This window comes from Pezoporus wallicus, unplaced genomic scaffold (genome assembly GCF_028554395.1).
Source record: "Pezoporus wallicus isolate ANWC-B61680 ecotype Strahan unplaced genomic scaffold, APGP_CSIRO_Pwel_v1 contig_447, whole genome shotgun sequence".
Taxonomy (NCBI): Eukaryota; Metazoa; Chordata; class Aves; order Psittaciformes; family Psittacidae; genus Pezoporus; species Pezoporus wallicus.
Window position 1 is genome coordinate 1,025,443 of NW_026636385.1, and position 144,179 is coordinate 1,169,621.

General features: G+C 41.8%; 2 protein-coding genes across 2 annotated transcripts; one reads left to right on the forward strand and one right to left on the reverse strand.

The window, feature by feature from the left end:
* The first annotated feature begins 19,267 nt into the window (after window positions 1-19,267).
* LRP3 (LDL receptor related protein 3) lies at window positions 19,268-42,694 on the forward strand. Its single transcript, XM_057400174.1, has 7 exons — window positions 19,268-19,536; window positions 24,543-24,590; window positions 30,259-30,397; window positions 38,088-38,296; window positions 38,572-39,658; window positions 40,811-40,943; window positions 41,855-42,694. Exons 1-7 carry the CDS (start codon window positions 19,470-19,472, stop codon window positions 42,665-42,667), a joined length of 2,496 nt encoding a protein of 831 aa, XP_057256157.1. The 5' UTR covers window positions 19,268-19,469; the 3' UTR covers window positions 42,668-42,694.
* A 7,628-nt stretch (window positions 42,695-50,322) lies between these two features.
* On the reverse strand, window positions 50,323-91,602 carry SLC7A10 (solute carrier family 7 member 10). Its single transcript, XM_057400175.1, has 11 exons — window positions 91,465-91,602; window positions 66,554-66,758; window positions 59,627-59,778; window positions 58,780-58,905; window positions 57,721-57,874; window positions 56,213-56,336; window positions 56,014-56,117; window positions 54,808-54,904; window positions 52,091-52,240; window positions 51,703-51,880; window positions 50,323-50,640 (listed from the first exon to the last, which is right to left on the reverse strand). Exons 1-11 carry the CDS (start codon window positions 91,559-91,561, stop codon window positions 50,504-50,506), a joined length of 1,524 nt encoding a protein of 507 aa, XP_057256158.1. The 5' UTR covers window positions 91,562-91,602; the 3' UTR covers window positions 50,323-50,503.
* Between the last annotated feature and the right edge of the window lie 52,577 nt (window positions 91,603-144,179).

Here is a 144,179-nt window from a genome sequence, read left to right on the forward strand (position 1 = left end):
TGAAATCAAGGTGGAACCAAAGAATAATTGCCACTAGAAAGTATGCTGTTTGGTTATTTAACCTGGGAAAGCAAATCCACCTGCCTTTGAAAATCTGGGATAAAGTAAATGATGTGAGTTCTTGAACAGTAACTGTTTGGGTCCTCTCTGTGCGCTTTACACAGGTAATTTAACTGTGATTTTCCATCTGGAATAGAAAAGACCACATTTCTGGGCTTTAATGAAAGCCTTAAAAATTACCTTGGAATGAATAAATAAAATATCTTTTTGTGTATGTAGTTGGAAGAGAATTTTGTGTTCTAGAAGTTTCTCATGCTTTGTCCCACTGGTGTCAAATTTAGTGAGGTGAAAAAGAGAGAAACAAGGCATCTGACTACTTGTATTTTCACAAATAAAGTATGTTTCCTTTTGTTTCCTAACAGCAGCTACAGCTCTGGAAAATGTATTCTAACTGAATATTTACTTTTTAAATAGGAGACTAAGGTATTGAAATAACTGTGCGTTATAGAGCTCTGGACTGGGGCAGGTGACTTTTAAAGCTCAGGAACTACATTTTGAGAGGTGTCAGTTCAGATTCTAGCTTTGTTCTCAGCTGCTGTTGCTGTTGCAGGTTTTCTCTTTTGGTGTCTAACTGACATGATTTGAACACTTAGTATTTGATTTGCATGTGTGAGGTGTACACCAGTGGTGGAAAAGGATGATGTATTGGCATACTTTGACTTAACCACAGCATATACTGTATCTCTGAGGAGCTGTAGGGTAATAAATTTAAGTTATCCTGGTAAATATATTTTTAATAAGACTTTACATTAGACAGTTGCCTAAAATTCCATAATTTGTTCCTGTCAGTGATTTGTATCTGAATTAGGAGCACGAACAAAGCCCATTCTTGAAAATCAGCTGCTTAGGTTCTGTCAAGGTGCTATAGAAGAGTAACAAGTAAAGTAATATCTAAACAGCTTAGCATTTATGTAAAAATAATGCGAAATGGTGACATTAAACTCCAGTTTTTGACATTTAAAAGAACTATTAAAGTGGCAGGAATTGCTCTAGATGTTTAACTTCTGTGCTATTGTGACTAATTTCTTAGAGGAGTTTCATAACCAGCTTGTGCTGTGAAATTGCATCCAAAATTTAACTACAGTCAAAGTGACCCTGTGCTACTCACTCAATGAAGTTTAGCAAGTTAAATATCACTTAAGAAAATGACTATACTCGAATCAGACCAAAGGTGCATCTAGTCCAGTTTCCTCTCCATAACTATGGCAAATGGCATGTCTAAGGTAGAATGTAAGTATAGGGCAGACATGCAGTGATATTTTGCTGGAATACCCTACCAGCTCATGGTCTTGAACTCTTATGTACAGACCCAATCAAATTTAATTTTTCATTTCTCCATGTCTGTGAGTAGGAAGAAGTGAAGTGACTCCTGCAGGCAGATGTGCATATTGGAGACATCTTTGTCATAGGGACAGTTGCCTAAAGAAGGAAAATATTAGAGGCAGTCAAATGTTTAGTGGCTGTTTATTGCAGCAGTGACTTTAGGCTTAGGGGAAGATACTTTCTAGTTTGCCTGTGGGCTGGCATTGCTGCCTGCAGCTTATTCACAAAGATTTGGGTGAAAGTGTTTGATGAAAATATGGAGTGAATCCACATTGCCTGTTAACCCCACTTTGTAAGACTGCCGTTTCGTGTTTCCTGACATGCTGTTCTGTGATGTGTCCTGCTTCATCAGACATGTCCAGTTACCCAGTGTCATGCCTGTATAATGTGATGTGATGTATGTGTCATGAAAGGATTTGCCAGAGTGTAGTATGTCAGCTCTGAACTTTGAGGACAGACTTGGGGATGAACTGTTTGGGATACCATAGTCTATATATTGTAAAACAAAGACATTTCCAGTTATTGCTTTGCTGTTTGTAGAAAATATTCATATGGATGGTTTAATTTGTAAGTAATTCACAGAAATGATACCCGTTACTTGCAAGCATGTTGTAAGATTTTAGTTTTCTGCTCTTACAATGTAAGCAATGACATTAAAGCATTTTACTGTGAAGAAAGTACTTGCTCCATCACCCAGCAGATCAGTCCCTCGTGTGTATTCTGCTTTTATTTACAGTCCAGATATTTCGGGAGGTAGAACTGGCCAGTGAACTCTAGAGACAGATATCCCATAGAGGTCACTTAAAAGACAGCAAACACAACAGAGGCATCAGCAAAGAGAGTAAGAGATGAGCACTGAGCAGTTTAGATTCTTCCTATTAAAGATCTGTTACTCCATTCTCAAGTCAGCCCAGCGCATAAGTATACCTGAACAGGAAAGAAAAAAACAGGGTTTTGAAAGCTTGGATGTATTTCAGTTCAGAATGAAAACTAAGATTCTTCAAGGACGGAGACGTGTTAGCTAGGAAATTGTAAGTTATGTGCTTTCTGCAGCAAAATGGCGAATTTTCCACCCAAAAGTCCACAGCCCCAAAATATGGGGTTTTGTTGGACCAGTAGGAGAAGTGAGGTGGCTTCTTTGGTTCTTTGGTTCTTTGACCACTCTGAAAAATGTTATTTCATTAGCCACACCTGGCTAATGTTCAGAAGTTTACTATCTTGAAGGAGTTTTCACTTCTCATGTTTTAAAGTGTACGCTGCCTATCTTGTCAATTTGGATTTGTTTTATTAGATAGTGAAGCCATTACAGTTAGTTTATTTTCAGCTCAACCTTCTATTTCTGTTCCTGTAGGGTATAAATGAATTAACAAGTGTATATACATAAAAGTTAATTTTTATCTCTTTGTGTAGGAATAATACAGATTTGAAAGCAATACAGCCTGATACCACAGGAGACCCATGTTCTAAGTGTGATCCAGGTACTGTAAAGATGGACTTTGCAGTAAGAAATACATGCTGGTAAAAATTTTGCCTAAAGCTTTCTTATGTGTCTATAGCCTTACTGCTCATTTTGAGAAGTATTTTAAAAGCAATTACCTTGAGCAAAGGGAAGCATTGTTAACACCTGTGAAATAAAATCTGCAATATTAAGGCCTCCTACATGTAACATTACTTTTTCACAGAATCCCAGACTGGTTTGGGTTGGAAGAGAGCTTAAAGCTCATCCAGTTCCTGCCACGGGCAGGGGCACCTTCCACTAGAGCAGGTTGCTCCAAGTTCCGTCCAACCTGGCCTTGAACACTGCCAGGGATGGGGCAGCCACAGCCTCTGTGGTTGACCTGTTCCAGTGCCCCACCACCCTCACAGGGAGAAAAAAATTCCTAATACCTATTTTTTGCCAAAGAGTCTTTGAATTCTCAAATGAGTTGAAATTTAGTATATTTTGCAGGTATGTATTAATGGCTGTGTTTTTTTCTCAGTCTCTGTACATCTGTCTCATTATGATTAAGGTTGCAAGGTGCAGATGTGGCAGATAGCCCTATGGAACATGCAGTACAATCCCTGCAGGCAAGTGCTTTGCTCTGGGTTCATCTGCCTGAGCCTTGTTCTAGCACATTGCCTTTCTAATCCTGCAGATGTAAGATTGAACAGGCACATGCCTACTAGTAATGTGGTTGTGGGAATTCCTGTTTCAGGCATTGAAGAGGCTAGCGTGCAAGTTATAATGTGTTCAGCAATAACAAAAAAGCCAGCAACTTATGCTTGGTTTAAGTAATTTGAAAGGTAACACCTGAGGTACATGAAACATAGAATCATAGAATGGTTTGGGTTGGAAGGGACCTTAAAGCTCATCCAGTTCCAGCCTCCTGCCATAGACCAGGTTTCTCAAAGCTCCATCCAGGGAGGCATCTGTCTATCCTTGCAACAGGTCTTTTCTTCCCTTCAAAAAAAACAATCGTTAGGTTATGACTGAGGTTTAAATATGCAAGGATATTTTTAATATTAGGTGGTGAGGTAATCAAGAATTGAGCTCACTGACGTCAATGGCAGAACTCTCACTGACTGTGCTGTAGTCAGGTTTTCATTCAATAAAAAGGTAATAAAGAATGATTCATATGAAGGGAGGAAAAGATGAATCAACCCAAACTGTGTGGGTAGAGGTTTTCCTGTGTTACTAACTCTTCAGTGCTATAAAAACAAGGTCCGTCCTTATCTGCTGTAGTATTTATGATTATTCTTCACGAACACATGACTAAACACAATTAGCCCTCATGTTATTCCTGCTAAAGTGTGTGTCAAGCTATCATTATCATCAGTGGCAAACTGGAGGGCTGAGTTTTTCTGGAAATGTCTTGATAATATTTTAACACAAGAAGTATTTTGAAATTGTCTAAATTATGTTTTTTTAATGACAAAAAGGTTGATTACATATTGTTTCTATAGATTGTTTTAAAACATGTTCTTTTTAGTATGTATACTATATTAATTAAAAATCTTTCTCCCTTTTTCTCCAATGATAGCAAAATGTAATGATTGAAACTATCATCAAAGCAAATAATGTTCATTTCTGCCTGTAATTTCATTTGACTTCTCTCACTGAATGAATATACTAGAACATCATAGCCCAGAAATAATTTATTGCAGTGTCCCTAATAATTATGGATTTGGGTTAATATTTGAAAAAGTGCCTGATATAAACTATTCAGTTAACTTTGTGTGTTTGTTTGAATTATTTGTATTATTATGAATTATATGTAGTGCTTCTCTGTTAGAATAAATACTTACTGTCAGTAACAGAAATTGTCAAATAACATGCTAAGTCAATTCTGTTTAGCTACTATTTTCAGGACCAGACTTTCTTTTTTTTTCTTTTTAATTAACATTTTAATTTGCATGTCATTTTCAGGCAAATCAGAGTCACTCAGGATTTTTCTCTGCTATGGGTTATGCTCTTTTATTCAGTACTTCTCGTGCTCATTTATTTTTTTTTATATAGTAAACATGCATTGATACACTATCTTAATTGATCAGGGTACCAATATCCTATTGTTTCTCTACCTGTAAAGCAGCTGAAATCCTAGTACTGCAATGGTGCAGACTGTTCAAGTACAGGTATCACATGACATCCTTTTCTTCTGCCTCAGAAAATGTATCCAAGGTATTTCTAGCAAATTCCTAAAACAAAACTAGAATATGTAATGTTTGCATATTGAATAAATAAAAAAGCTCAAGATTTTTACTTCTTGGCTCCAACCTGCTGCAAAAATAATCGGGTCTCTCTGTTCTGCAGTTCTTTACTACCCAGAAAAATAAACCATTTGAGGAATAATTAGCTTGGGGCACTTGGTCAAAATGAGTGTAATGTCTTGGTTGCCATGGCCAAAATCTGCCCCTGTTCTAAAACTACATGTGCTCCTCTGACATTATTTCCCATTAGGTCAATTGCCATTTCTTGTGGTGGTCTCTCTGGCTGTAGTCTGTGGAAATTGAACCTGGAAGATTAGGGAAGAATTAATGAATTAGTAGTTGCAAATGCTAGTCTGAAATTATTTAGCAAGATTTAGCATATTTCTTAAAAAGGTGTCAGCACGACCCATAACACTGTAGTTTAGATCCAGTGGCTCAAATCTGGCGTTACATGGCTAGAAAAAAGAGAAGGATTAAGTTACTTCTTTTGATACCATCTTGTTGAATCTCTGGCTTAATAATTTCCAAATGATTTCACATAAATTGATTATGCAGCTACTGCTGGTTTCCACATTTCAGCAACTCTGAATGCAGAGCCCTCTGGAGAGCATAAAAATAGATTTGGGGCTTTAGGCCTGCCTGACAGTGATCATAGCAAATTTGGCTGCAGAGCTCTTGGTTGGTACTGTACAACCTGAAATTGATCCAGACCTGTGCTCTGTGTCTGTTCTTCCCTGTGAAGAACTTCAGGAAGAATATTCAGTAATGACCAGTAGAGTGAAAACTGCCAGTAAGGAAGTGAACATTCTTTGTACAGTAAATACAAATATTTCTGATACAAAGAGATATTTTGGTAATATTAAAATTGTGAATGCTTGAGCATCAAGATTTATATTTTTTTTGCATTAACTTCTTGATCCCTGAAGTCTGGACGTTACAAAGCTTTGAAGAAATTCTAACAAGCTCTTCTGTGCTGGAATGCATCAAGTAAATTGCCTGCAAATATGGCTAGACCTGTGCTGAGCTAAATGTGAGCACTGCAGTGAGCAATTGTAATTGTTTCCAACGAGGATTACTGTACTTTCGGTAAACCTATGGACACAGGATGAAATATTTAAAATTGCTTAGCACATAAGTATTTGCTAGTGTGCCTTGCTTTTGAGAAATGGGAAACCTTTGTGATTCATACCTCTATGTCATTGCAATCAGTGGGCACTGCTTTGCCATTAAGGCCGACGAATGTAGGATGAAGAACAAATTAACTAATCAGAATACAAAAGTTCCTTGCAAGAGAGGAGACCAGAATAATTGAATCTGTGATTGCTACAACCTGTGGCTGTGGGAATGGATTAATGCCATGTTGGCTAATGAAGCAGTGGTATTAAATATTATCTCTTTGGATCACTATTTTTTTTCAAGCTAGTACACCACCATTTTTATGGACATAAATTGTGTAGTTTATGGACATATTTTTTGTGTAGTTAGAGCAGAAGAGCATTGTGTAACTAAGATTAAAAAATAATTATTGTGATTACTGTCACTAAAGTAAGTTGACAAGCTGCTGTAGCAGAATACTGTTTTAAAATGCACAGGTTTTCAAAGTTGCATGAAAATTACACGTGAGCTGCCATATTTTTAGAACTCAACAGCATGAATGCATAAAACTATTTTTGTTCATTTGTTCTGAGATGGTCTGTGAATAATGATCAGTTTATAAAAGCTAGTTGTAGTGAACTCCCAAAGCAACTGGTTGGTTGAGTTGGTAACTGAAAAATCAACACAACCTGTCAATAAATGATTCTCACAAAGTGAATACAAACCTAAGTATAACTAAATACCTACTATATCATTCAAATAGGCTTTAAAACTGGTTTAATCTTCACAGCACCTCCCCAGACATGGATAAACCAAATAATATGCTGCCATGGGAAAAAGTGCCATAACGAAGGATATTTGCACACTGATAGCTGTAAATGCATATGCCAATCTGGGAATTTCTGAGGTATGTATATTGTATTAACTTGAACTCCTCTCAAATCTATACAAGATCAGGATACTTTTCTGTTAGCTACGTTTAATTTAGAATTTGTGACCCTGCTGGTTCCTAGACTGACTGCTTTCTAACAGAATTCATAAATGTGTAATATATAAACAGAGAGAAACTCATGTATAAATTGGTTTTATTGTTGCCTGTTGCTATAGTTTCCCCCCACCCTCCCAGCTCCTTTGGAACATCTGTTTACTTTTGAGATTTCACAGACAAAGAACTCTGTACAAAAATGATTTATTTAGGTTTTCCTAATAATAGGAATTAAAGGATTTCTTATAATGCTGATTTTAAGTAGGTACCATTTTGTATCATTTCTGTTCATCTGCCTACTGATCAGATACTGATGGATATTCTCTCAAGTTATTCTGTTGCATTTGTTTCCATTTTATTTCCTCCTTTCTGTTAAAATAATACTTTTCATTAATTTAGTTGGCTTCTCTGTCTGGCACCTTCATCTCCCACTCTATTAAGGGAATAACTGGAATGTTTTGACAGCCATGTAGCTATCAGGGAAAGGATGACATCTCAGGGCAATAGTGCATGCAGCCATGCTCCCTTGCCCTCAAGGATAAATAAACAGCTGTCAGCTCGAGGGAGTACCATTGATCCCGTGTGAGAGTTTGATGCATATGGAAATGATCTCAGATGACTCTACCTTCAGAAAAAGGGAAATGCAAGGGCAGGAATTTTCTCACATTTTCCTTGACATTTTTCTTATTTTTATTTTATTTTATTTTTTCTCTCCAGGCACACTTACAGACAGTGTGTGTCTGAATCCACAGGGCTGCTGTCTTGTTCATTCCACTACTTTCTTACTATGTGGTTCTTACACGATTGTTGCTGTGATTTTTTTCTCTTCACATTCTTCAGCCCATTTCCTACAGGCTCTCCTTTTATTTCCATGCTTTTGGTTGAGCATAAAACTGGCATCCAAGGCATTGCTGCATAGGCTGAGCCACAGTTAAGGGGTATATTGGGTTACAGGGTTTTCTCTATACAAAAGAAAATCTGACTTTTCATGGTTTTAAGCTCCACTGAAGGTTGTAGCAGCTTTGATTCTTCTGTAAATCTTTGACAATAGTTTTGCTCCATGGTTTATGTTTATCTTCTTTTTTTGTTTGTTTTCTTCTCTTTCAGCAATGTGGTCTGAATTAGCATGCTTGTTTATCAAAATGTTACTATTTTTATATAAATGTTTTGCATTAATCAGATAAGAGTTCATTTGCACACTTTAGACAGCTCTCACTGTTTTTTTTCACTGTTCAGTACTAAAACATAGACCAAGCAGCAACAAACAGGGATGAAGTCATTGTACCTTCAGCACAGGTACAATTTCCTTCCTGTACCTAGTACTGCCCACCATCCCTGATGACATGCTACCAGGCTTTGTTTGGGACACTGTTTACACAATAAATACCCATTCTTGCTGTTGCTGCTAATAGTTGGTAAAATCTGTCCTAGGCACATCTTCTGTGAGGTGCCAGAGAGACAGTGTTTGTTTACTCAGTATGACACAGCAAATAAAGAAGAGCTTTCTGTAGCATGGAAACATACCTCATGCCTTAGTAGCACTGGACTCAACATGTCCTGTATCCCTTTCATGGTGCATATTGGCACACAGTCTGCACAACGATCTGACATTCACATGAGAGCACATGTTAGTATTTCTGTTTCCTGGTGCTTTAAACCTGTGTTGACTTTTAGTGAAGGTAGCTGAATAGATTATTGTCCTGATGAACCAGTACACTGTCATCCTCATGTCCTTGTTAATACAATATGAAGAGTCTAAAATAGGGAGACTTTTGTAGGTGAGCTCCTGTGTTCCTTTATATCCTTTCTTATTCTTCCTGTGGAACAGCCTCACTGATGCATAGCTGCAAATTTTTTCTGTGTTTTCTGTCTATGCATGTTAAGAAGGGCTTTGCAATCATTTGGGAAATAAGATGTAATTTGCTCTTTTATGAAACCAGAAATCACTGTGCTATGAATATGTATTGAGAACTTAGAGGAAAAAAAACCCAAAGAGTTGTTAGTACTAATGATTTCAGCTGATTGCGAGGATACTCTCATACCACAAAATCATTAGGATTTCTAAAGCTGTGTGGGGTGTTGTGGTTAAGAAGTGCAATGCTTTGTGCAGAATGGGCTTAACAGAAATTTATACTTGAACACATGCCCCTGGAACTTCAAAAATATAACTATAGTTATATTTTAGTAGACAAGTGTCTACTAGTGTCACTAGTGTTAGTGACAATCCCTGGGGCAGGTAGAACACAAGTTACATTCTCTAGGGCCAAATAATGCCTCTAAGGAAATGTCTGGGTCAAATTTTGATGAAAAAGAGTAGGCATAGCAGCTAGGTTTTAGGTATTGGTAACAAAATGAGTAGTAGGGAAAAAAAAAATAGTTGAAAATCATTTAGTTGTCAATGAAACATGAGAAGCCTGGTTATCCTTACACTTTGTTGTGCTTTTCCTGCTGAACTGGTAGTGGGACACAAGTGAAATGGCAGTCTCTAATAATTATTCTGGATAGTATAGACTATAAATAGTGGGTTTACACTGGAATTGCTGCAGTGCTCTGAGTCCGGTTCAGAATGGTACTGTGGGCATTGCAGTGGTTTTACCCAGGTGCTTGTAGGTGAAACGGCAGAGCACCAGCTCCGAGTTACCTCCTCAAATGTCAACTTGCTGGATGCCATGGTCTGGCTAATTTATATCAGTCTTAACTCTTTGCACAAGTCTTCCAGTCATAAGAATGGGTGCAAGACAGCTCTGAAAATTATTAGTGTTCCCAGCCAACGGGTAATGTTACACCAGGGAGCACTTTTGAGGCTGGCAGTGGGAACATGACAGGGTAGCGTGACAGGGAAGCAGCTCTGCAGCCTCTCCATCTGCGCTGCAGTTGTTTCCAGCTCTTCTCCACACAGTACAGAAGCCAGGCACTGAACTTGTTTGAAGGTCTCTGTTCAGCACCATTTATATGTTTTGGTTTTCCATGCACGCTCAATTTTAGATTGATTTGATGCCTGATTGTGTGCAACACCTTATTTAATTTCTGTTATTTTTGGGGTGTGTTTTGGCTTGTTGTTTGCTTTTTTTTTAAAATATAAACAAAACCTACAGAATTGGAGGCTGGAAGCAACCTCATGTGGCTATTTTCATCTGCTGTGATAACAATATGCATACTGCGCAAAGAAAATATTTGTTCTCTTCCTAGGAGATAGTTTTTACGCACATTCATTGCGTTCATCCTGTAACAAGGCTCTTTTATATTTCTAATGCCAATCTGTTTGATCTCCTACTTAAATTCTAAAATAAGTATGTAGTAATTCATGCAGCTAGTGTATGTTTGGCTAAGAATTTTGACTCACGATTGTTTCGTTTTCTTCCATAGAAAAGAAGTAATATAGACAACTTCAGGCCTTGCTGAGTCCATTATTTCCCTTAATATCTGTATGTGAAGGGAATCTGAAAACACATTTGTATGCCTGAAACATGATTCAGCCTTATTTTGGCATTGTTCTATCATTTACAAGCAGAAGAAATTCACTTCTGAGTTACTTTAGCCCTCATTTACTGAAGATTGTGTATGTTGAGGAGAACAGTAAATCTTTTAATGACTCCAGCTACCTGAGTAAGTCCCTAACATAACCAAAGCATGAAACGATTTATCATAAACTAAATTAAATCATCCAAACTCAGCTCATCAGGAACAGGCAGAAGAGAGAAATCAATTTAGCATGTTAGTAGATCAGGGAACTTGCTATTGTCTTGCAGTGCTTTTCTAGTATGTAGATAATAAAACCCAACATCACCACAGTTTAAATCAATCCAAATATAGTTATTAAATGATAAAGTCACTGGGGAGGTATGTGTGGTGTTGAAATAGCCTTTTACTGTAGAGTCACAAGTGGAATAAATTTGTAGGAACTTGTTGTATCTGTGTAAGCTGCAGAACCTGTGTGCAGCATGGGTACACAGAGGTTCTGGGAAGGTGCTCAAAGGATCCCAGGACATGGAGCTGGGGAGTGTGCTGCAGGCAGCAATAGGTATTGGCAGGGGATAGGTGAGAGCCTTGTGAAACAACCAACATAATTATTGGCCTAATACAGAGTCATAAGGTTACACTTTTAAAACTGAGTCAGGCTGAAAATATTTAAAGGCAAAAAGGAGAAATAAAGAGGTGCTGGTGCTGGCCTGGCTGTGTCCCTTTCAGGTGATCAGATGACTTGCAGTCCAGTGGAGCTTACTGATAAAGTACACCTTCAAATTTTGTTAAGGAACCTTGTTAAACTTCCTCAAATAATTTCTGTAAGGATTAGAAATGAAGTCTAATGATCTTCTCTTAATTATGCTGCATGTTTCAAAACTCTGATCTCAATAACACTGTTACATAAAAACCTGATCCATTAATTTACTTAATGGAGCAGGTTATGTAAACCTTCAGTTTTCTTAAGAGAGCTAAGTTACAAATTAAAAAAAGAAAAATTAAGATGCAATTAATGCTGCCTTGATAGTAGGTACAAAGACAACTGAACCCTTTTAAAACAGAATGTTTTTATTTTATTTTTCAAGCAATTACCCTAATGTAATTGCTACTCAGTCTGGTCTGCTTGATACAAAATCAAAATTTCATTGAAAATTCAGAGTGTCACAGAGGAGTATCATCACAGCTTTGCGCTGTCTTTGGAAAAATGCCTGTTATTGGTGATCTTGTTATAGTATTCTTCTATCAAGCAATTTGGATTTGCTTTCCTGTAATACAAAGTTGCTTATATTTATTCCCATCACATTTCATAAAAGGAATGTGAATTACAATGGCTTTTTTTTTTTTTCAGCCGTTTGTAGAATACATGAATAACAAATTCCTAAAGAAGAGTACAGAAAATAGTTCACTGTGAAGTTTAGTGGTCTGTAACGGATCAAGACAGGAATAACGTTAAAGTCAGTGTAGCAGTGTACCCTCGAGAATTTCATTCCCTTTCAGGGAGAGTGTAGTTGTCACTAACTGTAAACTTTATTAAATCCAGCCAGATAGTGTTGTGTGGTGGTGCAATATGAGCACTTGTAAAAGTAAAACTAGTGGTAAACTACATAAGGTTGGGACAAATAATGTCTCATACCACACTTCATGTTTTCTAACCAGCTTTATTACCAGGTTTCAAAAGAGAACAGTGGTTAAAATATATGGGATCACAGGCTTGCTTATCTGTACATGCTACCTTTGCACTGAAACCCATTTAAGTTGAAAAAGAGAGAAATGTGTAGAAAGAACTTGTGGAACAGGCAAAATGATAGTCTTAAAGAAATCTCAACCAAATTAATCTGAAGAAAGAGATGCTTATAAAAGAAGTATAAGCTTTTATGAGTTAGAAAAACTAGACACAGAGGAAACTGATGTGGGAAATGTAATAAAATTGTATGTAGTCAGAGATTACTCACAGGGACAGGATAATGTTGCAAGTTATTTTAACATTTTTAGTACGCATATTGATGAAATCCACGCTCTTTGTAAATACTGCTGTTTCATTTTGTCTTCATCTTCTTGCTGCATATTAAAAATCTTTTTAATATGTAGTCTTTTGATTACACGCAGTAAAACTTTATCAGAGCTTTATTTTGATGGCGTTACATGACTTTTTTTGTGATCCAATTCTGTCCAAAGTATTAAAATGAAAGAATATGCCCATAGTTCCAGCATATACAATGTATAACTTCTACTAATGAAATTTCCTAGAGCTCTCTCCATATCACATATTATGAAATAGGATATGAAGGCTTCAAACTTGGCTTGTGACAGTGGCTTAGCTTGGTGCAGCTCTTCAGTTAAGACATTAAAATGGTCTGCACATTATCCTGAAGCACAGCACCTTGCAGGGGTTCTGCTGGTGATGTTTTCAGGGTGTGTGCTGTACTATGATCGTGACTTACCCTATGCCAGTAGATACAGCACATATATATGTGATTTCACACATAGTTTGCTGATTTGTACATCAATTTGTACATCTACGCTCTTCAGAAAAGACAGGCCCAGCAGACGGGGAGGGGGAGTTGCTATTTACATGAGGGATAGGCTGGAGGGCATGGAACTCTGTCTGGGTACATGTGAGCAGTCCACAGAGTTTGTGGGTCAGCGTTAAAGGGAAAACAGCAATGGGGGTCATTACTGTGGGGATCTGTTACAGAGCGCCTGATCAAGGAGAACCTGTGGATGAAGCACTCTACAGACAGATAGGAAAAGCCTCATGCTGGCAGTCCCTTGTCCTCATGGGGGACTTCAACCACCCTGACATCTGCTGGAAGGAGGGTACGGCCCGGCACAACCAATCCAGGAGGTTCCTCGATTGTGTGGAAGACAACTTCCTTCTGCAAGTAATAGAGGAGCCGACAAGGAGAGGTGCCATGCTTGACCTCGTGCTCACCAACAGGGAAGGGCTGGTTGGAAATGCGACGCTCCAGGGCAGCCTTGGATGCAGCGATCACGAGATGGTTGAGTTTGAGATCCTCAGGACAGTGAGAAGAGCGTGCAGCAAGCTCACTGCCCTGGACTTCAAGGGAGCAGACTTTGGCCTCTTCAGGAACCTGCTTAGTAAGGTTCCATGGGATACAGCCCTAGAGGGCAGGGGGGCCCAAGACTGTTGGTTGATATTCAAGGATCACCTGCTACAAGCTCAGGAGTGTTGCATCCAACTAGAAGGAAGTGCAGCAAGAGGGCCTGGTGACCTCCTTGGATGGAAAAGGAGCTCCTGAGGAAACTTAGAGTGAAAAAAGAGGCTTATAAAAGGTGGAAGCAAGGACAGGCGGCCTGGGAAGAATACAGGGATGTTGTTCAGGAAGCTAGGGACCAGGTTAGGAAAGCTAAGGCCCAGTTAGAATTAAACTTGGCTAGGGATGGGAAAGATAACAAGAAGGGATTCTGTAGCTACATTGCAAATAAAATACTAGGGACAACATGGGCCCTCTCTGGAAGCTATCAGGAGAACTGGCTACACAGGATTTGGAGAAGGCTGAGGTTCTTAATGACTTCTTTGTCTCAGTCTTCACTGGCAAAGGCTCTGACCAAACCACCCAAGTCTTGGAAGGCAGAGGCAGGGACTGTGTGGTGGAAGACCTTGGGCCCGCTGTAGGAGAGGATCTGGTTCGAGACCATCTTAAAAACCTGAATGTGCACAAGTCCGTGGGACCTCATGAAATCCATCCGCGGGTCCTGAAGGAGCTGGTGAATGAAGTTGCTAAGCCACTGGCCATCATATCTGAAACATCATGGCAGTCAGGTGAAGTTCCCGATGACTGGAAAAAGGGAAATATAACCCCCATTTTCAAGAAAGGGGAAAATGGATGACCCTGGGAATTACAGACCAGTCAGTCTCATCTCTGTGCCTGGCAAAATCTTGGAGCAGATTCTCCTGGAAGGCATGCTAAGGCACATGAAAAACAACAAGGTGCTTGGTGACAGCCAGCATAGCTTCACTAAGGGGAAATCCTGCCTGACCAATTTAGTGGCCTTCTGTGATGGGGCTACAGAACTGATGGACAGGGGTAGAGCAGTTGATGTCATCTAACAGGACTTGTGTAAAGCGTTCGACACTGTCCCACACGACATCCTTGTCTCTGAATTGGAGAGACATCAATTTGATGGATGGACCACTGGGTGGGTAAAGAGCTGGCTGGATGGCCGCACGCAAAGAGTTGTGGTCAATGGCTCAATGTCCAGCTGGAGACCAGTAACGAGTGGTGTCCCTCAGGGATTGGTGTTGGGACCAGTCTTGTTCAACATCTTTGTCGCTGACATGGACAGGGGGATTGAGTGCGCCCTCAGCAAGTTTGCCGATGACACCAAGCTGTGTGGTTCGGTTGATACACTGGAGGGAAGGAATGCCATCCAGAGGGACCTTGACACGCTTGTGAGCTGGGCTGATGCCAACCGTATGAAGTTTAACCATGACAAGAGCAAGGTCCTACACCTCGGTGGGAGCAATCCCAGGCACAGCTACAGGTTGGGCAGAGAAGAGATTCAGAGCAGCCCTGCGGAGAAGGACTTGGGGGTGTTGGTTAATGAGAAACTCCACATGAGCCGGGTTCAGTGTGCACTCACAGCCCAGAAACCAACCGTATCCTGGGCTGCATCAAAAGGAGGGACCAGCAGGTCGAAGGAGGTGATCCTGCCCCTTTACTCTGCTCTCATGAGACCTCACCCGGAATATTGTGCAGTTCTGGTGTCCTCAACATGAAAAGGACATGGAACTGTTGGAACAAGTCCAGAGGAGGCCACGAAGATGATCAGGGGACTGGAGCACCTCCCGTATGAAGACGGCCGAGAAAGCTGGGGCTGTTCAGCCTGGAGAAGAGAAGGCTGTGTGGAGACCTCATAGCAGCCTTCCAGTATCTGAAGGGGGCCTGTAAGGATGCTGGGGAGGGACTCTTCATTAGGGACTGTAGTGGTAGGACAAAGGGTAATGGGTTAAAACTTAAACAGGGGAAGTTTAGATTGGCTACAAGGAAGAAATTCTTTACTGTGAGGGTGGTGAGGCACTGGAATGGGTTGCCCGAGGAAGCTGTGAATGCTCCATCCCTGACGGTGTTCAAGGCCAGGTTGGACAGAACCTTGGGTAACCTGGTTTAGTGTGAGGTGTCCCTGCCCATGGCAGGGGGTTTGGAACTAGATGATCTTAAGGTCCTTTCCAACCCTAACTATTCTATGATTCTGTGATTCGATGATTCTGTGATTCTATTTCTGTGAACACCTAAGTGTGTGACTGAAAATCAGGACTCAGAATTTTAAGTTAGCCTTACGTGGACACCGAAGTATAAGAAAAATTCTAAATTTGAGAGGGTTTTATCTTAACAAGTTAGTGGCATGGATAGAACCTGCTAAAACAGAATGTGTGTCTGTTGCTTTGCTTTCAGTCCTATCTGGTCTGTTTCAGTGAGATTTAATGGGAATGAGAGATACACTTTTCTCATAATTATAAAAAGGATTAATGTGGAATGTAGAGGTGACTAGATACATTATGACAATAACAGATCACTGAAGAAAAACTCTTTCATGACACATACCATTATTGCTGTTACAGACCCGTAATTTGACGACTACTGCACAAAACCCCAGATTAAATGATTTTATAATCATGAGCCCATTAAAGGTTTCAGAATTGTCTGGTTAGATTAGGAAGAATTTGGTTGTGGATAAACGTGTGTGATTAATTGTGCTACTTAAAAAGGGCACAAACACATGTACTTGTGAAGCGGGCTGCATCTGTACAACAGCTGGGTCTCCTTCATGCTGTGTGTGTGGCCTTCGCACTGACGTGTGAACTTCGTATTGATCCCCTTATGATTTTTGCATCTTTAGCATAGTAGAAGTATTTATTTTAACATGCAGTTCTCTCATCCCAAGTAGACAGGACGTGATACTATTGATCCTCAGGCCAGTCATCCATTAGGCATCCATTAAGATCCAGAGTGATAGACAAATGTGAACTACAATTATTATAATTCTATCAAAGGGCTGCTAAGATAAGGCAGGAGTCTAGCTCAGCGAGGATAAGGATCACGTGAACCCCCAAGATACTACTGTAGCCACACTTTTGTTGAAATAAAAAGGCCTGAAGCAGTATCTCAGTGTGCTGAGAGATGTCCTCTGGTGAACTGTGGTGTTTCCAGACAGTAAATAAAGCCCCTAGCCCTCTGTTTCACCACTCTGCCAGAGTTTTTCACTATCAACAAAAGGAACCAGAGTCTGTGCTTTGATTTTAACGTGTTTTCTACATCCAACATGATCTGTTTCCCGTAGATGCTCCAGAAAGCATCTGTCATCATCACTACCTTAAGATAGTTTCAGCCTGGCCTGGTATTCTCTGTCTTTTCTTTCTTATTCTGGTGTTTCCTTTCCCATGTTATAATTTGGTCTTTTTACTCTATTTCCCTGGCCAAATCTCTGAAACTCTCTGCTGAGTGGATTAATCTTAACAAGATGTGATGCCATGAGCATGACCATGAGCACATACCTCTGTGGTATGGCTGTACTGTAGACACGTTTGAAGGTATTTGCTTAACTGAGCTGTGTGTTTAAAATTACACTCATGAGATTATGGGCAGATGAGGATCATAGTTCTTGTTAGTATTTTTAAACTGCATGGCATCCCAGGCAAATTAAATGTGCTTTTCTGTTGTATTTTAACCATACAAATAGATCTTTAGGATTGTGCTGTTTTCCTCAATGGAGCACGTGTAATTACCAAATATCTGAACTGTCTGTCTGAATGTGTACATGGGTCTCTGTCAAATGGGCCCTTGGTATGATGTGCTCAGCTGGGTGAGTCACCTGTCATGGGCTTGGGGACCTCAGCTCTACCCCAGCTACTCACTTCCCTTCCGGCACCCACTTTTGTCAATACACCATCTTATTAGCGCTCTTGCACATGCTTATTAACCTGTTTTGGAACCTGATTTAACCTGACTCTTAGATGACAATCAGAAGTTTGAAACAGCGCAAAGCTTTCAATTCAGCATAGCAACTGTAAGTTGTTGCATCTCTTCAGTGAGAGTCACTCACAGAGTTTGTGCTGCTAAAGGGGTGATGTTCAGTGTTAGCAAATGCCGCAGCTTTACCTCAGCATCCCAGTTCCTCTTACTGCTGTCTCTTGCTTTTCTTACTCTTCCCCAGGAAGGCTGTCCTTTCCGTATGATTGCTCTGCCAGTTCTAGTCAGCGAGGAGCTGAACCTGGGCCCACTAATGACAGAGTAACAGAGTTGCTGGTTTTATAACTGAATTGCACCCACCGCAACTTTCCCTGCAGGGCATGTAAGTAACCCTGGGGGCACACGTCCCTTGAGGCTGGATGGAAACCCCTTAAATATGCATTTTACTTCATTGCATCTCTTTCATGGGAAACCTGGTTCAGTAATGTTTGTCATTGATTGTTTCGTGACATTGATTTTACCAATCACAAGTTAATTTAGTGATTGGAGAGTTTCTGTTATAAATACCCACAGACTGCACATCTGGGGTATCTTGTGACTGCCAAAGAATGCAAAGATTTAATTTTTTTTGAAGCACAGAGAGAAATTTTTCTGTGTTTATAGTGAAATATAGCAGGACCACATCGTTGCACTGGGGGATTGAACTGTGCCCTGCAGCACAACCCTCATTTGTGTACTTGAGGAACTGGTGCTGTTGCTGGGTTTGCTGCTGCTGTCAGCGTCTGTAGCTGCATGAAACCACTGCTCAGCAACTGCAGCACTTTGTGCCCTGGAAGAGAGCAGCTGTGCCACTATGAGAGAAGGTGGGACCAATTTTCTGGGGATGGGAACACCTGCAAGTGGGAAAACAGTGAAAAGTTCAGGAAATACATGAGGTAGAGCTGGTTCATTCCAGCAGTTAGTGGCCTGAACAAGAGTTATCTTTCATCTTTCATTGTCCTGCTGGTTAACTTTGTCATCTTGGTGCTTGTGAACACAAGACTGTCAAGTTTTCAGTGGAACAGGATGGGTTTATGTAATTTATATCGACCCAAACCGTGTCGACTTGTTGAGATCTGTAACCCTGTTTGCACGACCGCATTACCTGTTTCACACAGACAGGGCCTGGCAGGGTGCAGGTCCCATTCCTTCGGACGAGCTCCGAAGGGAGCGGAGCGCTGCGGGCAGAGCCCCGGTTGCGGAGGGTCTCTCACCCGAGCACGCTGCCCGTGGCAGCAGATTTGGCCCCTGCAACGCGTTCGCTTCCGCCAGCTGCTTCCCCGGCTGAGCCGAGGCTGCTCCCCGGCAGGGGGGGCCTGCGGGCCGCCGCGGGGCTGGGCGCGGCCTCCCGCCATGGGGCCGCGGGCTCCTCGCAGCTCGCCTGGCGGAGGTGCAGCCCCGTGGAGCGTGGCGAGGGCCGGGCAGCAGCGGGAGCGGGGCCCCCCGTACCGGGCAGCAGGCCCCACGGCCCGGCCGTGGAGTGCGGGCGGGCCCGGCCCTGCCTTCCCCTCCTTCTCTTGCCTTCCTTCCTTCCCTTCCCTTCCGCACCGGGCCGCGCTCCGCCCGCCGGCTCTCCGCGGCCCCTCAGGTGCGCTGAGCGGGGCGGTGCTCCCCTCGTTCTCCGGCCCGGCCGCCGCAGCTGCACGGCGGGCCTGTCACGTGGGGCGGTGGCGCTGCTGCTGCGGTCTATCCTCCTCCACCTGCCCCGGAGAGCGGAGCGTGACCCGGCCATGGGGCTGCAGCGGCGGCCGGTGCCACTCCCGGCCCCGCGGCGGGCGGGCCGCGCCGCAGGTTCTCGCGGCTCGGCGTAGAGGAGAGGCGGGCGCGGAGCTGCCGCGGATCCCCCCCACCTCACGGTGAAGGGCAAGCAGCGGCGGCGACCCGCCATGGAGAAAGCATCGGCCGCGGAGCTCCGGCAGGGCGCGCTGGTGCCGCTTACCGCCATCTGCCTGGGTGAGTGCCGGCCGCCCGCTCCCCTGCGGCGGGGCATGTCCGGGCATGGCTGGGGGGGGGGGGGGGAATACCTGCGGCCGTGCGGGAAGTTACCGGGGTGGGGGAACGGGACGGGACGGCGAACCCCTCATTTCCCTCTTCGCTTTCAGACAGACGGGGCTGGCGCGGCCGCGGGTTATTCAGGGCGCCCTGCTCGCTGTCCCCGGCAGTGGGGAGGCCGAACGGAGCCCTGCGGAAACCAGCGGCTTGCCCCTGGCTTTGAAACGGCGGCGGCAACCCCGCACAGCACTGGGAAAAAAAAGTTTATAAGGCATCATCGGTGCCCTCCCCTGGCTGTAACTCTGCGAGGAGCGGTGCGGGCAGCGGCTCCCGGCCCGTTCCGAGCCGCCTTCTCGGCCGCGCTGCTCGCCTGCCTGTCACTTCTCTGAGTGGCAGGGTGGAAAACATCACACACCCACCCCAGTTCTCTGCCATAGTCTGTTTTCCTCCCTTCCTTCTGCTTGAAGCGATCGCTCCCAGCTCTGCTTCCCAGCAGGTGCTAAGTTATGGCAACGTGATGAAGCGTGTTACTGGTTTCCAGTCTGTCAGCCCTTCCTGTTAAGGAAGATTGTTTTTGTTCGGGGAAGCGATGGCAAGAAAAAGTGAGAGAAAGGCCCCACATATTTAACAGGGGCACGTAGAGATGGGGAGTTACTAAAGCTGAGTGCTTCATTCTGTGTGCACTGACGGGTTCTGGTGCTGCAGCATTCTCCAGTGCTGGTGCTGTGCTTAACTGTCCTGACAGTTGTTTGGTAAACTGCGACAGCTCCTCGAACTAGAATGTGCTGAAACCACAGCTATATGCTAATAAAGTGGATTAGAGTTCATTTTTAACAATCCCAAATGACAGTTACTGTTTGTTCCAGAAATCATCAGAAATGGGTATCTGTGGCCAGACTGCTTGTTCTATTTTTGTAGAAGTGGATTTTTTTTATAACATCATTGCTTGCCTAGAAAATGTAGGAAGTTGAAGTTTGAAAGCTGCTCTGGTTACTTGAAGTGTATCTATTTTAATTAACGGAAGTGCAGTGTAAAAAGCTATCTAAACTACAAAACAGTTTGAACATCCGTTCTAGCTAGTGCGACTGTTTTCTTGCAGGCTCTTAAAGGGATGTCAGAGATGTGCACAGCATGAGAATAATGTCTGCTGAGTTGCCGGTTTAAATTTAGGCAAGTTTCTGCCCTATCTCTTACTTTTTTTCTTTGCCATATCTCTTACTTTTTTTCTTTGTCGTCTGGTCAGACCTTTGTTAAAGCTTTTGTTATCTAACAGAAATAGAATGGTTATTGTTAAAAGGTCTAATAAGATAATAAAAGATTATGTAAACTCCAGAGTTTAAGTGAGAACAGTTCTTGTATTTAGCTGTGGGTAATACCAGATTGAAAGTTTAGTAGATTTCTGCTTTCTATGACTCCCAGAATTTCACTGTCTGGCTGTCATTTTCAGCTGTAATGTCTCCTATGCCTTGCACAGCTGATATTAGTGGAAGTGGAGAAACATGGGAAGTGCCAAGCTTGTAAAGTATTCTGGTTCAGTGAACCCATAGGAAAGTAATGTTTCTGCTTCTTTAAGGGATTTTGTATTTTACTTCCTGCTTGTCTGTCCTTTCCTTTCATCCTTACTCCTGTTTCTTGCTCCTTGCCATTCTTTCCTTTTACTTTTTGCTCTCCTGTGGGTTGTATGTGGTGTTTGGTGTCTGTATCGGTGCATTGCCACTGACCATTGCTATATGTGACCTTGTCCATAAACTCCTGCTCCAGAGTCTGGAACTGTTCTTGCAACTGTTCTGTCATGAGGCCATTTTGTTTCTCGTTCTTGAGAAACTGTGGAGGACATCAAATAGGAAGTAATCAAAACAGTGTAGCTGTTGCCTCTCCTGGCTGTGGGAAAAGCCTGGTAGCTGTCATCTGGTTCGGATGTGCCAAGATGTAAATTTCCCTTTAGATCCAAATAACTGCTTTCCCAGCTGAAAACCTCACCCTGAGAATTATTTAGCAATCCAAATGAATGGCACAGTAAGTTCCCTAAGGGGAGTTCAAGTCGACTGAACCACTTCTGTTTTTTTTCTGACTTTCCCATAAGTCTGCCCAACAGTTAAGAAAAAGAGCATCTAGCAGACTTCCTAGTATACCTCTGGTCTCTCACTTATTTGTATTTTCATGAGATTTTGTTTTGGTAAGAGACAACCCAGGAGGGAGTGGCTGGGCATTCTTTTGGGCCTCTGACACTTCTGAGAGCTGAGTACTTTAGAAAATACTGGTTTACAGCACTCTTGTTTGATTTGATGGTCTTGAGTGAGACCAAGAGTGAGGAAAACAGATACTGGAAACCGTGAGCTTATTCAGTGGCTGGGAAAGTACTTGTTGTGAAACCTAGACTGTTTAAAGAGTGTTCTTGACTGCTGACTTCCTAGTGTGAAAGACTTCGAAAATGAGAGCAAATAACTTGCAACAGCAGCCAGAAGATGTTTTGCATTTGCAGAGGTAAAAGAGCATCTTTGGGGTTGTCTTCCTCAGATATCTGCCAGGCCTGGCGTGCAAAGCTGCGTCTAACTGTCCTTCTGGTTGCAAACTAGGGCTGCCTGACACAGTCCTGAGGAAAAAAGGAATGTGCTTCTGAGCTGGCCAATTCCACTCTATCATGCCTCTTGTCTTCATGCTACTTATGTCCATTTAAAGGTCATAGGGGCCCCTCATCAGCAATGCAAGGGAACCTCTGCTTGGCCTCTCATGTTCTGTTGCTGCCATCAGGAAGATTTGGATGGGAAACATGAGGAAAGATTGTAAAATGGTTGTACACACCCAGATGTTTCTGTACAGTGCATCTTAAAACACCTCTTTCAGTTGTGGTGGTAACAGTTACACAGAGAATATTTATGTACTTTCTTTGGAGCAGAACAGAATCTTTAGTTTTCATAAAAAGAAATGTGTAACTTAATCACTGGTTAATTTCTTCTTATGGTTATATTACTATCGTTACAGGAATAACGGCACTTTAATACCATGTGGGACAATGTTGTATCATTGTTGCTACTGTGTTCCAAGGCTTGTCACAAACAGACGCAGTACTCTGTCACAGAGCAAGGGTTAACAGAGCCTAACAGTTTCCTGGTGCAGGATGGTAGTGTTACTCCTAGGTGTGCTTACTGAACTATTGGAACAGGATGGCACTGTGAAACAAAGGAAATCATTACATGGCATGTTGTTATTGCCATATAACAAATGTCACTGTACATTAATTATGTAATAAAATCAGTGCTGTTAAGGTCCTTTGAACAGTGTGTTAATGCTTATTAACAGAAGGCTGCAGCTCACATGGGTTTCTTCTCAAGCCACATCTAATATACACTGCTCCTTCCCTTGTGCATTACTAAGAGCTCAACCCTGCAACCACTTAGAAGGAGTAAGGAGTCGCTGCCTTTGTCCTTGTTCTGAAGCCCTGTAACAATGGGTGATGCCAGGAGCAGCATTCTCCCTGGTTTGCAGGTCCTGGCCTCAGCCCAAGGTCCGTTGCAGTTTGTGTGCCTGCTGAAATCGCTGTCTGCATTTAGCTCTTGGAGCTCTGGCTTCAGGAAGGAGAAAGTCCAAACTGGACATCCAGACATAAGTCAGGAAAGAACTGCTATAGGCACCTGGGCTGCTGCAGTTTGGAGATAATTCACATCCACTACTGACTGAAAACCATGACTGGTTTGTCAAACTGGCAAGCTAAGGGGTTGTTTTTAGCTTTTCCTTTTTCACCCCTTTAGTGGTAGGTACTTTTTTCGTCTTGTGCTGGTTTAAGTTATACCAGAAGGTGGTCGGGGCAAGGGTCATTGTTTCAGGATGTGTTTGGACAGTGTCGAAGACAATGGGGGCCCCCCGGCTCCTACATGCTACTCTGAGACATAAATAGTGTTAATTGGCAGCAGCTTCCCAAGTGACTGTGGGGAACAGGGACGGTTTCTCTTCCTCTCTTCTCCTATTGTTCATTTTTTTATGATGTTTTTTACTAAATACTGGCCAACAGATCGACTGTAAAAAGACTCAGGACTTAACACATGCAAAATAAAGCCAAAGTGGTATGGAATGTTGTAAATTAAGTTTTGGTAACCTTTTAAACCTTTCTAGTTCTTTTAAACATTTGTCATTTCATTAATAGGCTGTCTTTGTAGATTATAGAACAGTGCTAAAATAAGAGCAATTAGTGGAATATGCTGTAGTTGTTAGAGAAGTGACTTAAAGAATCTTAGTGGAAGCTAATATGAAACTACGTGTTAACGCTGACCTCTGTGCAACAGTGACACAGGAGAAATTTTGTTTTGGCAGTTACTACTCTTGCCAGATCACTCTAATAGTATATACTGTGAGGGGAGACTTCTGAGAAAGTGGAGAATATTTGGAAACTAATTTGTAAGTCAGATGTGTGTTGCAAGCACCAGCTCATCCTGTTTTGATTTTACCAGTGGACCTTTTTGAAAGCTTCATTGCCTTTGATTAGTCAAAGTAATCACGTTAGTTTTAGCAGTTCATTTTCAAGGTGACATTCACCTGAGAGGAACAAACTTTGCTTTATTCAGAGAAGATGTATTTAAAGATAATAATCTCATTAATTATGTTCCAGCATTTAAGAGGTGAAGTGACTAGCTGTGATGATGAATGTTTCAGTGTAATTGTTCTTGTGTCTTCCCCAATTAGAAAAATCCCATGGAATAGATCAGCAGTTGTTTCTTTTGGTAGCATATTTGACAGATACTAAACAAATATTGTGTGTTGATTTTTTATTTTTTATTTTTAATAGCTGAAGTGAAGGATAATTACATGTAGTTGATTACATGACTTGCCTGTGTAGATAAGCAAAGTTCTTGCTGGAAGACTGCAATACATTTATAGTAATACCCCAGCAAACACCTAGAACTGTATCATTGCTGACTGCCGCCCTGTACTGCTGGAACCTGTCTGAACATTATTTTTCTGTCTTTACACAGTGAATTTATTCCTGACTGGGAAAACAGAAAGTGCTGTTACCTCGTTAGGTAAGAAATACTTTCTTTATTTGTATTTACTGTTCTTTTGAGTTGTTACTGTTTCTTCCCCATGCAAAATTCACTGTTTAACGAAACAGTGTGACGTTTGCCATATAAGAGAGAGTAACAGAGATGTTTTAGGAAGTTTAGAACTTTTAAGTCTGCGTAGGGTTATAGACTTCATCGATGTCACTGTGCTAGAAAAATAAAAGTCACAAGCTTGAGTCTAAGGTCGTAGCATGTGCTGATATATTCAGGGAAAACTGTTTAGGCATTGTGCCTGGGAATATCAAGCAAGGGACAGTGGCCCATTCCTGGAGGAGCAAAACCAAGGATGTTAAAAATGTCTCATGAATGTCAAAGTGGAAATTCAACCAGAATTGCAGCACTTAGTGTCATTTCCTTCTCTATAGCAGTACTGTGACTTGCTGACATTACAGGAACATTACAATCAGGTTCCTCTTGGTGATAAGGGCCCTCTTGTGCCTGTCAATCCAGTCTCGTTCGTAAGCATACTTTATGCCCAGAGAGGCTGCAGGTTAAATTAAACCAGAAAAAACAAATAAGGGAAACAGGAGGAAAGGATATGGGAAAACACAAGAATAATTCTAAGGCAGTGGGTTGATTAATGTGGGAGCTTGAGCATTCAAGTCAACATGGGGGCCTGAGAGAAGGCTTAAATCAGGAAAATGTAGTAATTTTTTGATTAAGTAACTTCCTTACATTTAGTTTAGGGGAAATGTGGATGAACCATGTAGGACATGGGTTGTTTGTAACATAGTATTTCCATTCTTTCATTGTTAAAAATGCAGAATGTCTTCCATGTCCCAGCCTGTTCTGCGTGGATGCTTCTATGTCTTTTGATGGCATTTGGCACCCATTGGCCGTATGGCATGTTAGTTTACAAAGCATAAATTAAGTAATTATACAGTGGCTGGTCTAGACTGGTGGTACTGCCTCTGTCTGAAATATGTAATAATTCATCCAGTTGGCTCTGCTGCCTTCTAATGTTGTTCTTTTGCTAGAAGCGGGGAGTTGTAACATTTGGCTTTTATTCTTTCAAGTATGAGGAAGTCCTCAGTGTACTCCAGCCTTCATGTTTTTTTCTTGATACAGTTTTGAATTACTTTGTCTCCTGACAGTGTAACTGGAGCTGGGGGGGGTGGGTGGGAGAAAAATGATTGTAAAATGTTTGCAATAGTGTGATCCATGTGAAGCTTCTCTTGCCTGTGCCTTGAAGGATAACAGGTTAGGATAGTGCAGTTGAAAGGCAGATGACCCTGCCTTGCAGGAGATGTTCCTTAGGAGCCCTGATAAAAGTTGGGAGGACTGCTTCTATCCTAACCACATCCTGACAAAGCAGCCTATTACAGGTGATCTTTATGAGATCAGAGGTAAAGAGCAGTTTCTTTTCAGAAAGCGAATAGCAGAAATAAGGACTTCTGAAGAGCACAAGTCAAGCCACCGCCTTGGCTGTATTTGTACAACACCTTTAAGCTAGAAAAGCTGCTGCTGCTGCCAGTGAGCAGTCCTCCCACTGAGCCCCCTCTCCCCAGGCTCACAGTGAGCCAGTTCAGTGTGTTGGTCCAGTGGAGCGTGAGCTCAGGTTTTGTCAGATCAGTGGGTTGAACCATTGAACTGTTGGGCTGTGCCTTTGCTGGTTCTGTCGATCGGGGCAGAAGCAGCCTGCTGGAGACTGGATGAAGGGATGAAGTGGAGGGGAGCCTTAAATGCTTTTTTTTTTTTTTTTCACTGTTGTAAGGGATCTGCATTAAGCAACTTGTACAAGCTCTCCTTGAGGGAGGATTTGGAGAACTCAGAATTTCCTGCTGACCCTGAGATAGCTACTTGAGGAAGTGTGTATCACCAAGCGTTCAGTTGTGAGGGAAGGTTCCTTGTGGCAGGTGCAGACCATCCTTTATCCTGGAGCAGATGGTTAGCATTGTGTCCTGTGGGACTTGGGCAGACCCTGGGGCAGAAGAGTGTGAAACTGCAGGATTTATTTTTTGCTGGGGTCGTGTGAAAATGTATTCCTGCACAGCTTAGTGCCCCAGCACTGTCCTGTGCTGGAGCCCAGCGTCTGTTCTGTTATAGTTGCTTTTGCGAAAATAGGAGCAATCTTATTCACGTAAAGTTTTGGAAACTTTCAAGTATATTTGTGACATATATATTTGTATTTAACCAGCAGGGGGAATCTACTGCTGTTTACAGTAGAAATCCATTTGATTATTACAAAAAAAGCCTTATTAAGATTTGTGCCTGCTTGACAGGAACTCTGAGCTGAAACCTCTTCTGGCATTTGTTTGAAGTTTGGCTTTTTTTAATCTATAAAAATTCATTATTATCTGTCTTCAGAATTCATCTTTTTTTAAAGGCACTATTTTGGTGAGATTTTTGGTGGGTTGGTTTGCCCAACCATTCTGTTTCTTCAGTAATCCTAAATGTGGAAACCAAACCATTTGAGGCTTTTAGTAAATTGGGTTTTCACTTCTGGGTTTGTGCAGAAAGGCTGAAGAAATATATTCAGAGAACAATTGTTGAAAAAATGTTGTCACCACTCCTGTGAGCTGTCCCTGATGAATCCAGGACCGTGCCTTTCTATTTAGAGACTTCCCTTTCCTTTAGATGTTTTGGCAATTTGAAAAGGCTTTTGTTTATTTTCCTGAAGGATTCACGGTGTCATCCTGAAGCCCAGCTTAGTAACACAGTACTTACGTATGTGATTCTGCAGACTTCATGGCCTGGAGCTGAGGAGGGAAGTGAGGCTGCTTTACTGCCACTGAAACCCCAGCAGTATGCACTGTGCCCTTGTGTGGTTTTTCTGTTTTGTTGCCAGCACTGATGGCTCTGTTAAGTACAGGTTTTTCATGAAAATGTTTGTAGGTGGAGGAACAGCTGCTGAAAGTGGTGCTTGGGCACTTCACCTTGTCTGCCACACAGCAGTCAGCGTACAGGGGGTAGAGGCAGGCGGCTGGTTAAGAAAGAGATCTACTGATACATTTTAAGTCCTGTAGTTATGAGCATTGGTGGGAAATGCACCAGAAGCATAGGGCAGCTAAGTGAGGTTTGGGTAAGCATAGTAGTAGTTTTGGGGGGTGATGGGTGTATGCCCTCAGTTCACTTCAAGAGGTTTAGGGGACTGTGGACCTATCCTTTAAAATAGTGGAATTATGTTTTGGCAGTATGAATTCAGATTAGATGTTCATTCAAATCAAGAGCCTTTGTAAGAGCAAAGCAGCTGTGCTTTTAATTTTGAGTAGGGCAAGTAGGAAATGCTTGTTTTATGTCAGAGGGGCAAAACCATTGAACAGCAATGACCACTGTCAGATGAACTGCCCAAAATGGCGTGTAGTATTAGCCCTTATTTTGCTTATGTCCTTAGGTTTTCACAGCTACAGTTCTTCTGTTGAAATGGGAAGTCTTTCATCTGTTCTTCTTCTCGTATCCCATGTTTGTAGCAGGTGTGCAGTGCTATTAAGTAAAAGCATTTCTGAGAACCTGAACTGTCATGTTACATCAGATCCCGCTTACCAATTAGAAAACTGTGCATTATTGCAAAACAAAAACCGCTAGTAATCTTACTTAAAAAAAAAAAAAAAAAGGTGGGATATTTCAAATAACTGCTGCTCAGGATCTTTGTAAGTACTTCTTAAAATGGAGAAGCAGATATTTGGGAGAATAATAGCTCTGCCTAACTGCACTGATGAATGCGGGACTGAAGTGCTCATGTGGAGTCACCAGGAGGTCAGTGGGACTTCTTCAGAATGGAAACCAAGATAAGCTTGGTATTAATTATGATTCTATTCTAATGCATATACTATGAATAAGGGATGTTAATCCAGCACACAGTTTGGTACAAGGGAACAGAAGTATTTGCAGAGCTGCTGCTGGAAGCCTCTGGAAAGTGCTGTCTGGTGTATTTGCTCTTTCTTCTTTGTGCATTTTGTTTCCTTCCCATTGAGAAGTTTTAGTAATCTGGCAGTTACCAAATACGGTCTTTCTGGCTCCTTTCATATGGTTGCTAGCTCCAGCTTGTCTTACGCTGCTGTGATAACGCTGATGCAGTGACAAGTGTGCAGAGGGGCACATTTATAGACCTGAACAAACTGAAGAAGATAGTTAAAAAGTCCTGTTGATCTTCCATTTGTTTTTATATTTCTGTAACTGCGTCTGCATCTCAGTATTTTTCCACTAGCAATGTGATAAAAAAGTTGTTTTTTTTCATAACTGCTTTACTGCAAAATATTTGCTTGGAGAAGGGATGTTTTCCTGTATTTGTGTATTCTGTATGCTTTTGTGGCCTTTGAAACTAGTAGGAATTATATGCATATGTTCAGTGGAATGCCTTAGTTGGAGAGTAAAAATAATGGCTTTTTTTATGTTTTGCCTCAGGTAAGTTACTCACCTCCTGCTTTTTATATTCCTGTGGCTCTCGCTTCAAAAGCGCTTGCTGTGAACAAACATAGTGCCAGGCATGGATTTACTGGTGGGGGTATACTGCAGCTTGGCCTGTCCCCAGCCAGGAGCTCTGCAGGCAGCCCTGCCACCTGACCCGATTGCAGCCAGGCAGCCTTGCCAGCACTTCTCACCCCAGCCCTCCAGTGCAGCTGAGTCTGATCCGTTCTGTGAGTTGAAAATGATGCATTTATGTGGCTGAATTTCAAGCAATACTGAAAATCTGTGATTTATGATGCAGTACCTTTCAGTGCACGTGTATGGGAGGTATAGGCAGCCCAGCTTTTTTTTTCCTTGCTGCCTTTTTAAGCTATGAGAAAGTAAGCTTCTGTCAAAAATTGGAATATTCAGCTGCAGTCCACAAGTCATGCTCTAGATAGTAGTTTGTTTTAAAAATAGTTTTGGAGAATGTTCAGAATAGCCACTGCATTACAGAGAGTTTCCCCTCTTGTAGTCTGCAGAGAGTACATTTTCCCATCACAACGGCTTTCCCACTTGTCCTTGGAACATTTTACTTTCGTTTTTGAATTGCTTAATTACAAATTGCAACTATTTAATGTAGTTTTAATTAGCCTGCTGTTTTCCATAGGAAGAACTGAAAGTGCTTTGGAAATACTGAGCTTTATTTAGCCCTGTTTGCTCCTTTGTCTGGAAAATTTCTCCTATTTATGGGAATTGAGAAGGAATTTAGCGTCTCAGTAACGTTCAATGAAAACATTTGACATCAGAATCCAGTTTGCCTTTTTGTTGGGCCATTTTTTTTAATTTTTTTTTTTTTTTTTTAAGCCATTACAAACTCTTCAGGTCTGTCATATGGTGAGGAGAATAAATATGTCCAGGAGCAGGTTACAATAAAATGAGCATCTAGACAGTTTACATTGAATATGGATCTTCTGCAGTTGCTGGGTGACATACCCAGCCTTTGGGAAGCTGGTAAGAAGGATTTCTGTATTACGTCCTCGTGACAGATCTGTGCAGTAAAATTGATTGTAGCCTGTGGTAGATTCATACAAGGTTATTGATTGATCCTGCATTGAAATGCAGGTTACACTTACCTACACTTAGAGGGGGTGCTTTAATTAAGAACCAGGGCAGGGAAGAAAGCAGTAAGAGGGTAAAACTGTTGACTCTCACTTGTCTGCAATCCCCAGAAACTGATGAAAGCTCTTCTAGCTAATGTGAGTTGTTGTTAACAATATTTTTTTTTCCCACTTATTAACAGCTGCTTGCAGTGGAAAACTGGAACAGCACACAGAGAGACGGGGAGTTATCTATAGTCCTTCTTGGCCATTGAACTATCCTCCAGCTGTAAACTGCAGCTGGTTCATTCAAGGAGATCACGGAGACATGATAACAATTAGGTATGGCTTCATGTTATGCGGAGGTAAATGTTTTCTTTGCTGAAGTGAAACAAAATGCGAGTTCTTACCTGATATACTGGTATGAGACTGTCAGAGCTACTGGATGGTCAAAGGAAGCTGAAGTTGATTATACTGAAGCATGACTGCAGGCTGGGCACCTCTCATTTTAAAAATGTTCCACTGTGTCTTATTCCTGTAGGCTACTTTTGACATCCATTATTATACACACAAATCACTTGTAGACTTTTAATGTATTTATCTTCACTATACCTGTGTGAGATTTCATCCACCTCTGATAGATGAGGGGGTGGGAAGCAGTGATACATTTACTCAGGTTAAATAGACCTTTTTCTCTTCATTGCTTATAGATAGGAATAGGTGAAGGCTATAAAACCTGGAACAGCCTCAGTGGGATCTGTAAAATTTTTAGAGAAAAAAATGGCTTTTTCTGTAATGTCTTGAAATGGTGCTCAGTTTAATGGGCAGTTGAAGATAGTCATTGCCTGGTGTTACTTGTTAACCAAAAGACACATGCTTTTCTGCTTAATATTTATTTCCAACAGAATTAAATAATAGCATTTGTGGTACAATTTCAGCTCATTCTGTAAAAATACTTTTTAGAAAAGACTAGAACATATTATAAATGGTTTCTTAAGAATGTTTAGGCTATAATGTCAGCGTAGCACATATGTGTTTAATTTCTCTGTGCTAATCCTAATATCCTTCTCCAACCAAGAATTTCGTATTCAAAAAAAAAAAAAAAAAGAAAAATAAGCAAACCCAGGAAAGGGGGTTTTGTTTGGTTTTTGGTACTGTTGTATTTGACACCATCTGCTCATTCTTTGCTCAGCTGCTTAAAAGGACTTCAAACCTCTTCAACTGCAGATGCTCAGCAATTAAAAATAAATCTGCCACAGATGGAATAATAGGAGGGCTCCACCATCCATAGTTCAAAATAGGAGCTACTCATCAGAAGTAATGAAGTAGATACCTGCCAGCATTTGAGATCCATAAATAGCAACATGCTTTTAAACCCCATTAAATTGTATTGGACTTGGGGAATTTGTTTCAAAGCAGAGATTATTGGAAACTGAGAAAGCATACAGATGAGACACAGGACTTGACTTGGAGAGTAGTACTGCAGTTTATGCTAAGAAAATGTTTCAAAGCTCCCTGGTAGAATTAGGATTCTCTTCTGGAAGTACAAGTGTAACAGAGGCTAAAGAGACTGAGATGCGGAAACTGGTAATAATGTGTGTGTAGTTTAGATGTGTGCGTAGCAATATGACTTGAAAGATTTCTTCTTAATGGGTTTGTGTTCTGTCACTGGATAAAGGACCACCTCCTGCCCTCCTGTGCAGGTGCAAACAATGGGGGCTGTGTGTTTACATCTTGGGGAGTAGTGTTGTGGTGTTACATTTCTGATGGTAAATGTACTAGGAATGAGTCACTCCAGTGTATGAAATGCAAAATGTTACAGCATCTGAGGATTTCTTTAGAAGGTTGTACTCAGAATGCCAAGGACATAAAAGAAACAGCTGACTTACCTAGGCAAACTGGGAAAAAAGGGCTCAAATACAAACATCTTTTTCTCTTTAACTGTTGGGTATGCTTGTCCTAACAGTTTGTTGATAAGGACGTAAGAGTAGCCTTTTAAATTTTCCTAGGAAAATCAAACACAGCTCTTGTGATAACATCTGGATTTTGAAAGGTTTTTTTTTAAAACTCACCACCTCTTTTGTGTTATGTTACACTGAATACTTTTCCTTTGATCTTGAGTTCTCATTGACACTAAGACAGCAACATTATATAAGTATCATATTTGAGATACAGCAGGAGTCATTGTGGGATAAAATTGCAGTTGAAAGTAGTTTTGATTTCTAAAACATCTGCAGTTGGTGGTCATTTTTTATAAATCTGTTCATCAGCTTTAATAGAACAGTGTCCAGATCTACATGTGGATATAAGATGCTGGCTTCTGTGGGCATGGCCTTTAGAAGCTTTGTCTGCTTTTTTTTTTGTGTGTGTGTGTGTGTGTGTGTGTGTGTGTGTATTGATTTTTCTTCATATTCTCTTATTTCTGTGCTTATTGTTTTGCTTTATAGTTTTCTTTTTAGAAATCCTTGGGGGGTGGGACTTCACAAGAACAGGAAATACTTGTTCTTTGTGCTTATGCCTCTTTGTTAATTATGCACATTTCAATACTTTCTTCAAGTTTGTGTGTCTGATGGAATGGTGCTATTGGTTCCTGGGAGCAAGAGTGTAGCCACTGTCTTCCAGGACTCTGTTGTATCTCTTTAAATTCAGGTAATCAGTCTGTTAGTTATTGTTTTGGAAATGACTTGATTTTCCCACCTGTTTTCTCTGTCTTCATGCTTGTTTTTCACAGAGGACTACATAACCCCTCAAATAAAGATGTCATATGCAGTAACTGCCTTTGTACCATCCTTTACAGGTTTTATATATGTATTCCTCATATCTGAGAAAAAGGTTAAAAATAATTTTTGTTCAGCAGTTGCTGTTACCTGATGGTTGTAATTAACCCCAATGATGGCAGAGCATAAATGATTTGCGTTTTAATGTAGGCATTTATGGGGCTGAGATTGAAATGTTCTCCATGCTCAGAATTTAAGACAACAGTATTGAAAAGTGATCTACTTAGTGACCCACTCAGGCTGTCTCTTATTAATTGAGGTATGGAGGATCACCTTCATTGGCTTTCACTTCAGTGATTCATGGCATTGGCTTTGAAAAAAGGAATTGTCAGATACCATCTGAATTTCAATTTCTGAGTAGAACTGAGGTCTGTTCTTGTAAAGGCTTGCTGGTCTGTAATTGTGTGAAGAATTGAAGGGACTGCTTCATAGTCTATTTACCAAACTCACAGTATTTCAGAACTTGACATTAATTGGAAAAAGCTTATAATAGCCATTTATTTCATTCAGTTGCATGGCTGAGCCTTTGATGAAACAGCCCCTGTGTCTCTTGCCTCAGGTTCCACATTTTGCTGGTGCTTGGGAGCTGGGAATAAAATAGAGCTTTCCTGACTTCCAGGTCCTTGTGCTTCAGTGGTTAAGTAGCAGTTTTTAATGAGCTAATTAAGTCATCAGTTGTTCACAGGCTGCACTTGCTGTGAGGGGTTGGCAAATAGAAGTAACTTTTCTCGTTTAATTGGGCAGTCTGTTTTATTTTGGGACTGTGCTCTACTGATCCACCCATAATACTTGTTCTCCAGTTAAATTATTTTAGCGCAAACCACAGATTTGGAGATTTGTTTTTTTTTTTTTATTTTATTTTTATTTATTATTATTTATTTGCTAATTACTTTCATTCAGATCTTATATCCCATATTTATCCTTTTTCCATTTATTAAGAATGATTTTTTTTTTTTTTTTTGCTTGAATCTGTAGTTGCTTGTGCTTAAAGTACTAAAAGGGTTGTAGGGAATTCAGATGGCAGAAAGCTCTGCTACGCATTAGTGTTGCAGGTAGCACATTTTTTTCATATTTAGAGTGTTAATGTGTATTTATGATAATCTGGTTTAATAAAGCTCTTTGCAGCAACATAAAAATACTTGTCAGTTGGTGGAAAAATGTCATTGTTGGCACCTGTTGCTTCACTTGAGTAAACCAGGCAGTATCTGATATAAATAGGGTTGATCCTGTAGTTTTCTGTTAAGCTTCTGGAGCCCTGATGAGGTAACCTTTCCTTGGTGTCATACCACTGAAAGAAAAGATCAGATTATTTTACTGATTTCTGCAGAATTCTGTAAAAAACAACGTAGTGCTGCATTTGTCAGTTCACATCGAGTTGTTCTGATCCTTGGAGCCTGAATGCTTCCAGTGTTTAATAAACTATTCTTATACTTTTTTATAACGTTAGGAGACTTTTAAAAGGAATTAGTTGTGAAAAAGGCATTCCAAAAGCAAGATAACTGAAGTTAGTGCTTTTGAATAGCATCTGTCAGAAAAAACAAAATCTGCAAAATTTGGTCTGATAATTTTGATCTTTTACACATGTCCTCGATTCCTGTATTGTGTTGGAGATCCACAGTGAGAATAGCCTAAGGACCAAAGTCTTTCAAAGGATGTTCTGTGTGTTAGTGATGGGTGTTGTGCTTGTTAATATTGCAGTTCTAAGTGCTCAATATACCAGTGTACCACTGCAGCTTGCATGGTAGGGTGGACCTCTGGGTCCATATTGCACTCCTTCAGAGCTCTTTGCTGGAGGGGGTTAGTGACTGAACGGTCCCATCTTTTGCTTCTCCTTCCAAACCCTGTGTTTCCCTGCCCAAGATGTTTAAAAATACTGCAGTACTGACTGTTGCTGTGTGAGATTTTGGTGACGTTATCCACTAGTACTCTCTGTTTCAGCATGTCTTGATTCTGATTCTTGTTTTAATCACAGAAAATTATGTGGATTCAGGATACAAATGGTCTGAGACCTCTCTCAAGAACCATGACTGTAGACAGTACTTTTCCAAAAACTGTAAGATACTTGTACAGTTCTACAAGCAGTAGGAGCACAAGAATTTGTCCCTCATTTCCACAGTATGCCCTCACTCATTCAAACCACTGGACTAATGCCTTTGGTAGAAAAATTTGCATTTCAGTTTGAGGATGTTCAGCTGAGTAAGTAAATGTATCTGTGTTCTATTTTGTGGGTAGCAGGATTAAATTATTCTTCAGAAGACTGTAACAGCAGCCATGCTGGATGTAATTACAGCTAATGAAAGATCTGAAGTAGCAAAGGTTGAATGCACTCTTCAGGACTCTTGAGTAAAATAATCAGTGAGCTGTTTCATGTCAGATTAGTATAGCAGAAATTTCTGACACAAAACCTCGTTTTTGCAAATGCATTATAAAGCAAACCCCAATTTTATGTATTTATACATTCACACATATGTATTCATGTTGTTTCATGTTGCTTCATAGAAGAATGATTTTTGTGGTGAGGTTGGTTGATGGCTCATTCAAATGATGGCTTTTGGCCTTGTGTAAGATCACCATCAATTTAAATGGGGAAAAGTTTGCTCCCCGTGAAGACAATATAACTTAAAAAGATGCTGGAGTAGAGTGACAGTGCCTTAATGAAAGCCAAATTTGTTCAAAATATGTCTGCTGATGAGTTTGTATGAGGTAGTTCATAACTGCTTTGACTTTGCTCTTGCCTTTAGAAGAAGAAATTTTGTAACTGCTACAGTTTCTATTCTACATCAGAAATAGAACATCTGTATTTCAGAGAAATGGTGTTTATTCAATGCTGTTTGAAACTCCTAAGCACCTGGGAGTAAGATGTTTATTGTTTTTGAAAAAGAGGTTATTCTTGTGAATGTTCTGTATTGCCCTTTTTCAAATACCAAAGCATTTGTGTCAGTAGCTTGAGCATCCCTGAGAGGCATGGTGTTTTCAGGGAGGCTGTTAAAGATGATACTTCCTTGCAAGTCTATTTTGCCTCATTACCCATGTACTCAGTTGGCTTTGTGGCTAAAGCTTGAATTTCTTAGTGGAGAAGTGTGGGATTCGCTCTGAATCTATTTCAGATCCACAAGCCGATGCTCAGGAAAAGCAGTTATCCTCTGTACGCCTGTGCTTCTGCTTTGGAAGGTGGGATTAAAGTTTGTTGCTTTTCTGTACCCTCTATAATAAACAAAAGAAACCCCAACCAACCAAAGCACCCTTTATTAACAATCTTCAATACTGCATTCTCAAGGTGAAAGTGAAAAGTGTTTGTTTATTTGTTTGTTTCCTTGAAAGAAATACATTTTAATGTAAGGTAGAGACAGCTTATTATATAGGCAAATTTTCCCCTGGGTGTGTGCAGTCTGTTGTGTAACCACACTGTGGGTGAATTATTTACTTGATAGACATAAGTAGCTGTTCTCAGCAGAGTGGGGAAAATGAGTGGCTGTGGGACTAGCTGGACTGCTGGAAACTGGATAAAACAGGTGAACACATTTTTAGTGCTTGAAGATTTGTCCCGGTATATCTAAAATAAATATAGAAGTAAGATTTAGTAAATGATCTTGTTTGTATAGCACAAGCAAAAGTTTTTCTGGTCACTCCCTGTGCCCTCCCAGTTCTGAGTTTCCATTTCTTCATTTAGTGACTGTTCCATTTCCTTAAAAAAATGTTGTTGGGCAGATAGGTATTTCTAATACTTATCCCCAAAGTCTGCACAGTCATCTAGAACTTCCTTGCAAAATGCTGGTTTCAGAAGCTTGATGCGATTGCTTCTGTCAAAGAATTAGGTGCTGTGGGAATGTGTCTTCCCAGCTGGGAAGATACATAGAGCATGTGGGAGGAAAAGAGTTTGAAAAGAGAAAGGACGTATTTCTGGGCAGATTGTTGTTGCCTGTACAAATGTTGTCGGACATCTTAATTTCCATTTTAACTTAACACTTTCAGTGCTGTCTTACTTCACATGCTCTTGCTGATAATTTTGTTTTTGAGAGTTATTAAGCTGCTATGTTTAGCATAACCTAGAGGTGTGTGTAGGCTGGATCTTCTTGAATGAGTTGGCTAGTTTATCTAGTTGCTGCTCTTTCCCTTTCACCTTCAAAGGGCAAGATGTGTCAGGCATTGAAAGCCTTTTGTAAATGCATGGTGATATCGGAAAATGATCTTTTCCAAAGAATTTGTCTTTAATGTTTGTGAAAAGTCCTTTGTGGAAGGAGGTCTGTGTTTTGCAGCAGCTTTTGAACCTTTCTGAAACTTCTGTCTAGGTATTTGCAGTGAGTACACACAAACTTCTGCCAAGTTGATTCTGTGTGGCTGAGTTAGATGAAATAGGACCAAAATTTATTTCTAAGTGTTCTGAACAGTGTGCCTTTTCCTAATGAGTGTGCTTCTCTGTGCAATGCTATTGCCATAGCAGATTACTGAATGCAAATGTAATCTGTTTCATCAGACAACAAATACCATGTATGGTTCCTGAGCTACAGGTTAGGGAGTATTATCTGGTTATGTTCAGTGTTCTGCAAACAATCAAGGCACTTCTTTGCACTAGGTAGGCTATTACTGAATAATCACTGGGCTTGGGCCAGCAGCAAGGGCTGGAGGTTTGATAGTAAATTTTATAGGCTTGTTTGCTCTGCGGTTGCATTCCCAGAAATGGAATATTTTAGTCTTTGATTTAAAAAAAGTAGTGGTGTTAGGATTCAAGTTCCATTTCCACCTGTTGCAGTCCTATTCTCTTCTTGCTCTTTCCCTAGCATGAAGAGTTGATTTTTCTCTTGTATTTATCTCATTAGGGTTCTTTGTACTGCTCCCTATTGTTCTTTTTCCAAGACAGGAGTCTCTCCATAGTTTCATAGTTTTAAGGTTGAAAATATTAATGCTGAAATTAATATGCTTTCTGTATAATGTATTCTGGAATTTTGCTTTTACCCAAATCTGTATTTTAGGAAGCAGTTTTGTTTAAGGACTGAGAAAAGAGGAATCATCCTTTCAGCCTGTGGAGCTACTTGACATGCTGTTTATGCCCATGATATAGGTGCTTGGGGGAATTTAAGTGCTCTGTTTATATGTACTCAAAGTACTACGGGTGTTTCATTATCTTTGAATGTGATGTGTTTATGTCAGCACTGTTTGGTGGAGAAAGTCAGCTGTCACAGCCTGTTTTTCCTGTTTGGCCTTGTTTCAGATACATGTCTTCTTTGTAACTTTGTGTTTTCTTTTGTTCCTTACAGTTTTAAGAACTTTGACTTGGAAGACTCTCAGAAGTGTGCAATGGACTGGTTGATGATCGGCCCATCTTCCAAAAGGGAAGAGTACAAAGTGTGTGGATCTTCCATACCTCCGTCTTTCATCTCTGCAAGGGACCATGTTTGGATATTTTTTCACTCAGATGCAGCAAGCTCAGGACAGGCTCAGGGATTTCGCCTTTCTTACATTAGAGGTAAAAACCTTACAGTTTTATTTGCTTCACTTACACACTCTCTGGCAAAACCTGAAGAGGTAGTGTTTTTTTGTTGACTGGAGTCTTGGGCCAGTTTTGGTGACTGTAAGGTGCTAGCATGGTAACGCTGACACTATATCCACTTGACTTTTTAAGAGTATTCCTGAAGTGTACTGGTCTGGCTGATGAGTTGTGACATGCAGGGTAGTAGATGTGACATCAGATGGTTCCAGAAGTTTTGATGCTGACAATTTTCTCCTTGCCCTCTTTCACAGGAAAGATAGGTCAAGCTGCATGCCAGTCAGATGAATTTCATTGTGCAAATGGCAAGTGTATTCCCAGTACTTGGAAGTGTAATTCCATGGATGAGTGTGGTGATAACTCAGATGAGAGAAACTGCACTGTCCCTCCGACCGAGCCTCCATCCAGCATCTGTCCCTCAGGAATGTTCCAGTGTAGTGCAGCCCATTCCACCAAATGTTTGATGAACGAGCTGAGATGTAATTCAGTAAAGGACTGTAGTGATGGTTCGGATGAAGATAATTGTCCTGATCTTTCCTGTGGCAAAAGACTGGGTAATTTTTATGGATCTTTCGCTTCGCCAGACTTATTCCGTGCTGATCACAGCAGATCAGACCTTCGTTGCACGTGGTATGTGGACACACAGGATAATCGACATGTTCTGTTGCAGCTCGATTTGCAGTTAGGCTACAATGACTATGTAAAAGTGTATGATGGCATCAAAGAGAGAGGTGATAAATTAATGCAAACATTTTCATACCACAACAACAGGCATTCTGTGAGTGTGGAGTCATCAAAGGGCCAGCTCACTGTATCATACCATGCCCGGTCTAAAAGCACTGGGCATGGGTTCAATGCAACCTATCAGGTGAAAGGCTATTGCCTTCCTTGGGAACACCCTTGTGGAAGCGATGAGGAGTGTTTCACAGACAAGCAGCGTTGTGATGGCTGGTGGCACTGTCCAAATGGCAAGGATGAGGAAAACTGTCCTGCTTGCCAGAAGAATGAATACCCATGTGAAGGAAACAGTGGGCTTTGTTACTCGGTACTTGACCGCTGTAATAACCAAAAGAACTGTCCAGATGGCTCAGATGAAAAAAACTGCTTTACTTGCCAGCCAGGAAACTTCCACTGTGGGACAAATCTGTGCATCTTCGAGACTTGGCGCTGCGATGGCCAAGAAGACTGCCAGGACGGAAGCGATGAGCATAACTGCCTGGTGATTGTTCCCAGGAAGGTCATCACAGCTGCTCTGATCGGGAGTCTTGTATGTGGCTTGCTGCTGGTGATAGCACTGGGTTGTGCATTTAAATTGTATTCTCTGAGGACCAGAGAGTACAGGTAAGCATCTTGCTGTGGTGTTTTTTCCGTTTAAAGGAAAAAAAAAGCTAATTGTTAACCAGAGAACTTGGAAAATACTGTGAAATCAATCCAAGGAATTGATGACAATTAAATAGCAGTCACTGCATTAGACATAGAGAAGAGTAGTTTAAGATTTTTGGAAGTAGTGAGGGGAATGTCAGCTCATGTATGATCTATGAGAAATACGCATTTATTATGCAGCCTGGCAGAACCTGCATATAACTTAACATCAAAACTGCTTTGAGTAATTTCCTCTCCCCACTCCTCCCCCTGCAACAAACAGCCCTGCCAAAAACTGAATGCTGAACTGTTGCTAAATCTGAACTGAATAGCCCCTAGCCCCTCCCCAAATACTTTAATATTCAGTTCTTCTAAAGCCAAGTCCTGCAGCAGTGCAGCCTATTCTGGACAGGGTTGTTAACTTCCACCATTCCCATTGTTGTGAGCTGTAGTCCCTTTTCCTGCTACTGTATGCTTTGTTATATGGACAGTGTGTGTGTTTCTGTGTCTGCTTGTTACATGTTTGCTCAGGCGTGGTTTTGCCCTTTTGGAGAGAGTCATAAGGGACTTTCTGACGCCCATCTCTTGTCATAGGCAGCAGCTCTGTGCAGTGCTGCTGACACTGGTTGTGTGTTCAGCACAGTGTATTTCACATTCGTTCCTGATAGCATCTGCATGATTAAGGAGCTGGAAAACAGCAGCCATGCTATGTTGGAGACCTGGGTGCCTCAGTTCTGGCAGGACAGCCAAAGCTCTCTGCAGCTGCAAGCTGCCTCTGTTGTGTGATTGTTTCCAGCTCTTAATGTTGGCTTGTCCAAAAATAACCTTTGGGCCCTCCCTGAACACATTACCGCTGTTACTGGTGTAAGCTGGCCAGTTGATACAACTTTGGTTGCCACAGAGTCCAACTTAGGACTGCACTGGTTTGATTCACTGACGTTTATATCCTGTATTTTTACTCCTTTTATTTATTTTATCATCCTGATAAGATTTTCATGAGCCTGGTTGAACATTTGGGGGTTTGCTGCTAGCGTGGCGCCCTGTGCAGTGTTTTTATACATTAATGTGAGAGAGGGAGGACAAACTCGCTGTTACTGCTGTTTCATGTTTTCTCACTGGTTCTATTTCTAGAGCATTTGAGACCCAGATGACACGATTGGAGGCAGAGTTTGTGCGGCGGGAAGCTCCACCTTCCTATGGACAGCTGATTGCACAGGGACTTATCCCCCCAGTTGAGGACTTCCCTGTGTACAATGCATCGCAAGTATGGAGACATGAGTGCCAGTGAACTACCAGCAGCCAAACTACTATGAATTAGATAGACTCAATCTGGAAATGTATTTTTTCAGTAGCTGTGCTCATTATATGGAAGTTACATAAAAATACGTATGTTTTACTTGGAGCTGAAGAAACAGTTACACATCTTGGTGTTGTGGGTAGTTTTGAACACATTAAATGTGTTTGCTAGGGAACAGCAGTGAGATAAGCACATGCTGTTTTGCTGTACATCAAGATAGAATGAATAGAGACAAAGGTCAGAAAGTAAACAGAAAAAAGGCTTTTCAAGCTGAAACTGTAAATGTGCCTGATGCGATAAGAAAGTAAGGTCCCTAGCAGTATTTTGGGGAAATTCTGGGATTATTTTTCATTTACAAAAACATTACACTGGGAAGAATTAAGTCATTCTTCTGTTTTGAGAACTCCGAGTTCTCAAAAATCTCCTTGCCCTGTTGAAAGTGTCCACCTGTGATACAGTTCCTAGTGTGATATAAAGCACTTACAGTTTGTTACTCATGTGGAAAACTATTTTGCCTTGCCCTTTCTTCTCTGCTGTTGTCATCAGGACATCTGTTGAGGATCCTCTGCTATTGCTAATGATAGAGGACTCAGTGGTCTGCAGTCTGTTTTTTTAGTGGTGGTCTGATCATGTGAGTGAAGCATCTTCCTGGGCAGAGCTTAAACTCATGAAGGAAACACTCTAAGGGAGAGTCTTCTAGTATAGGTAGAGCTGTCCTTGATATTCTTACATAGTTCATTAGAAAACTGGCATTTAACAACGAAGTGTGAGGATAAAGTCTGAGAATTCTAGTAAGGTGGAGATACTAGTGGAAAGAACGGGGTTAGGAGAAGTCTTTTGAGTATGTGTGAAATCACAGTTTGTTACGTCTGTTACAGGCTTCTGTGCTGCAGAACATTCGAACAGCCATGAGGAGGCAGATGAGACGACACTCATCAAGACGGAGCTCGTCTCGGCGGCGCTTGGGCAGGCTCTGGAACAGACTTTTCCACAGACCTCGGGTGAGAGGACAGATCCCGCTCCTGACACCTGCCCGCACTTCACAGACTACACTGGGTGATGGAATCATCAATCGCGCTGTTGGGACTATTCGAAGTCCTCCCCCTTCTCCTGAAGGACCTAGTTTAGAGGCAAATGCCCCTGGTCAAGCCAGGTGCCTACAAGAAGCTGTATGTAGCAGCTTGCAGTCAGAGACTGAAAGCACAGAGCCACCGCCTTCAACTGTCTTACTGAATACTTGCACAGCAGCACATGCAGAGCCTGAGGCTGGACGCACTGGTAAACCTTCAGGTGCTGAGACCTCTGGCAGTGAGCTTAAGCAGTCCAGTAAAGGGGATTCAGGAAAGGCTTTCAGAGATCCTTTATCTGAAAGTGTTACAGAAACGATCCATGGAGGGTCAGCATCTAGGAGGACTGTCCGAGAGGACAGTAGTTTAAGTAGAAGTCATCCGCTGAGTGAAGAGCCATGTAGGTTACCCTTAAAAAGATGGGAGTCTGCTTATCCAGACACCCCCATGAATGTTCATATCCAAGTGGATGGACAAAACCGATGTTGCTCTAACTCATACCGGGAGGAGCCTTTGGGGGTTCATGCGGCTTGTTGCCATTCTGTGGAAGTGCCAATGTTAGAGTCCTCTTCTCCCCTCTCTGAAATCAATACCAGTGATGATGAATCTTTACTGGTTTGCTAATAAAAATTTTTAGTTCAGCCCTGTAAATTTTGTAACTTCATTGTTTATATGACAGTGCACTTTGGGGATAGATGGTATGTCCATGCTCTCAACTTTTTCTCTTAAAACCAGTGTGCTTTAATCCTGCAGGGAGTACAGTATGAGACCAAATGAGACAAGTTTTTGTCTTCCTTGCTATTCCTGAAATTCCAGTGGTGCAGAAATAGGCCAGTATGTGATGTCAGGGGCTAGGATAGCAAGAATGTGTCCCTGCAGTTTGGAGGCATTTCCATCCTCTGATAATTCTTCTGTGCATTTACTCACTCTGCGTTCAGGGAGCTAGTGTTTCATTGCTTTTCAAGTGGTCTTACTGAAATTAGAGTGAACTCTTTGGAACCTGGGGCAGGCACTATTGTCAGTCTGAGTACTGAACTAGAAATAACATTGTCTTTTAGACATCACCATTTAAGTAGAAGTTAATAATTTTTAATTACAAATAGTTAGAAGGAAATAAATCCTTTGCAGCTTCCTCTTCACAGAAATTGCAGACTTTCTTTGCTTCTTTCAGAAATGTTTTGATGGTCGTATGTACCTTCAAGCACCTGCTAAAACCAAAGGTTCTATTAGAATACCCAGGATGATATCTGGTGTGTTGCCTGCTAAAGCTTTGCAGGAGAGATTAGCAGGGTTCAGTGTAAGCGGAGAGCAGTGAACCCCAGCTGCAGCGATATTTCTGTTTTGTGTTGTCACGTTAAATTCTCTGTATAATGATGTGAAGTTTGGAGAATTGTTTGCTTTCTCCCAACCTTCTTTTTCCCCTCCTCCTGTCTGTTTCCAGGGACTTTATGATTGCACCACATTGGCGGTGCCCTAAAGGGTGCTGATGCTTCACAGCTCCTGTTGGCTGTAGAAGGAAGCACTGAGCATTTGGTAACTGTCAGGATAGATTTCTGATTTATTTTAAAGTAAAATCTGCATCACAAGTTTGCTTGTATATTGGCTACCTAGGTGCAGATGTATTTTGTTTGCTTTTTTTCTTTTAAGAACTGATGTAGGTGAGTGCCATTTTCACAGTTGACACTGTGGATTGCTCAGTACTTAAACGTAAACTAGCGCCTTTTGCATTTCTAGAGTTTAACTAAACGTGAGCAAGTTATTTACCTGGAAGAAGGGTGATGTTGCTAAACCAGCAGTGACTCAGTGCATGATGACAGGACATTTCTGTGTGGTAGCTGGGCCCCGTTGTGATGGCTGGGGCATTGGCCAGGGTCCCCCATGCTGTAACACAAGTTCTGCTTCAGTTCCCCGTGACACAGTGACAAACTAAAATGCTTTATATAGGAGTTAACAAGGAAGTTGATGCTGCTGCCCTGTAAATACTCTTCTGCTCAGAAACTTGTTTATTGAAGTAGGAATTCAAGTTGCCCGAAGTTATTAACTGAATTTGTAAAATTGAGATGGACTTTGGTGTCTGTGGAGCTGGGCTCTGCTGTCCACAGCACCTCCTGGCTGTAAAGGCAAACAGGCTTTCACAGTGAATGTTTATGTTTACATCAAAGTGTCAAAGATTTTTTTTTCCTTTAAATGGACTATATTTTGACTTGGATCTTTTACTAGGAGTCCTTTTTGGGGAGTGCCTTGAAAAGAACAAGGAGCAGGACTTTGGCTTTACTGGAATGTAGGATGGAAGAATGAAACTGAAGTTGGTTTAGTTTTGGGTTATTTTTTTTTTCGTGTGTGTGTGTGTCTTCAGTTGCAAATTGGTTTCCTTTATTGATTTTTGCAGAAGAAATCTCAGGGTCTGCACTGAGAGTGCTGCAGTGTCAATACCTGAGGAAACCACAAAGGCTGTGATAGCTTATGTCTGCCCTTGTAAGCATCAAGCAGTGAACCAACCGCTCTGGGAAGGTACCCCAGGTCTGTTTCATGTAAACTGCCTCCCTGTATTCAGAGCTCCTTAAAATTACAGCCAGAAATTTAAAAAAGTGGGAAACTGCTGCCATGCCAGGCATGAGCAGGAAGATCTCATTGCCCCTGTTCCTTTGCTCAGTGGAAAAACCCACACTTTAATGAAAGGTAATCAGCTAATAAACTTGCTAAAATTTTTGTTATTTTAATAATGCTTTTCTGCACTCTTTAAAGATTTTTGTAGACGGGAAGGAGAAGAAAAGTATTTAAGATAGATTTTTGTTTTGTTTTGTTTTGGTTTTGTTTTTTAAGATACAAGCCTCCCCTGTTCAAGCAGCCGAAAAACCATCCCTCAAAACCTCACTGAATAGAGAAGAGTACATATGCCGGTTTAAGAAGATTAGAAGCTCACAGGCAGCATTAAAGGAAAAGTGACTCTCTTGTGTTTTTTCTTACTGCTGTTAAAACATGGGGAATGTTTCTCTTTGAAATTCTGGCATCTGCCAGCTTGTATTTGACTTTGTAACATCCCTTAAGTCTACTTGTTTTCTGTTATCTGCTATGTTGTTTGCTGTTTTGTTTTGTTTTTTCTCCTTCAGGTTTTATGCTATTTACATTGTATATATTCATTTACCCATAAAATTTTACCACAATGAATGTACAAGTATATGGTTCAGGTGTGGCATCATGGTTGACAGTGTCTGCTGGTTCCTGGACAATGATACTAAGCAAGTAAGATGCTGGGCATCATCATACTTTGCTCTTGGTTTGGATCCCTTCATTTTTAATAAAATTTCATGTGCCCAGAGACTGTGGGTTTCTGACTGTCACAAAGATATAAGGTGCCTAAATTATACTGTGCCTTTGTTAGACTCTCCATACGCCAACCCCAGCTCAGTGTGTTGACATGAACATGAAGGGTGGCAGAAGCCCTGAAATGTGTGACTTTAGGTGGTTAAAAATAGTTATGTCTGAAGTACAGCCTCCCATTCCCTGCACTGAGGACAATGCTTGTTTTGTTGATGCTTCCCCTTCCCAGTCTGCTTTGGAGGGTACCACTGGCTCTATTCTGCTGTTTTTGTGTTGACAGAGATTTAGCCTACAGAGTTAGAAATCTTTATCTGTATCGAAGAGAACTGGACAGACTTTATGACCATCTAGATTTATCTGTAGCCATGAAGGATGGAAGGACAGGGCTTGGTGCAGAGAGATAATACCTCCTAACCTAGCAGGAAGTGTTTGCTTTACTTTACCATGCCGTGTCAATTCAGCTGCAACGACAGTGGCATAGGCAGTAATACTACAAACCATATCCTGATATAAGGGAGGCTGAATTGAATATAGCCCATGGAATGGAAATAGAGTGAAAAATGGTACCTGTGCATTTGCCACAGTTTGTTGGCAGCCTGTGCAGTGCAATAGGTATGTCTTAAGACAGACCATGGAGCTAACTTGAAAAGCATTGAGGGAATTAAGTTTTTTTTTTAATCAGGCGTTTCTCTGAGGGGGAGCAGAAGAACTGCTTTTGATGATTTGAGATTTTTTGCCTTTGCATGAAATTGAGTTTTAATCTCCCAGGCAGATACTGGGATTTAAAACCCAGTACATGCTGGCTGCATGTTACCTGAACCTCACCAGTAGAAAATTACGTGTGTTCTCCTGTCCCTTGTCAGCCTCTGTTATCTAATGGCAAATGCGCTGGATTATCTGTCCTTCTCGGATTCCAGCTCTTGTGTCTTGGCTACAATGAACAAAAACCTGATGCGGGTGGTAGAAGTTTAATTTTTATTCCATCTTCATTCTGTATGTTTCCTGCCTTACGGTGCCTCCTAGGTCTCCCTCCCTTCTACAATTCTGTCTTCCCTTGGGACTTGAAGACAAATTTCCTTTTGGGTTCTTAGCATCTCTTGGTCACTTTCTAATGCTTCTCCTTGGACTTTCCTTTCTTGTTTGTCCAAAAGCAGAATTTTCTCACTGAAGGTATAACACTGATGAGATCTGCCAAAGACTGGGGAAAGGAAGTTTAAAAAACTAAAGAGGCTTTGCATGCGTTCACTGCTGGAGGTGAGGGTGGCAACAGGGCACACTCATTTGAGCTCTGAGGCTTTAGGAAAAGACAAACCCCAAGCAAAGTTTACCCTTCAGTTTTTTTTCACATTTTCAGTTACGACATATACTTCAGTATCTCTCATGAAGCTCCTCAGCAGCTGAGTAATTACTAACTTCTTGTTATTTAGTGCTTGTTAAAAAGGAGCTGGAAAGCAAATGTGGTTTGTTTTCAAAGCTTTAAGAATTCACAAGAGAGTGAAACATGAGAAATACCCTGACAAAGGCCTCTGAAAACGAAGCATGGGAGAGCATGTTTGCTGGGGGTTGTTTGCGTGTTTGTTCATTTATTTGTTTTCACTTCCAAGATGAATCATTTTATTTAGCTTCAGCTTTTTGTCATGGAGAGGCACATCTGCTGTCACAGCATCAGCTTCTTCACAGACAAGCAGTGGCAGTGGGCTCTTTGATGGGTTTGCCGATCTACCACAACTCTTCACCAGGAGATGGTGGTGGTCTCCAGGGGCCACTGGCCTCAGTCCCCTTGTCAAGGGCTGAGTCAGGGTTGTGCTTTCAGAAATGATAGAGTGTGGTGAATGACATCTTATCTGCATATTTCTGGATACATTTTTTTGGTAAAGATGCTTCCAACTCAGATGTGTTATTAAATACACAGCGATGCACCAATCATTCTGGAATCGGATGAAAGCTCTGAACTGATGCAGGTCTCTCTCCTTGACGCTGCTGAGATCAATCTTTTCTGATTTATGTGCTACTGTGAACTGAAAACAGCCAATTCCTTTATCGAGTTTATGAAACCACTGAAGACCAGGTAGGCCAGCAGCAGCAGCTCTGCCTTATTCTCCCTGTGCTTCCCACCGGTGCCCACCCACCTCTTACGTCCTGTTGAGCATCGTCTTACTTGGGAGAGGAACTGTCTTCCCTGTCTGCATTTTGCACAGCACATAGAAGAGTGATGGTATGATCTACTGCTGCTTTTCTCAGCACAGTGATAATGCAGGTAAGAATAATCCAATACATCTTTTATTGACTTTGCATTAAGCTGTCTTAGATGTGACGCCATTTGTAATGCTTGCATCATCTCATTTTCTCTCTGAAATTCTCTGAATGCTGTATTATTGCCAGCACTAAAAGAGTACACAGCACAATATTTTTATGCATTGCAACTTCTAATATTTTATGCTACATAAATATAATAGCATATAATACATAGTATTACATACTATAACTTTGCTTTTAAAGCTTTGTTTAAATTCCTTTCTTTTGGAAACAACTTGCTTTTCCATATCAAGTATCACAGTATTCTTGGTGTGCTTGTCTCAAGGTTTGTCTCTTGTTTGGTGGGCTTTAAAATACTAGTAATTGTATCTCCTTTGGGCTTGCTTCCTCTTCTGGAAAATTCAAGCTTATATGGGGTTGAGCATGCTGCTAAATTTTATTTAGCATATGAATTTATCTTTCTAGCGCTGTACATTGATTTCTGTGGTTAGAAATTTTACACATTGGGAACTAACTTTTGCAGGCCTTTAAAAATAATGTATGTGATACTGAAAGCACAGATGAAACTGTTTCTGAAAATGAAATGGGACATTCTGGAACACCTTTTGGGGATTGGTATGTAATTCAAAGATGAGCTCCACTAAGTCGTCCTGTTCTAAATTCAGCCTAGTGATTTAAGGACCAGTGTTTGTTTTAATTCAAGGCAGTATAATCAGGGAAAATTTGAGCCAAACTCAGTTAACAACAAGGAGGCAATTGGTCCTTTAATTTTCCTTTTGATTTCATTTAAGAATAGCCAAGAAAAGCCTCAGTAGCACATTATTATTATTATTATTATTATTATTATTATTATTATTATTATTATTATTATTATTATTTATTATTATTATTACCACCTTTCTCATTACCATGCAGTCTTCTTGTCTCGAGAGCTGCAAAGTTTGGGTACTGGCTGATTTCCACACCTTAATTGTTTAAACCAACAAAAATAAAACCACACCAAACCTTCACAGTTCTGAAAGCAGTCATCATTGTGGGTGCTGTAATACATTTAATTTTACCACTAGATAATGAAGTTCTTGAAAAAATTAATCTGTTGGAAATTATACCACAGAATGGGGATTTTGAACTATGGAAAATAAGTCTTGGTCACAAGAGCCTCCAGTACAGGTGAAGTTTTCAGGTGCTGCTTAGTCAGAATAAATAGGGGAGGTGTGCTGTGAATTAAAAACAAAAGCAAGCTGAATATATATGATTTTCTTTGGCAAACTTCATATATTCAAAACATTTAAAATGTGGAATCTCTCTTCACATGTGTGCATTTGTACACACATAACCCACAGCTTTTTCTTTAGCTAAATAGGCATCTTAATCTCTTAGGATTTACAGCTTTATACAAAGAGGAGAGTGTAAGTTGTGTCTTGAGAGTCTTCTGTCTGGAAGTTCAGAGGGATGGACAGGTATTTAAAAATAAAAATACTTCTGAATAATAAATTATGTTGGAAAGATAATGCTTCTTGAACTTGCTCCTTGTTTTGAGTCCATACTTAAATCTTCGCAGAGTGTGTGGTACTTGATAAACTAAGAGACAATGAATCCTTAATTTTTATACCAGGGCCTCTAACATGTTGAAAGATACTTTTAAAATTAAATCCTCAGGGCTGTTACCAAGGCTACTGAACGTGACAGGGTTTGTTTTCAGAAGTTACAGAAGAATGGTAGAGACTCAGAATGTTGCCCAGAGCTGTTCTTGTGTTTTGCATTTTCAAAAGATCCTTTGTTGTGAAAGGGGCCATATTGCTACAGCAGCAAATCTTTATATATTAATTAAATAGGTGAACTAGAGGTTTTTTCCTAGTCTTTGCCACAAATAAAATATGCAAAACACTTTTTAAAGAGCATCAGATGTGAGGATGATTTAGGTTTGCTGCTTGGCTTAGGATAGCTGAAATGGGGAATTCAAAGCAATGTGACATAGAATCACAGATTGGTTTGGGTTGGAAGGGACCTTAAAGCTCACCTGGTTACAATCCCCCTGCAACAGGCAGGGACACCATCCACTAGACCAGGTTGCTTACTGGGTGGTGTGAAGAGAGCACTGTCCCCATCGGGATAGAGGAACCCAGCTTTGCCCTTGCAAAAATGCCTCAGAATTTGAGATACTTGAGATTTTTGTCACTACTTCTGCGTATGTTTTTTTTCCTGTGTCACCAAATGATGCCTCGACAGTCAGGCAGGCAAGGGTTTGTACCTTGGACTCTAAGGACCACCCTGGCTGGTTAGCACTCAGTGCAAAGCCCTGGCTGCACCGGTGCTGGCGTGCTCAGACAGGGGTGATCCTTTGGGCTGGAGCTGACACCTGTGATTTGTGGGGATTCACCCCACCCAGGTACAGGGATTTTCCGGCTGTCACGGGTGTCCCAAGGTCTCCTCACTTCCTGATTTCTCCACTTTGATTTTGTATTGGGAGCTGCCCTACTTTTGAAATGCCTGAATTCGTATGTCTCTGATGGACCCTCACAGCAGCTAAAATCAGTATTCCAGAGCTGTATCTGTGCTGCTTTCCCCTGCTGAGCATGTTTGCTACCAGAAAAAAAAAAAAAAAAAAAAAGCAACCAGTGCCTTATTTTATATTTTATTTTTCTTTTTTTCTCTTTTTTTTTCAAATTTTTCTCTCCTTTTTTTTTCTTTTTTTTTTTTCCTTTTTAGGGAAAACCTAACAGCTACAGACGCCATGAGGGTACAGCACACTGATGGGCTTCACTACTGGAGCTCTAAAACCTTTTTTTTTTTTTTTTTTTTTTTTTTTCTTTTTTCCAGAAAAACTTTTAGCAAAAACCAGGATGTAAACAAGAAGCCACTGCAGCCTCCGAGGCCACGCCGTTACTTGCTCGTGTCCGTCTCGCTTGCCTGCTGTCGAGAGCGGGCCGAGGGTGCTGAGGGTGCCTCTTCCTCCGCGGCAACTCCCCCCTGAGGGTAGACCACAAAACACAGCTTCTGTCCCCAGCACGTCATGGACTCTGCAGGAGCAAACGTGCGGGTGGTTAATGGGGATGGTTGAGCTCGTCTAAAAGCACGGTGCTGGGGTGATGCAATGTGTGAATCAGTGTGCATCTTCCCGTCCATGGCCGCTTGGTCCTGCTGTGCAGAGTCTGCCCCTCCAACCCTTCTTATCCCCAGCTCAGTGATAAAACAGTGTTGGTGAAGCAGGGGCAGGTTAAGATGAGAAGTGTTAGGGATGCTTTTCCCAGCCCCTTGCAGAGCTGTGCTGGCAGAGATGGGCTGGGATGGCTGCCAGCCCTCCTGGCACTGTGTCAGCAGTGGGGACTGCTGATCCTGGGGACCTCTGGTCAGAGCAAAGGGCTGCAGTGTGCTTGTTTTAAAGTCCTTGCCTCAGAGCAAAGCAATTAGAAGCCAATCATAGCCAAGCCATCAAAGACTTATGTGCAGTTTTAATTTTACATGAGTGATAATGTAAGGCTTTCTTTTGAGGGTGAAATAATTCACTGTGCCATGTGGGGTTTGTGCAGCGGGATGTGCTGGTGGCAGAGTGGGATGAAAGCTTGTGTGCATTTATTAGTCCTTTTGTGATAGTTCATTGAGCCTTAATAGAATTACGGAATGGTTTGGGCTGGAAGGGACCGTAGAGCTCATCCAGTTCCAGCCCCCTGCCATGGGCAGGGACGCCTTCCACTAGACCAGGCTGCTCCAAGCCCTGTCCAACCTGGCCTTGAACACTGCCAGGGACGGGGCAGCCATGGCTTCTCTGGGCAACCTGTGCCAGTGCCTCACTGTTGCGCTCCTGTGTATCTGGCTCTGGGGCAGACTCTGGTGAGTGAGCTGAGCAGATGGGGTGCTGCACAGAGGCACGAAAGGAAGTGAGCAACCATTCTAAAGAGTGAGCAAAACAGCTGCCCAAAGGAGAGCTTTGTGCCCAGGGGCCACCTGTGACCAAGAGTGGTGGCTGGGCTCACACAGGATGTTCCCTTGCTGTTTTAGTGCTGCTGGTTCAGAGGTTAAGCAGATCCCTGCAGACACACGCACAACCAGGAGTGCAGTGAGGCACCGCAGCACTGTCTTACCTATTAGCCTATTTACACTCTTTGGTTTATTTCTCCAGTAGACTCCAAGGAAGAACACTGGCACTCCAGTTAAAATGATAATAAGTCCAACTCCACAGACGATTGGCTCGGAGTATAAGCTGAAGATCAGCAGAAATGCCCAAAACGCCAGGTAAGTGATGGGGATGAGGAGGTTCACCTATCAGGAGAGAGCAGAGCAGAGCACAACTGTGGTTGTGTGTATCCCATTTTTACATTAATGGCTCTCTGGGACATGGTTTGGGACCATAAAACATTACCACTACATCAAAAAAACCCAACATTATTCAAAACAGATGGAGGGCTTGATGTGCCCACCCACCCTTTGCATCACTATTGCAACCAAGAGATTTAGCTTTAACATTGTCACCTTGATAGGTCTGAAGATTTTGGGTTTCTTGCATCGTAACACAATCAGGCCTATAATTGTCACTCCGTAGCAGAGGTAGTTAATAAATGACACATAGTTGATTAGCGTGTATGTGTCTCCAACAAGCATGATGACAAGAGTGGCCATACACTGCAAAGAGAGAAGTATAACCTTCCTTGAGTCATTACTAGAAAAAGTAGCTTAAACCCAACAAAACCAAGCAAAAACCCCATTAAAGCATTTAAATGCCTTTTGTTTACAGGCCCCACTGGGTATCTGCTGCCTCCTGTGGTTCAGAGTGTTATCCCTGAGCTGTGCCACTGGGGCTGAGTGGGGATTTATGGTTATTTGGGACATGCTGAGGGTCTGTTTATAAATACCCCGAGGTGCTGGCAGAGGTGACTCTACTGGCCATGGCTGGTCAAGCAGGGCCAGGAGGGCTGTCAAGAGCTCTGTGTCGCTCCACTCTACCCATTCTTGTTATTTGTTTTAAAAGCTATTGACCCCTATGGTGAGAACTGCTGATGGAAGAAGGATTTCTTGCAAACTGAACATGTTGTGGTCAGTGCACTACGTTGTTGCAGGTGCCCTGTATATTATAAAGAATGAGCTTTGCCCTTTATCCCTGCTGGCCCACAGCTCATTCTGCAGATGACTGGCATCATTAATCTTTTGAGCATTACTTGTGTTTGGAAGCTGGCAGATTGATGGTGGAAATTTCCATGCTATAAACTCACTTGTTTATACTGTGCAAAACCAGGAGAGCCGGCTCCTTGGGTCCCACACCATTGCCAGTCAGTACCCTGGGAGCCGCGCCCTGGCCTCCATCACATACTGGTCCTGTGAACATTGTCTGCTGGTGGCCAGAACCTGAGGGAAGCCAAGTATCCACATCCCTTCAGAGAGAGCTCAGGTTTTTGGTCTCTTACTCCAAGCTCTCTTTTTGCTTACATCCCTTTTTCTCAATTTGCCATTCCAATGGCAAAGTCCTCTTGGAAGGGAGGGCTTCTGCACCACCAGCACCAGGAATTAAGCACTGCTATCTAACGACACTCTGGTCCCTCCATTCCCCTGTTCAAAGCCTCGCAGGCCTGACAGGGGGATTCCAACACCTTGGGAAGTATCACCACAAAATGGATTTAAAATAGGAGGGTGTTTTATACCCGTATAATGTGTTCCTGGCTTTCCTCTGACAGTGTCATACGCACACACAATCCTCTCCTGTCACTCACAGGATTTACAGCGATGCTGCTTGGAGCGTTGTGATTCTGTGCATAGGTGACACCAATGTGTCAGGTCTGTTCATGGTGTGGGCATGACTGCTGGGTGGTACAAGGCTGCAGGGGCTCTGCTGCTCTCTCAATTGCTTGGCCACAGCCACGTGGCAGGGAGGAGAGCTGGATGCTCCCCACTGTATTGCAAAAAAACCCAGTCTGTTTATTTTACACTTAGCTTGGTCCCTTGATTTTTGAAAGGATTAGTAAAAATACAGGCCTTGCTGGTGGTGTTAAAAAGCCCTTTCTCCACATACAAAGAAACCTTTCTTCATGCAAAGAGCTAGGTATGATTCATTGGAAGAGAAAAAGGAACCTGGGGTATTAATTAGGTTTGCCTAAAGTCTGACCCAGTTTGCTATTGTAGCTGTCTATATTATATTTGTTAATAAATTAGTATTTCCTAGGACTTGTTATACCCTGAGCTGCTTTAAAACACCTTGTTCTGTGACTGCACTGTGATTCAAGGAGGATGTTTTGAACAGAGCAGAGAACTGGTGTATGCCTGAAGGATCAGACAGCTGTTTCACAGTGAAGCTGCCTCTGAAACTCAGTGTGTAATTTCAAATAATGTATATTTAAGGACAAAAGAGTTCCATTTCATTGGCACCAGCAGCCCAGCAGTAGCCCATGGTGGGACCAGGGGTCTCTGCCTACCCCAACACCTTGCATGAGGTGTTTGTGGTGGGCACTAAGGCCCAGGGATGCTGTAAAGCCTCGGCTAGATGCAAATGTTGCCATAAAAGCAGAATGTGCAGGAGGCTTATTTGGTGAAATTTGGTCTGGGTGTATTGTGCCAGAATTGCTTCTATTGCTGGGAGACAGATACACAAGTGTGCACCTTCCCAGTGCATCTGGGGTCAAACGCGCCTGTTTTTGTATCAGTGGCAAATCTGCAGCTAGCCAAGATTTCAAATAAATGCCCTTTGGGGAATTCCCCTTCTCAGGCCATGCAACAGGGGACAGCAGCACAGAGAGTCATTTTCCTCTGTAATGTCTTTGATGCTGCAGTAAAACCCATCACATATGCTACCCTCACTATTGATAAAAGTGTATGAAGGTCTTTGTTCCCAAATGGTTGTGTAAAAACTCATCAAAAGAGCTTCTCCCTTCTTAAACAAATTGTCTGTTTCAAAAGTCAGTCTCTACCTCTGCTGTGGGTAGAACAAGTGGTAATGGGCTTAAATTGCAGCTCAAGTTAGGTATGAGGGAAACCATCCACGCCCCCAGGATGGTTGGGAATAGGAGGGATTATTTCCGAAGCTGAAGGCTGCTCCCCTCTGGGGCCATTGGAGGTGCTTGGCCAGCACCCGCCAGCAGCGTTCCCGGCTGACTCTCTTCTCCTCCTTATGGGGTTTAATGGCCTCTCAAGCTCTTCTCTCTGTGATTTACTATTTATAATAGCAGGTTACAGAAAAGCAGAGCAGGGACAGTAAAACTTACGCAGACAAGCAGGGCAGGGATGGGTGTGCAGTGCTTGACGTGGATCATGGCAAGCAGACTTGGCAAATGGCCTTCTCGAGCACCGGAGAAACATAACCTGGAAATGAGAGCAGTAATGCTGAACCAGCTGGGTGGACAACAGCCTCTTCAGTTCCTAGCCATAGAACATCTCTAATCAAAACCACCTGCACTGATGTGGAAGGGAGCTGCAGCCTATGGGTGCTGAGCTGCAACTGGGGAGATGACTAGAGACTGCTTGTGTAACCTGGTGTAAGTCACTGAAACTAGACCCTTCAGTATATGAGGCCTCTAATGGCTAATAGCATCTGTGCGGTGACCTGCTTTGAGATGCCAAATTACCTCTGAGCAGGAGGACTGAAATCTGTCCAGTTTGTCAGGGTTGCCTCCTTACCCAGGGTGGGATGAGTACTGTGAAGGTTGTGTGGGGATCAGCTATACACAGCCAAGACACAACCCCTCACAGGTAGTGTTTCCAGTGTCAGAAAGGTTTTAAATAAGGGTTAACATGCCTGAACTTTAACTTCATTTCTAAGTGCATAACCTGTAACATATGGACTCGGATTTGTGGCATCTCATTGTACTCATGAAAGTGCTGAGATAAATAACTTCCCAAGGTGCTTAAGACTTGAGTTGTTTCCTTAAAACTTTTAATAACTTTTTAATTAAGTTCAGAGAGGTCAGTTAATATAAGTAGACTTTATAGACTACGCTGCAATACACTTTACAGATTCTGGCCCCACTATCAGCAGTGTGCATGCAAAACATCTTGCCCGAAAGGAGTTTTTCCACTACAGAATGAAAATGTCTGTAACTGGGAACAGCACCAGGCCCTAAAACTGCTCTTTGAGTGAAGCACGATTTAGCTTGTAGCTACTGGAACTTTATTGATGTAAAATGACTTTGGTTCCATGCTAAAGCCGTGTTAGGCTCTTCCTGTGAGTTATTCCACATCTGCAGACAATTTCAGAAGCTCATAAGGATTATTTTGCAAGAGATTCCACGATTCAATATTATATTTGATGATTCAAAACAGAGCAATTCATAACTGAATGTATCCAACACACCCAACAACGACCTCATGCTCTACAACATCCAAAATGTCTAGATAGCATTTCTTTAGCAAATGCAATTAAACCAGCCCCTCCCCAAATTAGATAATGTTCATAAAATTGTACTGCATCTAACCTTGATGAGGTAAAAAGGTATCCATTTATTCCTCCAAATGTAGATAGGGCCACTGAGACTGGCATAACCCAGGAAAAATAGCCCAGTAACTTTTCACCAAATGTCTAAAGCAACAGAAGGCAGAGAAACTGAAATACACTGCAAAGCACAGAACCAAAATCAAAGTGTATTTTAGACATCCAGGGAATGGTTTACTTACTACCGCCACAGCGTTGGAGGACAAGAGCTCTTGGGGTGACATGGCAGTGAAATATGCAATGTTGGTGAACGTATACACAAATGTCACCAATGGGATGGATATGAATATGGCACGAGGTAGGTTCCTAATAAGAGAATTAGGAGGGTAGATAAGAAATTACAGTCATGTACAGTGAGACCACAACAACCATGTACAGCTGTGTGTACAGGCACCAGTGGTGCAGTGAAAGGCCTTGTTTTGCTTTACTTTCCCCTGCTCTGAAAAGGAACAAGATCCTGTTATTCAGGTGGCTGTCTTGGCCTGCCCCATGCCGTAAACGTGGTCTGGTCATACACCACCATGACAACTTACAGCAGTACAGGTCTACTTGACCTCTGATCCAGAGACATGCTTAGAGGTGGACACCTGAACCACCCTGTATCAAAGGTAATAATGGATTTCCCTCCATGTGTCAGATTTGCAAAAAGAGTCTTTAAAAATTTATTTAACCTTTATGATTTTGAACAGATTTAGTAAAAATGGGAAGTTTTTTTTTTATAGTTTCCCCTTGGAGACTGCAATAATAATAAAAACAGCCATTCACTCCTTTTTCTCTTTATTTCTCAACTGAGGCCACATTTGCCTTATTTAAGTCATAACTTTTCATTATTCAGCTTTGAAATTGTGGTGGTCCATTAAAACGTTGGTGTTTTACTAAGGGAATGCTGTGCCAACTTGCTTTATTCCTGCCAAGATCTCTGGACGTGTACTTTGCCACTCACTAGTGCAAGTTATGTGCAGAGCCGCTTGTAAGGCTGCAGCTCTAATCCATTCCCACCCAGGCACTGTAATAGCTTCAATTTCTCCTTGTTTAATCACTGTGTGCCTTGGATGCCCAGAAATAATGCTCGGAGAGCTGCTCTTGCCATTAGTCATTCCACTTCATCAGCTCAGAAATGTTGAAACATTTGAGCTTTGCTTTACTATATTAACGTTCACTTTCCCTCCAGCTTTCCAGCCTGCTTGTGATAAATCATTTCCAAGCCCCTTCCCATACCCAGGACCAGCATGATGTTAGTCACCCTGTGGGGAGCAGCCGCGCAATCACTTTCTGATCTTCTCTTTCTGGTGTCTGTGGAAGATCCCCTTTGGGTGAAAAAGCAAAGGGACTTAAACATAATCCCACATTTTTCTGATAGAAGTGATTCTCCCTATAGCCACTTGAATGGCATCTCATTGATGGTTATTTTTTGCTGTAAAAGCACTGTATGATTGAACAGTGCCATAAAGATGCTGCTTTGTTTTACAGGCTGGTTTCAGTTAATGCCTTACGCAACACATTTTTAATTCCATTGTTCCTTTAACTTGTCTCCCATCTCTTCCAAACAAAAAATCTCTCTCTACTTTAGAAAGACCAGTCCCATAGACATGTAAGGAAGCTGCAGCTTATGAAATGAATTATATTACCAGACAGCTCCAATGTCTCAGCACTTCAAGAAAGTGTGGATGGCACAGAATTGGATACTTGCCTGCGGGGCTCAACCAGTTCTTCCGTTACATAGTTCAAGAAGTTCCAGCCACTGAACGCAAATGACCCTTGAAGGAAAGCTAAAGCTAAATGCCCCACAGACGGAGTCATCCAAAAATTGAACGCGTTGCTTGGTGTCAGCTCTTTGTAGTTTCCTGCACAGAGAGCGCAAGCAAGAGGTTAATCCACCCCTACCTACCAGAGACACCAGGAAACAGGTGATTTTCAGTCTTTATTTTCATTGGATTTGGGACTTCGTGCTCTTCATGTCACCATGGGCTGGCACTGCACTTGCAGGGCTTTCTGTGGGGTGGTGTCCTGGGGAAGCAGCTTGGGTTGTACTCACAGCATCCCTCATTGCACTGAGGCCACCACTGTGCCTCATGGGACCAACCAGCAAGGCTTGAGGATTGCTCCTGGGCAGGGTCAATTCCTGCCTGTTTTTAATGCGGTTTTCTCTTACAAGAGTTTGGTGGTGTTCAGTAGAAATACTGAAAAATAAAATGCCTGTGGGGCTGGCAGGCTGTGGGACTATTACCACTGAGAAAACACATTTGCTCTCTGCAAATACTTTATCTTCCTTTATATGACTCATCATATACATGATAAAAACACTGTGAGCCTTTTGTGTTTTCTGCTTTCTGTTAAGTTGATGAGTCAGTGAGACCTTGTTTTTTTGCCTATTTTTAATAAGTGACTTTTTCAGGAAATTTGACTAGTGCCCACGTTCATTTTACACCCAGGGTACTTCAAATTTAAGGAACATACAACAGATGAAAAAATTTCAGTAAATATTCTGAAACATCCTCAGCTGCATTTATTCCATCAGAACCAATGAGGTGGGCCAGAAAGGGACTCATATGAGAAAATACAGCTGATTTCTCTGTGGTGACATCCTTTCTGTGGAGCCATCCTTTCTGTGTCTGCGTGAATAAGCAGCCTTGCAGCTCAGCTAAACCCAGCACTCCTTTGGGTCAGTTAGTAAGGAGAAAACAGTAAGTGGGGAAAATTACTTCTATCAGCAGTACCATACCCGTGTTGGAGCTGTCTCACAGAGTACCTTTAAAGATCTGTATGAAGCCCACAATAATGATAAGGGCCAGGGCTAAGAGTTTTCCTGCTGTAAATATATCCTGAATGCGTGTTGCCCATCGAACGCTGGAGCTGTTCACCCAGGTCAGGAGGACTGGAGAGCAAAAGACTGAATTCAGTGACATGAAATCATGTTTATTTAAGACCACACAGTCAAAGCATTGGAAAGCACAAAGTGACCTGCACATCCCTGTGGGGAGCTATAGCGTGGCTGGGAGCAAGGTGAGGAGGAGCTTTGCCTTTCCTTAGGAGAATCCCAGCTGCAGGGGCATCCCTACCAGCCAGCAGCCTTCCTGCCTTGGGGGCTGCTGGCTGCAGCTCCCTGAAGGTCTAGTTACTGTGCCTGGGTAGTGCTCAGTGTGTAGGGATCACCATCTCCTCATGGAAATGGTGAATGCCTCTGGTCCTTGTAGCTCTGGCTTGCTTTTGCTGGCTCTGTAAGTAATTAACGTGGAGCCAGTGGCATCCTGCATTTCCTACACACTTGCATTTGTGAATGTAAAAGTAGACTAGGAAGGGCTCAAATGGTGGGTCACCCATGCTGGGTGCCCATGGCCCTGCCTCATCCCATAAACTCGCCTGCTACCACTTCCCTGGGACCTGCAGGGATTCAGGCGCCTTTATATGCCCTGCTCCAGCCACTGTGCTTGCTGCAGGCAAGCAGGAAGAGAGTGAGTATCTCACACCAGTCATGGTGCCTGTCTTGGGACTTCCCTTGTTGTGGCCATGACCCCAGCCTGGCTGGAGTGGCCCCTCGAGTGGTCCCATGTAAAACCAAGACAAGCTTTGTGTGTGTGCAAGAAGCAAATACTCACGTAAACACACCATGGAGAGGATCCTGGAGGCATTATAAGGGGGGATACAGTTAGGAAAGACAGGCTGCAGGACATAGTTTGAGAAGGTCAGCGCAATGACAGCCAGACTGGTAGGGTACATGATAAGCACTGCACTCCACAGCAGCAGAAACCTGGAAGACAAGAAAAAGCAGAAGCAAGCGTTAGGAGTGTGCTGGAGGAGATACTGCATACTTGGCTGTGCAGTGCTTCAGGACAGCTACCAATGCAGCAAGACTGGCACCTTCATCTCAGTCACATCTAAGAGTCACCTGCATGTGACTCTCCTCATCCCTTTTCCCCTGTTCCCAGTGCAATCTGGATTTTGAATTAAACATGTCTAAGCAAAGCACGGTTTAGGGACATCTGGTAGAGTGAGGATTATGCCCAGTGGGCACATGTTGATTTAGCTCTGCATGCCAAAGCAAAAGCATCTCTTGTACCTGAGCTGATGTGTCACTGCAACCGATGGCAGTCCCTACATTGAAGACACCTCTGGAGGGTTTCAGCAGGGCCCCAGCTGCACTCTTGGGGCTGCTACTGGCTGCCCACCAGTCACTGAGGGGTTCCTTGTCACTGTTCAGGTTGGCTCTGTGACCTGGGCCAGGGCAGGTTAGTGCTGCTCTATTCTGCAATCACTCAGCTGGGGCACACCGGGGCTGGTTGTCTGCCTTCACCTGCAGCTGAAGGCAATTGCATCAAATCAGGTACCCTTGCAAATATAAAGTGTGAGGCAGTTTGTTTTACACTGAGAAAAGGGGAAAAGTTCACTTATCTTAAAGAGCAGCAGTAGATCTGCTTTTAAAGCAAGTATTCTGCTCTAAAGTACAAGTATTATTATTTCTGTAATGAGAACTAGCTACTGCAAGAAAGTGAAATCCTTCTTTCTATGTATGTACACAGAGATACATACACATTAGTTCATTCATATACAAGTGTAACATGCAGTGATGCCCAGCACAAATGAGGATTGGAAAAGACATTTCTAAATAATACTATATAATTTCTGGGTTACATGTGCTGCCCTTTTAGAAGCTGCTCCCTCCCCACATGCTGCCTGCTGCCAGTCCCTTAAGTGTGGCACTTAAGTTGAGGGGTCCCTCCCGGTGCTGTTAACATGGATGGAGGGAGTGCTGCTTGCTGGGTGTTTCTTGGACAGATGTGGTGAGTGTTTTTCAGTTCTTTGTTACTTCTGGTACATATGGGGCAACCTGATGCTTCCTTTTTCTTAGTAATGTTGTGGTTTGAACCCAGCCAGACAGCTTGTTCACTCACTCCCCCCTTCTTTCCCTCCCCCTACTCCTGGAGGGACGGAGAGGAGAATCGAAAAGAATGCAACTCCCACGGGTTGAGATAAGAACAGTTTAGTAACTAAGGTATAACACAAATCACTACTGCTACCACCAATGATAATAATGATAAAGGAAATAACAAGGGAAAAGAATACATCACCTCAGCACCAGCCAACCGATAACTCGCACCCTCAGCCTGACCAAGCATCGACCCATACCTAGTCCTACCCCACAGTCCCTAGCCCTTCTGGATAGCTCTCCGTTACATCCTGGGCATGACGTGCTGTGGTATGGAATAGGTCTTTGGTCAGTTTGGGTCAGGTGTCCTGTCTCTGCTTCCTCCCAGCTTCCCCTCCTCCCTGGCAGAGCATGAGGCTCACAAAGTCCTTGGTCAGACCAAACATTTGACCAGTAACTAAAACCATCAGTGTTATCAGCGCTGTTCCCAGGCTGAAAGTCAAAAACACAGCACTGCATCAGCTACCACGAAGGAGAAAAAATGACTGCTACTGCTGAACCCAGGACAGTAAGTATCAGAGAATCAGTTTGGCAAGCTGGCATGATGCAAGAGCTTGTTACCTTCTCAAATGGCACCACTGATTTTAAAATTGGGGTTTTTTTCTCTCCTTTCTCTTTATTCTGTTGTGTGAGTCCTATTTTTTCTTTTTTTCATGATTTCTAATATTTTCCATGTGGTTCAGAGCAATTTCCTCCAGTAATTGCTTTGTGCTATTTGGTGCTGTGGGTTGTGTACCTAGTTTGCAGACCCTGCTTGCTGGATGAGTTAACCTGGCTGGTCCCCACTAAGGCTAACTATGACTTAAATACTGCAATTAATTGCAGTAAAATAATAATAAAAATATTAATAATATTAATAGTAAAACAATAAAATAATAAATGAAAAAATACATAATAAAAATAATAATGTGCTGATAGGGTTAGGATGCTGGTGTTGCTGAGCAAGGTCAGGTTCAGCCACATCTGTGGGGCCATGGGGTTTGGTGGCAGATGCCTCTTCCCTATCATGTTTATCTTAGTTCAGGCAATCTATAAAGGCTGAATTCAGCTGGAAGCAGTAAGTGAGGAGAATGACTCTGAAAACAGTATTTCAGGCAAAACTGACCCTTACTTCTATGTTGTAACACGGGGTGTGTTGGTATTGGGTAGAATATGATTTAATGGAAATGTGAATAATTCAGTGGATTTCTGACAGTCATTTTGTTTCATGCTGAATCGAAATACATGCAGGACTGATAATGCCAATTAAAGTAAATGCAGAATTTTAGCAGAGGGTGACAAAGTTGTGCTGTCAAACGTGAAGCTCAAATGAGAGATGTCATTAAAACAAGAAAGAAGCTTGCCTAAGGCGTGGGCCCATTTTTATCTTGTTTTTCCAGGTAAGTTTTAACTAATGCCTGCTTTTGAGAAAAAAGATATCCCCATGGGTCACTTAGATCACAAACCTGAACAAGTAGTTGTTGGGGCTCGGGAGGCACTGCTAAGTGCTTGCCTTGCTCTTGTGGTGTTTGCTGCGACTGGAAGGCAGGAATTAATCCCAGTTATTACCACCCAACAGTCCAAGTCTTCTAGGAAGTCTTTGCTTTTAAAGCACCACATTTTATCATCTTAAGAGTACAATTTCCTTAGTGAAGAACAGCTGTTCCAGATCAGTTATAATTAAGTGACAGAGGGCAGAAATTCCCTGTGGACATAGCTGAGCATCAGCTGTACTTGCCATTGCAGAGCACAGGATCAGGAAAGGGTGGTGGGCTGCAGGTGTGCTTTCTCCTCTGGGCGGTCGTGCAGAGGGAGTGTAACCAGCACAGGGAGCCCAAAGCTCAGTTTAGAGCAGGGAGATGTCATCAGGGCACACCTGGAGTTACTCTGTCCAGTTCTTCAAATGGAAAGTGGGGGAACTACTGCCCTGAGGGCTGATCTGTGGCACTGGGGCTGTCAGGAACTGAACCTTGTCTGATAGATTTTCACAGCTACTCAGTAATGTACAGCACTACAAGACCTGAGAAATTAAATCTCTTATTGCTGAGAAGTGATGAGGCTGTTAGAAACAGGCTTAAAGCAGCTGAATGTAGAGAAAAAGGAGATATAGCTGCTCTTGCAATTTTAGAAACACACTGGAATAAGTGACAGACTGTGGTGGGATGTGCTGCTTTGGGGAAGGTGTGGCATTCATGAGGAGGTGTCAGTCATCCCTGGACCAAAACTGATTTTATTTTCAGATATGTCTGCATACTGATTTCTTCACCCATGAAAAGAAGTGAACAGCATGGTCTGATCTGTGTCTCTAGTAGTCTAGTGGACTTGGTGAAACAGGATCTCAAACATGTATTTGGGATGTGCCTGTACTCCCAAGAGGATCTCACATTAGATGTAAGATATCATGGAGTCAAAGCAGCCTATGAAAATAGAAAATTACAGTGTGTCCTACTTGTGTGTCATTAACAACAGAACAGTTTGAAATAGATGCTGTAGTACAGATCACCTTACCACAGGAAAAGCTGAACTGGTTTAAGAAAGTGGGAGCTGATTTGAATATTATTAAAATTATCCTACATTGCTGAAAAACTCACTGCCTTTGGAAACTTTAGATTTTTGCATCATCAATGAAAAGGAAACATAGAAGTGTATTTGAAGCATGTTTTACTTGCAATCTAGAGTGACACTTACTTATCAAAGCTTTGGCTTAGAGCTCTCTCCTGATATCAGTACCACTGATTTGTAGTAAGGACTATGTCCAAGCCATTAGGCACTGCTGGTGAGGCAGCTATGCTGCTTGCAACGTTATTGCTGAGCATTTGGAAGAAGCTCTATTTATCAGAAATGCACTAGTGAGTCTTTCATGGAGCCGAATTTATTCATTGTCTTCTGCAAGAACACATATTAAGCCTATTACTTACTATCTTAGGTAATGTTCTTTTTATGACCCATACAGACATGCAAGCCTGTCTGCATGTAAAATGAGCTGTGCTCAGTCAGCTCCAGCAGCACAGGATGTGACACGTTGCCTGTTCATACAAATGCTGCTTAAACCCAAGATGATATCTAAATGAAGATGAAAGTGGGACATCTGCTCTCGGGTACCAGAGCAGAGCCCAGTGGTCAGGAGCCCACCCTCACCTCTTTCCCTGGTCAGAGCTGCCACTGGTGTCCCTTCTACAGGGTCATCTCCAGCTGAGTTTTGCCATCACCACTGCTTCCAGCAGCACTTCAGGCACTGTCCTTTGGCTGCTCTCAGACCCGGAGCTTTTGCCAGCTCAGGAGATGGCCCTGTCCTGCCTCTCTCTCTTATTCCCTTCTCCTTAAATCACACCTAGCAGTGATACGATTTTCCTTTTTTTTTTTTTTTTTAGTTACTCAACCAACTCTCAATACTGCCAGGCACAGAAACTGGGACATGTAATACTCCAGTGCTGTTACAATCAAATAGTAGTAGTCCTTTGTTCCTACACCAGGAAGGCATAATGAATGGGGAGGATTTTGGGGGGCATGGACAACAGTAGTGAAGAGGAAACGTTTGGGTGGGTATGGCGTGTACTCCTATAACACACATCTTCATGTGAATAGACCAAACCATTCAGATTTGCTGTTGGCAAAATCCCGTGGCAGATGCAGTGAAGCTTTGTGTGCTGGATTTGATGTTCTTTGCTGTAGGAGGATTAAACCAGAAGAGAAATCTGGCTTTTGGAGAAGCAGTGTTATTTTTCCTTGGGGGGAGGCACAGTGCAGGCTCCCAAAACGCCCTTCTCAGCTCAGAGTCCCACACACGAGTGCCAGCAGGGGAATGGGCGCTTCGAAGTGGAAAACTGAAGGTCCTTATGGGAGCTCCCCAAAGCTGCAGGCTGTAGGCAGTAGCTCAGCAAAGGGCAACAGGGCGCAATCCCAGCCTGGCTTTACTGGAGAACTGGGGTCTCCCTTTGTACACCAAAAACTACCTGGATGCTTCTTGCCTAAGGCAACACTTCGTCATGCTTACGATATGTTAATTTTCTTGGGAGAAAAGGTAAGGTCTCTGCAAAGCAAGAATGGGAGCACTGCTTTCCTGCAGCTGACAAAGTTGTGCTTTTTGACATTGCTTATGCATTGCAAGCCTGGTCACCGAGCGAGCTGCTGCCTGCTTTCGAAGGTGGGAGCATTGCTCAATGCCCAGGTAGATGCTGGGTAGTGATCAGCAACAGGCATGTTGTTTGTTACAGCAATATCATGCTGTAACATGCTTTCTGTCACCATGCAAATCCTCTGAATGTGGCATAGAGTGAGCTGAGGAACAACTAAAGCCAGGTTTAGTTGTCCTTGATTTCTTACTACTTTCTTTTTCTCTCCTTGAATGCATCATTCTGGTTTTGTGAAACTGATGGCTTCTGGACTCCTTCACAAGGATATTTCCAGGATGCACCGCACATGCAGTTTTATGCTCTTTGTTTCCTTGCAGATCCCATTCTGGGAGCAGGCGGTGTGAGAAGGTACTGATTGCCTGCTGCAGGATCCCAGGGAGCAGCGGATTTGCCATGCAGCTCCCTCCCACTGTGAGAGAACGCACCTTGGTGAAGACGAGCTGAGATTCAGTGTTGTTGTTGCCGCAATCCATGCTGTGACACAAGTGTGATTTTTCCATGCAAAGTGGGACAGAGTTCAGAGGAGTGATTCCTCCAACTGAAGAAACATGGACTCTTGTGACAACCAGTATAAGGCAACGGCTTGAGTGTGAAAGAAAACTTGTCACCTAGTGCATTTTCAGATGGGCAGCACTGAGCCTAGGCAGGCAGGAGCAAGGAGACAGCCCAAGGGACAGGGTGACAGCCTGTGTTCCACCTGTGCTGGTCAGCTCAGCAGCCAGGTCAACTGTTAGGAGCTTGTTGGAATAGTCTTTTCTTTTTCCCTTCTTCTTTCTCTAGTTCACAGCTACGGTGGTTATTTTTCCACAAATAAACCAGCATGTGTCATGGCATCTTTCCTTATCAGTGAGCTGCTCAGAGTTTCGATGCTTCTCTAGCGAGCTGTGAGTACAGGCTCATAATTTTATTTCTCTTGTTGAATACACAAAAAAGTAGACAGTCAGCTATAAATGATGACCTTTTCTCACTTGCCCCTTCCTCCCTTAGCCACTCTACTCCGTTAGTGGTATTTTCAAAGAGAAATCATTCTCTGAGTTAGCATTTTCTCCTTTTTGTGTTTCCAACACTTATTTTGTACAGCTATAGTTAGTGAAGCAGCACTGCAAGCAGCTTTGGTCTATGGTAAGTAGCTCTGGCCTGGGTTCCCTCACATGTGAAGCTCCTCAGTACAAGGTACCTATCCTTCAGGGCTGGCACACAGGAATGTCACGAGGACAAAGCATCATTTACAGCATTGCTCTTTCCTGTCAGGAACTTTATTGAATCAGAAAGAGAACGGGAAGTGTCCATTGTCTTCCCTTTGAAGGCAGCACCAGGAGGTGTGCATAGGGGCCATTTGGTATTTCTAATGAGAACAGAAAGAATGATTTTACAAAAGCATTTTATTGACAAATGTTCCCTGTCTCTTCCAAATCAAATGTCTTTTCCACACAAAATACTTAATATAAACATGTTTTCAAATGACTTTATAGAGATAGGGTACTTACCCAGCTAACCCACCAAAAATCTCTGTGACGTAGGAATAATCCCCTCCCGATTTGGGGATAGTCACTCCCAGTTCAGCATAACATAGCGAGCCAAGGGCAGCCACTCCACCGCCAAGCACCCAGATAATGAGAGCGAGTCCCACCGAGCCAGCATGCTCCAGGACTCCTTTTGGTGAAATAAAGATCCCAGAACCAATGATGTTACCTGTAATGGACAAAAGGTTTGCAGTGAGGCAGAAGAAAATGAGAAATGCTCTTTTCTTATTAAAAGGGAGGGTAAAAACCTCTCAGCCCCCAGCAACCCAAAGCACCTCCTCCAAACCCTCTGTTCCTCTTCATAGCATGATTTTATTTTATCTGGTTGTGTCCTGGGGAAAGTGTTGCCATTTATCAGCAATCAAGGGCAATAAGCATGTGCTGAGCAATGCTGAAGCATGGTGAGACTCTCGTGAGTATCTGTGTTTGCAGCTAGCAGTTTTGTGCTTAGATTCCTTTAGAGAGGAATCTAAACAAGGCACATATTTGGGGGGGGTGGGAGGTCAAAAACCATTAGATCATTATCTATAACGTAAGGGCCAAGCAGTGCTCTTGCTACCAGGGCATATTTAAGATTTAGGAAGGGGTAATGGGTTTAAACCTAAACAGGGGAAGTTCACCTTAGATACAAGGGAGAAGTTCTTTGCTGTAAGGATAGTAAGGCACTGGAATGGGTTGCCCAGAGAAGTTGTAAATGCTCCACTTCTGGCAGTGTTCAAGACCAGGCTGGACAGAGCCTTGGGTGACATGGTCTAGGGTGAGGTGCCTCTGCCCATGGCAGGGGGTTGGGACTGGATGATCGTAAGGTCCTTTCCAACCCTAACTATTCGATGATTCTATGTGCTTGAAAAAGTAATCCCAAAGTCCGAAAAACTAGAAATCCATTAACACTTTATATTTGCAATACCTGTGCTGTGTAGTCATCACTCACAGATTTGTAAAGGACATTGTAGAGTGAGTAAAATGTTGGACAATGTGGACTTTGTCCAACTAATTTTGTCTGATTAGCATGAGCTGTGGCACTGCCGGGTGTAGAAAGGAAGTGCTGGATATCGCAGATGCTCTTTGTTCACATGGGGCCAGGACATGGTTGTCCTCCCAGGCCAGCAGAAACCACTCTGCAAGTGGTGCTTTGTGGCTGCTCAATGTCTTGAAGGAGAGTTTTTATTGTCAGGCTTGGCTTTTTTTTGAGCAATATCTAAATAGTTCTTCTCCCAAAAGGATGTGAAGATCCTGCTGTCGTAAGACTCTGATGAGGGCTCTCTTTTTCTATAAGTTGGTATTAAAATCCTCACTTATAAAGTTGACTTTAGAAGCATTTCTCATCAGTGCAGTCATAAAAATAAAATATTGCATGCTGGTTGTTAAGGCTGGTGATCAGGTTGGGCTCAGCAGCTCTCAGTCCAGAGACTGAGATAGGTAAAATAGGATGTGAGGGATGGAGGTTTGCTCTGACAGGCACTGAACCAGAGAAGATAAGTCTGCAAATATATATTCAGTATTTGTAAACAGTACATTTTCTGTGTGCACAGGCTGCCTTTTCTAATGTCCATGATGCACAGACAAGGTTAAGGCAGAAATCAATGTCTTAAATGGCGATGGAGGAGACTGAGGGTAGAGCTCAGAAAAACCTTGGAAGTGTTGAGATCTTTAGCTGTGGAAGGAGTCCCTAGGAAAGACCAAGGCATCTCCCACCTGCAACCTCCTAGTGCAGCTGGGATGGACAGCCACCAGGACCAGAAGCACTATGAATTTAAAAAAGAAAAGGGATGTAGATGTTAACAAAACTAGATTATACTAGAACAACAGTAAAATTAAACATAGCTGCTCCTTAGCTGAGCTAGCACAGGCAGCCCTAAGCACTGCTGCAGCATTAATTACAGCAGCTTGCACTGAAGGAATGGGTTATGATATGGATAGGTCGCATGATATTGTTCAAAGCACTAATAGATCTGTTCTGGATCTTCCCTACTGGGATGCTACATGGCTGGAGTGGTGAAATCTTTCAGGAAGATAGATGAGGAGTTAATACCTTGCAGAAGCATATATAATACTTGTTAAAATTGATGGGCCTTTTTGGTCATAGTTTCTCGTGCTGGCTGAAGCATTGCAACATACTTAAAACAAACAAGTTTTTCTGGGAGGCTGTTTGTGCCTTGTTCAAGAACAGTAACAAATCTTGAATATAAGCTGAAAAGAAATACCTGCCTTAAGAGTTTAAAAACTGTCTTGGCAGTCTTTGGTACTGCTGTGTGCTGCAGCTGCAGCAGTTGTACGTCTGGAGGAAGGCCTTAAGTTACAAAGGACCCTTAAAAATGATCTGCTACCTATCAGTACAGATACCTGTATGTGTCTGGTTTTGACAGATCAATGTACCTGAAAATACTGCAGTTTTGGGGAGCATGTTGAACTTCAGACATCCTGCTTTTCACCATAATAGATCTGTAGTTTTTAACTGCTTCTTTGGGATGGGACAATATTCCTTTCTGGCAGCTGCAGTACTGAACAAATGGGAATTGTGAACAAATGGGAATTGCCCAAAGACAGAGTAACTCATAAATGAGCCCCCTGGCTCCCCTCACGCTCTCTCCTCCTGCTCAGTGCTCTCTTTCACCTTAGCTCAGGTTTACTGCTAATTTTGGCAGCAAACAGCAGATGCACATACACATCCTGCAGCAGGCTCCTGGTGAGAGCTTCCTGTGCTTTGTGTCACCTCTTCATTGTGTCAGTATTTTTTGGATGAAATCCATACACAACATGCCATCCCCCAAAGTGATAACAGGCGAGAAATCCAGAAAACCCCATTTGCAGTGCGGTGTCCCTGCAGACCTGGGCTGATGGACCCAGGGAAGAGATGAGTCTTGGCGAGGTGTAACTGCACAGATAAGGTGGTGACAGTTGTCTGGCACGGTGGTAATAAGTGCAATCTAAATGCATTGACAGAGAGTCTATGGTGTGTTTTTTCTTAATGCTTGCACTCCGCACTGTCAAAGCCCTGAATTTCTTTGGGTTTCCACCTCTAGCAAAGGGCACTGCTTGTCCCCAGCAGCCTGGGTAGTGAGGGGTATCAGCAGTGGGGATTTACCCAAACCCAAACTGCTGCAGGGAGTAAGCACAGTGCGGCTTAGAGTGATGCTCTCCTGTCATGGCAAGACTACCAAAGCAGTCCTCCTTGCTTGCAAGTCTGTACTGAGCTGGAAAGAGCTCGTACTTTTTGTTTATGAATAATGCTTTTTGGGTGCAGTTACCTGAAGGAGCAGGACAAGAAAGAACAGGCAGCCTTCTGCATGGGCCTTGCACACAAACATTAACATCTTTTTTGTTAAACTAAGTAATTAGTCATATTTTAAAAGAATCTTACATCCTTCATGAATGAATATATGATAAGGCAAAATTTTCTTTCAAACACATTATGGATTTCCTATTGCTTTGCTCTTGCAACACGTGCAAAAGCCGTAGCAGCCCCAGTGGAAATGCTACACCCCTTTTGACAACAAAATGTTCTTATGGAAACGTGCCATGAATGTGGTAAATGTGCCTGGGACGTACAGCTTCACTCGGCTTAGGACATGTTTAAAAATAGATATGGTGGAGATGCTGAAACGCTGCAAGAAAATGAGATGGCAGAAACTGCCTGATGAGAAGCAGAGTTTTCAGAAGGTCCCCCGTTCCTTAGCAGAAGTTCTTGGGCCACAAGACTTACCAGTAAGGCAGATGCTTCACCTACAAATAGGTGCCTCAAAGCAAGCCTCACTCAGCAGGAACTGAGGGAATTTGGTGAGCGACTCTGGGGCAAGAAAGAAATTGGCTGTGCAGTTGAGGGAGGCTGTTGTTACCGTGCTTGCTGTGTCAGGGATACCTTGTTTTGGCTTTTCTAGTGCCAGCACTCCTGATAGTCACTGCATTTATTTTTAATTCTAAGACGTGAAAAGATGGAAAAAAATGATTTCCTGTAAAACAGCCACTTTATCTGTGCCTTTGTGGCCTCTGCTACAGTTTCTTGCTAAAAAACTACTTCTTTGAACCAAAAATGCTTGACTTACATATGTAATTCAACATTTAACGTACATTGCTTAAGTTGATGCTGATGCTTTCACACAACACAACTGCTTGGGCAAGGTAGATCTATTCTGTGGTCGTGGTGTGTGTGCCCCAAGCCCACTGCAGATGCTCAATGCATTCCACTAGCCACAAAAGTGGAGATGGAAAAAGATGGGGCCACTGAAATAGGGCAGGTGAAATGTGCCAAGGGGGAGAGAGCAGGATGATGAGCCCCAGTCTGTCTCTTTCTGCTGGCCAAGCGGGCTCCCTTGGCACGTGAAAAAGTTTCTGGTAGTAATAAAACAATAAAGATACTCATTTCATCATCCCTTTCCTATTCCTCACCTTAAACAAGTATTGGTTTCCTGCAGGACAGAAGCTGACCTCAACCCAGCACTGTGTTGTGTAGCACCAATAAGACTTGAAAAGTCATCCTGCAAATATACAGACCTCTGGAACAAAATCCTCCTTCTGGTCTAGTCAGTTGAGACTTTGTAAAAGTGAGATTTGAGAGCTGTGAACTTGACAAATTCTGTCAGTTTGTTTTTTTGCTTATTCACAGTAACAATGGTCTGTGATGGAGGCAAGCAGAAAGGCAGACCTCGCAGATACGCCTGCTTGTTGTTAAAGAGAAGCATTTTGTTCTTAACTCAGAGAAATTGGCCCATAAGGTTGCTCAGGAGCTCAGCCAGGGTCAGCAAGACCTTGGATAATCTGGGTAAGATCTTAGAAGCAATATATTTCTGGCTATTTTACTTGCCTTCTCTGTTTTGTATTTATTCATTTTCTTTAAGGCTGCAGTGTTCAGATCTTGACAGTTTTACAAAACAACTCATGAGGGCCAGGAATATCATTTTTAAACAAAAGCCGAGGTTCTCGTGCAATAATACCTCTTCAAGAGTTATTGTAAAAGTGGAGAAGGAAAGGCAAGCAACACTTATATGACAAAATACTGTGCTGCATATAGGTGGAAAAGAGTGCATGTTGCGGTGACTGACTATGGTGAGACAAATAGGATACAGATACTAGAAAAGTCCCATGATACAGGAATTTATGCTCTTTTATTCTATTTTATTTTTTATAAAGCTGAACACATCTTTTCCCGGCTGCCCTTTGTATGTGGTGCTGTATGTAACCTTTTGAACTATGAGAGCGCAGCTGGGGCCAGGTTTTGATGTTCTTCAATGTAACTATGGGAGTTGGAACTCATCTTTAAAACAAAAGATAAATTCGCATTAAAACACTTCAAGAACTGCACTTTGAAGGAAAACACTAAATATTACCATGTTTGTGAGAAAATAAAGAAACCTGGTAATACTTTGCATATTCAGTTGGCATTCAAAGTCCTTAGGGCATCTTTTATTTATCTGCAGCACACCATCCACATGGACTGTAAAAATAATGGATCTTGCAGCCTGTTGAGAGCAGTTCTTAAGGAATGGCCTTACTGATTGTTTTTAGGGACCATATTTCTGATAAAACTAAGCAATTTCCTGTGTGGTTAGCAAAGAAAAATATCACTTATGCCTTTTTACTGCTTGTGTACTTCTTTAAAGGTCTGTGGTACATCTGAAATTCTGAATGGGTCTGTAATATGGACTAGAAATTGGTCTAAGCAGCTTTGCCCTACAAAGTGAAATATTAACAACAAAGAAATTTTGCATCCTTTTTTTGGGCCACGGTGAGGTAAATCACCTTGTGGCTTGTTGTTCCCTGAAGGATTACAGCGGGCTACACTCCCGAAAAACTGTGTATTCATGAGCATAAACCCTGCCAGACTCCTGCTTTTATCAAGTGCTGTTTGTTGTCCACAGGAGAAGGCTCTCCAGCACTTGAGGTGGATCATGCAGCACTCAGGGGCATGCTGGGGATAATGGTTGTGGGAGATGTGATGCTCAGAGGCAGCCACTGGCAGAGGGAAAGCCTGTGTTATCAGTGTGTCCGTCCTTCCTTCCTGCAGAGAGGCATCCTACGGTATTGAATCAGAGTGGAAGTTAGTAAGACAGCAGTCAAATACAGTAGTGGGTATCATCACAGATTATATCCCCAGGTGTATATTGGGTATTTCATTTCTACAGTTGTGACAGATGGTCCAAGTACGTGTTTGGGTATCTGGGCTACGGAGGGCAAGTGCAGAACATGGGGATTTTCTTTAAATGAAAAGTTTGAGACCAAACTGGAAGAAGTTCTTCCCTGTGAGGGTGCTGAGGCGCTGGCACAGGGTGCCCAGAGAAGCTGTGGCTGCCCCATCCCTGGCAGTGTTCAAGGTCAGGTTGGACACAGGGGTTTGGAGCAATCTGCTCTAATGGAAGGTGTCCCTGCCTGTGGAAGGTGTCCCTGCCCATGGCAGGGGGTTGGAATTGGATGAACAACCCAGTCCAGGATTTAGTTACAGCTCTCTTTTGATATACTGTCTCCTTGGCAGCAAATATAGAGTTTTCACTGCTAGCTGTAAATAGAAGAATAATCTAAAGTCTACCCATCCTCTCATGACTCCCTCATATAAGTAGACATTATTCAGGCCAACAGGATGACAGTCTGTGTCATTGCTTAAAACAGCTCTCTTACAAACAAATGCTGGAGCTTTGCATCCTGCCTTGGAGTTAATACATAAATATACCTCATTTAAGTATGAAATATTGTAAAGCTTTGTGGTAACTGTTTAACAACAACAACAAAAGCCTAATCAAAAGGAATCACAACTTACAAATTGTTTAATTCCAAATTAAATATGAAGTGAATTAGGTCAGTAATGGTGATGATGTAACTCATCATCCTGGATATTTATTTATGGATTTATGGATTTATTTAGCAGAGAACTGCTAAACTAAGCACCCTCCAATGCAGCTAATTGTCAGTTGCTAGTTGGCCCGCAGGAGTTAAACACTCCTAATTGAGGACGTTAGTGACCAGTTCTGTTTGTCACTGCCTGTGAGCTCAGGCCATGACACACCTGCAGAACCAGCCAAGAAGCAACCTGCGCAGCTCATCACTTTGGTGCTAACCAGAAACTTCGTGGCAGTCCCAGCAGCTCTACCTGTTTACTAGAATAACCTGGCCTGGGTGACCCCGGGCTCTGACCCGACCCATGTCCCAGCAGTGCTGGCCACTGAAGCTGTGCTGCAGCACTTAATGGGACGGATGGGCACAAAGTGTTGCTCAGCCTTTGCCCTGCTCCTCTCCAGCTTATTAACACAAGTGCCACATTTAATACATGACATTATAACTGCCCTCTCCACCCCCAATTACAGTGCAAACTGTAAGTTGATGTTCTGAACCCACAAAGCAGTCTGGCCTAAAATAATTGCCAGGCTACAGGGACTCTGCTGAATTAAAAGCAGCAAAGGCTCCAAGTGTGTTTTCTTAACCTCTATTCAAGCATGAATTCAGGCTATGTGGCAGGGTTTTAGATATTTCATGTAACGGCCTTGAATTTCTTTACTTTTGAAAGGCATTCAGGAAACTCTTAATAAAGAATGGATGAAGAATAAAAGATTCTGTGGAGCTTGGCATTAAAATAATAGCTATTTAACTTCCTATGCAAGTAAAACTGTAACTACTGTATCAGTGAAAAAATGAATTATGGCTCCTCTTGCTAAAGGAAAACTGAAAAATGGCTATAAAAATAATGGTGATAATTTGATGTCTACAGGGACTGGTATTTAACAAAATAAAGTTATTTTAAAATCTGACTTCTATTCAAATATTTATGTTAGAATTCCTAGCAAGTAAGAACATGACCAGTCATTATAAACTGCAATTCCAGCATTCCAAGTGGATTTTACTGGGTTAAGAATTTATAATCTGATTATGCTACACCCAACTTTAAAGATTTAAAAAATGAGGCTACTTGAAATACTGACAAAAGTGTTTTATTCAACTTGTCAGAGATTTATAAGGAGGACATTTGCCTTTTGAGCAGTTAAATACAGGTGTAGTCCAGGAGGGCTTGAAGTACCAAGGTTTTCTAACAATGAAGGCGTGGGGAGAACAGGAAACTGAGTAAAGGAACATAAATATTTCAGGCATAAACCCACTAATAAGGAGTGATGCAGTCTTACACAGAGTGTGATGGCCTCGTGTAGTAGTAGGGTTACATTTTGGTATTGCGCAAGGTACTGTGGATATCTGTCAATAATTTAAACATCTATATACAAAATTTTGCCATTTTGTATTAACTTTTGGTACTGTGACATTATCTATTGCTATTTTATATTGAGTTTTGATATTTTATATTACTCTTTGGTATTTGCGTATTATTTTTTTATATCTATTAAATTTTGATGCCTACGTATTAAACCGAGCTACAGCCCCCTCAGAAGGATGCTTCAGGATATGTATGTAACGTGCCAGGTTCAGGCGCAGGCTCCTGCAAGCCCGCTCACGTAACTCAAACCAACGACAACGCTCTAATGAACGTAAACGCGTTGTCCCAGCCCCGCCCCTCCCTCCTCGGCCGCAGCCAGCCCGCCCCCTGCAGGTTCCGCCGCGCATCGCCCCGCACAGCCTGGCCTTCCGCGGGACGTGCCCCAAAACGAGAGGCAAAGGGGAAAGTCAAGCAGTGCAGCCCGTTGGGAAGCATCGGGGACCCAAAGTGTCTGTTATCCGGCTAATGCGGGGATGCGGCGCGGGTGGGACCTCATTCAGGGGATGTTACTGTGGCTGTCATGTTCTTGGTATGCTGTTTTCCCCAGCGTTGTCATCGACTCGTTTGCAAGATGACAGCAGGAATCTTTCCCTTGGGAGACAACCGCCTGTGCTTTCTTGTCTTTGATATTTTAAGAAAACCTAAGTCTGATTAAAAGCCAAAGGGCAGAACTAGCACAGGGATGCTACTTGTACCTGGTGGCTGTGCTGCAGTGATTTCAGCGGTGTTCAATAAGGGAATTGCAGCCTCTAATTGCTGCAATTAGATGAAAAATTCACTATCTACAGACGAACAATCAAACCAAATTTATGAGAACTGCCAACCCCAGTCTTCCTGGGACCTTTAATACATCTGGGGCCGTTTGTATAGTTCTTTAAAGGTAGTAAGCTGTATATTTGGCATATAAGGTGTATAAACTGCTTAATAACAACTGTTAGTTTGGAATCACTGTCCACAAGAGGTGGAAAGCAACCTCAGAGGAAAGCAGGCCTTGCCCAATCAGCACAGTGCATTTAGGGGACCGTGATGCCTTGCTGTTGAGGTAAAACTTGCAGCTCATTGAATGAGGTGACCATGCTCAGGCCATTAGTAGCCCAACCTCTTGTCAAGTTTCCCAATAGCTTAAAACCAGAAAATGTGGTGGTTTAAAAGTTCTGCCTTTCTGAAAGGGGATGCTCTTTTATCTTCTTTTTGTAAAATTAGTGCTAATTTGCCAATTGCTTTTCTTCTACAAAAAAGGGCTAACCAAGAGAAATTTCAAGGAAGCTTTTGAGTCTCTGTTTTGGTAACATGATTGTCAAAATTGTTCAGCCTGGAGAACAGAAAGCTCTGAGGAGACCCTAGAGCAGCCTCCAGTGCTGAGAACAGACCCGTGTGTTCAAAATTGCAGGGCCTAGGTGAGCACCTGAAAGGAGACACAGCTGTCCACATCAGCCACTGCTGGCCCCCACCTATGTAATGTCTCCCTGCGCTGGAATTCAGAGACCAAACATTTAGATAAGGTGTGCAGAGGACAGACCTGCACTAAGGCAGATAAAAGGTCAGGAGGTGCAGGGATCAGGCCCCTTAGGAGCATGTGAAACAATAAAGGAGAAAATGGACATCTGCTAGGGCACAGTTTTATTCTGTTTTATTTGAGTAACACTGCTGCAATGTGTTTATATCAAAGGAGAAGTTAAAGCCTGTATGATAGGATTTTTGTTGTTCTAAATCAAGAACTCCTTTTATTCTGCTAATCCTTTCACCGGCTGCAGGCTCTGTCTGCTCTTTTCAGGCACACAGTCCACTGCTTTATTTCCTGCTCCTCTGTTCTGACTCTTGTACTTGGTCTGATTTCTCCACTTCCTTAACTTCTGACTTGTTCTCCTCTTCTCTTGCCAGTGTTGGGATATGTGGGCTGCATTTCATTACCACGGAGAGCAAACCTCAGGCTCCCATGCCTTTCTCTATACACTGCAACGATAAGGCAGAAAAGTCTTGGGAAAAGTGTTGGGAAAAGTCATCTCCTAGGGACTAGGTGGCATTTTCCTTGGGATATTCTCAAAGAGCACTTTGAGAGGGCACTCCAGCATGCTGAAAGCAGCCTATGCAGAAAGAGGGCTGTGTGTCCAAGTGGGGATTACTACCAGCCAACTTAAGAGATTCATATTGCACCTTCCTTTCCTCCTTTTTCCCTTGACATTGGGGACCTTGAGCAGGGTTTCTGGCAGGGCAGTGCTGCCAGATGAAGACGAGGGGGTCCCAGCAGAGAGGTGTGGAGCAGTCATTTTTGGTGATATCCACTTCATTGCCACTGGCAGCAGTGCAGGGGGCTGCAGGGAACAGGAGCTCACACTACCACCTTGATTGCAGCCCAAAAAGGAGCCACTGTGACCCTTGAAGCAAAGCACTCCTGTGGCATTAAACAAGGCTTCAGCCCTTGCACCAGTTCCTAAAAAGGGTGGATTTAGATTAGACATTAGGAAAAAATTCTCCCCTGTGAGGGTGCTGAGGCGCTGGCACAGGGTGCCCAGAGAAGCTGTGTCTGCCCCATCCCTGGCAGTGTTCAAGGCCAGGTTGGTTGGAACTTGGAGCAACCTGCTCTAGTGGAAGGTGTCCCTGCCTGTGGCAGGAGGTTGGAACTGGATGAGCTTTAAGGTCCCTTCCAACCCAGTCTGTGATTCTATGAAACCTACCTTGGTGCTGTGAGAGGGTTGCATAGGAAACCCATCTAACATTCCTAAAATGCTTGGGTTGCCCTGGTAAGAGAGTGCAGCGCTGCACACTGCTCTCTATAAACAGTGCAGCTTTATGCTGTATTAGCCTTGTTATCTGTTCAACATGTTTTCTGTGCTCTCTGCTCCTCAGGATCCTCACTCGGAATTTTACCTGCCAACAGCAGAATTGTGTTGTTAAATCCCCTGGTGCAGAAATAAGCGGTTCCTCATGCCCTGCCCTGCATGCATGCTGGAGGAGGTGGGGGGTTTCTCTAGGACACTGTGTGATTACTGATTAGTCCCAGATAAATCCTGATTTTAAGGAAAGCAGCTGACAGCAGGACAAGGTCCCACCACAGTGACTTAGGAGGCAGATGCTAGCCAATGCAGCTGTCTTAATGTTTGTCCCTTGTCTGAGAAGTCCCACAAGTGCCAGCTGTGCCTCTGGGACAGCTCTCACTGGACCCTCTGCACCTGCAATGATTTTCAATGTCTATCAGGATGAAAAGCAATTACAAAATGCTGCTGTGAAGCTCACCAGCTTGACTTTAGCAACAGCCAAAGACTTCAGCTGTGTCAGGGAGTGCTGGGCATCAGAAAAGGGCAGTATGACACACACACAGCTTTTTGCCAGCCCAGGCTCATCAGCCCTACTCGTGCCAATGGCAGGGACCCTCGCACCATCTTTGAAGCATAATTTGTTTACTGGAAAATGCTGTGTTTGGTTTTTTCCTCCCCCCCCGAGCTCTACTCTTCTTGCTTACTGACTGAGCACGGTAAACAGATTACTTAAACACTCTGGAAAATTGAGGAGCAACTGCTGCCCAGTGGGAAAGACGACTCCTGTCCACTCAAAGCTGTCAGTCTCGTGGAAGCATCATCATTTGTCATGTTAGAAAGGTGAAATAAAATGGCACTAGGCAATGTCAAGAGTTAGACAGCATACTAACACAAGTGCACAGAAGGACCTTTCTTGTTCTTCCAGCAGAAGAAACCAGCATGGAAGCTGGCATCATCTCTCTGACCCCCACCCTGCTCCACAGCTGCTGCGGCACCTCCCTTACCCTCGCAGAGCATCACTGCAGCTTTTGGTGGGCAAAATGCTTCTGCTTGTGAATACAGAACGTTGCTGCCTCTCAACCCTTGGCTGTGGCTACCAAGAACCCACATGTGAACTATATTTGCCCCAGGGCTCTGCAGAAGCAAAGGAACATGGGGGGACTCACAGGGCAGCATTACAGGAATGAGCAGGTCTGGAGAAAAGTCACAGCTCGAACTGATCTGCTCAACTGTAAATAAGATAAAACTCAATTCCCACTCGTGCCTCCGATTTTCTCTCAAATTACTGGGGTTTATGCCTTCTGCTCTGACCCTACAAAGATGAGCCCTGCAAAACTGCACTTAGGCCAGTTGGTGGGTTTCTGGACCATGTTTGTGTAGCTTCTGCAAAGCTCTGACATTATAACCTGGAATCCATTAAGAAGAGCATCTCTAAACTGGGCATCACTTTACCCTTAATCTCTGAAGGGGTATAATGGGAATTTAAATATGTTAAACTTTTGAGATAAAGCTTAGTCCTCAGTATTGTCCTGAAAAGTAAAACGGTTAAATGTTGAAAGTGCCTTCTTAAAACAAAGCAATATGAAAATAGCAGTAACAAGCCACCCAAATACACCAACTCTTGCGTTACACCTCAGGTTACATTACTGGGAAGAAGGCCTGGTCACCTGCAAGCTCTACTGCCATTGTCTGGGATCTTACATAAACCTTATTTTGGATGCAGATGTAAACAAACATGAGCTCTTTAGCAAAGTTTGCTGTTCTTGCAGGTTTCTCAGCTCCTTCATTGGAAATCATTACAGCTCTCAAGTTTACATGTTTATGTTGTAAATCTGTGTTAGCAAATTCTGGTGTAGTTAGTTTTACCTCTATCAGCATGGTATCATTACATCTCTAAATGGCTTTGTTTCCATTCCAGCAAAGAACACAAAGATAGGCTTATGTTTCACTATGGTCAATGAACTGAGGTGGAAGTTAAAAGAGAAAAACTGGTATTTATGCTTCCTGGGGTGTGTACACTTGCATAATGATTTGATTTAAAGCTTGCACTTAAAATTAAGTGCACTTTAGTAACTAGCTCAAGCTGGGCTTAAATGAGATTTACAAGTATGTATCAGCTTAGTATATACACTTCTACAGGCATCACTTACAGTGCTGTATTGCTATCCTCATCTATTTAGAAATTGGTGCTGACTTGTATTTCAACTTAATTTTAAAATATTTTGTTTATTTTTAAAGAACACATTTAGGTAATTTTACTGACAACAGCCAGAAACCTTTCAATTTCCAACAGAAATGGCAACTTTTCTTGATGCTCTTAAATATCTATGATATGGAAATTTAAGGAAGATGCCAGATGCAAAATACAGATTAGTACCGACCTGAACACCCCTGCCATCGCAATTTGTAGGACCTTCGTAATACACTTCTGTTCTAGTTCTGCCATAGATTGGAGATATTTGATTTGTGTTGTTTTCCTTCTCTCCTAGTTTCCTAAAGCAATAGACAGATCAGGTCAAAGCCCAGCAATTAATAAATGTTTGCTGCTCTGCAGTGACGGCATGAAGCAAAACACACCTTAATTCCCAAAATGGCCAGATAAAGCCTCTACCAGTAAAGCATGAGCCTCATCCCAGCATGGGCCATACCTGAGCTTTGCAGGAGCAGTGGACTGGACCAGGTAACGCACAGAGTGAGGCTGTTAGAGCCACAATGCTGCTGCCCATCTTTGGGTATTTTATTTCTCCGACATCCATTAGATCTGCTTTTAAAGCTGATGTTAGAAATGCAGATTTTATTCTGTTTGAAGTAGGCTCTTTATAAATATCACTTTATAGAAGTTATGTCATTGGTTTGGGTTTTTTTTCAGGTCTGGAGCTTTTGAGCAGCTAAATCTCAGCCAAAAAGTCCTCAGACTATCACTGAAGGCCACAAAGGTAAATGCAGAAATCTCAATAGATGGTGTATTCAGAGACCCCTCTTCAGGGAGGTCCTGGGAGTTGGTGGCTGGAAGTGGATTTGCTCCTCTTGGCCTATGTGTGTCGCCTCCCCTGTCAATTCAGAGGGCCCCTCAACTGACAGACCTCAGCAGCTCCTGCACCCTAAATGTGTTTGGTCAATGGCAGGCGTTTTCTTTATTAGATTTGTGGTATGAGGAGTGTACAAGACTGTCCTATAACTTTAATCAGCAAGAATAGATTACACACATCACCATTGCTCTCCACTATGCTGTGCAACCTGATCCCAGTACGGTGTATTCTCACCAAACTTCACTGCAGTATGACTGCCAGCCTTGCTCAACTATGTGGGTAATAAAGGATTAATGTGTTTTGTACCTAGCTGCTTTAATTTAATTTAGGAGCCTGCTCCTAGGAGGCAGTGAGGTCCTCTACTCTTATTGACTTCAGCAGAATTTAAAGGACTTGGGACCTGTTAAGAAAAGGGTCTTTAATCTTCAGCTGGGAGCCCAAGCATGTGAAGTGGAGCTATTCCTTCTGTATGGACTTGTAATATGTGCAGGATTTGAGTACCTTTTGTAATAGTCTGCTTAGACCTTAATGCGTTGCTAGGGAACTGGTTGTGTCCACAACCAGTAAACATGTAGACGTTGTGTCCCAATGGTCTCTGGCAGAGTTTACCATAAGAAATGGCTTTATTGCGACAAGATCTACTAGCAGTAGCATAAAAAAGTAGTTTGTCAGCTTTTTTTTTTAAATTACAAACATTTTAATTTCGTCACATAAATAGAAACCCCTTCCAGGCTGAAGGCTAAGCATGTGAGGACACCACCCAGAACAAAATAATTTCCCTTATTCTTTAAAATATTGATTCAGCTATTTTTCAATTTACTTGAGTCTACGTGCAGTATTTGGAAACTTAACAAGCTTGGATACTTTTTGCTCTCTTGCATTAACTAAAGCAACTACTATTTTCAAGACACTTATAAAAGAGCTCACAATTTGTTTTCAAACTGCATGGCTTTTCAGGTTTTCAGGCTGCACTGAAGAGTATCAGAAACAATGAAAGTTTTGTGTTTATGGAGTCCTAGAATGCCATTTCTGAAATGATCTTACCTCACTTTCATGGACATCAGTACTGTCTGCTTTGTTTTAAATTAGGAATAAAAGAAGTCTGAAACCCCAACTACCAAAGAAACAAATCTGCTATCAAAACAGGACAAAATCTGGGCAGAGAATAGAAAAAGTTATATGGAAATGGAAACAAAATACAGTCTGAGATGAGCTCTCTAAAAACAAGCAAGCAAACCCTGTTCTACTAAGCTCTCAGGAGAGCTGCTGAAGAATTTTGAAATAATCCAGAAAAGGATAGTAATAGAATTATTGCATTCTTCTTTGTGAATTCCTTGCAACTCCCTAAGAAAAACTGATCCCTTGGGTGCTTTGTATAAAAGGATGAAAGTTTATGGTATACAAGCATACAGCTTAAAGCTGCAAGCTCTCATATTCCTTGGCAATCATTATCATCAGGTTTATGGAAAAGCATATATTAATCCTTTCCAAGGCATGTGTTGGCAGGGAGGCAAGGAACACTCTTCTGGGTTCATCAGCCTTCCTTGTGAGGCCTGAGCAGGAGCAATCTCACAGCATGATATATGCCTATCAAAAACTCATCACGTATGACACATGCTAACAGCTTTTTCTCCTGGTCTCATGGTGGTTGCACAATGTAACAGCAAAGAGAAAGAAGGCACTTAGGAACTATAGTAGAGTTTCCAACCAATGATGCTTTTCCTTGTCAGACCTGTAGCTTACATGTCATGTACATGTATTCAAGTGCAATGACCTCTTTGCAAAACTGCTGAAGTTACAGAAAAGGTGTTTCAGTATTCAGTGTTCAACCCCTATCCTCCAATGTCTGAATGCACCTCTATATTTAGAGCACAACTTCTTGTAGGCTGACTGCTCATCCCTGTGTGATTATCTGACTGAGAGTTAATGTAGCATAATTAACGCATCTGAGAGTTGTCCAGTGTCACAGGTGAACTAGAGGTTTTGTGACAGGCAGCCTTGTGACATTCATTGTCATAGGTGATATAACGTTGTGGATTTTAGTTCTCTGACCCAGTGTATTCAACAGAATGAGATTCTTCATTAACTTGATGTCTTCCTGGCTTTTGTGACTATAAATAAGGGCCTTACATTGTTCAAACATATTTTTTGCGGTATATTATATTAAGATGTTTGGTCTGATCAAGATTATGTGGCTTCATGTAACTGATGAAAGAGCTATTGTTTTTCATGGCAGAAAAACTGCCACTCATCCAGATCCCTGACCTATTTCTTGGAGTCAGAAGTAACCTTTCTGAAGTCTTACAGATTTTTCATGCTGTGGTTTACAGTATTGATCCTGAAGCCCCCTATTTGAAGTGTGATTACAACTGTATTTAAGGGTCAGTTAAAAATTTCAACTTAATCTTCAGATATAGAAAGATTCTGTTTTTCCTTATGTTCTGGTGCTATTCTAAAGAAAGCGTTAAACGAATCAGAGCAATTCAGCCATGGGGGTTCTTCCATTACTGAGTGATAAAAGAAATTCCTCCAGCTTAAACATCACCAGTGTATTCCTCTCCACTTTTCCTTCTCTGAGATATGGCGGAATTTGTCTGTATTGTTGGAAAGAGATGATGAACCATGTCCAGGAGTAGTAATTTAGCCATCTCACCCTAACAGTAGATTGGGCCATTTATTACACTGAAATCAGAAAAACAGAATCTGCAAGTTCCTGAAGATGGGAACAACTTGTAATCTTGCTTTTCAGCCCTGACTTGCAGAGGCCAGTGCCAGCAGAACACATCAGGAGAATAAACTAATACTGCATAAAGCTTTTGTAGAGGCTGTCAGATGAAGAAACATATTTACCACTATATATGGCTTTCCTCTGCAGGAGAACAAGCCTTGCATATTTTCTGTGCCTTCTCACTACACAAAGATGGATACAGGCATTTAAAAAGGAATTAGGATGCTGAGATGCTCAGTCCATGCTGGATTGCTGGCTCCCCACACTTTGCTGTGGAACATGTGCTAAAGAACTCCTTGGGAGTCTTTTTGGTTTTTCAGGACCAGCAGAAAAAACAACACTGTTTTATATTTGGGGCACTTTGGTGCTGACAAATGCCTTCTCATTTTATCATGCTGCAATCAAGATGACAAAAAAGTGTGGCAGCTTGTAGAAACTCCCCCTGCAAGCCAACAAAAAACGGGGTCTTGAAAGGAAAAGTTTGGCACACAGAAACCTCCAAACACAAAAAAGCTAAACCTCTACCAAACCATTTCTGCTTGTTGTGAGCCTGCCAAAGCAGAACAGACTTTCTCAACAGAAAAGGCTACATTATGCTAAAAGGAAATGAGCTGCAAGGCACAGGAAAAGGGAACACGAGTGGAGATTTATGGCACCACTGAAAGCAGGCACTGTATTGCCAGATCAGGAGTAAGACACTACCAAAGGATGCTACCTTTGTTTTTTCATCTGTCAGGGAAGAAGGAGAATTTCTGCTGCAGGATATCTAGACTACTGACAAGAACTGCAGAAAGCCCATAGCTTCAGGATTCTGATCAGAGTCACTGCATCACAATCAGAATTTTCTACTTTTTTAGATGAAAGGGGAAAAAAAAATTAAAACAACTAGCAACCGCCCCACAAACTAAATCCACCCAAACAAAAACCACGAGTCAATGGATACCTGACAGTTAACCTGCAAACAGAATTGTTACAAACACTTTTGCTCAAGTATCACTGAATTCATACAGAAAAAATCGAGTTTTGCAAAAAATCTTTATTATGGTGCTTTTGAAGATCATATAAGAACGATTTGATATTTTTTACTTTGTTTTTTTTTTTGCTGCTGTTTTTTTTTTTGCGGCTTTTACTCTTCAAATTGTACATGAGGGACTTCAGATGCTGAATGCTCCTGGATATGAACTGCAGCAGAAAGGCACATATGTGGACAAAACCCCTCTTTTTTATGTCCAGAAAGACTCAATTATAAAAAATAAAAAGTTAACGCTTTTTCCTTTTTCTGGCAGAAATTTCTAACTAGAGCTCCTTTTGTCTCTCTCTGTATATTCAGCCTCAAAGGTAAGCTGCTAGCCCAGAGAAGCTGTAGGATCTCCCTGGATTTTTACCAAGCTTGATTTGAACTTTGCCATGGTTTTTCCTAGCAAGTGAAAATGCAGCTTGTTTGCAGCTCCCTAAGCTCAGGTGCAAGGCTACCGCAGATGATTCTGATGGATGGAGAGCAGCCTCAGAGAACACAAGAACATGGCATCACCCCTGAAACACGTCATGTCATAAATGTAACTTGCACAATGCATTTTGGATAGGCATCCCTAGGTTGCTTTGTTTCAAAATGTAGGATCTGATTTTTCACAGTAGTGTGCAGCTCTTTTTCATACTGGGTATCACACCAAATTATGGACACCTATCAGCTTTCATGTGTATATGGAACCTGGACATGTAATTTTCAGTAGTTTTGAATCTCAGCCTAAGCCTCTGGACTGTACAGAAATACATCTTCACAAGTGCCTCACAAGGGTCTTTATGGTTTCTCACTACTAAACAAGTGCCATTTATCCTGAACAAAAGTTGACTGCTGCCTTTATTTAACTGTGATTTCATTTATGAGAGGCCAAGATGTTAAATTACACCTCTCTATAGTCCAGAGCTAGATCCTGAACTACTGCCCTGAGAAAAAATCAGTCATGTATGTGTAAGTACTTTATTTTGTCAGCAACTGCCAGGAGAAACTGAAAGCTCAGAATATTAGTTAGCAAGGTGTGTAGCAGAGATAGGGAAAACCTTCTGCTTTTGAAACCCTGAGAGAAAGAGAAAGAGAGAGAGAGAGACAGAGACAGAGAACCACTGAAGTAATCTGTATTACTCTCACAAGTCGGCAAACAAAAGTGTGTCCTGAGACTTCAGCTAGCTATAAAAGTGAAACACTCACACAGATCCAGAGCGGGAGAAGATTCTTGCTGCAACACCACTGTTTTCTGTGTCCCCAAGCAAGATCACAGAGATCTGAAAAACTCACCTAATGATATAGGTGGTTTTCTTCTTTTGCATACATTTTTCTTTCTGCTGCAGTTCTGTAACTTGGGTGCTAATACAGAGAAGTCTGTTGAGCCTGACTAGGAATAATCTCCTAATGATTTGACACATTACTTGGTAAAGAAATGGCTCTGATAGGTGCCAGTTGATTAAGGGACAAGTAATCAGTCTCTTTAAGCAATGGCAGCATATGAAACATCATCAGAGAGGATTCATCAAGCAGCTGGTGTTAATACCTATCAAGTTCCAATACCTTAAAGGAGCCAACAAGAAATCTGGAGAGTGACTTTTACGAGGACATGTAGTGATAGGACAAGGGGGAACAGCTTTAACCTGAAAGATGATAGATTTAGGTTAGATATTAGGCAGAAGTTCTTCCCTGTGAGGGTGCTGAGGTGCTGGCACTGGTTGCCCAGAGAAGCTGTGGCTGTCCCATCCCTGGCAGTGTTCAAGGCCAGGTTGGACGGGGCTTGGAGCAAGCTGCTCTAGTGGCAGGTGTCCTCTCCCATGGCAGGAGGTTGGAATTGGATGAGCTTTAAGCTCTCTCCCAACCCAAATCATTCTAGTTTTATGATTTCTACTTCAGTTCTTGTATGTTACAAAAAAGATGAGTATGAAGGCTATTCCCAGTTCCCTAGTGTTTAATCCACAGGATTCAGCAAGCTAGCTGATGCTTGCTGAATCCTGCACTAGGTTTCTGCCTATGAAGACTGTGGGATTTAGGGCATGTTAGAATGGCAGGAGACACAGGGTGAAGGGGAGAGCAAACTGACAAGCAGGAAAGCTGGTAAACAGTTCTGTTATGGGCAAGGAAGAACTACTGCATCCAGTGCAATTATATCTCTGTGTTACCACAGAGTGCTGTCCTTTATGCAAATGAAAACTTCCTTGTAGATGCATATGCCATTGTTAGTTAACAAGTACAATGCTAGGCAGATATAATGACGACCAAGGTAACTTATTTGGTTGCTGTCTTGAGGGATTATCATGATGTGAATGGTAATTTGCACTACACACTAGGAAACCCCTGACATAAGGAAGCATCTCCAATGTAAAGGAGCTTTTCAGCTGGTATGCATTCTGCTGAGATCATGCATAAGGTGTCTGGCTGACATCAGCTACGGAAGAAAGTGAGTGTGTGCTGTTTTCTAGGGATGTGAAAAGGTGAATTCTAGAATGTTACTTTCAGAAGTAGCAGTAACTGAACATATTGCTCACTGGCCACAGTTTTATCATTGGACTTGAACTGGGAACCAGTTTATAAGGGATCTTATACCAAGCTTGTGAGTAGAAGTAGCACTATAAGCATTTTTTAAGCAATGCCATATCAGTGGATACAGATCACTGCCTGTGCTCAGCAAAATAAGGAAGTATATTTAGTTTTAGCTGATATATTTTATTGTGGCTCAATTTGTAGGTCTTCTAATGGGTCTTATAAAGCCTGACATAAAATCATTCACGTTTACAACAGACTTCATAATGTGAGCATGAACCTGTGGCTACTTTCATGCAGTTTTACAAGCTGCCTAAACAAATGTTTTAAGAGACGTTTAACTGTTTTTTTATATAAAGCTGCTTGATCTGTTTCAAACCATCAAACTTCATTCATTAAATGTCTTATACAAGCAATTTGTAGTTATATGCACATTTCTAATGTGAGAATGGTGAATTCTGTTATTCAGACTAAAATAATAGGCTGGTAGCAGATTTTAATCAGGCTGCTTTTTCTAATGCTTGTACTTCATTCTAAAGAACAGTGGAATGTACTAAAACTACACAAAGCCAAGTCATGGAGCTTTCCACTTAGTTTTTCATTGACACAGGCAAAACACGCATTGAAGGCACTGGATAAGAGTTTCTCTGTATAGCTTATATGCCTGCGTTCATAGAAAAGATACATACACAATAATCTTAATTACACATGTAGGTCTACAAATGAGATATAAAGCCAACCATGTAGACAGTGCGTAAAATAACTATTGAATTAAACACAGCATAGATTTCTCTGTGTGCTAAATAAATAGTAATTCGGTGTTCAAGCAATTATATAGTACCCGTAAGAGTTATTAACTAGTAGATAATAAAGCACATGTGTTACTACTTTTTAAGCTGTATCCCTTCATCTAAGCATTGGCAAGCTTAATTAGCAGTGTAACCGAGTACCTTAGAAGATTATTAATTGCTGGAACCCATGAAAGATTTGGTTTCCCTGTACATAACCATGTTTGAGGCAGAGCGGTTTGGGTAGTCCTACAGCAAGTCTCAGTGTCCACAATTCTGTGGCTGAGATGGATTGTCAGAATGATTTGTTACTAAACACTGTGTTCAGTTTTACAGTCATTAAGTACTAGTCTCTTCTTAGCATTAAAACAAAAAGGTTTTGTATTTAATACCTGTATTTACATTAGGATCTCCAAAGAAGTGTCTTCTGCCTCAACATGAAACAACCTTTGTAAATAGCTTTCTTCTTTAATTAGGCCTGTTTTGTATGCAAACTAAAAAAAAAATATAAACAATGAAGTAATGAAGGGTAGTCATGTGTTGTGAGAAAGTTAGCCTGCTGGAAGAAATCAGAAGACCATCCTATGGGGCGGATATAGGACAGGCATATTATCTTCCTAGTTTGATGTACTTTCTTCTGCTATTCTTCTGAATATTTTCTGTTAGATGCACTGGTATTTCTTACGGCAAAGCCTTTCAAACCTCTATAAAAGAGGATAAAATTTTGAAGGATAAGTTTTATGAGCATATTAAGATGGGATAGCAATTTATTATGTTGACAAGTATCTCAGTTATAAAAGCAGTAAGAAAATTGTCCTATAATTACATGAAAAGGAGACCTATTTTGCAGACTGTGGGAGCTGCAGGGCAGCTGGCAGGATGAGGGCTGCCTCTGCCCATCCATGTTACCGTTACTGCTCCCTGAACCAGGATGTGCCCTGTATTCACAGGGCAGGCTGAGCACCTCCTTAGCTCCAACAGCCAGAAGCCTGTAAGATTTAAGTTGGATGAAGTGATGTACCTGCATCTAGAAGTAGTAATGATTTCCTCAGATGCAGCTGTGAAACTTCATGACTATGAAATATTAAGAGTCCTTGGCACTATTGGCATAATCTCAAACATACCAGATAACAATGCTCCCACCTCCAAGGCTTCTCTTTCACTTCATTTTATTGTGCTAGGGAGCACTTAAAAATTATCAGATTCACCCCTCCCCAGCTGCAAATCATATAATGCTTTATTTTAAACAAGCAGACTCAGTGTATAGAAGGCAACCACAATCTTATTAATCACATATTCACAGGCTCATATTTGAAGTATTTTCCAAATACTCCCTTGCTTCCTCTTCCTGTTATCAATTACTAGAAGATTATAATTATCTAAATCCATCCTGCAGCTGATTAGAAATAGTAGAGCAGTCAGCTAAACCAGAACATTTGGTGTAAAGCTGGCAGGTCACACCATCAAGCTGCTATATGATAATGCAAAAATATCTTGTATTTTCTGTACCTTGTAGCAGTTGTTTACACTATTTGAATAAAGATAACCTACAAGAACATTTAAAGAAAAATAGAAAGCATAATCTTCTTTTATCTCCATGCAGAGCAAGAGGAGGTTTATTTCAAAAGTGATTTCTTTTTTCTTGGTGTTCTCAAGCAATACGACTTTGCTATGGGACATCAGAGTATCAGAGCTTGATTAAGCCATTGAAGAGAAATGTGTTTTCCTCCCCAGTTCAGAAATGGGAAATGCATTCTGATGGCTGACACGAGAGTCCTGCTGTGTCTTGAGTTCAAAAGGCAATGACACCAACTACACCCGTTCCCCGCCCCCCACTCAGTCATTTGGAAAGAAGTCTTTCCCCAGTGTTAAATTTTATCACACAGAAAATCTGTGAGCTAACTTGTTGCCTAATACCAATTCAGATCAAGTAGTTTAGTTTTGTGCTGAAAGAGCCTTAAATAAGATTTCTCTTTTTTAACTCCACTAATGGCGAGTTGATCTGGTGTAATTTACACAGTCCTCTGATTCTAAGCTGTAATGTTTTATGTAGTGACATCTACAAAGCTGTACTATACCATTTGTCACTTTGTTACTGAAGACTTTGTGATACATGAGGTAATTTCATACACCTCCACACAAAGCAATCAATCTCCAAAATAGGATCCTAGGGTTGTTTTTGAAACTTCTTTTATCAAAATATGGGAGAATCTGTATCAGCCTTTCTAGGTTTTATATGGCAATAAAGATAACCTTCTCAAATACTTAAAACTGCTTGACAGTACTAGACTTTGTCATAAATGTCAATATTTTTCCCTACTCAAATGTCTTTGATTAGATGAGAGGCTGTTTCACAAGATCTATTTTGTATAAGATCTATTTTGTATATATGTGTTCTGCTTGCAACATGTTGCAACTGAGTCAGGTTGACTGGGAAGGGATCTGGGAGGGCAGGGCAGCACTCTTGAGATACAATTACCTAATACCAGGACTAATAAATGACAGAGATGCCATAAATTTCCTCTGTGGCCAGCAGCAACTCAGGTGATACCTGACACTGGAAGCACTGTGCCTGGCCGATTACCTGTAAGTACACCACTCTTATGCAAGGTCACCTGAGCTCCACTGAGATCCAGAAACTAGATTCCCCCCTTAAACATGCTATGTGATTCAACGTAAAGGCACGTCTAGATACACGTCTGTGTATCTAGAACAAATCTTCCCACAGACTGCAGTTATAGCTGCCCAGTAGATTTCAGTATTTCATTATGGGAACAAGTGAAACATTTTCTATAGTAGTCTCGCTTGTGATGTAAAAGATCCTGTTTAATGGCATTGAAATATCTCTCTTTTATTTATTTATTTAGTCAGGACTCTTCCCACCGAAACGGGGCATAAAAGGGATACAGGGCTAACAGCATAAAACTGCTATGGGATAGTATGATAACCTATCGGAAGTACACAGCAAAGTCCTCTGCCTCAAGCTTTGGGGACATCATTCATGCAGACACAACGGGGTGTCCCAGTCAATTCTGCTAATGTGTTCCTGTGAATCCAACAGTTCCTGTTGTGCCCACTGCTATCTCCCCATGCTGCCACGGACCTTGCCCCAGCTGCCATTGCCAGTCCTTCCAACACCTCATGGAGGTGAAGGTAATGGATTGGTCTTCCCATAGGGTTTTCCACTGGGAAACTGCCCAGGATTGCCCCCACTTCTCTAGACCAAACACCGCAGTGACAGCACTCACTGAAGGAAGGTGCGAGCAGGGCTTGCCCGACCTCGGTTTTGGCTCTGCCATGGGGGAAGCGGGCTCAGCCCGAAACACAAACCAGGAGGTTTGTCAGAGAAGGCACCGATGGGCAGAGACTGCTCCAGCCATCAGCAGGCGCGGGAAGCGGGATAGCGCGTCGCAGCCGACAGCCGTGCCGCCAAATCCTGCTCGGCTATTGCAGGTCGCAGGGTATTCAGTGGCTTTCTGAAAGCCCAAGCTGCCACCTTCACTTTGAAGAGCCCCAATCTCAGATAAAAGAATCAACTTTTAGTTTAGCTTTATACATAAGTGCCACGTAAAGCCTTAGCAGCTCTCAAGGCCAGCAGGAAAACGGTTTAGGAAAGTTCAGCTGAGCAGCTGGGGCAGAGGCGGTTTTTACCCACCTCTGGCTGGCCTTCCAGAAGGACCGTGCGCTGTAGGAAGGCGATCGCGATCCGCGCCGTCCCACGCAACACCGCTCGGTAACCTGGCCGGGAGCAGGCGGGGAGCGGGCGCCCCGGGACACCTGCTCGCGGCACCGTGCCTCGCCACGCGGCTCCGCGGGGCTCAGCCGAGCGGGACGCGCTGCCCGGGCACCGCGCGGTCTCTTACCGATGATGATGGCACAGGCGCTGACCAGCCCGATCTCCTTCTTCAGCGCCACGGGCTCGGGGCCGCCGGGCGCGCTGCGCTGCTCCCCGCCGGCCATCGCTGCCCGCGCCGCTCTGCCCCGCTGCCGACCCTCGCGCATGCGCCGCCCCCCGCCCGGGACGGGTGTGAGGGTGCGGGGGGGGGGCACGGTCACCGCCTCCCAGCAGAGAGGGTCCCGTGGGGTCCCGCAGGGTCTCTGGCAGGCGGCAGTGCCCGCAGCGCTGCGGGTGTCCCGGTGTGCAGCGCCCCCCGGGGACCTGCGAGCGGGAGGGACAGCGGCGCTAACAGCAGGGTCTGGGGAGCGCTGCCCAGGCACCGCTTCGGGTGAGGGCTGTGACCGAGCGGCCGAGCTCCGTGCAGGGCTCGGCTTCACAGCGGCTCTGCACGTCTTGGTGGTAGTCTGCCTGCTCTGAAGCTTTGTTAGCGGCGGTACGCAGTAAGTTGAAGGAAAGACAGAAACAACCCCAAACACTTCATTGCTTGTGGTCGTTACTGGCAGCGTGTGGCTAAGCATGTTTAACGTCACCAAGGCAATGAATGACTGCTGCGTTTCTGCGTTTGCTTTTCTGCTTAATCCCTTCTCTCCTCCTCCCCACTTTGTTTCAAACCTCCCCGTAAGGAGTTAAACCCCTGGCCCGTGTGCACAGCAGCCGCTGTGTACTGGAGGTGCTGGGGCTGAGGGACCTGCACCTGAGGGTGTCGTGTCATATGTCCACCCGTTCACCAGCCCACTCCCCCCGTTGCCCATGCTGGGTTGTTGATCAGGCTGCAGCCATCTGTTCACAGGACTAAGAAAACAATACCTATTTCTTTTCCTTACACAGGGGATGGACTATAAATGTTGGGATACTCTACTGCAGCAAGAAAGCAGGAGTATCAAAGTAAATGTAAGAAAATAATGTTACGTAGTAGTTCAGCGTGTTCTGTGAACAAGCCACCTTCATAAGAGTGTCAAAGGAGGGTGTCTGTTCTGCTCTCAGATGAAATCAGAAAGTTAAATCATAGTTTGGGAACTTGGGCTCTTTCCTCAAGCTGTAACATCAGGGCTTATTGATGGAGATCCCTGTTTCGATCCTTGTTTCTAAGTCAGAACGAGCACCTTCCTGAGAGCACCTCTGCATTTCAGAGAGGATCCCCACATGGGTGACCTGTTCTGATAGTGCATAGGCTAGAGAAGTTTCACAAGATTATGTGATATCTGGAAGGTGTGGGAAGGAGAAAGTGTGCATCAGAGGGGTAACCAACATGGTAATGGAAACTGAGCATGGTGAAGTGATAGCAATGGGAGAAGGAAGGTCTGGCCCTTCACCTCAGTGAAGGAAGGTGAGAAGGTTCTGTGGCGCCATCAGTCTGATTTTGTTTGACTTTAGAATTAAAAGCATGACCTGAAAACTGGTGAGTGGTTTGAGGAAATCAGTGGACTGTTCTTCCGAAGCTGGTAATTGTAAGTGATTTTACTTTATAAGGCTGCTTTATACTGCTGCTGTTACAGAAAGGCTTATTGATTTTCAGAGGCTGAGACTTGTTTCCTAAATCGATCTATTGCTCTGTGGAATTGTTGTTTCTAAATGAACTGCCTCACTAAGTATTTTGAAAATGTCCTTTTATTGAATTGCAATGTACTTTTTATAAAGAAGCATTTTACAAGAAGAATTACTTTCTGAACCATGTAAACAGTGCTATTGTTTTCCTTTTAAAGTCAGGGAAATGCAAAGACTAAAAGCAAAGTCTCAGATTTCTTAAAGTAATCTGATGTTTTGGTTTTTCTTCTAGGTGGTGCAAATGATGGCTTCAGAGCTACGTTTTCCACTGGCAGCAACTCAAGTAACTTCTAGTACCTCTGAAAGACTCTATGTGCTGTTCTTCTATGGACAGTGGGGTCTACTCCAGTTGTCTATGGTGGTCTATTTCTTCTTAAAAGCTAAAAAAAATACATTGAACTTCATCAAAAAAATTAAGAAATGTGGGAAAGAATGGTATTACTAACTGTGTTACTGACTGTATTGCTGAGTCCTAAGAGCCTAATGAAGTTTAGGATCAATTAGCCTTACCAGAATACCCCCAGATCTGTTACATGTCACATGACTGCACCTAGTTTCTTTGTTGGATAGAAATACATGGAATTGTGTGGAAGATAAAATCTCAGTCCTGGGATTAGGAAGGAACAGTGTGTGCTGGCTGTAGGATGATGAAAAGAATACTGGAACTCATTTAACTCTAGTAATCTTCAACTCAGCTGTGCAGTAGCTGCAGGATTTCTTTTTTTTTAAACATTTTTGCTAGTTTATTGGACTTTGCAGGGCAAATGCTAAGTATGCATGTGTGCACTCTGCCTGCTGATGTAAATACTTTGTTCTGTAACCGTTCCCCTTGCTGAAAGCCACAAGGCACAACTAGCTGACTTTACAGATACGTTTTTAAGTATTTTACTGGTAATTAGAAAGGAAAAACCTACCAGAAAAGCACCAGAAAACTCTCCTTAGAGCGAGGTAGTCAACAAACCATTAAAGCTAAGAAAAGCAGAGGAACCTTAAGAGCATTCTGTCCTCCTATCCAGGTTCACATTGGGCGCACTTTTGAACAAGGCTAAAAGAACAGAGCTGGTGCAGGAGAACCATGGAGTGAAATCTCAGCTATGTCCCAAGAAGACCTTTTGCAGCAGAAATACTAATGAACTGGCACACACGATTGTGGCTCAGCAAGGCCAGGCCTGTTGCACTTTACAATTTCAGCATGAGATTCTGTCCTGTGAATTTCGTCCTTGAGGGCAGCATCTGTACCCTTTCCCTTGCATGGGGCTGTTCCCAGAAGGAATATGCAGCCTCTGTGGCTGCAGCGTGTGATACCCAGGCAGCTGTGCTTACCAGGGCCACAACAGAGGCCTCTGACAGGGGCTCCCAATCTCTCTGCTGCCCACCCAGGTTGGGGGTCACTTTACAGATATCCATGTCAGGGAACCTGTGCCCTTACCGTTGGAGATTAGGATAAACTAGATGATTTTAAGGTCCTTTCCAACCCTAACTATTCTACAATTCTATGATTATTGCCTTTTTCTCAGGACACGTAGCATTATTTTGGTAGATGCTTTTTTGTGTACCTCTGTCAGAATGTATTTCCTAGGGCAGGCAATAAGCTTGTAAGCAGTTCAGCTTAGTTATCAGGCAGTGTGGGTAATAAACAGAGTTGGCAAATGGGGTTGGGTAAGGCTGTGTTGGTAATGGAGGTTGATGGCGGCTGGTTTCACATGAGACTAAGTAAATGGCGTGTGGGGTAACAATTGTGTGTGAAGAATACAAAGCCAGGAAATCTGTCCTGGTAACTTAATTTAGGTTTGTAGTCCTGGACCCCTGTATAACACTTCATTATTCTCATTTGCCCTTGGGAAGAGGATAAATTCTTTACCTAAATCCATATAAAGGACATCGATTTACTGATTCTTTTCCCAGTGTGTGCATAAAATTTTGAAAAGGGAAGTAATTCATAAAGTGTTTTACTATTGCTGAATGAGTAAGCAGGTGGCTGTTTACAACAACAGCTTTTGATATGCCCACATCCATAGCAAAACATAGGCATGTAAAACAGCACAGGCCAGAAACCTGTTGGAAAAGAGTGGGGACAAAGTTTGCCCACATTAACTGCCAAAAAATGCTCCTTTCTTTTTCTTAAGCTAAGTGCCTGCCTGCTTCTCTGTGTTTTTTGCATAAGGGTGAAGAAAGGACTTTTCTCATTTTGTGATAGTGTTGGCTGCTTATTTAGGTTGTATAGTCTGTCTTATTGTTCATATAATTCCAAAACAAGCAAGTCAGAGGGCATGTACATTCTAATTAGTAGTTATCTGAGACAGCTCTGAGAGCAAAGACTTCTTTCAAGTTGTTTTGGATCTGAACATACTGTATCTGCTTGAATGACGAAATGTTAGTAAGCAAAAAAGCCAGAGTTCTTTGTGGGAAGGCAATTGCTGCATAGCAACTGCACTGAGAAGACGCAATGAAGCTTGCATGTGTTCTCTTTTGTTGCTATTTTTGTCCTCATTTTCCCCATGCTCTGAAATGTACAGAAGTTATTAAAGTTGTTAGAACCAGTTATTTTATTCATTGCTACTTATACTCTAAGAACCCAAAGTGAATGGTGTAGAAATAATAAACAGATTTTAAAGTGCCTTTTATGAAGGGATGTTGTGACTGAGTTTTCAAATAAATATTGTCTTTAATGTATGTGAAGTGTATGGGAAGAGAGCAAGATTAAAGAAATATGAAGAGTTTCCGTGATAGTAGATGTTCAGAAAGCTGTAGTAGAGGAAGCTGCATTAGTAAGTGACTCCCCAGTATGTAAACTTGGCATTTCTGGGGGAGTAGCTACTCTTCTCTGGAATAATGACAACAGAAAGAAGTTTGTTTAAATGTGGAACAGTTCTGGAACAGGTCAGAGAGGCCAATTAGCTCATGCAAACTAGCTAAGCTTTTAGGAAGACTCTCTCATTAAGGGACAGGAATGTAACTGTCCTGGGTTCAGCAGTAGCAGTCATGTTTCTCCTCCTTGGTAGCTGGTGCAGTGCAGTGTTTTGACTTTCGGCTCGGGAACAGAGCTGATAGAGATGTTTTGGTTTGGCCAAGGACTTTGTGAGCCTCATGCTCTGCCAGGGAGGAGGGGAAGCCGGGAGGAAGCAGAGACAGGACACCTGACCCAAACTGACCAAAGAGGTATTCCATACCACAGCACGTCATGCCCAGGATGTAACTGGGAGTTAGCCGGAAGGGCTGGGAGACTGCAGGGTTGGAGGAGGTATCGGTCGGAGCTTGGTCGGGCTTGGGGGGCGAGTTATCGGTCAGCGGGTGGTGAGGTGTTGTATTCTGTTCCCTTGTTATTTCCTTTATCATTATTATCATTGGTGGTAGCAGTGGTGATTTGTGTTATACCTTGGTTACTGGGCTGTTCTTGTCTCAACCCGTGGGAGTTGCATTCTTTTGATTCTCCTCTCCGTCCCTCCGAGAGCAGGGGGAGGGCAAGAAAGGGGGGGAAGTGAGCGAACGAATTACCTGACTGGGTTTAAACCACGACAGTAACCAAAAGCTGGAGTTCGCAGATACATAATCTTCAGGCTTGCAACAGTGGCTTTTGAGCAGGCTGAGCTTTAGGAATATGTTCCAGGCTTGATGAATGAGGAACTGGATGAGATATTTGGAAAAGCAGGCTGAGAATCAGGTCTTCTGTGAAGCTCTTTGATCTGAGTTATTTCTGACAATGCACTATACCTTCTGAATTCTGTTATGCAGTGCATTCGTTGGGCATTGGGAAGAGCCTTAGTAGGTAAGGCTGTTCAATTGGGCTGACTGATGCCACTCTTCCCTTCTGCAAGATCTGGGAATGTTAATCCCATGATTTAGGAAGCTCAGAAGATTCTTTAGGCAGTATTAGTGTGTTTCAAGCCCCTCTGGGAGGAATGTGAGTCTTGTACACAGCAGAGGCTCGCCTGGTGTCAATAATTCTCTTTCCACAGCCTCTACAAAGGTCAGTAGTTTGGCAATGTATGGAAAAAATCAAGGCCATATACTTCACTGTGCTTACAGCTCCCTTCGAGCAGCAGGCTTTTATATATAGCTTCTGATTACCAGAATGTTTGCTGTCTTCTATGTAAATTATTCATGAGGTGTGAACTATTGGACACTTAGATGTCTGTGTAGAAACTATTTCTAAATTTTCACCTGTGTCAAGTGGGCCATTGTATGTTCAAATTATATCACCCCTTCAAAGATATTTCGTGACATTTTGTAAGTAGTTGAGTATAAACAGATTATGTAAAGAGATTTTTGTAGGTTGTTGATGAATGAGGTTTCTGGAGACAGGCTTATTGAAAGAACCTGGTTTCAGTTAAGCACTGGTACAGTTGGTGTGTTATCAGAGTACACTGAACTGCAGTGGTGAAAAGGACCTGAAAGGATGATCGATTTCAGAATGAGTAGTTCATTGTAGTATTTCACTGAAATACTGAAAAGCTTTTCTTTGTTACAGTTAGAGAAATTCTATCTTTTCTTCCTCAGTGGTCACTGGGAAACCATCTCATATTTTTAAATACTATTCTTTGGTTTATCAGTTTGCTAGAACACTTCTATTAGTCTCTTATAGGTTGCAAACACCCCTTATTTCTTCATTTTATTTATTTTTTTTTTCCCCTCAAAGGACATGCTTTCTAAACCCTGTTTTTATTGCTGTCATCAGGAAGGCTTCAATTTCTGAAGATGCTGTCTTTAGTTGAACAGTTTTAAAGCTATTGTATCACAACTGCTATCTGGGCTTGGAATAGTCACCTCTGTTTCTTAGAAGTGATATTTCTCCCAGCTTGGGCTGTTATCCTTTTGACTTAGGCTTTTAGCTTGAGGGTCACCATAACCTGTTTCACATTCTTTTCAGAAGGAAAAGTGCCACCAGGTCGTTTTCCCTCTGCATTACTACCTACCCTGTTCTTCCCTATTCTGCATCTGTGTGCTAGATTTCGTCTTGCACCATTTGTTCAGCATCCTGGCTTCACACCATTGCACTAGTCCGCTGAGATCATCTTGAATTTTATACCCCACTTCTGCATTTGCAATAGCTCTCAGCTTGATGCACCTGTTAAACCATAGTCTCCGTTTGGTCCCTCAAAATGAATAATCTTGGTTAAATAGGTTCCATAGACAGATAGATAGACTCCATAGAATAGATAGATTCCATAGGATAGATTCCATAGGATCTACCTTGAAATATCTTTCTGGTTTGCCAGTGTATTGTGAGTAATGACCTCGAGAGGGATAGGAATTTATTTTTTTTTCAAACCAGTTACACAGGTAACATGAGAATTGTCACCTCTTACTTCGTACGTCCTGAACAACAGGACACGTTGTTCAGAGTTAAAAGCTCTATTTTAAAGGAAATTAGATCAGTTCTACCACTTCCCCTTTATCTAGTAAAACAAGTTCCCTGTCGGACATGAAAACCGCATTCGAATCACCCCTCCTTCCTGTGAACTTCTGTCATCCTTTGAAAATCCCAGTAGATGGCACTCTGGATCTGTAACTCAGTGTTTCAAAGACGAGGAATCGCAATTGCGTCCTGCGCTGATTATTTTAAGTACTTGTTTCTTAAAGTTTGGTTCCTAAGCTGAAGATTAAAATTGCTGTAGCAGTGGAAGTCTTCTTGAAGCGGGTTTGGGTTCACACCACTAAAAAAAAAAAAAATAAAAAAAAATCTGGTAATCTTTCAACATATATATTCAGCAGATACAGAAGAGAAGCTGTGTGGAGATCCCATAGCAGTCTTTCAGTTCTGAAGGGGGCCTGCAAGGATTGCAGAGAGGGACTCTTTATCAGGGACTGTAGTGATAGCACAAGGAGTAATGAGTTCAAACTGACAGAGGGGAGATTTACATTAGACATTAGGAAGAAATTCTTTATTATGACTGTGGTGAGGCCCTGGCACAGGTTTTCCAGAGAAGGTGTGGCTGCCCCATCCCTGGCAGTGTTCAAGGCCAGGTTGAACGGGGCTTGGAGCAACCTGCTCTAGTGAAAGGTGTCTATGTAGCAAGAGGGTTGGAACTGGATGATCTTTGTAAGTAGATGGCCCTTTGTAACCCTGACCATTCTATGATTCTGTATTTGCAAAGTGCAGGTTTATATAGAATGCTATTGAGTGAATGAGCCTTCTTTGCAAGTGCGGCTGGAACATGTTCCAGTGTTGGCCATGTGACAGACTTGTGTATCCATGCCTGATGCATGAAGATGCAAAATAGGAAAAATAGAGGACTGGGGATCATTCTGCCATGTGTTCTCCCAGTCTGCGTATGGCCAACTCTAATTTAGATGAAGGATGGAGGTTGTTCTCTGATTAGGCAAACCATTATCACCATAATCGATAGGTCACCAAAAAAGGTCGTTTGTTTTAAAGACTTCAAGTAACATTAGCTCTGCTAATGGCATTAACTCTGGAATTCTGTTTCTGATTAGGTTTAAGTTGCCTGAAACAGTACCTCTCACTTAATTTTGATAGCATCACATGGCTGCAGTTGGGGTCTGCTGGCTGAGTGCTCTGCAGGCTCCTGCAATTGTTTGAGGAAAGAAGTCTGGGCCCTATTTTCTCTGGGGCCCAAGGCTGTGTCAGTGTGCTGCAGGCCTGCATTCAAAGTGCTGGGGCAGAGCATCTTGTAGAGGGTAATATCGAGGCTGCTAGTCCAAAGATTCACCACTCAGACAGGATGGACCAAATTGCTGCCTCCTACATTTTTGAGTGTTGTTTTCCTGATAATTAATTGTGTCAAGACAGTCAGTGGTGTTTAACCTCACCTATCTTGGCTTTGTCTTCAAAGGGTCTAATGCTTAGGATTCCAGTTAGCTCCATTCATCCAGAATTTTGGAGCTCCCTCTCAACTCTTCCTGACCTGTGAGCACTACCAAGCCTTCCAGGACAAAATAAAACAAGTTAGCTGAGCCACCTGGCAGTGGTTTGAACTGACTTGTTTGGCTTTGCCCTGGAACTAACTAGAAGTGCTTACACAGCCAGTTACTGGATCTCAGCTAGAAGGTGTTAACTAACAGCTGAGAAACAGAAAGGAACAGCTTTCTAAATGACTTGTGAACTGTATGCCCTCAGTGAGAGGCTTTCCTTGAGCCTGTTGGCTTTTCCTGAAAGAGACAAGGTGTGCTCCTTGTTCCAGTGGAGGGGTGCTATAAGAAGCTGCCATGTCTCACCTGCTAGCTAGTGTATTTCCTGCAAAGGTGTGTTCCTGCCTCTGCAGAACAGATGGGATTGCTGTGCCTGAAGGTGTCCAGTGAAGCCACCCAGTGTGCTTTGCAGGGGTGCTGCAAGTAGCTTGGGGTGGAAACTCCATTGTGGAACCTTTTTTTGTGGTGTACTTCAGAGAATGGGGAAGGCAGTTTGGCACACCAGGGTGTCTGACAGTGTTTGAAATACAACCCCCCTTTTTTCTCTTTCCTGTTAGTAAGCTGGTGTAGCAACCTGGTCTAGTGAAAGGTGACCCAGTCCATGGCAGGGAGGATGGAACTACATGAACTTTTTAGGTGCCTTCCAACCCAAAACATTCTATGATTCCATAATCTATTGTATCAAGTAAGGAAATTATAACAATTCTTATCAGTCCAATATTATTGTCTTTGAGAAGGATAGCAATGTTTGAACATGCGTCTTGCTCTTCACTTGATTTATTTGTGAATATGCACAGAGAACCACCAATAAAATAGATCATCCTGTTATCCAGGAGGTCATCTATACGCAAGATGAAGAGCTGTCTTGCAGACAGAAATATATATTTGGTTTAAGTGCATTGTGCTTAGAGTTCATACACATCCCCTCCAGTACTTACCTATTAAAAGAGTTCACAGAAACTACACGGTAAACCCGCTGGAATAATTTTTATTAAATAATTTTCTCTGGTAAACAGGGAAAACAGAGCTGCAAGGAGGTTAAAATCTGGGCTTGGCTTCCCCACTAATGACAAACTTGGGCCCCAGAATTTGCTGAGACAGAGATGACAGGCTCTTGCAAGTACGTTGGGTCATCCACCCACCCCTCCTTTCTGGTTGCTGCAGGGTACAGGTGCACTCCGACAGAAAGGCCTGTGTTGCCTTTGAGCTTTGCTCACACAGAAGGCAGAGTAAGAGGGAGGGAGGTGTGGATAGTGTTATACACCTGTCCCACACAAATGCACTAGACCAGCATCTCCAAACCTTTCTTTCCTTGCACTGCTTGAAGAATATGCTCTGTAAGAGCACTGCAGCACTATTGGTGGTTTTCTTTCAGTGCTGAGTGGCCTTCTATAACCTGCCCACCTTGGACAATTTGTATTGAAAGAAAAGCTGTGTGGAAGCAGGGGTTCTGTGGGTAGGTAGGATTGCCAGGGAGCCCATTCACTCCCATCTGCCGTGTGTCCCAGTGCAGGATATGCTGAATGATGTTCAGACACTGGCGCTTAATGGACCTTGAACAAATTTTTTACATGTATGGATTTGGTCACCTATCTCTAAGGCAGATGTTTCCATCCTGTTGTAATCCACCAGGAGACTTCTAGTCTTATGTATTGTATTATTCCTCAGTATTATCACTGGTGGGGTTTTACAAGTGGAGGAGGGACAGGATGCCTTTTTTCTCTGTTAGGCTTTGACAGTGTCATCACCGGGATAGGAGATTTGCTGCCCAGTGCATCAGCCCGAATGTTTTTGATGATAGCATCAAATTTTTCTCCTACTTGCCCTCTTCCCTAGAGAGGGGTTAGGCTCTGCGGGTGTTGCCTGACAAAATTCAGGAGGTGGGTGGGTGTGGTGAGATTTTTCTGGCTGCACCTCTCTGAAGGGTTACTGAGAGTGCAAAGGGCCCTCAATCCAAACAGGGAGCAGCCTGCATAAATGCAAGTAGAAGCAGAAGATTCTCCAAGGCAGCATGTTTCCTCTTTCTGGAGCAACTTGCCAATTGAGAAGGAGATAATGTTGAAAAGCAGCTGGGCTGTTCTCTGTGTGTGTGCATGTAGCCAATCATCCTTCATGTGAGCCCATCAACCTCTTGGAAAGATGCAGTTTAAACCAGGTGTTGCTATTCATTTGCTGTCTGCACATCACAGTAAGGAAATGCAAGGGGAATTCATAAGCTAGTGAAAGGTTGTGTCTCTTACAGAGAAGAGGACCAGAATCTAGAGCTCATCCTTTACTTGTAATCTCATGTAATTTTACTTGTAATCTCTTTTCCAGTAGGATTCTGTGCGTTCAAACCCCAAATATTGCTGCCTTCATGCTCCACAGTTCATCCTAATTTTAGTGGCTTCTTTCTGCCTCCCTTCAGTATTCAACCCAATGTCCTTTCTTGACTATATGTGCTTGCATGGCTCCTGACCATCTTCATCCTCCTGTCAAACTTGGAAGACATGGACAGACAGACATACCTATAGCATGAGTGCAAGCCCTCATTTTCTTGAGAAATCTTCCTCAAAAGAATGAAGTGTCCAACTGTAGCCTATTCTAAGGTACTGAGATGCCAAAGTCCAGCACTACATGGCACATAGTATTGAAAATAATGATGATCTAGACCTTGTATCACGTGTGGCACAGCAGACAAGTACTCTTAATGCTTAAGTGCTTTGTTGAACTGGAATTACAGTCAGCCTGTGGCACATGGAATATTTTCAACTGGAATGTCTCAAATTGTTGAGTCGAGTCCTGTAGTGTTTCAGGAATAGCTCAGGGAGCTGCTGACAGGTCAGACAAATTGGTGTTTTTCTACCTGTTGGCCATTCAAGCTGAGCTCCAAGCAGATCTCTGGGGCTTTGGGAAGGCCAGTGACATATCAAAGAATCTTGTTTAACTTGGCTATGGGTGAAGGCTGCAATTCCTTGTGAAGCTTGATAAACTCCTCTCATTCATAAACAGCATCTGCTTCTCTTCACTGACAGTTCCTACGATGACCTCTTGAAGGAAAGGGAGCAAGCATAGTTTTCTAAGATGCTGGTGATTGTTGTTGGAGCGATTGCAGGTGTGTGCAGAAGGCCAAAGCCAAGTGTGCTGGAGGAGCACCTGCATGCTACCATGCCTGAATACATCTGCTTTACCTATTTCTCTTTGCTTACCCAGCACTCATCGCAGACGGCACCATGTGGTGCATGGATTTCAGGGTACTCAGCTTCTGAGGTCTAAAGGACGTGGTTACATACTCTGCATGGACTAGGAAACCACGTGTATCTAGTTATTCTTCCTGGTACCTGATGTTAAGTACTACCAATACTTAACAGCATATAAAGGCTAGTGATTTTACTTCTGCTGGTCTCTACTCACTCGTATCTTCAGATCTCCTGTCTGTTTCTTCCAATGTATCCACCTTATGTCGATGCCCTCCCAATACACATTTTACCTCCTGTGAAAAAAGCCTATGTGCACCTGGATAGTAGTTTTGTTTGACTAGGGGCTTCCTGTAAAAGGCAACCAGAGGGCCTAGCCTACCCCTGTGGCGCAAGCTTTTAAAGTCCCATTATTGCTCTGAATCACACCTTCGTCACTACACCCTGAGTCATATATTAAAATAAAACTATGGGCAATAATAAAACCCAGTTATATGAATGTGTTTTTTATTAAAAGAGTTCTTAAATTTTTTTTATTACTGCTTTGAGGCCAACTCATCATCTTTTGTTATGTTCATTACAAAAGGTTTTGCTCCAATCCCTGTTAACTTGAAGGGAAAGGAGCACAACTCAGAGGGAGAAGTTCCTTGCTGGCATCCATTCTCTTGTCCTCAGCATGCCTCACAGTCTTCAACACAGCTACTCTACAAGAGCCCTCTGGGGTAGGTGCTGTTACAGGAGAGGTTGACCAGGCAAGTTTGCAGAAGACAACTCACAGAACAGGGGGGTCAGACTGAGTTCTCTATGTCTCATACCTAGCACTCTAGCTCATGGCCTCGACTGTTCCAAGTACTCCAGATATGAGCTACTGTCCTTTGTCAAGCAAATATGAAACGGTTTTTAAGCTTTGCCGATGTTAAGTCTGCTTTTATTCCCAGTAGAGCAAGAAGTCTTTGTCAGCTGCATAGTAGATGATGCGGTTGGAGGGAGGAAAATAAAGTAGGAGTCAGAAGGCTTTTTTATATTTGCCTATTTAAAAACCAGATTATTCCCATGTAAGAAGGAATAATCTTCAAGGGTGTGTTTTTGTTAAGTATTTGGCTCTGTAGGTTGGGGAATGGAGCCCTTTTCTTCCTAAGGCTTTGTAAACGGAAGTGTTTGTATCTTGACTGAAGCTTGAGAAAGTCCTTGTTGACCACACCAGTACCAGGACTTCTTGCTCAAACAAAAGCACATAATCCATACCATTTTGTCTCACCCTAAAAGGTAGCCTAATGCACAAAAACTAAGAGGCGAATGTCTCTGCACCAATACTTTGCATCGGCATCGTTCCAAAATACAATTCCTCTGTGCACCTTTGACTACAACGCCTTTTTTTTCTTTTCATGTGTCTCTGCTTTCTCTGATAGTAGCACAAGTTTTAGCCTGCGCTCAAGGAACAGTCTGACACTCAAGATCTTCCTCTACTGCAGAACAGGTTACTTTCTGCCATCCCTGTCACACGTTTATCTAGATCATCTGAATTACTTTTGGCTTGTAGAAGAGCTGGTGCTTCTGAGACTACAGCCTGAAGCTCTGATGGAGCTGCAGAAGTTGACCTCCTACTTACTCCATAGGGAGAGGGAGCTAAAATCTTCATTACAGATGCTGATGCTTTTTTTTCTGAATCTTCTCATAGAGGAACAACAAAGAAAGATTATTTTTTTTTATGATGTGGGATTCTGAACATCTAAAATTCTGCTGCCACTAAACTTAAAGTTCATAGGGCACCCAACATATCTGGTGTTGAGGACTTGCAGTGGTGAATGGCTTCCCAGTAGTCTTTGTATATCTACCTCTGTCTGTTTCTGGACATGTATTAAATAATTCCCCATCATCTGAAATGTGCTAAATGTTCCTTGACTGACCATCCACAGATCATTTTCATAGCGGTCCTCTGGTTTAGTGAATACATGTTGTGATATGGATTATTCTCTGTCACTGTACAGGATCTAAAATTGTGACAAATCCACTTGATCTCTGAGGATGGCATGTATTTTTAAAATGGTTTTTACCTGTAGACTCATTAAATCATGAGACATTTTCTGCTTCACTGCTAATAAATAGCAGCTCCTGTCAGGTAATCAAAAACCCAACAGACCAAGAAACTGGCTCTTGAAAGACACAATAGATCAACACGATAGCCTTGTGTGCACGAAATGCCTGGGAACTGGGCATAGTCTGAAAATAATGTATATAATGGTTTAAACCTCTGGGCACAGATGTGAAATCCCTGCAGGTGTTTTACTGCCTGTTCCTCAGTAATTCAGCTGACTTTGTAAGGGTAATGCCTAGAGAGCTCCCATGGAAACGAGAACTAATGATAGGTAGAAATAGAGCTGAGGAGAAGCATGTTACAAAGGCTTCACAAAAACTCCCTAATCCTTGAGATCTAGCATATACTACTGAGGATATTGAATAATGGATTTGCTCACTGTACAAATATGAAGCTTGTTAGAGGCACCTTTCAATAACTGGCAGTCTGAAGCTGTTCATCCAGGCTTTAATGTCCACCCTTTTCAGTATTGAGTTATTGTATTAGGATATATAATCAAACTGAAATACTGGCTGCTTCACTCTTTCTGTTTCTGTGGTTTGTCAGACCTTCTGCATTTCTGAAGTGTATTTTTAAGGGAAGAAAACAATAGCTTTGGATCTGGGTGTTTCCCCACAGGGTAGGTGTCCGTGGTCTTTTGTGAGTAATCAGCCTGGTCCTGGGCACTCAGTACCTAACATTTTGCTTACAGTAAGTGGATGAATGACTTATATTCAAGGCAGTGGTGCCTGTGGGTAGGTAGAACAACTGGGAAATTCGGTTCTTAAAAATCTATAAAAATAGCTAAGAGGTGTAATGTACTGTAAAGCTGCCACATTAACACACACTGGGCCATCTTTTCACTGTTTTGATATGCAACAACAGTTTTATGATTGTTTCAGAAGGTGTTATAAAGCTTTGTTTCAACATGGATAATATTCCAAATCCAAATTTTGCTTCATTTTAATGTGGCTTCAGAAAACTAAAATTAGCTAGAGTGTATTTACATTTACCTTGCTTGTCACAATTACAAGGCAGGTGCAGAAATAGTAAGAGTTGGTTTTGTTTAATAGCAAATATTCGGCAATGCTTGTCCTATTTGTAAGTGAAAGGAGAACCAGACCTTGAGATGCACAATCACGAGCTTCAGTTTCTTGGCCTTTCTTTGCCTCTCTTTCCCCATGTCTCCATGGGGTCTCTCAGGAGAGCTAGTATAAGTCAACACTGAGAAGCACATCTACAAAAGTGTGTCAATCCCCAAAGCAACTGGGAGCAAGGTGGCCAGGTCTGTGTTGCAAGGTGACAAACACCAGTGCTGCTTTACTCCTGAGGCAGCAGCCAAAGGTGTGTTTGACCGTCGGAGATGTCTGTGCTCTGACTCTCAACATTTAGCTCTCCTTTGTTCCCCTGCAAACAAGCTCTTGGACTGTTCTTTCCATCCCTCTGCTGTCCTTCCTCCTCCTTTTCAGTGGAAGTGACTCTCTTGTTGACTTTGTGACTTTCATTATTCTCTTCTTCATGCTTTCCATTCTCTTCCTGTTGAGGGGCAGAGGAGGAGGTAGAAAAATGTCAAGGAGACTAGAAGCCATGATGAACTTGGGTTCAATGTGAAAAGATGCACAGCTTTTCCCCCACTAATAGCCACTGTAGAACAAATACTGGGGCCTTTCTTGTATTACTCTGTTATCCTCATGTTGTTTTGCAACAGTTCTCAGAGAAGAGGTAGCTCAGAACCCATCAGAGATCCCTGTGCTCTTACCTGGACCTGTTGTCCAACTGGAAGATGCTTAGTCTAGAGTGAAAAGCAGCCCAAAAAAGGGGGCCAAGAGCAGAACAGTGACAACCTTAATAATGACTTGTCCTTTGCTGTCTGAAAGAGGAAACAGCTTTGAGTGATAAACTGGCCCCATGGTGTTCCCCTGAGAATGCATCCTACTTCTGCTCCTGTGTGGTTTTTGGTGGTGTGTGTGTTCTGTTGTGGTCAGAAGGATGAAGTTCTATTCTGTGACCCAGAAAGCCTGACTAGAACAGTGTCCAGTTCCTAACTGGACAGGAAGGACAGCTATAAGGAATGTTTATGGAACAGTTCTTGCTGTGCAGTCTATAAATACCACGTATGTATTTTTCTTTAGTTTAGGCTTGTGTCTGTCCAGCTGATGGTGTTGATCCTGTCCTGGGGCTCAGAGACAGAAAACAATGAACATTCAGGATATCCTGGAGAACTCAGACTCCCTAACATAGAGATTCCAACAAACAGTCGGCTTAACTTTACGCATATATTTCCTGTCTTCATGTACTCTGCTTATTGCCAAACATATTTCTGGTGCTTAAAATAATGGTAAATTTACCTTTCAAGTAAGAAATTCCTTCTGAGCTACAGTTTTTGTATGACTGAGTTTGTATTAGAACCAAACAAATCAAATGTCCAAGGAAATCATGCTTAGTGTTTTAGTTCTAAAGATGGCAAATTACAATTATGATTCTTAGGGATGGTGAGAGGAGGGCTGGCTTATTGTTCTCTTGTAGGTGCCTGCACCACAGGCTGGAGAGGAAATAAGTAGGAGAGGCAAAAGAGACATTGTACACGTTCTTTGTCTTCTACTCAGAAATTAGCTCAGATCAGTGCTTTGCTCTGTAAAACAACTTGCATTTTTCTTTTCTGCACTCTTCCAAGAATGTATCTAAAACAGACAAACAATCAAGTCCCAAACAGCACCTTCCCCACCTCCAAAGAAGCCAAACACAAACCAACAACCCAGAACAACAAATCATGTTTGCAGAAAGTAGGCCTATTTCTGTTTTCTTTGTGTATGAAACTGTGCTTTCACTGTTGATAATGCAGCTGAATAAAGTATACCTGCTTTCCACTAGGTTAATAAAGTATCTATTGCTTCCTGGTAACTCAGAATCCTGGTGGGATTTCAGCTGCTTTTGCACCACTCTTCACCCGAATCAATCTCCTGTATTTCCCTTGGAGAGCAGATAGTATGTGGAAAGCATGTTTCAGGTTAGTATTTTCTAACTTTTTAAAAAATTCAAATATTGGTTTTAATCTGATTCTCCTACAAAGAACACATAGTATTCAGAAAATCTGTTTCACTTAAAAGGCAGATGCATATAAAGTTTGCTTATAGGAGAGCCATTTCAGCTCTTCTAGTTCTGGCCCTATTGCAAGACTTGTGGAGGAGAACATAGGCCTTTGGTGTCTTAATTGCTTCAAAGCTTTAGTGCTGGAACAGTTGCAAAACTTTTCAGCTCTTTCAGTGTACTTGAATTTACTTTCACTTCGGGGATTTCTTGTTGTGGATCACTTGTACTAATGAAGGTTTTTGGTTTTGCGTTTTCCTTGCCAGCAGCACCTCTGAAGGAAAGTTCATCATGTAAGAAGTTTTAAATGCTAGATGAAATTCCAATAAAGAATTGGTAGATGAATGTTAACATGAGTGAAAGAGTTATTGCTGAGAATTCTGAAGTATTAAAAAACCCTAGAGGTGATTAACTTCAAACTCTTTCGAGACCACCGAATGACATTGAAGGCTCTGATTCAGTAAACAGTGCTTAATGCCATTAGATGCTGGCAAACTAAACATTAAACTCAGTAAGATATATTTGGAGGACTGGACCCCAAAAGTGATTCTCTGGCTTCATCTTGAGCTATGGGTAAATAGGTGTATACTATATGACAGCAAGGTTGCTGTAGTAATTATTCATTAGCTTTAAATAACAGGGTAATTATGAAGCTAAAATTCATATACCCCAACACACCCTTTTTTTGCTAGCTTTTCAATTTCTGAAGAATGCCTACAGCCTTTTCCTTTGTGTTGTAAAACAGGGCACAGCCCCTAGTTGTACACAGCTGTTTCTTTGCTTTTTGCATGCTCCTTGCAAGAACGTGAGCTGGGGTGAAAAGGTAACATGAATCAGGGAGGTGAGCACATGAAGAGAATAAAAATCAGTTCCTCCTGTGTCTCCAAGGATAACGAAGGTCACTCTTGCGCCCATAAACAAATGTATGCTGCACACAGAACTGGTTTCTCCCTGAAAAGTCCTGCATTATCTGGTTTTTCAATTTCTGTTCACTTCTATTGTGGGGCAAAAGGCAGCTAGCAGAACAGCAACAGAGAAGACGAGTGGCAATATTTTCGAAGGACAGGTCCCAGTCTCGTGATATCCTAGATACATAACCATCAGATGCTTTGGGTGGCATGGTATGACCAGTGAACTCATGTTACGTATGTGAAATAGGCAGAGTTTGAATGCTTCTGAATAAAGGGATTGGTTTATCTCATGTGGATTGAACCTAATTTATTATATTCAGAATCTCAGAATGAAGTCCATAAAAATTAATCTGTCCTTTTACCTGTAACTGGGGGCTGTTGCACAGGATACACTGCAGTTATGCTCCACACATTCTGTGTGACAGCTCTAGTTTACTGCATTCCTAATGGGCTGCTACAGTGCATGATACAGGGAGGCTGGCACAATGTGTGCTGTACAGCACCACAACCTGTACGTGCAGCAGAGGAAAGGTCTTCTGCAGCCATGTGGTCCTGTGCATAACCACACACTGACACAGCCTTGTGGTACACTTGCTGGGCTGCAAACCCCGTAACCCTGCATTGAACACCCGATGAAAGGGTAGATGATTCAGCAAGGGCAACATGTTCAGTGCTGTTCTCCCAGCTCACTTCTCAAAGGCAGGCTGCCACTGCCAGTTTCTTTTACTGAAGTCATCTGTTTTTGCTGTCTTTCACCCACCCGAGTGCTGCAATCGTTGGCTGTTTCTTGCACTGTGAACATCATATTGTAAACGGCCAGTGGAACATAATAGGGCTTATGCCTGGAAAGTTGGTTCAGGCCCTCACACAGGATATGATACGTAAGCTGTATCTTGTACATTGCAGATAAATTCCCAGTGCACTGGACTGTTGGATAAAATAGTCACCAACAGTGCCATACTTGTTTGTCTTCAGACTGAACCTGAAGAAGGCATTTCTGGTAAGTGTGCTGTAGGATCTGAGAATGAGCTTTCTCAAGGAAATCAACAGGAGGATGCTGATTTGTAATCCCAGATACATCTTAGATGTGAGGCCCAGCCTAATGCTTAGTGCTCTTGCAAGTAAGATGTTTTTTTTCACCACCTGATAATAATTCTTGACAGTAGCAATGGCAAGGACCAAGGTGCTAGTAACACATACATGCTAATAAATTTGGGGCCAGTCACCTTAGGTGTTAGGCAACCACCCAAGATCTTGTGTGGAATCACCTATCACATTTTTCTGTTCTAGTGGAGGGGATGTGAGCCAAAAAGAGATCCATGTGGACCATAATACTGGTTTGTTCTGAACTTGAGAGCTGAAATAGTTCTAGTGTAACAGGCTAGTGCAATTTCTGGGCTGAATTGCGGAGGATGCTGGAGAGATGGACAGACTTGTAGGGAAGAAATAAACTGTCAGAAACTTGAACTTTTGGGAGAAAACTGTTGCTGTCATGGGGAGTATGGGGAGCAGATCTGTGAGACCAACCATTTTAAAACAAAAGGGTTATTACAGACCTAAGTCTTGCACTCTAATGCAGGTATTTCAACAGTGAAGTACTTTGTTGCTGTAGTGTCTGAGTGCTCTAGCCTTGCACTGGGGCCCTTTTCATTATCCTGAGATATCCTATTATGTTGTAAAATCTGGTTTTAAGAAAAAGTTGAAAGAGTGGTATGGAAGCAGTCAGACGTTGGCAACAAATGTGCGTGGAAAAACTCCAAACAAATCTCCCCACTCCTCAATCCCAACAAAAAGTCCATTGGCATTGTCACAACTTAGAAAACTAACAACAGTAAGAGTCTAGGCCTGTAAGGAAAGGGAAGGCTTCTATCCAGGCAGCCTGAGCACGGTGACTCTTCTTTCTGATTCTGACCGTTTTGTTAGTGAAGCCCTGTCTTTGCCTGGTTCTGTGCCTCCTCTTACTCTCTGCCCTCAAAGCAGCACTTTTATTTTTAAACACTCTGGCAGCTTGGAAGAGAAATCTCACTAGGCTCTTCCAGTAACTCTCTCACTCTGCCTGCCTGCTCCACTGTGCCCTCCAGCAGAAATGGAGCACACTCAACCATGCAGCATCGTGTTTAGCTGTGTAGGGCCGGGCAGCTCAGTGTTTGACATCACAAGAGTATTGAAGACTTTCTTGAAATAGGGTTGGGATCTCTGTGAAATACACTAAACAATACTTTACACAACAGGAAAATGAAAACTGACATAGAAATAATTAGTTACAGATAACCTGTGGTAGTGTAGTTGTTTGTATTAAACCAAATATAGTGGGTAAGCTGTACATAAAATGCTATGAGGAAAAAGGGAAGATCAAAAACCCATACACTCTTTTATTGCACAATACTTGTGCATGTGTGAGATACATATAAATATGTACATTGCTTTCTTACGTGTATTCCTTGGACCTCACACTGTATCATTTCATAAACAGAATCTGTAAGTACCTATTGTATTGAGCCTTTAGTTATTTTTATTTCATAACACTAACATGTTGGGTTTTTTTTAAATAGTATCCATCTGAGAACATCTGAGAGCCAAGGAGCTCTTTGAGGGAAGCATGTTTACTTGTATTAGTGGATTACTTAGCCAATGGCCTCTGGTCCCATCACAAATTTTGCATTGTACCATCACAGAAACATTAAATCTTTATGAGGGCACCTAACACTTCAGACACAACTCTTGAGTCCTAGAGACAGAAGCTTTTACACTTGCAAAGTACATCTTCAGAACTTGAATGCCTAGGTTTGGATGCTGATGCTCATGGTGGACAACCAAAACACATTTTACTTCATAGGAGCTGTTGGTGCTCAGCATCTCTGAAAGACTATGACATTAGATGTCTCAGGCAGGATACTGTAAACTAGCACTTCCGTGGATCTTAGCCTCACACTGATAAAACTTGGCCCTGATGACTGCAAACTGTTGATGTATCAGGCAGGAACAGGAGCTTTTCTCAATGCCTTTCAGTGCTCTGTGTTAACCACAGAGTCATTATTCTTGTGTTGCTCTAATGAAATGGTTGACATGTCAATCCATTACTTCAGAGGTTAATGGCTACATGGAAAGTAATATAGCAGGCCCTTGTGGCAAAGCTGAAACCCTATCACATTATTTTCTTTCTGATCTCCTCAGTTGTGACAACTGCTGTGGAAAAGTTAAGAAAAAATTAAAAAAAGCTTTTTTTATCTTGATTTCTCTCAGTGAGGTTGGTCAGTGAACCCAGCATTTTTCCAGAGGAGGGAATCCAATTTTTTGTTGCTTTTCCTTTTAACTTGACTTCTGGTTTAAAAAAACCAGCAACAAAACCCCAAAAAAACGGTGTGTGTAAGTTTCAATTACTTTATACATGGAAGTGAATAAATTTGGATTACAGACTCTGAGAAAACTGGGATTGTAAAAGCAGGACTGTCATAAAATGTGTGTCTGCTTATTAAACAGGATTAGTTCTGTTATACAAGAGTTCAGGTGTATCTAGCACAAGCAGAAAGCAAGCAATTTTCTCACTTTTAGAGGATGGCACCCAGTCTTAATCCTTGTGGTGTCCTGTACCAGTATAACATTACAGTTTCAGTTAAAAGCTCTATGCTTAAAAATAATGGAAAGCCACCCTCCTCATCTCCCACACTCCCTGCCACATGTAGAGACTGAACGAAGTTGCAAAAGATTTCAAACAGAAAAAGCTGCTGCTAGAGTGAAAAAAAGAGGAAGGTTTTATTGCTAAATTAGGAAGTTCATATGAAAGACGTTTTCCTCATGAAAAAATTGGTGTGAGGCAAGGTGATCTGCTATTGCAGTATAGCAGCTCTCAGCTCTTTGTCACTGACAGAGAGTTCTTCCAGTGTCACATTTTAGCTTTGGACATCATATACCTGGTACCTAGACAATAATAGCAAAGTATGAGTTTCCACGTGATGGTCTGAGTAGTAAGTGGGGATTCCATAGCAGCAATGTATTTGGCATAAGTGAATTACCAGCTTCTTCTAGCTCCATGGGTTTTTGGTCACCCCTTTTCCTTCTCGGAGGATGATGAATAGTATACAGGAATCTGTATTACATTTTGCAGTCAAAATGTGTTCTATACAGATAATAATTAATTATGAATATATAGTATTAATTGAAAAAGTTTTCTATAACATTTTAGGGGTGAACAGCAATGATATAAATTCATCCAATTTCCCATTCTGCTTCTTTATAGTTTCATAAAGCGACTTAGAGTTTTCAAAGCGTGTTTCCTGAATCAGGACTTGTGTATTTATCATAAAGCTTATCAGCTTATTGTTACAGTGGTTTGTCATGTTGTTGGTTTTTTTTTGTTTGTTTGTTTTTTGTGCATTAGTTTACTTGTTCATTCCAGAATGCATGCTAAGGTTTTTTGGTGATGATTTCAGCTACTTGGTTTAATTAATTACGGTTTGCTCAAAAGCCACATGAAATAGCTGGTCTCCAACCCCCAAAAACTTAGGAAGAAAATAAAAATCAAACATCTTTATGCTTGTGGGTTATATTTGCAAGATCCAGGAGTTCAGATAGCAAATGCTAAAAGACATTCCTCTGTGGAAAAGGAGGCTCAGCAAGGAATTATTTAATACTGTTTCATTTTTTCTTCTCAGAGTCATGCAACAGAAGGGCAAAGTCAGTGGTCACATGTTGAAACAAGAGATATTTCAGCTAGAAATGAGGAAAAGAATTTCCATGAGGAGGGTGGTCCAATGCTGGAATAGGTTAATCAGACTGCAGAGTGTCCACTCTTGGGATGTTCAAAAGCTGAGCCTTGACCAGCCTGCTCTGTTGGCCCTGTGCTGAGAATAGGCGTTGGACTAGGGGCTCCAAATCTCACTTCCAAGTTCAGCCATTCTGTCATTTGTATGTGATTCTGTATATCTTAGTTCCATAAATGACTTACTATAGGCCAGATTTTCCAATACAGTGGCATGAAAGTACAAGATGTATGTTCTACTCACTATGATAAGTAGTTTCTCTAGGAAAAAGTGAGTGCATTCAGCATGCATACTTTTAAATAGAGTTATTCTTGTGTGTGTTATGTATTTCAGTTATTTTAAGCATAATGATTTGTCCTGTCCATTGTCATTCCCTTGATCTTTTCCTTTTATGAGTGTTTGCAATCAGATTTATAATTTTCTGCCCTGTTTTTCTTCATATAGGAAGGACCAACAGTGATTAGACTGCATTTAAGCCCTGTCAGTTTCAGTCATTTGCCCAGCGGGAATTCTGTACGGTATAGGACTATGAAACTTGCATTTTCTTTGCAAATTAGAAAGAGCTTTCTCCCCATTTCCCATATGTCCACATCTGTGTACCAAATTCTTTATGAAAATCAATTACATTTTGAATGACACTGTCAAAACTGAGGTATCAGCATTCAGAATGGTTGGTTCTTATAGATGATGTATTTTCCTTGGTGACCTGCAAATAATTGCTGTGATTGTTGTGTTTGCTAATAATTTTCAAATAATAAATCTGAGGCACATTTTAAAACTTTCAAAGGCTTTTTCTTATGTTATGATTATTAATAAGTTTAGAAAAAGGACTGAAACCCTCCCCGCTCTTTTGCAGATGTTACATCTCTTGTAATGTGAAATGTTATTCTAATGCTTTAGAAGATGTTTATCTTTGGTTTAAGCAATTATCTGTTTGGCACCTTCTTTCTTTTTCACCCCCCACTATCTTTTCTCCTGTGGCTTCTTTAGTTTCCCTCCTCCTTTCCTGAGAACTGAGTAATAATAGAAAAGAAAAAGTCTCATTAAAATACAGTTAGTTAAATATGTATGTTTTAACAATTATTTCTAATGGAAAATTCTACTTGTGATGGCTGCTGCTATTATATGTATTTTGAAATCATTCTAGATTTGCAAAATACATCTTGTGTGGACAGACAAAACCTTTCCCTTCCAGAGGTAATTTCTAGCCTGACGGTGCTTGATTCAACATGCTTAGGCTATGTATGAGTTGGAATGGAGAAGCATATGTAGAGCCTGAAGAAAATAATAAGTTATTAAAACAATTTAAATTGCCATTAAATCTTACAATTTTTGAATATAAATAGGTTGCTTTTCCCTTTGCCTCATCTGTCATTTTGTTATAGCAGAAAACCTGGTGCTGAACAAAATAGGCAGGGTAGCCTAGCAGTTAAAACAGGACTAGAAGCCAGGATCTTGATTTTTGGTCTGACTGCACCAATGAGAAGCTGTATCATCCTGTGCAACTTGCCAAACCTCTGACTCTCGTTTACCACTCTGTAAATGTCATGTAACTACATAGGATGCTGAGAGGTTTAATTAGAATTAATTTTAGTCTTTCAAGTACTTTGTGTTTCTCTGATGAAACGTGCTGTGCAAGTGTGAAGGATAATTATTATGTTGCGTCTGTGTTTTTCTGATACATTATTGCTATTCTTTTATTAACCATGTTTTGAAAAAAACCCCATGGTACTTACTGGTTTTCAGTTTTGTTTGTATGGTTTAAAGTTAGTTGCTATGAGCGCAGTAAGTAATTAAACCAATATTGGCATTAAGATGTGGGTTTTTTCGTTTGAGAATGTTAATGTCTATTAGCTGATTGTCACAAAATGTCTGGCTGTTTTGATACTTCGAGTACCTTGAATCATGCGCTTAAGTGTAAGATGTGTCAAGCTGCTTTTAAATGTAGTAAAGTAGCCAAGCAATTAACAGCCTGCACAGTCTCTGTTGATAGCTTCCCTGTAGCTGGTCATGCTTGACCCAGACAGCATTATGGAGCAATTGTTCAGAAAATTGTCCTAGCAGCTGGTGCCTGGTGCCTCCTTAACTGTTTGCCGGTCTTGTCAGGAGCTGAGCACACCTTATGCAACAGGCCCCCGCCTGTTTCTCCCTTTCTTTCAACTGAAACACTGAAGTCCGAGGTACCAAGGGATGGCACGTAGCACATGGAAGCACACTGTCTTGTTGGGTGGGAGATAACAGTCTTGTTTCCAGATGGAATTGCTGCTACATGAGAAATAAAAATAACTGATTGTAGCAGTAACTACTGTGTCCCAGGGACATAATAATTCACAAAGTGTTGAGTTATAAACTGTGCTTGTACTTTAACATGGATTTGAGCATGTGATTGGGCTTTCCTTGTAGCTGAATGTTCAGGCCTTAAAAAGGCAGCATTAACAAATAAGATCAGATCATTTTGGGATAATGAACTTCTTTCAATAACGTTATTGTTTCATGGGCAGGTCACACTCTTTATATTCTCACTTGCCATGTGCTGTAAAGAGCGACCATACAAGCATTCTAACACACAGGACTTCTGTGTTAACTGCAATGAGGTGAACATGCCTCTTCAGTCAAGGCCACAATGCAGTGCGACTGACTTCCCTTGCAGTTAGACATACTGTCTGGAAAACTGCTTGAACTGCTTTGATGGCCTTCTATGCTGAAGTAGGTTAGAGTATAAAAATAAAAAGATGACTACACTTATGCCAAAGAGTGTTTCTTAAATGGTAATTCACACCTGATTAAGGTCCGTTAACATGGGAGTTCCAGGATGGCAGCCAAGTGCCACATGCTAGTTGGCTGTTCTATTGCAAGTAGGCATCTTGTCTTTGACTTATGTGGTAGCTTGTGTGTTTGTAGGGTAGGATAGGATGCCAGATAAAAGGGTGCACATGTTTTGGAAAGCTCTTTAGCTAAAAAATATTATTTGATGTAATTTGTTATTGTCAGGAGTGGTGTGGTACTGGAATGTTCTCAGAGCAGGGAATAGGCGCAGATACACTTGATGACCAGAGCAGTTCCTTGTTTCTCTCTTGTTATCTGTGTCAGCCTGTGTTGCCTATGTTAACACATAGGATATGAGATCTGGAGTCATGTCACGAACTAAATGCTGATTGTGCTGTAATGTCTGATGACCAGTTGGATGCCTGGGGTCTGATTGTTCTGGCACCATACTGGGCAGACAGCAGTTTGCTGTCTGGCACATCTCTGTTGCCTTTTGAGAAATAACTGATCATTACTATGAATCTAGCTGAGCCATTTAATAAAGAGACTACCAGGTCTATGAAGAGACTGAGACTGAAAGGGAATGCAGATGGGTACTACACATTTGCAAGTGTTTATTATTTAAAGTCTGTGACTGGGAAACATATAGAATGAAAGGGTCAGAGAAAGACAGTGTGCCTTGTTGGCTGTGTCTTTTACATTTTAGGATCAAAAAGAAAGAAGGAGGAATATGTCACGTTGCAGGTAATTAAGGATTCATCAGGAAATAAGGAACACTTGGTCCCTCTCATAGCTTTGAGGACAAAAGGTGAAGGGTATCTGGTATAATATCTTCCATATGTGGCATGCTAATTGGAAGGATAGAAATGAGGTATTTGGAAAGCTGAATCTAAGCTCTTATAAATTGAAATTGCTTTTGTTAAATGAGTTTGCTGGTAGGCTCAGTGCTTTACACTTGGAAAATAAGAAAAGGTCTTTGATTATGTGTTTGTAAATTATGGCTAGCTTACTCGTCAAGTTAGCTCTAAAGATTTAATAACCCATAAGTGAAGAATTGTGTTTTTTCTTTCCATGTATATATTTGGGACTTAAATGATGATGCCGAAGTATTGCCGTATCTTCTCATTACTCTAGTGCTATTAATTGCTGAAAATGTAGCCCAGGCTGTTGGCATTTTAGTTTAATTCTTTCCAGCTTTTTGAAAACCTCACATTGGCAATGGCATATGGAAATCTTTTGTTTCTCAGACCTTGGGAAAATGCAGGGCTTATTCTTGATTACATATAGCTGCGTATTTGAGGATGAAAAGACATCACTACCACTTGGTTTCGATAGACATCCCCTGACGCAGCCAAAATGGGTCACTGTGTCCCGGTGGGCCGAACCAGAATGAAAACCTTCTGGGCAGCAAACGGGCAGGGGTGGAGATGCTAGGATTTCTCTGTGGAAGGCTGTAAGGTGGGAAACGAAGTTGCACGTTATTCCCGCTAGATGGCAATTAAAACCCATCGGATAAACCCGGCTGGTGAGGCTCCCTAAAGCTTTCGACTCTTGCAGCTTACTTCAAAGTGTTAAAAGCTGGGCTTTTAGTAAGACTTTGGGATATCTGTATTTTCCTTGGAGTAGAGCATGCAATAATTTCCGTATGACAAAGGAAATATTGTTAAAGCTGAACCGAATTTTGGATTGCACATTTGGATTCATACATGTCTTGGCAGTTTTGGAAAGGATGTATTTGGTTTCTGTGCTGTAGACCCCCCACCTCCTTGGGGAGGGGGAGTAGTAGAGGCAGCAGCAAGTAGGAGAGCTCTTGGCAGGGTGGCCTCTTGAAAACCACTGCCAGGAAGCCAGAAGAACCCTAATTAGGCAGGCAAGTAGAGCCTGATCCAAAGCCTGCTGAAGTTAATGGGACTATCTTGGGTTTGTGCATTTTTCCCTATTTCCAGGTAAATCTACCAAATAAGACTGTCCTCTTCAGCATTCTACTTTTATGCGTTACATCATCTAATGCAATTGTAAGCATGTTAGGTATAAATGCATGTCTATAATATTTGGAATGAAGATAGGGCATTCGCATGCTTTGTATGAATTATTTACAGGAATACATGTGAGGTAATTGAATAGTTTTAATTTTTTTTCCTAATTAGAATTTGAAACAATATAATTTTCTCACATGCATGTTGGAGAGTAAAATTTCATTTGAATGAATGGGAGGGACACCTTTTATCCTGACTTTTGTCTCCATAAATTTCAGTTAAAGTTCTAATTAAATGCGGAATGTCACATGTTGGGCTGCCCCAGCAAACACCCAGGGACCTTATTAACAGCTTGTCCTGAACTTTCAAAACGTCCTAGCTAGCAGAATTCAGGCAAAAGCTACTATGGAGCTAGTCCTGCTTCTCTGTTTAAAGTTGCTCCAGTGCTGGCAATGCTCATCTTGGAGATAACTGATGTAAAATACTGGAAATGACTCTATAATCAGGAAAAAAGTCCCCGTAGATTCAGTGGGAATTCTGCCTGGCTAAACCCACAGGTATTGTGTGCACTGTGAGATTGCATGAAAGGAAGATCATCCTTATTCTATGGCCTGTTTGTTAAAAAAAAAAAAAATTAAATAAAGATTAATGGAAATAGCTTCTCTGATTACACCACTGCTTTATGCTTATTTGAGCAACTTTCAGTAGATAAGGAAATATGAGTTTCAATCTGTGCCTGGTGCCCCAGAGTAATTGAAACTCCCCTTTGCTTCAGAAGTGCTAGCTATAACCACTTTAAACAGTAAAATGTCTTTTGGATATTCTTGCAGAATTCTGGTTTTGTCTGTCAAAGTTTATCCTCCCTATTCACACAACATTAGTGGTTTTTTTATACTTATTTTTAATGATAATATTTTCATTACAGAAGGACAGCATATGAAAAATGTAAGTTTAGTACTTTCAGGATTTTGTACTGGTAGCTCCCAGTTGGATTGAGACACCTTTCCACTAGGTTTTGTACAGAGTTGAGATATTTGTGATTGCAAAAGGACGTTAGTTTCCTAATGGCTGACAGTGGCTGCTACACATTGTACACAGAGAAACTTCTTTATGTTTTTCAGTGTAGGTGAGTTGATGTTGCACCCCTGAAAGGCACCGTTACTTCTACAAGAAGTTGCTCTGCAGCTCTGAGGAAATAAAGGCATTCCCTGTTTACATAGATGGGTGACATAGCTGTCTTTTACCATAAAGACACATGAGTTTGTCACCATTTTTTCTCAGCTCTTGATACATTCCACATAGACTCATATTTGGGGCTTGGGCTCCCTGTTACCTGTTCAGTTTTCTCATCCTCTGATTAAACTTCTGTCATGCCACCTTTTCCAGCATAGTGAACAGGGTCAAGGAATTGATAATTTGCAAAGGATCATTGCTGGATTAATTTGGGATGGAAAGGCAAGACTCAGTGTTCACGTGGGTACTTAGTGACATCAGGGAAACTGTTGATTTGAGTCCTTTGATGAGAACTTTCAGACCTGCGGGGTAGATTCAGGTAGCAATGTAGTTCTTAGGCAGAGATGGCTTAATGCTCTGTGTAGAGCCATGCTGGTCTGTACAGTGGAACCAAGGCAACTGCAGTACAAACTAGTTTAGATATGGGAAATGATGTAATTGTTGTAGTGTTTTGTCCATGTGGGGCAGCCTGCTGTTCTTCTGATGAAGATAAACCAGCCTAGGCAGAGTGTGAAGTTAACACATTTGTATCATGTGTGGTACCTGAGCTTGGCCACTGAGAGCTTGTTTCTATCTCTCCAAGTGGCTCTGCACCCTACACTATCTTGTAGGGCTATCCTCAGTATGTGACCCATGGAAAGAGAACAGCCCTATATAGTGGCTCCATTTGGAGGGCACTGGGTCTCCCACGGGGATGCATAGGCATGTAGTTCAGTAGGCCCATATAGAGGAGGAGCTCTAAACCACCTTCCTGAGGACATGTCCTGGCTCCTGTTCTTTCAAAGAAGTAAGTTGAAATAGTCTGTTTTAAAAAGTGGTCTTCCCCACTTTTGGATATAATAGTCCAGCAGTTTAATGAAGAAGTCAATGTTCAGATCCTCCTCAAGTAGGAGAATCTCCAGCCTGCATCTTTTGCCTCCCAGGAAAGCTGTGTCAGCTGCCTATAAGAGAGAATGCAAGACTGTATGCGGGAGAGTGAGCGCAAGGGAGGGAATGAAACTGTCAGTCGGTGACCAAAGAATTCACCAGAAATCAGGGTCCACTCCCAATTCAAAACAGTTCCCAGGTGATCTCTCTGAGCACCTGGCTGGGGAAGCAAGTTCATCTTGGCTTCTTTCTCTTTCTTTTCTGGTCCAGTGAATTCTGAATTCCTTTCCAAACATGAGCAGAGAACATGAGAGTGTGTTGCTCTCTGACTGCATTTTGAAGGAGTAGGGACTTCTGATTGCTGTCAGGCACAGCTGGGACCATCTGGCAAGTCAAGAAGCATTGATGGGCAGGCACTGAGTTCCTGTATCCTTATTCAGGTTAGCATTTGTATAGCTGCTGAGCAGAAGGGAGAAAATAATATGGTAAAAATTAAGGGTTCCTCTGGAACTGCACATATCCAGATGAAGTATCAGGTTTTTGTATCATAGTTTTGTACTAAGGTACCTACCTTCCTCCTAAATGATACTGTAAAATGCCTGCATCTTTTCAGGAGAGTTAATCCTTGTATCCCCACACATTTTGTAAATTTCAGTGACCTGTTATTTGGAATGCTTGTATTTACTGCTTTGATTTACTTCAGTTACACTAGAACAGGCACAGGACACAAAATACCTTATACTTTCAACCTAGTTGTTGCAAAGCCCTTGAGTGACAGACTGTTGGTAGAGTTGTTCCATGTCAAAAAGGAAGTGTGAAAAAATACAAGATGGTGACAGTGCAGTCCTTGAACACTGGCTGCCAGAGTCCTGAGAGAGGTGCATGTTCCATTACTGCACATGACAGCATGTTAACGTTGTTCCACTGGTGCTTAATGATAAATTTTATATGATTTCTTGTAGTGTCTGAAGTGATTTGAGACTCTACAGAACTGAAATGTGCAGAATAAATTAGTGCGAGACTTCTTTACTCTGAATGAGGTGCTATGACAGATCCTCCAAATAAAACATGGAAGGTTGCATTTTGCTGGCAATGGGAGCTCTGCACAGAGCAAAGGCCTTACAGAATAGTGTGATAGCCACTGGAGAATCCTTTGTGAGAGAGGACCAATGTGCTGATTCATGCTCTGGCACTCAGAGTGATTGTGCTGTTTGTTGGGAATCACTTCATTGTATCAGTGGAACTGAGGTGGAAAGAGTCTAGGAATTCATTCTGGCTCTTCATTAGACTTCATGACTCCTGGCTGTATTTTACATTGCAGTATCTTTCTGCTGCCAGAGAAGGTTTGAAAGAACCGTGTGGCAATGTCCCTGCCAGGAATGAGCCTGATATTAGATTACTGGTGGGCTTCTATCCCATCTCCTCAGAAACACAGATGACCTTCAGTTCCCCTTTCTTTAGTAATTCCAGGCAAGTAAATGGTTGCTACTGGAGGTTAATTAGAAGGTGGAAAGATGCCCAGAGTATGGAAGGAATGTAGTCCCGATGAATAAGTCACGCAACAGGAAATGTAGGAAGACCTGGGTTCCAATACCAGTTCTTCTGAGGAGCTGGTATCTGCTGTCTTTTTTGTCTGTCTGGGAAATAAAGCTGTAAGTTTTGTCTCTGCTTTGGAATGTTTGATTGTGGATTAAAAAGCCTACATAACTGCTAAGTAAATTTTTTAAAGTGCTTACGATATTGTGGGACCATCTCACTTTGGACATAAAGGCTGAAAGTCCATCCAAAAAATCTTCACTGTTCAGGTGAAGTTACTTGGGAATGAGTAGCAGGATTTCAGATGCCGTGAAGCTATAACAATATTACAGTGCTCTGGTATTTCAGTTCCTCAATCACTGTATGAAGAGAGGACTTAATTTTGAAAATTGCCAGGGGTAGTCAAACAGCAAAAACAAGTGAAAACATTATTACAGTTAATGGAGGTAACATTATTAAAAATAGTGGGTAATATGATTGTACAACTAGTACTTATGTATTTATCCTAAGCTGTGTCTTTCTTGCTGAGGGGTGGTAAAGGAAGGTGTAGTGGCTCAGCAGCTAGTTAGAAAGGTGCTTTTCTGAGTTTTGTCTGATAGTGGAAGGAAAAGATGCATATAACACTTGAAGTGCAAGAGGACGAGTTCCAAGTTGTCAGCTGTATTGCTGCGTTCCAGCAGGAGTTTTAGTGGGTATCTGCTGTAGTTCTGCTAGGAAAGAGTTCCAGCTCTGCTCAAATTATATATATGTAGCATGAAGATATATTTTAGTACGCTCATCTTCTGTTTATTTAACTACAAAGTTATGAGTTACTTTTGCTTGACAGTCAGCTGTTAGCTATCTTTGCTGACATGGGTTAACCCATTTAAGATGTTTGGGTTTTTTCATTATTTAGTTTGTTTAGCTTTAAAATCTCTTATGCTTAAGTTACCTTAAGGAAAGCCTTAAGACAGAAACTAAATAAATCCAAAATGCTATGAATTCTGTGATGCATCCTCCAAATCCCAGATGAGAATGTGTCAGGAGGAAAGAGATCAGCCATGAGTGCTTGTATATGAGCATTTAAACATATGAAGTCATGTCTCTTTCCTGTCAACTTTGTTGTCTTCCAGTTAAAGGTTTTCTGACTGGTGTTCTAGAGCAGATAAAGGGCTTAATATAACAAAGAAAGCAGGCAATTCCTTCTCAGCAGCTTGGATCTGCTGTGTCACAGCAGTCCTGTGACTGCAGGTGGCCAAGGAGGAGGTTCTTGAGCTCTGGTGACCTCAGTGCTGGGGAAGGTCATGGAGCAGATGATCCTAAATGAGGTCATAAAACTCATGTAGGAATACGGAGGGATCAAGCTCAGTTAACAGAGGTTCATGAAGGCCAGCGCCTGCTTGACCAACCTGATCTTCTATTACAAAGTGACCCACCTGGTTGATGAGGGGAAAGGCTGTGGACATTGTCTATTTGGACTTAATTAAAGCATTTTCTACTGTCTCCCACACTGTTCTCCTGGAGAAATTGGCTGCTAGTGGCTTGGGTAGATGTGTTCTTTGCTGAGTTGAAAACTGGCTGGATGGGCAAGCCCTAAGGGTGGTGGTAAATGGCATCACATCTAGTTGGTGACTGGTCACTAGTGGTGTCTTTCAGGGCTTGCTCTTAGGGCCAGTGTTTTTTAATGTCTTCACTGATGACTTGGATGAGGGGATTGAATAAATTTGTCCTCAGTAAATTTGCAGACAACACCAAGTTGGGTGGGAGTGTTGATTTGCTGAAGGGTAGGAAGGATCTGCAGAGGGATCTGGACAGGATGGATCCATGGGCTGTGGCCAGTTGTATGACATTCAACAAGGCAAAGAGCCGGGTCCTGCATTTGGGCCACAACAACCCCATGCAATGTTACAGGCTTGGGGAAGAGTGGCTGGAAAGCTGCTCAATAGAAAAGGACCTGGGGATGCTGATTGACAGAGCTGAACATGAGCCACCTTGTGCCCAGGCAGCCAAGAAGGCCAGCGGCATCCTGGCCTGCATCCACACCAGTGTGGCAGCAGGGCCTGGACAGTGATCATCCCCTGTATGTGGCAGTGCTGCCCTTGAATCCTGTGTTCATTTTGGGCCCCTCACTGCAAGAGAGAAATTGGGGTGCTGGAGCGAGGCCAGAGAAGGGCACTGGAGCTGGTGCAGGGCCTTGAGCACAAGTGTGATGAGGAACGGCTGAGGGACCTGGAGGGGGTTAGTCTGGAGAGGAGAAAGCTCAGGGGGGACCTTATCACTATCTACAACTGCTTGAAAGGAGGTTGTAGTAAGGTGGGTGTCAGTCTCTTCTTCCAAGGAACAAGCCATAGGACAAGAGGCAATGGCCATGAGCTTCGCCAGGGGAGGTTTAGACTGGATATGAAGAAAACTTTCTTCACAGAGAGGGTGTTCAGGCATTGGAAGAGGCTGCCCAGGACAGTGGGGGAGTTACCATCCCTGTAAGTGTTCACAAACCTCAGTGACATGAGTTGGTGGTGGACTTGGCAGTCCTGGAGTAATGGTTGGACTTGATGATCCTAAAGGTCTTTTCCAGCCTAGCTGATTCTATGATTCTATGGTGCCTCTGTGTCCCATACCACCCGAGTGCTGTTCTATCCTTTCCTTTCTGTGATTTTCCATCACTTGTGGCAGGGCACAAAGCTGTTGAAGTTCCAATTAAGGACCAATGTGAGACAAACATCCTTGGAGAACCATGCTTCTAGATCCCTGTTGATCTCAACCTGTACTGCTGTGGGAAGAATCCATACCAAGTCAGTATGGCTTGCATTAAATTACTTTTCCAAGGGCAGCTGCAATTTAGTATTACTTCTTGGAGTCCTTCACCTTCAACTTGAAAGGAGATCTCAGTGTTCAGATTATTTTTTTTTAGCTTTTGAAGCTTGTCTAGATTGAAAAGGGATAACAACTGAGTGTTGCTAAGGCGATTTCTATTGTTTTAGATGCTCATTTTCCTTTTTCATGGTAAATACCTGGAAGTTCAGTTTGACATTACAGTGAAGAAACACTTTAAAAATTCAGTAGTGTAATAGTTCATGAAATAAATAAGTTTAAGCAGATATGGCTCTGAATTCCTTATGCAAACATTGTGTGACAGTACATGAACTGGGTACTGTATATATCTTTGTGTGCCTGTCTATGCAAGTACCTTTATGCTACCTGTCCCTGCAAGTAATCTTATCCATATACAGTATTTGCATATGCGAATTTGTTCTTTGCTCAGAAAGCATTCTTCACTGTCTGGAAATTTTGCCCAGATTGTACTCTCCCTTTTAATGCTTTCATTTATGATTGTAGTAAAGTGGAAGGTAAAGAATTGCTCCAGAAATTCATATTCAGAAAATGCATTCAGATACAGAAAAAAGATTGATTTTTTTTTTAGTGGATGTGTTAGGAGAAAAGAAAATCTGAACTGTGAGTCTGAAGCATGCGTATTCAGGAGAATAACGCTGCTGTGCTGTGGAAGATACACATCTAGCCAGCTGGAGAATAAAACTCTAGCCAGTGCCAGTATGTGTGAGGACAGGGGACAGATCTCAGCTAGCAAAGCTGTACTGTTCCAACATGTTCAGCATGTCTGCACCTTCTCCAGTAACACAGCACTTGCCTTTGCTGGCTTCCTTCTCAGTTTGCATGATACCCTCCAGGTCAGTCCCTGACAGACATACAGCCAGACTGAACTGGACTGTCAGCTACAGAAAGCATCAACAAAGAGATTCTGATTCTGCAGAGCAGACAACAGCATGTGATGTTGCAGAAGGTGACCCAAATGTGTTTCATGACTTCTGTGCTCATGAAATTTATCTGCCCTTTTAAAAAATGACTACTGATGAAATTCCAAAAGGGCGAATGACTAAAATCAGATGGTTGGTGTTCCTGTAGGGTTGATGTATGGCCTGATCCCCTTGTATATATCATGTATTGTTTATGCCAACATGTAGACTGGTTTCAGTGGTATAGGCAGGAAGGGTTAATGTCACCTTTTGGCAAGGGTATGATTCTTAAATCCCACACAAGGTCCACTTAGAGAGTTTCAGTGATACTTCAGCAGTGTGTAAGACCTGCCAAGAGTTTTTGTGCTGGAGGAGTATGGATTGCCAGGATCAGCCCTAACATGTTAAGCGCTGTTTATGATACTATTATTGCTTTGTGAATTCATTTCCTGCAGAGACAGACTGGAGATGGAGTGCTCAGATTCAAACTTCCTCTGTGCTTTGGGGTGTCAGCTCTATGGTTTAGATTTGGGGCCATGTCAAACTTCTAGTTATTACCAGGAATAGTTAGTATTGTGTTTACAGACTATACCATAAACTGTGTGAAGAATGCAAACAGTTGATTTTCATAAAAAGTCTAGGAAGATGTTATTTTCCAGAATAAAGGGAACATAATCACCCTTCATAGGTAAGATATGTTATTTACACTATGAGGATTCATGTCAGTACATTTTAAGTGAGTTGCTTGGCTGAACTTGTTATCTAGCTGCCAAGAACGGAAGTGAGAGAGAAGAGCTAGTGAGAATTATTGGACTCTACACTCCAAACTTACATCATGTAAACATTTATAACATGGCTTTTATTTTCAGGATTGACCATTCCAGTGGGGCCTCTTTGTTGCTTTATTGCTGGCAGACTGCTTTTGATGGCACTTTTTGGCTAATTTGTGAGGATGCAGGAAGCCAACAGCCCTGGAACTGTATGATATTTGCAGTACATACAATGAAGTCTTCTACTCGTCCCTTTCTCTCTCCAGGTTCCCAGCCACAGCCAGCTGCTTGGGTTCAAGCTCTTCATTATGCCCCTGCTGTTGACATTGACTTGCAGTGACCGATGGTCCCACCCTGCTTTCTCAGCATATAGTGGTGAAATCAATAATTGTGCACGAGAGAGAGGGAAAGAGGCTGGCTTTTCCATTTCTCCTTACTCTGATAGCTACAAAAAAGGTTATAAATTCTAAGTATGTTATTTTCCATTGGGGAATAGCAACAGATAACAGCTTGCAGTGTATGTGGTGACATTTTCTTTGGGACAGGAAACAGTCTTCCATTATAGTGCAACCTTCCTGTTGGTATCAGTAGTGTTTTTTTCTTTCATGGCATCAAGATAGGTTCTTCCCAAATCACTTAAGTTCATGTTGAGGTTGAACTGCATAATTCATGCAGTTACTCATTTCTTTCAGATGCCTGTTGTCTGTAAAACACCACAGAGAACTGCAGAGCAGTGGGAAGGGTGAGAATAATTCAGGTTTCTGTCTTCATGCAGTTTTCAGATTTCTGATGATGCTACATTTATCTGACCCAGTGCAATTATGTGGGTGAACTCCATAAGTTTTTCTTAGCATTTGTTGCAGTTCATCAGTTTGTACCATTTAGGCTGTAGCCACAACATAGTTTATACACAAGTTTTGTTTGTTGTTGTTGTTTTCGGAGCCCCTTAATGCTCCTCACTGACCCTTTTATAAGCTATAACTTTAGCTCACACTCCATAAGTCAGGGAGTTTTTAGTAAAGGAGCCTATGAAGAAAAAAATCTGGGATGCTTTCCAGGGAAAATCATGTATAATAGAGAATTCTGGCAGTTTTTCATCTGGCACTAATTTATTATTTCAAGCTGGCTTGCTCTTTAGACTATAATAAACAGTATTTTACATCTAACAAATCACTTTTAATATCCCTGACCTTGACAATGGGTATCTAGTATGGGTTTAGAAGAAAAAACTAACCAGAAATACAGTGGGTCACAAAATGATGCGATCATGATGGTTCTTTTAAGTTTCAGCCTTTCTACTGAAATGAAAGATGTGGAAGAATAGATTGGTTTAACAGAGACATCTCCTATCTACAGCTATGCCATATATGTTAAGTTTTGGAGAGTACAGTCTTTATGTTTAGTCTAAAAGGATTCATGTGATATAATAATGGAAGAAGATATTGGATTCAACGAAGTGAAGGCAGAGTTTTACTGAAGTCAGGAGGCTGTTCTTTGTGTACCCTTAAGAATTCAAATATTGTATCAACACACTTAAAATATGTTTAAATGGAAGTTCTATTCATTCTTAAGTTCATTATTATCTCAAAGAAAAATGGATTGTTCTTCCTTTTGTTAAAAAGCACACATAACCCTCCAAAACAGAACAGTGTCAAAAGGTTCTCCATGCCTCTAGGACATGCTGTCTTTCTCTTTTAAGCCAAGTGTTGCTAGGGAGTTACTTGTTAGGTCCCTGGATGGCATAAATGACGAGAAGTTGAAATATGTCTTGATTAAAGAGCAGCAGAAAGCTGCTTATTTCATGATTCAAGCAACTCTGACTCTTTCCTGTTTCTTACTACTAAGTGTACCTCTTGAATACTTCAGATTTATTGAAACATGATACTGGTCACTAGGCAGAGGTTTTTAGTCTTTTTCCAGTTTACATCATCTGCATTTTTAAGTTCTAAACCAGTCAGTAAATGTAACACAGGTAGATGCTTTGCATAATTTACAAGCAGTTGCTACACATGTACACACAGAGCCCTACACAAAGTGTGTCAATTTACCTACTATTTGAGTTATCTTAATCACACTATTGATAACAGAAAGCTGTAAGTCCCGGCTGGTTATGACCATTCACATGGTAAAGAAATTAATTCTTATGTGTGTAACACTATTAGTAAACCTCCTCCCAGGAATGCTAACCCACTGTTTCCTTTAATAGCCTGCACCTGACTTCAAAGCATACTGAAATTAAGCTTATTAGTTCTACTCATGTTGTTATTATGCAGACACCTGCTCAATGATAGTTCTTGTACTCTTCTGCCTCCTTTTTTGTTTTCCCCTTTCCCTTCCTTCCCTTCTTTAGTCCTTAAGGTGAAACTTGGTTCTGCTGTGAACTCTTATAATTTCAAATTTAGGATTTTCTAGTACTGTTTCTATCCTGCACTGCTGGTATTTTTCTAGGACAAGAAGATGGGAAGGGATTATTTAAATAAATGGTAAATGTTTATTGCAGAATATTAGGCAGCCATTTCTGTGATGTTAACGCTTTAGTGATTAGATTAGTTTGGTATTGCTTCTCCTTTGCATTTATTTCTGACAATTTAAATACGCGTGTGCGCACGCATATTTAAAATGCAGGTTTGCAAAGATGGTTTTGATAAAAAACCTCAATGACATAAGAAGGTATCTTAGTTCATTACTCTGGAAGATAAATAGAGCTTCTAACAGTCTAAATTCAAGGTTTTCCAATGATGATGAGATGTTGTGACAGTTGGTAATAGCTTTACAGCTATTAACTGTTTTCTATACTTAACCTGTGTAACAGAGGGGAACTAGGTGACTCCTTCGAGCTCTGACTGTAGTGGCCCCAAAAGTTTTGCTTCAGCAGCTGTGTAGTTAGGGATGTGTGCACAATGTGAACACAGAGAATTTAATGGGGATGTTGGATAAATCCTGTGTGTCGCATTCAGGCGCACACTCCTTTGAAGCCAGGAGATGGATTGTATGAGCAGGAATTGGTTGAATGTATACAAACTGTCATGTAAATTTACTGTGCTTAATAGAGGAATTAGAATAATTGTAAAAATGCAGACATCAAGTCATGCTGAGTAGCCCCAGTCTGGTCTTTGCAGCAAAGAAATTAGCTTTTATTTCAGCTGCTGAGCTAAAGTTAGTCAAGCTTTTGTAGTATGTGAATGCAAAGCAAAAAATAAAAAACAAAAAACCACACACACACCAAAAACTTTTAAAAGAAACAGTTTAGCTAAAAATGTGCCAGATGTTCAGACTAAAATACCAGTTATCCAATTCTCTTGTGAAAAGTTAATCTCCTCTTGCGTTTAAACCATGCTGTGTTATGTGAGGTTATACTGGAATACGATGTGAAGGGAGGAAACATGCCATATTGTCAATGGAATATCTTATATTTGAACAGAGAAGCACATTTTCAGATTTGTTGCCAGGAAGATTTGCACATTTTCTGTTTCATTGGGAAAGTCAACTGGATTTCACAAGCTGGGCTGTTGAAGAACAAGTTAACATTGGCTGGAGCCAATGCCATAATATCTTTCCTCAAAGTACAACCTACATATTAATTAACATTTGTAAAGCACTTTGAGGTACGGGATGAAAGGCAGCATAGAGTACAAAGTTGTTGCTATGATTAATTAGTTATCACATTGGACATGTGAAGTGCTATATTAGGGTGTGGCAGACAATAATTGTTGCTTTTGCCTGTGGCCTTCTTTGTTCCATCCTTCACCTACTGTGTTACTGCCTTTTATTAATCACGTTCTTTGGGCTGGAAGGGAATGCCTTGACCTGTATGGCAAAGGCCATAAACTTTTATCAAGTGATACCTGCAGGAAACCAGTATCTTCTAGTTAGGTATCAAGATATCTGACCTTGATGTAAAGGTGTACCACATCTCTAGCAGCTTGGTTAGTGACCTGCACTATTAAAAATGCACAGCATGTATTTTGCCTATCTAAAACTTCTGTTTCCTTTGTCTCTTGTTATGTGTTTGTCTGTAGTTCTGCTGTAATATCCAGTTAAAATAGAAGAAGCAAATTTTTTAGTTTTTCAAGTGATCCCTATGTGAATGCAACTGGTCATCATGGGGGTAATCATCTGCTTTGTGTGTATGAGGTTGAACCTCATTGCTAAGAACAGGGAACATATTCATTGAAATTCAGCCCATTCCCATGACCCTTGATCTCCACGCTACAAAACCTCTCAGTAGCTCAGTTCAGCATGTTTTCTTGGCTTTTCAGGAAACTAGATTACAGCTAGAGAAGCCCAGTGTATGCTCCCATTAGGCCTATAGCTTTTCTGAAATGAGCTTTGGCAGAAACCAAATCCTGAGTGTGGCTTGGTGTTTTCAGGGCTCTGAAGCAAATATTGCTACTTGTTTGGTCTGGTATCACTGGAAACTGATGGTGAGCACTTGCTTCCCTTTCCCTCTTACTTATATCTGTGGTTTGAACAACAGAAATAGAAAACCTGTACACATTGTATAAGATAATCTGAGCAAAAAACCAAAAAATGCTGAAAAAGTCCTTTTGTTGCTATTCCTCCTCCAAGATGCAATCAGATCTGCCTGAGACTTAAAGACAGAAACTTCTGCAACTGGCCTAAAGGGGCTTCAGTGCATCCAGGTCACTCCATTCTCCTGCTAGTGCATGTTAGAGAGCGCTAATAGTGAACTGCAGTACTGGTTGATACTTGTCCAAGCAGAATCATAGAATCATAGAAAGATATGGGTTGGAAGGGACCTTAAAGGTCATCTGGTTCCAGGCCCCTGCCATGGGGAGGGACATGACACCTTTAATATACCTGAAATCTCCTTGCTTAATACTTGATTTTCTCTTATTTTGGCAACAGCTTCAGTTCTTGCATTTTGCCACATCATGGTTTCTAGCTCCCTGAGCATTATGGTTGCTGTTTTTTTCCCTTGCTCCACATCTGAGCAGAGAGCTTTAGCCAAGGCTACCAGTAGCCCAGAGGAGAAAGTAAACTTTGTCTTCTGTGCTCCCACTTCCCAACCTGGTGACTACGCTTCGCGACAGCAGAGCACTGTTCAAACTCCCTTTCAGCCCATGAGGCTTCATCTTTGGGAGCAGTCATTGTCATATTTCACCTGTCTTGTCCTTCTGGAGTTCATGACAGTTGCAAAATATTAATTGAAGGTGCTCTGCAGCAGTAAGCCCTTCTTTTGGGTAACAGCTTCTTTTTCTAATGGTTTTGTACAGCATAAGCCCAGATAGAAACAAATCTTGTGGTAGTGAGTGTTTGGAAGACGGTGGAAGTGATAGATTCAAGAGTCTTAAATTTACACAGCAGCTCTTTTTGGTTTACTTTTTACTGTATTATTACTGTATTGGATCATTTGACCTCTACATTTATTTAGAGTTAAAAAGAACAATTTTAACGGTGATATTTTTATGGAGAGGGGATATATGAAGTAGATTTTCTGTAAGGACGTCTATCTTATTGCCTTTGACTATGTCAGTTGCTGACAGATGACAGAAAAGGACTGGTTTTAATTTTCTTCCTTTGATAAATTAATATTACCAGTTTGCTTGGGAGTTCACAGTAAATGCACATTCCCAGGAAACACATTAGTAAGGGACTAGCCCTGAGTTTTGTCATGAACATATTGCATTACAGATACACACTAAAATTACTAGTGGCTGAATTATTTGTTCAGTATGGGTTTCTATAGTTTTTATAGTCTACGGTATGGCAGGGGGGTTGGAACTAGATGATCTTAAGGTCCTTTCCAACCCTAACCATTCTATGATTCTATGAATTTGTTTTAAGAATAACTCTTACATTAAATAATTGCAATGCTGCCTAATATAGTTTGAGCTGAAAAGAGGAAAGTTAATGAAGAGTTATTAATTTGTAATGGTTGAAATAAGTGTGTATTAATTCAATACAAATGAAAGCAGTAGAAGTAAAAAACAATTAATGTCAGTGGTGTTTAAAAAATCTTGCATTTTGGTAAATACTTTTATCACATTATCACAAAAACTTGTTTCTTGAAATAGGAGATGAATGAAGTTGCTTCCTACTTTTTAAGCTTGATTAAGGGTACAGCTCCATTAGAAGAAAACAACACTGATTCAATACTGATTCAATGGATTGAAGAAATACTGATTTATTGGATTTCAGGCCAGTTTATGTTAATTTATCAATGAGCAAACACTTTCTGTGTTTAAATTAGTTTTCCTTCTTTAGTGCTTACTCCTGCAGCCATACTTATGACTAATGCTTTTGTCCCCTCTTGGTTTTTGCAAACCAAGCCAATTGTTTTGGTTTCAATCAGTGAGGGTTTCTCTTTGCCCCTTTCATCCTCGTGAACTTTTCTGGACATACATCCTAGTTTCAAATGACGTATTGAACAAGAGCGACTGGAAACCTTAGGGTGTTTTACATGGCACTAATGTTCTCCTAACTGTTGGAAGGGCCTTTTCTGACCCATTCTTGAAAGTACAGTTGCCTTTTTAATTTTTGCATTGTGTCATTGCTTCATAATCATTCCATGGGCCAGGTTCTAATCTTTGTTGTTTTGAAACTGATGAACTCCAGTTCATTGCAGTTCTGTGATTATTAACCCAGTACTGCATGTCTGGGCCTTGCGTAACTTCCAGACACTCTGTTTTTAGGGCAGCTATTCTGTGACTTGAGTAAGTGAACTGGAAAATAGAATACACCAACTCTCAAAGAAGACTTATCTGAAAGACCAATACCATGCCAGTTACCATGCTCCATGTTCCTAGAAATTACAAGAATACATTATGATGATTATGTCTCACAAGCCAGGCAATTAATTCAGTACAGTGCCCTGAATATTTTAGAATATTTTCGTTACAATTAATTTTAATTCTTTTGTTTGCAAATTACCATGGTCTTTTCTGAACACATTGCTCTTCAGAGGTGAAAGCTACTTTCCTAACCTACAAGTTTCGGACAAGCTATACCTGTACCTTGTGTGTGTATAAATCAATAGGAGAGATCCATATAGAAAACTGATTTATATACAGAGTATCATTAGAGAGAATATGAGACAGAGGGGAGTGGTACAAAGATTTTTACTGGCATCTGCTTGAGACCATGAGTATTACTCACTCTTCATGGTTTATGAGACTGTGTGGTTCTCCCATGCTCATGCTGATAAAGCAGTCACCATCCCATAGTATCTGGTAATTACTGTGTCTACACCAGATATTATAAATACAGATGGAGAGGAGAAAAAACAATGCAGTGCTAAAAGATTAAACAATGGCATAATTAATTAGTTGCAATTGATGAATTTGATCATGCCTACAAACACCTTTAATTCCTTAAAAGCTGTTACATAGACAGATGTAAAAGCTCAACCTGTGGAAATGGAGAAAATTCTTGGATTGCCTCACCCTTGTGTATATCTTCAAAAGCTATTTCTAATCTTGCACAGGCTGTTAATGTGGAGATAGTAGCAGTTATGAAACCTGGGCTAGATTCCAGATAATGTTGTATCAAAGTGTAGAATGAAAAGGAAATCAATAGTCACTCTTCAAGGAAAGTTATGCCAGAATTGTCCAGTATGGTCTAAATTAATCAGAGCCATAACAGCTTTTTTTCATTAGTAGAACATTAACAAGTAAACAACATTCCTGTTTTGTTATTTAGTTATACTAACCTTTTTCAACAGCTAGGCCCAGTGATAAGTTTGGATTTTCTCTGTTTATAGAAAACTGGTACATCAGCAGATAATAGTACAACTCAATATTTATGGAGTGCTGGCTTTCTGGAAATGGAGGAAACTGGAAGTTATTACTAGAAGGAGTCCATTAAAATATAAACAGGGGTGAAAAGACAACACTGACAATTGTTTTTTGCTATTGTCTTGTTATACAACAATGTCAAGGCTATGGTTTGAAAGCAGGATTGGGCAGAAGCTTTTCTGTTGACCCCCTGAAAGGAAGTGAATGGCAGTGGTGTGTAACACCTCTGATGAGCAATCCCTCAGTGTACGAACGCGATGTGACACACTGCAGCGTCTGCTTTAGCAGGACCTGTTCTCTGATTTTGGTATACATAAGCATTAAAATTAGAACTGTTCTATTCTTGTTGTATTTGTTGTGGTGTTTTAAAGAGGTTAGGACAATGGAGAGGCTGAATGATGTGTTTTGGAAACGACTGAGAGATTTCCTATCAAGTTCAACACTCTAAGGTTACCTTGGTTTTAGCAACTAATAGCTGATGTTTTCTGTCTACCAAATAGGTAAGTATATTTTAGATGTTATGTAAGACTAGCTATATATATAGTTATATAGTTATTTATATATATATATAGTTAAATATATTAATATAGTGCATATATTGGAAGGTGATGCACTCTTTGGCCCATAACAGTGCATAAAATAAAACCAAACCTATACTGGTTCTACTGTTTCTTATCTGGATAAGTGAGAGAGATCTTATTCGTAATTAGACACTGAGCCATATGTATTTTAGCTATTGTTTTTAAAATTAACTCCTGCTTCGAGTTCTGTTGCTCAAGCCTTTGTGAAGAAGGATTTGAATGAGAAGATGACAAAACAGCACAGGTAAGCAAGAAGAGGGGAAACGGAGCTGTTCTTAGCATAAGGGCGCAGCAAGGAAGTGACAAGGCAAAGACTGTAAAAGATGTGCAACTCATTTGGGTGATTTAGAAGTTTGTGTGTTCTTAAACAAAATTGAAGCATGAGATATGATGTCTGGCATTCTGTATTAAAATACTTTTAAGATACCTCAAGATTACATTCTTCCAAATAAACCAAATGCAAAAGTTTCAGCTTGCTCAGTGTTAATGTAGAGCTTCTCTCTGCTTTTATAAGACTTTCCAAAGTCCTGAGATACTTTTGTCTCTGACAGAGTTTGCCTTAGCACAAGTGGCTAAGAGCCCTTATTCCCATCTGCTGAGTGCTTCCTGGGACAGGGAGTTCTTCTCCCAGGATTCTAGAGCTTTCACCAGTTCTTTGATGTTCTTTGTATACAGCTTTCAAAGCAAATACAACAAAAAATAACTAAGATTGTGTTAATGTGTAGCAGTTGTGCATAATGCTGTGCACCACAGGAATCCCTCTTTGGGGCTGTCAGTTTGGTCTATCTGTTTTTTTAAAGATACAGGTTAATTATGAGATTCATAACATAACTGTGCAATTATTACAGGATAGGGAATCCTATTGACATTCACAAAAATGAATTAATGAATCACAATGACTTTGAGCTTATTTAGCTTATCATGAAAATTCAACACAAATCTCATGTTTCATAAGTTTGTACTTCCCATGGGTCACCATAGAAGTAATGAGAACATAGTGTACTGTAAAGGGCTCAAACCATTCCTCAGCTGTGGAGTTGGTGCTGAGTATGCTAATAATCTGCTCTTAGACCACTCTATGCTGTGTTTCAAGAGAGAATATTAAAACACATAAAGGATAAATAACTAGAAAAAACCCAGCTTTCTACTGGTGGTGTAAAAGAAGCAAGAGATGATTTAAAGCAATACACGAGCTTTATGCTTTATATTTGCTCTATTCTGTAACGCAGCTGACTTGAAGTCTTGAAGACATTATTATGTTTACTTTGCACGTGGAAGCTCCACAGTGTTAAAGATGTAAAGAACCACACTCTCAGGCAACTTGTCCTCTTGAGCTACCTGGGCTGCTCATGTGAATACTGCCAAATTGGGTCCTCAGCACGTTCCTCTCTCCCTTGAAGTGCTCTTCATTATTAGAGAGAGAACTGTGCTTTCACACTGAAAGTCATTGATTGATTTAATGTAACTTTTGAGTATTTTTCAGGTAAACTGAAGTATATAAAAAAAAACAAAACAAAAAAATGCCTGTAAGTCAGGGTGGCTCAGGGTTTAACTACATTAGAAATATTAGGTTTGTTGGTATTTGTCCACATTGTGAACTGAAAAAGTGTGCTAAAAAGTGTAAAGAAGATCCTAAAGTCAGCCAGCTGAAGTATTTTCTGAATGACATTTCACTGTAAAGTCTCTGAATGCTTTTACTATTACAATGACTTAGATTGAATTACTTTAAAATTATATCTGGATGAAGAATGAGATGAATGAATGAAATCATGCTTGCATCTGCCTAACTAGTTTTGTTTTATTTTGTAAAAGAGAACATCGTATTTTTATTTACAGTTGTGAGGGAATAACTGAGCAGTGCTGAAGAACCTGCTTAACCTAAGGGTGTGCTCACAGATTGAACAAGCGCTTATGCCAATATCTTCAGATCTGCTTTAGCATCAAAGCAAACCCTGGTAACCCCAGCACATTCAGACTGAAATGAGGGAGGCACAAGAGAATGTTGCCAAGAGAGAAAAATCTGAATTCTGGCAATTCTGAATTGTAAACGTAGGTGGAAGATGGTAGATAAGGAGAAGGCGTGGTAGAAATCAAGTGAATCCTCCTACTCCCATAATAAAGTGGAAGAAATCAAGTGTCATGTACTCTGGATGCCTGTGATGCCAAGAAGAATAGGGTGGGGTTACTCCTTCGTGTTTGTATCTTATTTTTCCTTTTTCAGCTTTCTTGCCTTTGATTTTGGCTGCTTTCTACAGATTCCCCACTGCTGATTCCCATATTCTCCTGGAAGTTCCTGTGTCTCACAGCCCAGAAGGCCATTGTTTCTGTTCCTCTCTTATTTTTGGATCTGTACAAGAAATTAATTTTTGTCTTGGTCACTGTGCTAAATAATAACAACAACAACAACAATTATAATTCTTGCACACCATTAAATCACAGTTTTTCTTTACCAAGCTGAAACCCACATGAATTGTTGCTGTTTGTCAGGTGATGTTCTCCTTCTGTTCTGAACATTTCAGCTTTTTGTATGCTTTAAAGAAGTTGCTCTGGGTAACAGATATTTTATTCCCATTCTGCCCAAGATAACTGGAAACAACATCTTCTTAAGACATCATGCAACTGCCCTCTTAGGTGTGCACCTCTATGGTGCAGCAGGGGCTGCCTTGGTTGTGTTCAGTCACTCCTTTGGTCACTGTTCCACTTTGCAGGAATTCTTTAATGCTCACAATTCAGCAACTTCAACCTTTTCATCCATCTTGTCAACAACTAGATAATGGAGTAATTTTCTCCTTACACCCTCATCCTTCACACATGCTGGATAAAAGTATTTCATACAGAGTGAAATATCATTAACATGAGAGAGAGCCCCATCCTTCCCTCCCTGTACACCTCTTTGAATGCCCTAGGGCAAGGCACTTCCAGAAATGTTGGTTCAGATGCCATCAGCCAGAAAAGGCAACTGATCCCACACAACCCAAGTGAGCTTGCTGACAACCAGGCTTTTGGCAATAAGGGGTTGACACTGTTGCTTCCTCAGGCAGTTTTGTGAATCTGCTCCCCCTTTGCCCCTGCTAATTCTCTCCAGATGAAACCAGTTGACCACTTAACAGTTCCGGGATGACTAAAGCAGCATTTCCCAGTAATTTCACCCTCCTCCACTCTACTGCTGACACTGCTCCTTTGTGGCATTCTTGTTTCTTTAGCACGTCTCGCCATTCTTTCTTCCTCATCTCTACATTCCCTTTTCCTGGCTACATTCTTCCTCCTTCGTGGGCTCTTTTGAGTTGCCTTTCCAATGTGGTTCTGCTCTTTTCTTTGAAGTTCCCACTTCCATGGTCTAAGTCACTGGGACACAATGCTCTTCAGGGTTGGGTCATAATACCCAAGAGATCTCTGAGTGAGTGACTTTAGCGATAGGAAACATTTTACGTAGGCCACTTAGCAGTGGAATTCAGCTGGGAAGAGCATTTTCCTGTCATGAATATGCTGTTTATGTTTAGCTGGCATCATATCTGCCTGTCTCTGTGATGATGATGTGGTAATAGTACCCTTGGTGTCTCTACAGCATTGTACATAGACATGGGCTCTGTGGGGAAGATTCAGCTTGAGACCTAATTCCTTTCATTGTCTTCTCCAGAGTAGTTCGTGGGGAATACTGGCAAACAGTTTCCATATACTAAGAACAAACAATAGTGCTACAAGGTCATCTTCCCTTTCAACACTTGGTGTTCAGTTTGCCCAGACCTATCACTGCTTCAAGTGTGTTATACTGAAAAGGGGCTTTTGTGCTGTCAAAACAACAGATATGAATAAGCTTCCCCAAAGTAACTAATTCTTAGGTTCAGCTTGAGCAAGGAAACAGCTAATGCTGGAGTCTGAGCTTACCCTGAGGTTGAGCTGTTGCAGGCCCTGGGTTTTCTATGGTCATGCTGGTGTAGGCAGAGCAGCTTGCAACACTGCACTGAATGAAGGAAGCACATATTGGGCCTAATGTACTTTCAAAAGATACATTTCCTCTTTTCCCTGGTGATTCCCTGCATACACTGAGAAATGTGCAACTCAGCAGGCACGCTGCATTTCATGTGTTCAGGTGCTGCATGCATGAACGATGAGATACTTAACACCAGTTGGCAACACAAAGTTGGCATAAAAATGATCTGAGGCTTTCCAGTTCTTTTCTGAATTGTCTTTAACATGTCTTCTTTTCAAAAGAAGAATTGTCTTCTTTTAAAATTGGTTCTAGATTTGGGCTTTGAAGATCTAGGGTAAAACATGTTTTAAGCTCACAGTTACTATGTGGTTTTGGAAAACAAAACAAAACAAAAGATCTGTTTGAAAATGTTCCCCTTTAATCTGTGCCAGCAGTAAGTGATCAATACCAAGTTGTACCAAGCAAGAAGAACGAATATCTTGCTATTGATAGAATCAAAGAATCATAGAATAGCTAGGGTTGGAAAGGACCTTAAGATCATCTACTTCCAACCCCCCTGCCATGGGCAGGGGCACCTCCCACTAAACCAGGTCACCCAAGCCTCTGTCAAACCTGGCCTTGAACACCACCAGGGATGGAACATTCACAACATCTTTGGGCAACCCATTCCAGTGTCTCATCACCCTTACAAAAAAGAACTTTCTCCTTATATCCAATCTAAACTTCCCTTCTTTAAGTTTTAACCCGTTACCCCCTGTCCTATCACTACAGTCCCTAATGAAGAGACCCTCCCCAGCATCCTCATAGGCCCCCTTCAGATACTGGGAGGCTGCTATGAGATCTCCACGCAGCCTTCTCTTCTCCAGGCTGAACAGCCCCAACTTTCTCAGCCTATCTTCATACAGGAGGTGCTCCAGTCCCCTGATCATCCTCGTGGCCTCCTCTGGACTTGTTCCAACAGTTCCATGTCCTTTTCATGTTGAGGACACCAGAACTGCACACAATACTCCAGGTGAGGTCTCACGAGAGCAGAGTAGAGGGGCAGGATCACCTCCTTTGACCTGCTGGTCACGCTCCTTTTGATGCAGCCCAGGATACGGTTGGTTTCTGGGCTGTGAGCGCAGAGTGAAGCCAGCTCATGTTCATTTTCTCATCAACCAACACCCCCAAGTCCTTTTCCACAGGGCTGCTCTGAATCTCTTCTTTGCCCAACCTGCAGCTGTGCCTGGGATTGCTCTCACCCAGGTGTAGGACTTTGCACTTGGCATGGTTAAACCTCATGAGGTTGGCATCAGCCCAGCTCACAAGGGTGTCAAGGTCCCTCTGGATGGCATTCCTTCCCTCCAGCGTATCAACCGAACCACACAGCTCGGTGTCATCAGCAAACTTGCTGAGGGCGCACTCAATCCCACTGTCCATGTCAGCGACAAAGATGTTGAACAAGACCGGTCCCAACACCAACCCCTGAGGGACACCACTCGTTACTGGTCTCCAGCCGGACATTGAGCCATTGACCATAACTCTTTGCGTGCAGCCATCCAGCCAGCTCTTTATCCACTGAGTGGTCCACCTATCAAACTGATGTCTCTCCAATTTAGAGAAAAGGATGTCATGCGGGACAGTGTTGAATGCAAAGATGTATAAGCTGATCTTGCAGGGTTACCTCCCATCTACAGCACATGGCAGGTGTTGAAGGTGAACAAGTGGAGCTCAAGTCTTCTAGAATTATTTTATCCATTTCATCAATTAACTTCTCTAGTTTTTTTTTAATCTTCTATTTGAACACAGCCCAAAATGATAAGGTCTATTTCATAATATGTATTATCAGAATACAAACATTAATTAATAGAATTAATAATTTGTTTGACTTAGCTTTCTAGGTACCTTAATCACCAATCTATCTTAAAGGACATTAACATGCCTGAGGTGAGAATTTTACTGAATAATACAGACTTCTTTTTTTTTTTTTTCTGTTGGTCTTAAGTGTTGAGGCTTTCTCAGTCTTACAGACTTGGAAGTTCAAGTTTTATTAGCTAGCAGAATACCATTAGATTTAACACATTTTGCACAGCCTCTCTTCCATATTGCACTGAGAGGACTGGAATCTTAAAACTAATATATACATGAGCACAGATTCTGGGGAAAGCAGATTTGGGATGCATTTTTCTGGCACAACTCTGCCTGTCCTCTTTTCACAAACTCCATGCATAAATTGTAGGTTTGTCTGAAGCAGGTAAAAAACGACAGATTTTGAATGCAAGAACAAAACACACAGAAGGAGCTTTAGACTTCATTTGCTGTTTCCCTTATTCATTGCACAACTAAAATAATGACATGAAATTATTTAGCAGTCTGTGATTATTACAGACAATGGAAGGAGATTGTTTATCTGCTCCTTTCTACAATGATGTGAATGCTATGCAGCTGACTTATGTTAATAACCATTAAATCAGTTCTCCCTTAGTCTGTTCAAGTCATTTACTACTAAGGGAAATTTTTGTAGTTCAAAATTTCAGCTTTTTTTCCTTAGTTCAAAAATAATAAATTTCTGTGATCAAATTTATGACCAGTTAATATCTCTTAATTCAAAAATAACAAAAAATACTGAACTAACTTATATAATTTTTAATGACTGATGCTGTCCCCAAAGATTGTACCTCAGCTTTTTCCTCAGCTCTCTTCCCTGTACCCTGTCTATGTCTACGGCCAGAAGCAGATGCTGAGGGAAGAGAGGAAATGCAGGGAAATGCAGGTGTTATCCCACAGATCCACTCCTGCCTCCAGCTGTTTGCAGCTCAGCAGCTTCCACCGTTCTTCCCTTGGGAGTTCTCCTGCAGAATTAATCCCTCACACTGTAATTTCTATCCCTTTTCTTCAAAACTCAATCACCTATGAAATCTGAGATATGCAAAATGAAAGCCATAATCGGGCAATTTTCACATATTAGTGACCACAAATGAGACAAGTGTAATTTTAATGAGCTTGATCTGATTAGCACTACTCCTGGGATATTTCTAGTATCCTGCTGTAATGATGACCATTAAGAGGAGAATTTGATGCATAGGCAGACTTTCCAGACATGGTGAAGACCCAGATACTAGTTAGGAGCTCATCTCTCTTTTGTTTAAACCTTTTCACTATCTCAATTCTACCACTGAAGGAATGTGAAAATGTAAATTCTCTGCAAGCAAGTGAAGGTGAGTACATTTGGTTGTGATAAATGCAAACAAATTTCAAGCAGGGTTTTTTTTTTGTAAGCCAGCGATGGCAGCAGACTGTATGAGAGTCTTTATCCTCTATCTTTTTTTAACTCCTTCTCTGTGTAAGTTCCACTTGTCAGTGAAAGAAAATGGGGATGAGGGGTGGTACACCAATACATCGATAGATGTATCATACGCCTTGCTGGAGTAGGAAGACAGTCAACAGATGTGTGTGATACTTCAGAGGGGGTGTTGCAGTCTGCACAAAGGTGTATCAGGGTGAGGTGAGCTCTTTGTAAGGCTACCTGAATAACACCCAGATTGTGAGCGCCTGCAGCTGTCTGTATAGAGATCTGAGGCACGCTGAGGCCCAGAACTGCACAGAGACTTGTAACTTCCAGATATCATCTTCTGCTCATTGCCATGGGATTTGGAAGGGGAGTAGTAAAGGGTGGCTTAGTCCCATCTTGTACTCAGTATATGCTGCCAAAAGAAGAATGGAGGACAAGCATCTCTCTTTTTAAGCCAAGAGATTATGTCCTGGCTATCTGTATTTAATCAAGGTTCAGCATTGCTTGAAATGGAAAAAACCCCTTCGTGCCAGGGAGATGGTGTCATATCTCCTGGTAGATATCTAATCCTACTGCTAGGTCCCTTGGTTTTTGTTTCAAATCGTTAATGAAATCAAAGCATATCCTGGGCCTATCCAGGGAGTGGCTTAGTTTGTGTAGCTGAAGAACAATCACAAGACAATTTTCTAAAAACAATAGGAGATGAAAGAGGAAGTTTAAACCACTTCCCAGTTGAGAAAACACAATTCTGCTGATTCACATCTGTGCAGAACTATAGTTTTTTTTTCCGTTGCCCAGTTGTTCTCAGATTGCCAAGATTATATTAATATGAGAGTGTAATAGGACACTCCCAGATGTAAAGCCCAGTAATCAAACACAAATACTTTAACTATAATTATCTCTTCAAATTTCATCTTAGGTTTCAGTTTTTAGCTTCCCTTCCTGTCATGTTATTTGTACGAATACCGTGGTGTTATTCAAGGATGCTTGGCCAGAAAAACCACATTTACTGATGCACCACAGATTCTGAAAGGGTGTATCAACAATAACACGGATACCATTCAGAGTTCAGAAATTCAGTCTGTGCAGGATGTGAACGTTTAATTGAAATAACCTATTAGCTAGGTAAATTGAACACTGCCACTGTGAACACACAGAAGGACATTGTGGCCTTTACAAGTTAGCTCTTGAGTCCTTCATAAAAGCAACTGCTGGCCAACCCTTGTCCTTTTAACCTAAGCAGACAGGTCACAAAAAGAGAGTTCGAGATGTAACAAAAGCAGCACTTTCTGTACAAGATATACCCTCCGTAAATGAGGAACTTCAGACATTTTCACCCTCCAGTTTCGTAATACAAGGACGATGAGAAAAAAATCTCTAATAGATCTGACCTACCTACAGGAACTGAGATAGTATATAGGCTTTTAAGTAACATTAATTGGCTACTTAGGATTCAATGTGTGTAGTTTGGAAGGAAATACAATCGCATACATTGTGATTCGCCCTCATTCAAATAAAAACTAAAAATCCTGTTCACTCCAGAGGGCACCATTATTTAGTTTGAGTAAAGCACTTGCTCAGGTCCTGCTCTGAGCAGTGCAGTACTGAGAAACAGCACAGGACAGAAGCATGTATGTTTCCACGAGTGGTGAGCAGCTGACAAGGAGTCCTGAGGAGCAGCTGAGCTACTTCAGCAACGGTGGTTGTCTCCAAGCAGGACAAAATAGCTCTTGGATTTCCTCCAAGTAACTCTTCTTGCACAGACACTCTTGATCATCTCCCATGTTTTGCACGCTCATTTAAATAGGAGTTTAGCCACTCTTTCATAGCTGGCAGAT

What these genes read in the sequence shown, in the direction of transcription:
- LRP3 (XM_057400174.1), top strand. Translation starts at nt 19,470, where the DNA reads ATGGAGAAAGCATCGGCCGCGGAGCTCCGGCAGGGCGCGCTGGTGCCG. An exon ending in GCTTACCGCCATCTGCCTGG is followed by an intron (nt 19,537 to 24,542) that starts GTGAGTGCCGGC and finishes GTCTTTACACAG; the next exon opens with TGAATTTATTCCTGACTGGG. An exon ending in AAGTGCTGTTACCTCGTTAG is followed by an intron (nt 24,591 to 30,258) that starts GTAAGAAATACT and finishes ACTTATTAACAG; the next exon opens with CTGCTTGCAGTGGAAAACTG.
- SLC7A10 (XM_057400175.1), bottom strand. Translation starts at nt 91,561, where the DNA reads ATGGCCGGCGGGGAGCAGCGCAGCGCGCCCGGCGGCCCCGAGCCCGTG. An exon ending in TCCCTGCCCTGCTTGTCTGC is followed by an intron (nt 52,241 to 54,807) that starts GTAAGTTTTACT and finishes CTCTCTTTGCAG; the next exon opens with TGTATGGCCACTCTTGTCAT. An exon ending in GAGTGTAAATAGGCTAATAG is followed by an intron (nt 50,641 to 51,702) that starts GTAAGACAGTGC and finishes TTGCTCCTGCAG; the next exon opens with AGTCCATGACGTGCTGGGGA.